The 144,179-nt window shown below is 40.1% G+C and overlaps 2 protein-coding genes and 2 long non-coding RNA genes across 4 annotated transcripts; all 4 read left to right on the plus strand.

Moving 5' to 3' along the window:
• Positions 1 to 8,170: 8,170 nt before the first annotated feature.
• Positions 8,171 to 27,938, plus strand: LOC121065605. Its single transcript, XR_005817193.1, has 11 exons — positions 8,171 to 8,369; positions 9,510 to 9,601; positions 10,258 to 10,320; positions 14,438 to 14,522; positions 15,253 to 15,368; positions 16,703 to 16,874; positions 18,210 to 18,292; positions 19,516 to 19,717; positions 22,417 to 22,552; positions 27,111 to 27,235; positions 27,757 to 27,938. It is a non-coding gene; the product is annotated as an uncharacterized LOC121065605 (long non-coding RNA).
• Positions 27,939 to 28,416: 478 nt separating this feature from the next.
• On the plus strand, positions 28,417 to 80,140 carry SCIN (scinderin). The gene is made up of 16 exons (XM_040548534.1): positions 28,417 to 28,692; positions 34,811 to 34,965; positions 35,964 to 36,125; positions 47,143 to 47,292; positions 61,632 to 61,724; positions 64,597 to 64,729; positions 66,586 to 66,674; positions 66,890 to 67,105; positions 68,587 to 68,708; positions 68,914 to 69,004; positions 73,050 to 73,220; positions 73,716 to 73,893; positions 74,368 to 74,489; positions 76,040 to 76,117; positions 77,454 to 77,514; positions 78,491 to 80,140. The coding sequence occupies exons 1-16, from the start codon at positions 28,494 to 28,496 to the stop codon at positions 78,622 to 78,624; spliced, it is 2,154 nt and encodes a 717-aa protein (XP_040404468.1). The 5' UTR covers positions 28,417 to 28,493; the 3' UTR covers positions 78,625 to 80,140.
• Positions 80,141 to 94,848: 14,708 nt separating this feature from the next.
• ARL4A (ADP ribosylation factor like GTPase 4A) lies at positions 94,849 to 96,742 on the plus strand. Its single transcript, XM_040548346.1, has 2 exons — positions 94,849 to 94,952; positions 95,044 to 96,742. Exon 2 carries the CDS (start codon positions 95,109 to 95,111, stop codon positions 95,709 to 95,711), a length of 603 nt encoding a protein of 200 aa, XP_040404280.1. The 5' UTR covers positions 94,849 to 94,952; positions 95,044 to 95,108; the 3' UTR covers positions 95,712 to 96,742.
• A 9,139-nt stretch (positions 96,743 to 105,881) lies between these two features.
• On the plus strand, positions 105,882 to 120,311 carry LOC121065489. The gene is made up of 3 exons (XR_005817106.1): positions 105,882 to 106,133; positions 118,595 to 118,715; positions 118,843 to 120,311. It is a non-coding gene; the product is annotated as an uncharacterized LOC121065489 (long non-coding RNA).
• Positions 120,312 to 144,179: the final 23,868 nt, after the last annotated feature.

The raw sequence follows: 144,179 nt of genomic DNA on the forward strand, positions 1-144,179 counted from the left end.
TTAAAAGCATTATATTTGGAACCAGAGGACATAAACAGATACCATACAAAGAATGCTGAATGCTTTATCTGGAGTACCATACAAAGATTTGGAATACCAAATACTAGGCACTGTACTGTGCAGGTTCTTGTTTTAGGACAAGCAATTTAAATCAGTAAGGCTGTTACCTGTGTAACTAAGCTTGCATTTATTCAGAAAAAGTCTTTGATGTATGCTTAAATTTTCACCAAGCAATAAGTTTGATATCTCCTTTCTTAAATTAGTGGCTAATTGCTTCATGAACCTTAGGTAAAACAGTGAGTAATAAAGTCTTTTTGATAGTTTTGTTGTTATAATCAGATTACAGATCACTCTAACAAGTACCTCCCTTCAATGAGAGCCATGCAGCTGATGTGAAACATTTGAAAGAGTCAGAAGGACAGAAACGCAACATGAAGGTGTAGTGGATACACAGCTTTGTGTATACAGAAGTGTGTACCAGCCCCGTGTGGCATCACTGTCTTTGAGATGATACAAGGTATTATCACAATCGAACAGTTTCATTCACTTGGGAGAATTGTAGAATCTTAAATTTTCTTTGGAAAAAAAAAAAAGCGTTGAACAGGACAAAGTATAAATGTGTTATGAAAGACAGCTTTCTGAAAGATACTTTCTCTTCCTACATCTGCAACAGTTCCTGTACTATAGGCCACAAAGATATGGGCCCAGAAGCCATTCACTAACCAAAGCCATACACATAATTTCTCAACATCCAGCTTAGCCATGAAAAAAAGTGCCTGACCTCCGCAGAGCCACCAGCTAATGCTACATCATCTTACCAGCCCTGTGGTGGGAGAGAATAAAGAAAGGGCCTAAGACTAAAACAGAAGGAGAAAGAAAAATATAAAGAATGAACAGAAAAACAGGTCAAAATGGTATTTCATCAAAGGATAGAAGATACCGGTATTCACTGTTCGGTCACAAGGGAACTCCAATATAAAGCTCTAGTTTGTAAGTGTAAGGGCATTTTCACCAAACACTCTTTTCAGAACGAAAATGATTGCGAGTATAAGCCTGAGACATTTTAAGAGAACAAAAAAAGAACAACAAGAACCTTTGACTGTTGTTACAGAAGTATTTACTTTTTCCTTTATTTTATTGTTAAATAAATAAAAGCCAGGCTTCTTTGTGCACTGACCTACCTATACTGATCTGACTCATTCTCATTGTTTTCCTTTTGTGTGTGTGTGTGTAAGCATATTGAATAATGAAAGCAAACCCCATCCACCTTAATGTAAATATATTTTAAGTCCTACAGTGTGACACATTATTGTAATATAGCAGTTGAATTAATGATTTCAATTTATAAATGAATAAGTGATTTAGAGCTGTGCATATACACAATCTATGTGAGTTGCTATTAAGTCTTTGGAAGTAGTGTGTATTTATTAGCACCTGTGTAGTAATGACCTTATGCTTGATTTGGCTTCTGAAACACTGAATAAAGAATCTTGGAAATTCATAACTTTTAACACCTTATTGTACAGTTTATAATTGCATGTGTTAGAAAATGATTAGTTGATTTGCCTGAAAGGGTGCTAGCTGATTGAAATAATATACAACCTCTAATAGTAGAATTTTGTATTTACAATATAAAGCATTCAGAATTGCAGATCTTCATTACAAAGACAATGTTCATTTCGTTGTTTAATAAAGCTATGCTTAGCTAAAGGAATGTAATGGCTTAAGGTTATTCAGCAGACCCAAGATAATTATTCCCATCTGTTAGAGAAATATGGGGATTACTGGAAAGTTAATTTGAAAGAAGAAAGGCCCTATTATATAATTAAAGAATTGTCTTTATTAAACCATTATTGATTTCTAGTAAAATTTTTCTGCTGTTTAACAAATGAGTTTCCAACTAGTAAAAATATCCTGCAGACATTACCTTCATCCTGATATAGCAAATGAGGACAAGGTAATGATTTGAAACTGTCTTTCAAACACAGTTTGCAAAGAACATGTATTAGGTTCATACCTCATTCAAGGTGGACGAGTGGGGCTTTATCTTTTTCACTCACTGCATGAAGTCCGAGTGCTGTGCTAGTCAAAACTGGTCTCAGTTCCTCCATCCACAACATACTTCAGTGTCTGTGACATTCTCTAGGACTACTATATTTCCCTTGCCTTCTTATGCAACTCTTCGTTTCCTCTCCCCTTTTTACAGCCTGTTAAAGGTACTGGTAAGGATTTCATCATGCACTCCTCTTGTAGGACTTGGTATTCAGATACCCTTCCATCAAACTCATATGCCTTTCAGGATGTAGGAAAATACTATTATATCTGCTTTATGAGTCTTGAAGGATCTGCAGGACACATCCGAAAGGATGGCTTATGAACTGTACTGCATAGCATTCTAGGACCTCCAAGTCAGGTGCCCGGCTATAAAAGAAATTTGCAAAGCTGAGTTAGAGGATATTGAATGATGAGAGTTGGATATCCAGGATTTGATTTGCAACAATCCAGTGGGTTGTATGAACACCTAATTCAAGAAACAGGGTGCCCAAGACAGATGTGTAGCTGTAGTTGCACAGCAGAGTGCAACTCCAAGCTGCCACTCAAATGTCCAAAGTGCACTAAGGATGGAAACTTTTCTGTCTTAAATATTCAAGTCATATTTTTCTCTTGAACAGTTTACCCAGAGGGTTTTGTAGAATTCCCATCCTTGGAGGCTTTCAGGAGTTGGCTGTAACAAGGCCAAAGCTGGCCTGATGTTATGTGAAAGTCCTGTTTCAAGCAGATGTTGGACTAGAAGGTTTCCAAAAGTCCCTTCAAAACAACACTTCTATGATCCTGTAGCCAAGCCTGAAGTAGCCTTAGGGGTATTCCATAGTTGCTTAGGGGTATTCCATAGTTACTAAATTATTTCCAGATGTAGACCATTCAAAACAAATATATCCATAAATGGTGAAGAAATTAATATAACCAAGGTAAAATTTAAATTACAGTGACTGAAAAAGTCTGAGCAATGTCCTAGTGGTCAGTGGAATTCTTTTAAATCACCTAAACTTTTCAAACTCTAAGCTGTAGGAGCCTGGTGTGCTGCATTTAAGGTTCTCCAATTTTCCTTCTTTCATGGAGTTTCCTTTTAACCCCTTCTTTCATGGAGGTCCTTTTAACCCCAGATGACAATATGCTTTTCTCAGTCCTAGACTCCCATGAGCTTTCTCTCATGATACATACTTTGAAAACATGCCCCTTTCTTCAGGTGTGCTGTTTTTTCTTTTTAAGGGAAATACTATTCTTGGATACATTTCCGTTAGATTATAAATTGTTCTGCATTGGTCTTCATTTGTAGAAGTAGGCCTAAATCATAAAGCTCTGATAGAGATACACATTTCTGTAGTTTAAAGAAACTGAGGTCTGTAGGTCAATCTGGGCTTATTGCAGTTTCCTTAAGGAGAGGTTGGAGCCTTGTATGCCTTGTACATATGTATTTAAAGATATTATAAAAATATAAAGATATACACTTCTCCAGTTAGCTCAGGGAATGTACTGTCAATGAAGTGACTTGGTAGTTTTCGCAGATATGCAAACCTCATACAAAAGAAGTTTTTCAGAACATTTATTATGTTTTACACACGGTTCGTGTCATAGGATATCCCAAGTTGGAAGGGACCCACAGGGATCAATTGAGTCCAACTCCAGGTGTTGTATTTCAGCCCATTACGTTATTTTGTTGTGCATGAGTGCTGCAGTGAGGCCTGAATCCTCCTGTCCCATCCATTACTTGGTTTTCTCTGAAAAGAAATGTAGAAAGTGCAGGACCCCAAATTTATGGTATTGATTAATGTATGGCAGATATCTTCCAGTGTGTGATTGATTAAATCAGAGCATATACTTTCCACTACCATCTTAATGAAAAAATGGTCTGCTTGATTTCACTTTAATGGTTTACTAGCATCGGACTATAGGGAAATCTTTTTGTGCACTTTAGTGTATTAGGTTACATAGTGAATTTTACCATTAGGCCAAAGATCATTAGAATATGTGGCTTTTTATATACAAAGCTGCATTAGGGGTGTTTGTCAGGGTTTCAGTAGCAGGGCAGGCTGCAGGGTGGCCTCTGTGAGAAAAGGCTGGAGGCTGCCCCATGCTGGACGCAACCGGATCCAGCTGGTTCCAATCAGCTCCAGCCGGTTCCGGCTGGTTCCAGTCAGATCCAGTCAGTTCTAGCTGGTTCCAGCCAGATCCAGTCAGTTCTAGCTGGATCCAGTTGGTCCTAGCAGGTTCCAGCCAGTTCTAGTCACCTCCACAGCGGCCCCACTGCTATTTTCAGCAGATACTGTCTGTGTCAATACATTTAAATGAGAGACTTTGTTCTTCACATATCATCTACATGGATGTACAGACCCTAGTTCTGGTAGTTATTTTTCAGCTTTTTAGGTGGATGGTTTCCTAGCCTTGCAAAGGATGTGGAAATGTCTGAAAAAGGCTAACTGGTTTCAGAAAAGGTAGGACTAAAACTAAACATTTTGAAGAGTAGGATGAGGAAAAAAATACAAAAGAGTGATGATAAAGTTAGCTCATAAGAAATAGGTTGAATTATTTGAACAAATACATGTAAGCAATATATGTCAAGCCGCTGTTGTCTGTCTATTACAGTTTCAAGTACTTGGTTAATTCAAAATTCAGGGAATCCAATCCCACTGGAATCAATCTCAGAAAAAAGAACATCATGACTTCAGCAAAAACTAATGTAATGACATTAAATCCACAGCAATGTAGAATCCCTGTTTCAGTTTTGTCAGCAATTTGGGTAACTTAAATCCTGTTAGTGAGGGATTAAGAATTTGGTGATAAAGGCTAAGGCTGTAACTTGACTTATTAGACTGAGACTATGTGGTGATAATTGTTTTAAAGCGTGGAAATGCCAAATAAGTATAAGCTGATTTCATATATATACACACACTTACATTTGTGATTCTTAATGAAAAAAAGGTGTTTGGAAGGGGGGAGGAAATTGCTGTCTGACTTAAATTTGATTTGGATGGATGCTGCAAATCGTAAGAGTGAGCTTTATGCTATCATTTCTATTCCTGTCTATCGTGTGTTTATTTTCTCTTCAGTTCTATGTGGTTTGGAAACAACAGAATGAAAGGCTTCTATCAGAATGGATTAGAAAAGACAAAATAAGCTTTATGATTTTTTTTTGATCAGTCACTTTCTAAATTTTCTATCCAAATTAACTCTGTGGTAATTCTCACAGCACAGACAGGTGAGTTTTTTTAGTTATGTGTCCTAGACTATTTTGAAGTAAACTATAATGGAGATGTTTGAAAGCATAACCAGAAAAAAAGAATAAATTTGTAAGGTCTCAAATTTGACAAGTGTGGGAGCCAGCGTGGGGATTCTGATATTTGCGGGGTTTTGTTGGTTTTGGTTCTTTTGGGTTTTGTTTGGTTTGTTTGTTTTTCTAGTTCTGCTATTCCAGGTAACCCAGTTATTTTTCCTGCCTATTGTATTTTTAAGAAATAGAAGTTGTCCCTACCTCGTCTTTAAGACTGTTCTTTTCTTTCATCTCTATGGAAGGAATGGTGATAAGGAATTATCCTCACAACTCCTTGTGAAGTGCAGAGAAGCCTAAAATAGCTCTGAGCTGGCTTGCATTTATTTACTCCAGCACTTGAATGCAATAGAATTATATTTGTATGACATTGAACATGAAGGCTAATTAGCTGAGATGGATATGTTACCTTGACCTGAACCTGTAGGCATTGATCCTGAAGTTAGCTGGGATATTTAAGAGTTGCATTGCAGTGGGTAGATGCTCCACTAATTCCTGGGCTTGATGAACAACTACTCAGAATAAGCAAAATTAAACAGTTATTTTAGTGTAAACCAGGATTTATTCTACTGAGTCACTAAAAAGGTTTCAGAATTAAGAAATGTATTTATGAAATCTGTGGACTTGTTCCTTATAGAAGTTATAGCAAAAGAACAGTAAGCCACCATTTGCCCTTAAACAACAAAGGAAATATTCTGTTTCCAACATAGGCTAGAGACTGGTTCATTCATTGTCTGTTTTCAAAATCAGAAGTACATCTTTTTATTTCTTTCACTCCTGGCAATTTTAAGCAATTCATGTTTAAAAAAATCCTAAAAAATATTGAAGAACAGAGCAAGCTCAAATGGTCATGCAATAAAATATAAATCATAAAAGAGAATAGGATGAAAAACAGTCAATGGGCATATTTTCTTCTCTCTTTCTTCCTTTTTTTTTTTTTTTTAATTCCTTCTTTCAAGATAGAAAGTATAGATATTGTTGGTTACAGTTTGCAAGGGTAAATCTGGGTGTGATATTCCATCTGTGCTTGCTTGTCCCTAAGAAGATTTTGCAGCTCAGATTAGATCCCAACTAGTTTTACTGCTTTTCCTAGTTTGTACTCTTAAGGTCTCCGTAATCTTATTTAAGTCTACAAAGGGCTTATATTTAGCTGAAAATATGAGGTGATTTTGTGTAGGAAAATTTCAAGCCCTCTTGCTACGCAGCAGTAGAGCAAAAAGATTTACTCTTCCGCTTTCTTGGGTTTAAAAAAAATAATAAAAAAATCCTTTGCTCTGTAAAACAGGTAGCATGCTGCCATCTACTGGCAGTGCAGCATGGTTTTATTTCCTCAAGTTATTTAAGGAACTGTTTGATGGCGTTTTCTGTTCAGTAAAACTGTAGGTACCTCAGTAGCATAAGCTTGCAAAGGATCATGCAAATACATCTTATCGTTTACCTTAAGGGTGCTGTGAGAGCTTTCTGTGTTTGAACTAATACAAAATCCTACCACAAATCTCAGCTACAACCTCCAACTTTCTTTTCAGCTGAAAACCCAAAGAAAGGTTCATTTTCTGAATAATGCAGAAAAATGCATTCTCTCAGTGTAAACTCTCAATAATACCTGAATGCCTTTCCAGCCTTTCCAAACTAAATTAAAAAAAAAAAAAAAAAAGAGAGAGAGAGAGAGGCAAAGGTATTTCCCCAGATACTCTTTAGGCCCAAAACAGTTGATCAATTGCAAGAGTTACAAATACTGAAGAAACTGCATGCAAATGCTATAAGCTTACGAATGTTTAAGGAAGAATCCTTGTTTTTATTTTTAATTTTCTTTTCTATTGAAAATAGTACACTTATAAGAAGAAAAACAAGGAAAAACAAATGTGAAAACTTTTCACGTGTCCCCAGGTGATTTGTCAACAACAAATTTTGCTTCCTCCTTTGTCTCCAGTTAAATCCACTATGTACACAGTCATATCTCATAGCTGAGGAATAGTTCCTTGTGATTTCATGATGAAACATTAAAAAAGAAAAACAAACAACTGAACCATGTTTACTCAGCTGAGAACTATAACTCATTTCAGACCTGGCCTACTTTACTGGAGTCCTGGCCAAAGTTTCAGCTGTGTAATGAAGTCCTGCAACCAGGGGGAACAGATTTTATAATGTAATAGCTGATTGAACAAATGCGTGTTCCAACAGCATGTAATTACCATATGTTAAGGTGAAATGATACTCCAATGTATTTAGAATTTTATACTGGAGTTGTGTTCTCATTCATACTGCATTTGCACATAAGCAAATACACAAAAGACTGGGTGATGTAAGTATATATGGTTAAGTAATCGCCCCCAGTTGCAATCCATGCCATTTTAATGGCGATCGTTTCAAGGCCTGTGTAGAAATTATTAAATTATTCTGTTGGCAGAGTGCTTGAAAACTGAACTAGAGACTGGAAATGAATTCTGCTATCCTGACTCTTGTGTTGTCGTACTGCACAAGGTGAATATTCAGGAAATAGCAGTGTAAATACTGGTGCTGCTTTGTGTTCACTTGTTATAATCAATATGAACCTACTCAGAGCACAGGGTAGAAAAACGTCAGATCTTATAGGTCATAGAAGTGTGTTTAGCAAAAAGATGGCTTTGTCCCTTAGGATAATTGGTGATACAACAGCTCTATTTTATTTTCAAATTACTGTTTTCTTTTCCTTGGTCATATTTTCTTTCTAATATCCTTGTTTTCTAACACGTAAGAGAATCACATTGAACTTGTGGCCTTGTTGCTAGGTTTCAAGCTGATTTTATGCAGTCTACTGAGACGCTATTTTCGTTTTTGAATTCTGAATCAAGTCCCAAGGCAACAGGGCCCTGTTTCTTAGCAACACAGATGGGCAGACCATATATTCCAGCGCTTTTGTGCAATGGAAGAATAAACATCTCCCTGAATAAGGGGGTGCTGCAAGTTGATCTCTTTGCTTATCTTCTTCTAGAACAGAGGAAGGAGAGGCATTCTGTGATACATCACGTGAAGTTTGTCAGGAAGTCCCTGTTTTTGCAAGTCGGTGAGTGGTATCTCTCTTTCCTGTGCAACGCATCTCTTTGGGTCCTTATTCATTACTGTGCACATGGATCTGTATGTAGTTCAGATCAGGGAGTCTCAGATTCTAAGATACAAAAATATGCATGGAAAATCAACGGTAACAAAGCTGGTAGAGGCAGGGTGTATGAAAATACTCAGCCCTTTTGCTTTGGTGAAATTAATGGAAAATCACAGAATTGTATTGCTTTGGGGAGGAACAGTTAAGACCTGTATATATGTGTATACATATTTTAAACATTTCTCCTGGCTGGAAAACCTTGCTTTTAGGAGAAAACGGGTTGCAGAAAACAGACGGAGGAATTGAGAGAGAAGGAGGAAACTGGATTCGTGTGACTAATAAGTTAGCGATGTACACATACTGATGTATGAAAAGGAGAAGAGTTAACATTTATGACACAGTCTCTGAAAAGTGTTGCATGGCTTTGAAATTTTTGACAGTGTAGGCGAAATTTGAATTTTGCTGCCTCCAGACTGTGTGTCTGACTTTGTCATGGGGAGAGAGGAGCACTGGGGAGAGGGGAAAGGGCAGCTCTGAACATCCACATAGGAGCAAGTGCATACATAGCCTTTACGTGGTGGTAATAGCAGTAGCAATGCAAAGTCTAGGTTATTACAGTTTTGGCACAGAGTAGAAAAGCAGAAGAGCCTTGGCTGTTCTTTCACGCAGTTTGTTGCTGACCGTGGCAGGTCCCTATTTGACCTGTACCTAAAGCTGGCCTGGTGAATCTGCTAGCATCTCAGCTGAGCATGACTTGGGAGCAAAAGTCATCTGAAAAGGAAAGCACAGAAATGGGACCTTTCAAAAACAGTCTGGGGGAACTTACTATATCTCCAGCAAGCTACCTACCCAAAGACTCATTCAGAAACACAATTTCATGTGTAAAGACACATTTCCATTTGCCATTATCCTTCAGTAAACGATTTTCTTTTAGGGAAAAAATAAAGTAAAATCCTGTCCTCAGATTGAATAAGCACAAAGAAGAGAAAGTAGTAAGGTTATATCTTTCCTTCAGGTTTTCTGAACATTGAACGTTAAGGGAAGTAGGAAAATGTATTGTGTTGGGACCAGTTGTAATACCATTATGAACTGTATTTCTTCCAGATTTTGCAGGGCATACAAGAAGCTCTTTCAGCCTAAGATTACAGATACAGTGCAAGAAGAAATGTCCGGCAGAGAGACAGAACTGATATAAGGTAGTTATTTAGCTTGTACACAGAATTAAACACTTCACTGCCTGTTAAGGTGTGAAAGCTGCTCCAGTGGCCTCTTGCAGGATGAAGGTACTCACCCTGCCAGAGGCATCTGTGGTATGACAGAAGGGCATCCCTCTCACCCTTGGGGAAGAGGTGAAGCTCTGGTGGCAGTGACTGATGAGATATCCCAGGGCAGTACATAACAGCTGGGCACATATTGGCATAGCAATGGGGCAACTCTCATTAATTTTGTGGCCTGGGTGGGCCCAGGAATGCAAAGAAATTCAAAATGCATCAGGAAAGGTAGAAACTGGAGTTTCAATGTTTTTCTGATTTGAGGTTCGCTTTGTCACTCCTGCTTGTTCAAAGTGAGGCTAGTGTGTGCCCAGCTAGCACCAAATCCCTGCTGTGCTGCAGTGTGTATGCTCAAGCAATAGCACAGGTTTAGTCTTGCCTTAAGAATGTACTGTTCAATGAGACAAGAATAAAAATGTGAAGGAGAGGATGTATTTGTGTTCCTACTTTGTGACAGGTGTTTCAGGAAAAAAAAATAGAGGTCATGCTCCTATAGTCTGGTGTGAATGTGTAGACTCCTGAACATCTGTACTTTTGGTTTTAGATGGGCTTTCTCTAGGGCTCAAAGTTTGTTTTTTCAGGTTACTTTGCAGAACTGAGACAAAGAGGGAATCAAGAGGCAACAGTTCTTCATCTAATCACAGGTACTAAATGATATTGAAGTACGAGTACACATTTATCTTCAATGAATGCACGAGGGGCTAGCCAGACTGCAAGTACAAGTTCTATAGTGTATATGTGTATATGTTCTGGTTTTCTTTTTGCCAGGGACTACAATATCTGAGAAAAACAAAATCCACAGAAAGGCCACTATGTTCATATTCCTCCGAAATGATTAACAATTTTTATTTGCAAGTCTAATTGAACTTTCTGCAAACCTTGATTGGGCTTCCTCACAACAACAAACTGTAATGAAGCAACCCAAAACCAATATGGCTAAAGCAGCCTCTTGATTTTAGCTGTTGGCTCTATAGATCATCCAACCCTTCTCAGAAGCCACAGGGAAAGGAAAAGGGGAAACTGAAGCAAGACGTGACCTCTGAGTCCATAGTCATGCAACAGCTTTCCAGGCTTAGTTCCAGGCTGCTCCTTCCTCTCCCAGAAGGGGGACATGCCTGTTTGTCACTCATGCTCGACAGATCGGGCATTACAAGGCCGAAATACTGTTTGTGAAGAATGGCAATTGTAAGACTGGTGTGTATGAAGCCCCCAAACCACATGACAAGTGTCTGGCTTGCATGCTTTTATGAAGCAAACTGCTTGAAATACCGAGTATTTAAATGCTTGGGGATAAGTTGATGAAGCCACTAGATGTCAGTCTTGCTAGCAGGAAAAAAAAAAAAAAGTTCCTAACCAGAAAACCCAGCAGCTAGGCCCTAACTTTGTTACATAACTCTGTGGTAGTCACGAGAAAGACTTCCACAGGGACAGCTGATGAATTCAGGTTTGGAGCTCTAGCCTTTAATGTGCTCTGTAGCTAATGCAATGGCTTTCATTTTGGCAGAGCAATTTGAAGTATGGACATCAGGGCTAATCACTTCATCTTTACCTTGTTATCTGTGCCATGTTTTCCTATACTTTCCACTTTTTCTAGATTAATAGGTAGCAGCTGAATTGCTTGACATGTTGGATGGAAGGATTTTATGGTATTTTTTCCACTTAGCAGCCCTAACTGAGATCATCATCTTATTGTGTTAGTCTGTGTAAAACATATGGCAGACAAATGTCCAGTTTTTGAGATGAAAATCAAATTATGTACAGAAAACGTAGAAAGAAAATGAAAAAATCCAAGAGACAACTTGGATCAGTGCATCCAAAAAAAAAAAAAAAAAAAAGAGTGCAGTGCTAAAGAAAAGAAACTTCTAATCTAAAGGAGCCGTGCTCAGATTTTTTAAAGCTTTCTTTTCCCTTTCATTCATGGATACTTCCCCACCACCAACAACCAATATCTTTTAAAATCTGATTCCATATAAGCACAGAAAGCAATCTTTTATTTAGAGTCAGTATTTTATTCATACTCAAATAACTTTTAATTACAAAACTTCCTATTTCTTCTCTTCTGAGGCCTCTAGAGAATCTCCCTCAAAGAGCAATTCAGCAAACTTACTCTTTCTAAAATAAGAAACCAAACCAAGAAAGTAAACAAAAACCTTGCTGCTCTGCAAAGCAAACATTTTTACCTAAGCATGTATTCATATGTATTCATATGTACTCATATTGACAAACCGCATTAAGTGGCATATAGCCAACGTCACATTTCCATGGAAAATAATAAGTATTTTTTCCTCCTGCTTTCCTTGTGAGAGCAAAAATCATGTGCTCATTTATTGTCAAGCTGCTCTAATAAGAATTTAACTTCCCTGTTTTTGAGTTTCCTTAAGCTAATTAAAACCAAACTTTTAGTTAGCTATTACTGCCAGAAGAAATCTGTCCGATAATAATGTTTCCTTGTCTCAAGGAAACTGCTTAATTTCAAGTTTCCATAACTGTAATTAAATGCAAATTTTTCTTAAAACTTGCTAAACAAAACCTTTCTCTTTGAGTAAATGTGTCTTATTTTTTCTCAAGTCTTGACTTGTAACAGAAATTTACAAAAACAGGGGAGGGTGGGGAAGCATGATTGTCCTGCATCTATAATACTGTGCTTCCTAAGGTCAGCACTTACGGAGGTCTGGCAAGATAATGTATAGCGTCCATGTCTTAGGAAGTGCTCGGAAGGTTTCAGAACTTCCCAATTTCAATTTCTCTGATCAGGAGCAAACTAGTGCTTTCATAAGCTCCAGAAGCTGATCCCAGAAAGCCCAATAACTACATGACCAAGGGCACCTCGCTGTGAATGTGAAATCCTGTTTCTGATCCCCCTTATGAATCACGCACTTTGGGGATTTCAGTGTCACCAGTCAGTGCTCTAATCTCTGGCCAAAGCTTTTCTTTGGTGAAATTCCGTCTGAGTGAAACCAGTAGTGATAAGTCAGCATGTCTGAAAAGAAATAAGGAAAAAGCAAAGAAAAAAGCAAGTTGCAACCATAAATTCCTGATTAGGTTCCTGATAACAACACCTCCTCTTTCACTTTTCAGACAACTGAAACTTCAGGCTGCTTAGCTCTAGCGGGCTGTAAACTGTACAGTGACTTGGTATAAATTTGGTAGAAATAAAGACTTGCTTATACAGGAAATTCTACTCTTTCTTCCCCACCCTCCAACATTTTCCCTGGGGAAACCCTTAATGTTATATCATCAGGAGTTTAAAAGGAAATGAGCAATCTCAATGCAAGATGTCTAAATAAAAATGTACCTAAAGACTTGCTACTTTGGTCCACAATTCTGAAGTTCATCTTAAACACACACATGCACGCACACACACAAAAGCCAACACTTCAGTAACTGAGGAGATGGTAATTGCTTTATTTTGGTGTGATTTGCCTTTTGTGCAGCAGTTTCTGTGTTCATTCTGTTGGGAAGTTCCTTTTTCACTCTTCAGTCCAATGGGAAGTGCTTCATTAAATGGAAATTAGAGCTCAATTAGAAAACAAATAAACACACAAACAAAACCAGGAAAAGTGGTGCATGTGCAGTTAAACATTCACTACCATGAATCAAGTTTCCAGCATGTAACTTCACGCACCATTTGTGTTCCCTCCCTGATTTCCCCAGTATGACAGGACAGTCATATTGCTGCTTAGCCTCCACGATTTTGATTTTATCTTGTTAATTTTACCCAAGAAACTTATCTTCCTAGTCATGCAGATGAGACTGATACCTCTAGAACATCATGGTTATCAGTTTTCTATCTGGTAGCTCACAAGGAAGCAACTGCTTTGTGATACCCATCTCAACCTGTGAAGATCAGGGAAGATTATTAGTCAGATCTGTATGCCTGGCATTGCAGTCCAACATAAATGATTTATACCAGGAAGCAAACTGCTTTTCAAGAATGGGCTGATGGAGCAAACTTTTCCTTCTAAGGTGCCTTGTCTCTGAAGGATTTCAAGACCAGTGTGCGGGTGTCTTATCTTGTGCTACACTTACCTGGCTCAGTTTGCAAAACGTGGTTTGGTAAAGAGCACTGACAAACTCAGTTTCCTCTTGCAACTGGCAGAAAACATTAACAGCTATTTAAAATCCTATCCAATTTGAATACTACCAAACAATGAACATGTTTTTTTTAAAGTAATTTCTTATTGATGTTAAATAATCCCCATGTTTCAGCCTTGCTTTCAACCCTCTCAAAAGTTGTCCAGCAACAGAAAGCTCTTAAGCTCATTGTAGTGCACTTGACTGACAGGTATATTAAAGATTAATTAAGTTCTCTGGAAAGGTTTGAAAAAGGTTTGAGCTCCATGAGAGAAAGAATCCAATATATTTATTTCAGGAAACTGCATCCCCTATGTTTTTTGTATCACAGTTCCTTTATCTAGAAGAGCATTCTGTTTCTGTTACTGCTTCTCATCTGTACTGTAACAGCCGCTGGACTCCTTCGAGATTGGGGCCATGGTGGTAGGGGTTGTGTAAACAAAGAAGTTTAGGGTAACGGAGGAAAGTGGCTCTTGTCTGCTCAGTAGCTTGACTTGGATAGAACAATTAACTAAATCTCCTAAATCTTGCATTTTTGAACAGAACTGCTACACTAGTTAAGCATGTGTATTTTTACCTTACCTAAATCCAACCTATAAGGTTTATTCTTCAGTTAATGTCAATGTTGTTGTTTCTCAGCATGATGGCTTATCTGATGTTACGTTGTATTTTCCTTTTCAACTACAGTATGCAACAGATTTACCACATCTTGTGTCAAGTTACTCCAGAGATCCTTTAAATCTGAAGTTAAAATCACATCTTTTCAACATAGGTAAGTCCTTGCTGACATGTGCTGACATAAATTAGGAATCAGTACATGAACACTGTGGAGTAAGGAGTATGAGCACAGAACCCCTCTACTGCCATGTAGCAGGGTTAAGTTACCAATTTAACATCAATACTTTCCATAAATCTCAATGTCAGAAAAACGTCCTCTACCAAGCTCTAAATAACGGACTGGAACTGTTTCACAGAACTTACTTATACAAATACACTCAGTTTTAGGGATACCTGATACGAGCACGATTTCTAGCTCAAAAATCTGCTTACTGATGTACAAATGTACAATACTGATAAGATGGCAATTGCCACCTTGTAATGGTGGTTTACTCACAGGCAACTGAATCAAGTCCAGTGTGTGCCTCTTCCTTGTAGATAAAATAGTCCATATTTGCAATCCTGCTGTGGTTGGTAGTCCATAATGGGATGTTTGCCCTTTAGAGTATTCGCTATAGCTTTGCCTCTTATAAGGATGGCTTAGTTGCAAATAATTAACTACACAGTAATTAAAGTGCACAAACGTACATACAATGTAGCATAAAACACTGCTATTGTACTTTCACAGCAAGACCGTAGATAGAATATTTTTTTCCTTATAATCTTTACTGTATATGTCTGGGTGCTCCTTTTCTGGAATCCTATCTGATTAACAACCATAGTTTTTGAAATCCTAGAATCCAGAAATTTTGTCTTATAGCTTATAATTTGCTTAATATTTTCAGATCTGGGACTTGAATTGCTGAAATGAAAGCAAAAGAGCCTTGTGAACATGAATGGGATCCTTCCTAGGTTGCTGCTACCAAAGAATCCCTCTCTGCCTAAATCTGCTTCATTTATGGTTAGAGGCTTTTTGTTTTGTTTTGTTGATGTTTTTACTCCTGAATTAGATTGATTTCATAGTGTTTTGGATCACATAATAGCTGAACTTCAGGGGACAACTGAAAAGTCCTAAGGAAGTGGCACCATACTGTAGAACTAGGGATATGGACCACCAATTACCAATTTCCCTCAACTTTTCAAGAATATAATTCTGTTTCCAGCTCTTGTTAACTGTAATGGAGTTAACTTTAATGTATCTTTGCTCCTCTGCTCTGAGAGACACACAGAGACTTGGTGCTTACACTGTGATTTTGGATCATGTGGAGGAAAAGCTGTGCCAGGGAGAGGCAGCCATGTGAGTGCTCATTCTGCTACAGTAAGGACACTGCATCCAGTCTTATCCAGAAGACAAACATGATTTTTGCTCTCATTCAAAATACTTAACTGAGAGCTGGCACCATTCATTTTGCTTACAGGCTTTCTTTTGATACAGGTAGACGCTATCAGATGGAGAAAGATGGGTAGTTTGTATATCGTAAAACAATATTTTTTTTTAAGTAAAGTGCATATATTTATTCTAGGCTGTTTTATGTTCCACTGAATTAATTTTGGATCATTTTGCTTGAAATATTTCTATGCTGGGGTACTGCAAAATCAGGGCACTGCTTTTCATGATCTTGTATGCCCTTCTGAGGAGAAGAGACAAATTTCTCTTTCATGTCTGGAGCATCCATGTAGGTTTGTTGTTTTGTTGGTTTTGTTTCTTTGGTGAGGGAGAGTTTGAGGCAATGAGCATTTTTTTTTCAAACATTCTACAGGCTAGGCCACAAGAAGTGAATGGTGTGTGAGATAAGAAGTAAAATTCTCAGCTTGTCCAAGACACTGAGGGATTGTTAAGGCTGGAGTGAGCAGTAGAGCCTCTTCCCTCCTTGGAAGAGGCTACAGGTGGTTGTGTGGAGCAACCTCCCCTCAAAGCAGAGCTATAATGGGTGGCTTTCTAAGGCAGGTAGAAATTATAACTGCTTAGTCTGAGATCCAGCGTGTTAGGAAGTGACGTTTTCAGCTTTTGATGCACCCCTTCTTCAATGTTTCCAGGCTGCTGACAGCTTACAGCACCCACCAACACATCTCCCATGCCTGACTGCCAGAGTCCTGGGAGGAACAGAAAAATGTCTGGGAAATAAGCCACTTTCTGCTTCCACCTGTTCTAGAAAAAACTTCTCAGAGGAGGTTTTCACCAATGAAATCTGTTTGCTGTAAAACTGCATTTTCTTACATGATATTTGATACTAGCCTGATGTGAACTTACACGGTGATGACTGTATTTAAATGATAATGTTTTTCCTTTCACAGAAATCCCAGACTAAACAGCAGGGTGCTGATGAGAAGGCAATGTGGTAGAGACTCCACAGTCTTATCCGTGTTAACATAACAGCCTTCTGGTTCTATGGAATCTGTACATCTGCAAATGCTATGGAGGATGCTTGCGGTCCTGAGCTGTGTCTGTATTACCCTGTTAGGACAGGTATGAGCTCTCTCAGAGCACTGGCACACTGTGACAAAGCAGGCCTAGGTACTTCAAGCACTACAAAACCTAACACAGAGAGCTCCCTTCATCAATGATGTTCAAATATGCTTATTTATTTATTTATTTATTTATTCCAGTAAATACCACCAGCACTGAACAGAAACACACTGAATGCACTTTGATTTTAATAGACAGTATTTTATCTCCTCCCCTTAGGTCCTAATTTCTGAAATAACATGGAGGGCAGTATTATTATCTCTTTCTACTTAACATTTCTTTATCTATATTCTATCTTCATTACTAAAATTTACTTACTGTCTTGAGGACAAGAGAGGCTGAGTGCCATCATGAGCTTACTGTGGAAACTCCCTGCTCTCTCTACCTAAGAACTGGTGATCAGTAGACTGTGCCAAAACTAACCCTACCATGCTTCCTCTTCTTTCAAGAGGAAGATCTGCTTTGCTCTTGAGTCTGCATCTGGTTTGAGAGCTGAAGCTCAGCATGGTCAGGTAGTTTCAATTCCTTTCAAAAAGAGCATGTGAGGATGCTCAATGTAGCACTTTCAAGTCATAGTCTGCATTGCTGAGGGCTTTGGGGGCATATCCAGAGCTAGATTTGGACTAAAATCTCCAGATTTAGATTGTAAGTAAACTGAAGAGTGTATACTTACCACACAGCAATTTAGCATAAGAAAATTGTATAGCAGGCTGTTTTGCCCTTTCCAAAAGACAATGATTTATACACCACTGTGGAAAGCTCACGACACTAGAGACAATTCCTTAAGCAATGATCTCATAGCTCTGTGTGTACTGGTGTGAAGTTTGGCATTTTTCCAGGATTTACCAGATGCAATCCTTAGTGAAGAGAAAAATTAGGTAGAATATTAATATTTTTTAAAAAGACACTTTTTTTTTTTTGTTAAACACATCTTCCTACCAGTCAGGGAGGAATTGTATTGTATTTCCAGACACTAGTTTGGTTTGAAACATGGGGTTCCCCAAACTGAGGTTTGGAAAGAATAAAATCTGTGGGAAATTTCCCTGCCTGGAAGTTCCCTACTTTGTGAATGCCAGGCAAACCCATTCTGGTGACTGGTGCTTTCTTTGTGCACTCATACATGGCAAATGAAAGACAGTACAAATTCAATGGCTAGTGAATTTCAGAGGTTAGGATTTAGATCTCTTGTTTGCAGACATAATAGCACTGTATCAATGCTAATCATAGATAGAGATGGGTATTAGCTGGGCCTCATAGTAACAGGGGAGACAGCGTAATGAAGTGGTGCATGTAGCATTCCTTCAAAGGAATGATATAAACATCGTCTTTTTACAGATGGGAGAAAGGAGGCACAGAGCAGTTCAATGAATTGTCCCAAAAGCAAGCAGGAAGAGTGTGGTTCAGTCAAATTCTCGCAGGTAAACTTAATCGCTTATAACAGATGTAGAGACATTTCCAGTGCTCCTGTGGAAAAAGAAGCTGAGCTTGCCCTTAACCTCCATGAACGACACCTCATCTTTCACAACATAGATGACAGGGGTCTATCTTTGTTCTGACTCACAGGACGGGGGTAGCTCTTGTGCTTGCTTGCAGTGGGGGTGAGACAGATGGGCGTTTCCTGGCTTGTTCAACTGCAGTCTTTCATTAGAGGAGCCAGGAAAAAGTCACAGGGCTGCTCGGCAGTGAGGAGAGTGCAAGTTGCCAGACTGTCTGAGGTACAAAGGCTATTAAGGAAACTAAGGTACCTGCAATGAATCTATACTTGGCTAATGCTGCTTACTGCCAAATACACCATAACAGACATCATAAGAAGCAAAATTGAGAGCTGTGAACCTAAGAGTTCCTTGAAAATGCTGGCTCAGTTTGTTTAAGTACTTTTATTACACGTACTATGTACATTTACTGTATACAATATATGTAAGAAAAAAGCAACCATTCCTGTTAAGAACACTATGAGGAAGTATAAAGCATTTTCTCCAACACCACATCCTTGCTAGGAAGCAGCCTGAGGATCATTATTGTTATGGATAGGACAGATACTCAGCTTCCCACAGCCAGCAGCAGCTCCTGTGAAAGGCAGAAGTAGTGTCACCAGTCAGCTGTGCAGCCAGCAGCCTCCGCTACCCTGCCAGGCTTAACAGCACAATGCAGTGGCTTGGGGTGAAGGAGCTGGAGGATCCTCTGATGCTGCAGTTCTGCCTTAGTTGCAATGCCAGCTTGGTGCACTCCAGCAGCCAGCAGAGCCCAGTAGGGGTGCAGCATTACTGGCCTCTTGCTCCGTCTCCGGAGGCCGTTGCTCACTGCAGTGGTTTGTAGGAGCATGGGGAAGAAGCGCTCACCCGAGCTGCTCTGGCAGCTCTCCCTGCTGGCCTCTGCTCAGCATCTCCCTGTTCCTCTGTTGCACACCTGAACCCTTTAAGAACCAAAAGGGGGGGCTGAGATGTTTGTTGTTCAGGCTGATCTCCATCTCCTCTGGCATTCTTCACAAAGCCCTTGAAGCTCAGAGAAAAGGGAACGTGTTTTGTTTTGTTTTGTTTTATTCTTTTGTCAAGGGCTGGCTAGAGTGTTGTTCTCATGCCTCAGCAGTTGGAGATTGTAGCAAAATCTCATAATCCTTTTTACTTTTTCATTCTCAATGCAGGGGTGAAAATGCACTGTAAATCTCGCTGACAGCTTTGTCAGTCATTTGGGCACACAGTCAGCTGCAGCGTGGACACCTCTTAGCCCAGTATGTGAGAAAGGACCAGTATCCATTTACTAAAATGGTCTCTGATCTAAAATCTATTCTTGTTGATTAGTATTTTTCCATTGACATCGATGCACTTTGGAACTTGCTTGTGGAGGTGAGTTGTTTTGTCTTGGGCAGCATTATTGGATTGTTTCTTTAGAATCACTTTATAGAAACCTCTACAGCTTATATAAATGCAGAGAGTGAATCTGGATACGTTCTGAAAGACTAAAAGGAAGCAGCAGGCTTACAAGTAAATTGTAAACACTATGATCTCATAAGTGACCTGAAGAAGCAAGTGTTAGACAAAAGTATGCTCAAATCTGCCACCCAAGCAAACTTACTCTAGAAAGACAGATCAGTAGATCTGTAAGTTATTAATACTAATATTTTGCATATGTATACAACATATCCTGCATATCTTTATCATAAAATAGAAAGATTTCAACATCTCTCTTCAGGACACTGCCTCCTCCCCAGTGTTAATTTCAGTGTTAATCTGTTATGCTAGTTTGGGCTAGATTTAACCATGTGTACTGTGATTTCTGGAACTGAGATCCTACTCTGCATGATTACCATGCAGATTAAAATCCGTGTTTGAGTTATACACAGGGCTTCTAATTCTAAGCTAAGCTCTTTCACCTTTTAACTTTGCTTAAATGTTTTTTTTGCCATGAATTGACGCCCAAGTTCAACTATAAGAACCTTCCCTGTAGCTTCCCTCCATCATAAAGCCATTCATTTGAATCCTTAAACACATACACAGAGTACACAGGCAGTCAGTGAATTTTAGGTACTGTAAATGGTCCTAGGATGATACTGGTCATGATGAAAGTACTAATAACCTTGTCATACTAAGCCTTTGAAATGGCAAATTTTATGCCTTATCAGAGGAACAACATTAAAAAAAAAAAGGAAAGAAAAAAATAGGGTTGGATAACAATAGACCAACAATCTAAGGTTTAAAGAATTATTACTAACTTATTAAGATCTTTCTGAGAACTGATTTACAGAAGCTGGTAAACACTGAAAATTTATTCTTTTTTCAATAAAAACCCTTGTATAGAACAAAATTAAAATAAACATACTGGAAAAAAATGTAAATAATGTTTTTCTGTCAGATAATTCTCTGTTCCGTAAAACTTTGCTTTGAGCGTTATACCTTATTATGTTCCAGTAATAGCAGTGGGGTGATTTTATTACATTAGTAACACAGTTACAGTTGCCTAACACTATAATGAAGTGTGCTGGCTATTTCATATAAGAAAGGAAATTACTAATTCACTCTAAATAAGTGAGTTTTTTAAAAGGCTCTAACTCTGCATCATAAGCCACACAGCAGATATGTGCAATACTAACCAAAGGGAAGAGGCCTAAATGAAAAATCTGGGATGACTTTTTTCATTGACATGAGGCCAATCCCTTCTTTTACTTTGCCACCCATCACTGTAACAGCTCAGGAAGCGTTCGGAGTGTTCTGCATGGATTTTGCACACGCTCTACGCACTCCAGTGGAGACTGGAGAGAAGGGGGGGGGGGGGGTCAAAATCCTCGGAAAGAAGGCCTTGGAAGAGGCTGTGAGATGCCATGAGCCGGAAGGGCTGCTGTCGCTGCAGGATGCCTGCGAATGGCTCTTTTAACAAGCCAGTCCAGTTTTAGTACTACGCAGTTTCCTCAAGTTACAAACCAACAGGCAGTGCATGAAATGCACAAGGTCTGTTCTTTAGCTGTTTAAAACACAAAGATTTATAAACATTGAAGTGCTACTTTTCCTCCATAGAGGTCTTTTCTTGGTTGGACAAATAAAGGCAGGAAATGTCTGTCATGTAGGTTGTCTTAAAATTAAACTTATCGGTACTATGCTCCTTAGCTGACTCTTTTTACCTATTATCTTTTACTTTGTAAAGAGAAACAGTTACAGTTTATTTTCAATTACTTCCTATAGAGTTGAGGAAGTAATGGTGGTATTCCTTCAATGTTTGTTTCAAGAGGTGGATGGGAGAATAGCAATCACATGGCAGCCAGTGTAAAGTCAAAGCACAGAGCCAGATGCATTCCTGCACATGTTTTCCTGTGAAGATAATTATTCTTGTTGATAGTCACGTACCTTTGAAAGTGAAGAACAGTGTTACTGGTGAAAATAACTAGGGACAGAGAAAGCCACAGAATACCAAAGGGATTTTTGTTTTACCAACAGAGGAAATGTTCTGGCCTTGTAGAAAAGGCATGAAAGGAAAGGGAACACAATGTCCTGGAGTGTTTTAAAACAACGTATCAATAGGTGCACTACTCTCTGATCATGTCTCTAAAAGCTGGCTGGTATTGCATACGAGAAACACGAGGCCAAGCGTACAACAGCTGTGTAGCCACATGATGTTGGCTACCTCCCACTGAGTGAGCAAGAAAGCTTCTCTTAGACCCAGCAAGATTTGGAAAAAGCCTTAAGTGACTTGCAGATCTGGAATTTCTGAGCACATGGTCCATACACATAATGCTGTGTTGCTGTGTCATTTTAAAAAAAAAGGCCAGAATTTACCAAATGCATTGATCTGGCTTTTTTGTTTGTTTGTTTGGTTGGTTGGTTGGTTGGTTTGGTTTGGTTGGTTGGTTCGTTATTTTTGTTTTTGTTTTTCCTACCAGTTTCAGAACAAGGTAGGTCCTCTAAGAGTGGGCATCCCCCAGTCTTTTGTGGTAGCATTCAGGATTTTACTTTTGAAACTAAAAATTTGATGTGTGTACTCCCAGAATTCACATATATAAAGCAAGGAAAGCGGGATGGTTGGGATAGAGATAACATTTATATTTTGTTTCTAGGCAGATCAAGTCAAGAAAGTTCAGGAACAGAGTTTGGAAACAGAGGACAGGAAAGTGCCAGACTTCAGAGCATTGCACCAGGATGGTGGGATGGGATTTTTGCTAGCAAGATAAACCGGATACCCAGGGAAAAGAGGTACCTAAACTACTGATTTAAGGGAGAAAGTAAAGAGTGTTTTATAGCTGTTAAAATTCTATTTAATTCTGGAGGGTGAAATATATACAGTATTATCAACAAGAAGAAATTATGGGGATGATAAATCTTGGATTCGTTATGTTTTTTATGTTTGTTTGCTTGTTCATTTGTTTTTTATAGTCAAAGCATTCATTTATTCTAAGAACTGTGCCTAATGGTAGCAAGGATTGAAGATGTGTAAATAATCTGTGTGCTTCACTGTCTCACATCATTTATGCATTTTCCTTCATACTTTATTTTATCTGGTATCTGCTTATTGCTAGTGAACAATCAAATTGGAAGAGGAATCAGGAGAGCAGGGCCTGCCAGGATAACACATTTGGGTCCCCAAAGACATGTCTTCTCTAGAAAAATAGTCTCCTTAAAACAAGATGTTGAGAAAATCTACTGATTCCCACAGGACTTAATTTACCTTGGAGTCTAGGGCTGAGGGAGTAGCATGATTTGCTATTCAGACTTGAGTTGATATGAAATGTGTTCTGCATACATAACACTTGTACAAGAAAACACAAGAAAATACAAGAGAACACTTGTTCCTGATGAGTGGCAAAAACTAACAAACCACTGCTCCACGGCCTTCCTTGTCACCTAGATTTAAGAAATTAACTTTGAAATAAATGTTACGTTGACGGTATGGCTCTTAATGTTGAGGCACCTCCAAGCTTTCTATGCATAGTGCTTATCAGAAAACAGAGAAATAGAGTCCTTTTCCAGTAAGTATGTCTCAGATTTTTGAAACAGGAATCGGCAGCAAATTTTGATTTAAAATAGATCCTTACTGCAGTCTTCTTGAGCAACATCAAGATTTCATCTTCAACGTTTGCTTCCAAAAGGTGACTATTTTAGAAGCTGTCTTGAGCACATTTGCAGATCTCAGCAGCTTTTTAGAGAATTAGTATACTTCCAGTATTTCAGAGGAAAGGAAGAAGTGAGTTTTATAAATCAGGTGACTGTGATGTAGAAACTGAAATTTATGGATGCTTTTGGTCTCCTTCAGACTGCTTTGCTTTTGCAACTACTAAACTCAATGTGCAGATCCCCAATTAATGTCAGTGATCTTAAAAGCATTAAGATCATTTTAAGAAGGGTGATGAAGGTTTATTTTCTGCCTCTTCAAAATGAAGAAATGCTGAGAGTATTCTTTGAAAGATATTGTGATGGGACTCTTATTAGTGATGCTAGTGTTTAGTGCTGGTATAATTAAAGTTGGCTAATTCATAATAGCTGACACAGCAACAAAATTCATAATTCTAAGGTGTGTTATTCTTGCGTAGTATGAAACCACTTTAGTCGTTCATTAGTTGAAGTATAACAATGCATTTGAGCTTTAAGAAAACACGTGGGATCCAGAAAATATTCTCCTTTGGAAAATGTTTATTTTCCCAGGTAGGTGTACCAAATTCAAGAAACCTTCAGAAAGGCTTTTTTCAGAAAGTCAGAAAACTGAAAGTTTTCTCTCTCCTTCCCATATTTCCCTTGCCTTTTTTTTTTCTGTTTCAAATATTTGAGTGATTTAAGTAAGAGTTCAGGGTCAGTTAATTAAAAACTAATTAACCTGTAAGTAGGTACTTCAAATTTTCTGTGGCCAATGAATGTATTTTAAAAATTAGTTTCAATACACAGGTTCCAAATCCAAAATGCATTCATATTTGAAATTTGATGAAAAATGTAATTTAAGTACTGAGCCCAATACTTGCAAATATCTGTTAAAGGGGAGTTACTCTGCACTTAAAAAGCAAACATACCGCTGTAGTGATGCTTAAAACTACACACTAGGGCCCTTTATTTGCTCTGGACTTGGAGCATTGAAACTGGACCCATCTCTTGAAGGTACAGGAGGAACTGTTATTTTTACATGAGGGGACTGGCTGCGACTCTGCATTCCTGTCCTCTGGTAGCCTCCTGACTCAAGCATTGCCGTTTAGGAGGAAAGCCAGCTTTCAGTCTTTCTTCGGAACATTGTAGCCTTGTTAAAGCCTCTCCTGTTGAAGCTGGGCTACTGAGCAGGATGATTTGAGGGACTGACGAGTGAATGGAGAGAGTTAGCAAGAAGGAACACAACTCTGCCATCTGGTTTTGATAACCTGGCTTTTAAAGCTGTGTGGCTTAATTCTCCTTCCACTTACAGAATTTCAGTGATTTAATTTTTTTAAGAAGTATATTGGAAATAAAAAATTACATCATATCTGTGAACCGGCTTATTGTATTTGGGATGAATCTGAAATGACTTGGTTGAGTTGTAATTCAGCAATAGAGCGGATGAGAGCAGGGTCTGACTTCTGTGACAGCTCGGATAGGAATGTGCTTTTGACACACATACTTTGTGTACACCAAACTTTGTAATATGAAACTAAATGATAAAACAAACTCGTATAATCCTATTGTTCAGGAGGGTCATTGAGTTCAGGAGAGTATTTGGCATAAGTGTTGAAGGGGAAATCAGATTTGTAGAAGTAAAGACTGAAAATTTGAAAATATTTTCTGCTCACGTTTCCCTTTTGTTCCTTCCATTGTTTCTTCCTGTAACTGTAATTCAGCACAGGATATTAGACCTGTAGAAGGTCGTAGACTTAGGCAAACTATACTGAAAGGTAATCCTACAGGGAAAGATGCTTGAGCTCAGCTTCTGGGACTTCGTTTAGTGTCCCAGTGTGCATCACCTGGAAACAACACCTTGTTTTGCTGCAATCCTGATAGCCATAAAAATCAGAACTCAGTGCGCAGTGTTCTGTTTTTTTACATCTATAAACTCTCATGCCCACACACTTCATATATGCAGTACATGACAACAATACTTCAAGGAAAAAAAAACTTAATAAATATGATAAAAAAACTTTGGAAGTAAATTAGAAAAATTAAATGGCAATTTTTTTCATAGTTTCTCAAAGTCTCTGGAGCCATACCAAAGCTGTAAGCTCAATACAAATTTGAATCTCTGCTGTTTTAATTACTAGGGAAGGGGCAGGAACACCTTCTGATATTCCTGTGTGACTTAGGGCATTGCACCCAGGACATGAAAAAAAAAAGATTAAAAAAAAAGAAAAAAAAAGAAAAAAAAAAGAAAGCAGGCATTTAAAGATGGCTGTACCTCAAGGAGCGCAGTCAAGCAGGTAGCAATGTGTGCTACTTTCTCCATGATTGTGCTCCCAGTCAATTAGCACTCAATTGCTATATCCACCCCCTGAGGAAAGGGTGTGAGGCAAAATATTTCCCTGTGTTACTTCAGTGCTAAAACAGCACTGTGCCTTTGACATCGTTATGATAGTTTATCAACAAAATAAAATCTTTGGGAAACTAGAATGTAAATCTTTGAAATGTCTAAAGTAGCCTGAAATTCCTTTATAGTGCAGTTTCTACTGAGTGTAACACTCACAGTTTGACCTGTGACTTCTGAGTCAGAAAAAATAATGCTATTTTGTAGCCCTCTTCACCTCAATTACTACATGAAACAACAGGCAAAAGCAAATTAAAAGTAATTAAAAAAAATCTTCCTGGATCTATGAATCCTTTTAAAAATCTCTTCTTTTTTTTCCTCCAAAATTTCACTTTTGAATAATTGCATGTTAGAAAGCTTTTGAATATTTCACGTTACGAGAATCTGTGTAATGTTAACAGTGTCAGTGCTTATTTTTGCTACAAAAACTAGATGGAAATGGTTCGAGACAAACGGCAGTACAACTTTCATAAAATGACAGGCTTACATAACAGGAGTGAGATGGCAAAAGTGAGATTGCAAAAAGTACTTGTGAACTGTACAAACAAATATCTTGGCACTTAACAATACAAACAACACAAGATTTTCTTTGCTAGCAGCCAGTGAGTCACTACATAGCACATCATTCTAGCAAAGCAAACTTGGGCATGAGAAAACTGTGCTGTCAGTGCTGACATCCTTTGTGTGTGAGCAGTGCCACAGAGTTCACTCCAAGACAAAGCAATTAAAATGTTCTTGTCTTTAACCGTTTTCCTTTGGTGTGGGATACTGGGCACGACCAATGCTGGACAAATAGCACTGATGTGCATCTCACGGCAGCAACAGGCTTACAGCTGAGAGTATTTGGTCTGTCTGTTTAGCACTTACATCTAGAATAAGGGGATGTAAATTAGAGCCAATGGCCTGCGCAATCTGTGTGCAAACAATCTTACCTTGGCAGGACAGGCAGGACAGGTTGGAGACGTGAAGCTGCATAATGCTAGCCTGGTCCGACTGAGCTCACATTTGGGCAAAACTCAGCAACACTTCCAAAGCAAGTGCAAGTTGCCAGCTTCAGGAGAAGTAATAAATGTGTACAATTATAGAGTTTGTGGTAAATTCTGCCTGGACTGGCTACAGCTAACTAATGCACAGTGTACATGAGTAAAAGTGAAAAGAAGAACTGACATAAATGGGAGAGTAAAGAAATCACTTTGAATGTTTTGAAAGATCTGATAACATATTGAAACTGGAACTGCTGACTTTTTTTGGCTGCTCTTCCTAACAGTTTTTCCTCTCCACAAGGTGAATAGCCTGGAGAAAAGTATCTCATTTGGGACACACAGTGCTTTACCTAGCAAGTTCAGCCTCACCCGGTCCCAGGCCCTGGCAGAATGAGGATTGTAACACTTGGCTGTGAGCGGGTGAAGGTGAGCCATACCATGCTCGGCTGGGCCTTGGACAAAGCAGGGCAGCTGCAGGTTCCCTTTTGTAACAGGGGACAGAGCACAGGCTGCCTCTGTGCCTGCGTCTGGAAAGCTGATGGAAGGGTGCCCACCCAAATGGGAGATGGGAGCGGGTACAGCGTGCAACGGCCTCCCTTCCCTCACCAGCTAAACGGTACACCAGGCTACAAAAAGAAGGCAGGGAAGATGGTTCAAAAGGATTTCTTAGCTGTGGTGCTCCTTTTAACCCGTTGCCAGAGAAGATGCACTCCAGCTGCTTTGTTGCATTTAGCAGTGCCTGTCCTTCCCTACTGCGGCAGCGCCAATCCGCCCGCAGGTCGATACTTGCACTCTTGTATCCAGCTGCCAAAACAACCCACTGGGGAAATCCTGAGCCTGAAAACTCAGCCAGGAGGATAAGATGATGGACCTAAACAGAGCCCTCTATGAAATACATCTTTTGATACACTGAGAGCGTGAACTTTATCTATCTGAATCCTATCCAGATTGATCTACCTCCTGTCAATATCAGATGAAAGCAGTGAGTTGCTACATACAATTTTCATGCTGTAATGGCCTGCCAGGATGACATACCGACCACTTATAAAGGAGACAGACAGGTGAGAAACGGGTTTAACCCTTCTGGATTGTTGTTGCATCGTGCAGAGAAACGCCACCGTGATGCTCTTCGTCTGCTGAGAAAGGGAACCATACAATACACGTCCTGGGCTTCGTCTGGAAACTTCAGAAAGATACAAGCTTTTTTCCCCCCCCTCTTCCTGGCAATACTGGTCAAACAAAATAAAATTACTGGAGGAGAACTATGCTCCACCTTTCTAATCCGGGGGAACAAAATTGCCCAGCAGCAAGCGCAAGCTGTAAAACCTCTGCATTCAGAGCAGCTTATGAGACGGGATGCCAAAGCAGATAAGCGGCACGGCACGGGAACACCGCGGCACTGGGCTGGCCCTGCTGCGCTTCTCTCCCCGCTTCTTCTTTCTCGTCTAACTTCTGAGCAGAGACAAATCACCCCCTTGCAGCAGCAGAAGCGGGGCACGGTGTTTTTTGGGGGGCAGTCCCGGAGGCGTTTTAAAAGCCAGGGATCGAAAGCCGGGGCAGCCCAGCCTCTCGGGGACCGGGGCCGCCCCTCTCCGCCCCGCTCCGCCCGGGGGCCGTGCCGTGCCGCGCCGCGCCGGGCCCTATAAAGGCGGCCGTGGGGACACCCCCGTGTCCCGGCCGTGCCATGGCAGAGGGGCGGCCCCCGGCGGCCTTCTCGGGCGCCGGGCAGCGGAACGGGCTGGAGGTGTGGCGGGTGGAGCGCCTGGAGCTGGTGCCGGTGCCCCCCAGCCACCACGGAGACTTCTTCGTGGGGGACGCGTACGTGGTGCTGAGCACCCGGCGCACCGCCACCGCCGTCGCCTACCGCCTGCACTACTGGCTCGGTGGGCAGCCGGGTGTCCGGGATGTGGGATGTGGGATGGGACGGATGGGGACAGGGGCAGTAGGCAAGGGTGCTTCCCCTGCTGCCCGGCCGCGGGGGGAGCGTGGGGGTCGCTGTCTCGCTTGGGTACCCGTGGGTGATTTCGCCTTCCTTCTGCGGGGGCGCTTAGGGGAGGGGATGGGGTGCTGAGCCGCGCTGCTCCTGGTGCTGAGGGGCTCTGGGGTTGGGAAAGGTGGGGGTGATTGGGAAAGGGTGTTTGCTTGCTTTGTGGTACTAGTTTGGAAAGGTGCTGAAGGGTTAAATTCTAGTCTTGGCTGCATCAAACCAAGATTCTAGAGTGAAATCCTGCCTCTATCCAGGTGAAGTTTTCTTGCCTTTCTTTCTATTACGACCAAAATTCCAGCTCAGCCTTCTCCCTTTGATGTTATTATACTGCTTTGTGTCCAGATGCTGCCTTTCTCATAGAATCACGGAGGGGTCTGGGTTGGAAGGGACCTTAAAGACCATCTAATTCCAATCCCCTGCCATGGGCTGGGACACCTCCCTCCAGACCAGGCTTTGCAGCTCCATCCAACCTGGCCTTGAACACCCCCAGGGATGGGGCATCCACAGCTTCTCTGGGCAACCTGTTCCACGGCCTCAACACTCTCATAGTAAATAATTTCTTCATAATATATAATCTGAATATCTCCTCTTTTAGTTTAAAGCCATTACCCTTTGTCCTATCCCTACACTCCCTGACAATGAGTCCCTCCCCAGCTTTCCCGTAGGCCCCCTTTAGCTACCGGAAATTCACTATAAGGTCTCCCCGGAGCCTTCTCTTTTCCAGGCTGAACATCCCCAGCTCTCTCAGCCTGTCTTTGTAGGAGAGGTGCTCCAGCTCTCTGATAATCTTTGTGGCTGCCCTCTGGACTTGTTCTAATACTTCCATGCCCTTCATGTGCGGGGGGCACAGCCGCTGCATTCTCAGCTTGGCTGATTTTGCTCTCTGATGATAGAGATTGGAGGTGAAGTCAGCAGGTTTTCTGTAAAACCGGTTCTCTTTAATATCAGCTGATAGCCTAGGAGAGCCCCTCCCAAAGCAACTGAGAACACAGCGTTAAGAGCAAAGCAGAAGTCTGTCGTTTGGATGCACCAAATAGTTTGTGCTTTATGTGACTTCCTCGTCTGCTGGAGGCTTATGAGATTTCCTTGTCTAGTCACCAGGTCATCTGACCACAGTGGTTGTTGTGTGGCTGTCTGGGATCTATTTCGTCTTTTTTCGCTCTCCTGAGGTTTGTGTTTGTAGGCAGTTTGTGTTTGTAGGGAGCACGTGGAGAGAGGTCAATGTGTATTAGTGTTAATGGGTTTGAGCTGCTGTGGATCTCATTGTGCTTTTGGATGCGTTGAAGAATAGCAGAGAAAGCTGGGATTTTCTCCATAAATGTTTGAAGCTTGTTTAGTTTTGCATTTGTTATTAGTTACCCAGCTGGCATGCTGGGCAGTGTCTGACTGACAAGAGTATAATCATAGATGGCAGCATAAATTAATTTCTGGCAGATATTCCTCTATCAACAGCACTACTATTTAGTAGCAGGGTTTGGCTACTTACGCCTTTGCTAATGAAGTTAGAACCACTTAGGCAGTAGTTAGTGTGGCAGACACATCCCAGAGCAAGATGCAAGGGCTCTGCAACTGGACGTAAAGTCAGAGCAGTGGCTGACACCTGCAGTAATTAACACTTCTCTGCTATTGGCTAAAGATGTTTGGTTGTACACGTTGGTGCACGTATTTTGCTGATGTGGTGATATCCAGATATTGTAAATAGCTTTAGGTAATCTGGGCACGCATTCGTATGCACCTGGCAGGTTGGCAGTGGTGTGGTAAACTGCTGGGAAATCCCTTCCTGCTTGCAGGGTGCCCCAGCAGTGGGGCGGAGAGGAACAAATGCTGCTGCAAGCCTAAAGGCAGCAGGAGTCCAGAACGTGCACAGGAAAGGGCAGTCACATCCAGGGCAGGAGACTGAATTAGTTTGGTGTTTTTGCTGGCTGATTGTCACCACTGTTGCATACACCGAACTTCTCTCTCAGAGCAAACATTCCCTAACCTGTGGGCAAGGAGGATGTTGGTAAGGCCTTTCTGAAGACTTCCCATAAGCAATTTATGAACAGTAGCAGTAGTCATTAAGAGTCAGACTGCGGGATGGAAAGAATTCATCTAAATTTAGATTGATGGAAACTGTGCAGGTTTTGTGCTTAGATACTTGCAAGGGCTTTGCCATTTGCTGACACCATTGTGACTCCTGCCAGAGATCTGTGGCACCTGTTACTCGGTGGGCATTGTATGGTGGCTTTGAACAGATTCTGACTTCACCATAAAAGACCCCAAACTTGGAGTGAAAGCAGAGCATTGAATTTCTATATTTGACAGCGGCAGACTTCCTCCTAATACCTTGCTTGGGCACACCCAGAGAACTAGAAGGAGGCCCAGACCATGGGTGAATGGCCTGTGAACTTGATGCAGTCATGTTCTGACTGACACCCGTAGGTTAAAATGACCAAACTGTGCAAACTCTCACACCTGGGCGGGGTGTAAGCAGCCAGGAAGGAAGTGAGGGCTTACTTCTTCCAAGATGCATCCCACACTTGCAGAATAGTTCTCCTTCATTTCTCCCCAGCTTTAATCTCTGTGTATATTTTAATAACCTAAGGTCTGCTCTTGTGCCAACAGAGTGGCACAGTGTAGTTGCATGCAAATGGTTGAACTTTCTCCTTCTTCCCACTCTAATTTCTGTTTAAATATGACTGGATGAGTTTCCAGAGTATTTATTTGGAGAATTAAGGTGTCAACGGATGACACTAAAATGCAGAATCTTCATTGGTTACAGCTTGTTGCAGTTTAGATGCTGGATCTTTGCTCTTTCACTTTTTTTTTGCAAGTTAGGGTCTTTACTAGCATTGTATCCTAGGATTAGTTTGGGTTATTTTTTTTTTTCAAATTCAGTGCAATCCAGGGTTTCTCTTAAATGTATTCTCTCTTGAAATAGTCCATATGAAAAAATGCTGATAGATACACTCTAGCCGAAGTTATATTTCATCTCCATCTGGTAACTCATAAAAACAAAAGTCATTGTTAAAGAACTTAAATGTATAGCTTTCTTTATGTATTTACAAATGATGTACAAAAGTAAGAGAGGTGTGAATATAAAAAAACAAACTTGTCAGCCAATGGAGATCTGTTGGTTTAAATTGTACTGCCACGAGTGTGGAGGCCGAGATACTCCCATATTTCTTGCCAGAGAAAAATAGTATTTTCCCTGGAAATAATAGCAGCAAAATAAACCAAACTGGTAGAACTACGGTTATTCAGCTTTTTGGTAAAATTCATTGGACCCAATTTTATTCTTTGCTTTAAAAAGTAAATCTGAATGCTGCAGCTGTAATATGCACTCAGACTGGGAACTGAAAAATGTTCCTGGCCTCCCATGTGTCTCACTTCCTCTGGCTAAATGGGGGAAAATACTTTCTCTTGAAAGAGAAAGTGTGGTTCCAGATCCCTTTTTTTATTTTTTATTTTTTTATTTTTTAGGAACACAGAGAGCAGAGAGGTGCCTGATCATTTACTCCTAGAGAAATGTAATAAGGCGTGGAATCTGGAATTAACCAATAGTAATCAATTGGAAAACAAACTTACAAAGAAAACAAAAGTTACTAAATTCATTCACCAACTGTGCCTGGATACTACCTGCAATCAGAGTCCTAAGGAGTCACAAATCCTTGTTCAATCTGTTTTTGTCATCTAATATTTACCCAGTTATTACTTTTTGCTCAAAACATTCAAGTGCACTATATGTTTATATAAAAGGATGTTTATTTGGTCACTCGTGTCCATAAAAGGGTTTGTTTTAGGAAAAGAAACTTCAAATATGATGTAATTTTACTTAACTTCCCTTCACAGCTTTTGGCTTGGCGAAACTTGTGCCTGTGTACCCTAAAACTACACCTACGGGCAGCAGTGCTTTTCTGCTAACAGGTGCTGCAGTGATGCTAGCGTGGCCAAGCAGTGTGTCTGTGGCAGCTGTGTCCATTCTGAACTTTGCTGAGAGCCTGGGTTGGATTTCTGTGCTGGCACTTGAAAGATGTGTTAGTAGCTAACTACTGATCCATCTTCTGCTCAATGCAGAGCCTGTGCTAGCTCTGCAAGCAGACTGTCCACGCTTTGTGACAACCACTTCTGCACATAGCTCTGCTAGAGACACGGCTTTAGGGGTTCGACAGTTTGAATCTTTCAGGTTTGTTTCTAAAATCTTACTTGACTAGGGCTATTACTGTTATTAGCATGCTGCTATGACTCTTCCTGAAGTGAGCCTGACTGAGAATGTGATGATGAGCACACACAATTCCTACCTGAAGGGAGCTGTCTAGACTTGAAGCTGTCCCAAGTGGAAACAGCGTGCGCTGCCCTGTCATGAGGCTACTTGTACGAGTAAGACTGGCTGTAGCCCACTTGAAATCATGCATAGTGTTTCTCTGCTATTTTTAACCCTTGTTCCCAGAGATTAAGTGATAAGATCTATTGAACCAGAAACTAGTCTGTGGATTTTATATAGCTGTTTGTGCCTTGAACTGTAAGATAAATCTGTTTTCCATGCAGCTAGAAAAACCCACATTTGGATTGATGCTCACTGGATTTTTTTAAACAGGTTTTCATTGACTGTTTTATTGCACAGCAACTGAGACTGAGCTTGGTAATGATTCTTATCTCTAACATTGTTCCCAAACCATTTTTCTCGAACCCTGAACCCTGTTGTATAATTGCAAGCAATAAATCTGAAGGATATAGGGATCTAGTCCTAATGGACATGAATAAATATATTAAAAACCAACCAACAAAAAAAAAACACTTTACCAGCAATCTTGAGGCACCCTGGTCTGACAGAGAACTTGTGGTGTAGCAACATGCTATTGCTAAGTGATGGAGTTTTTTTTTAGTTCTTGTATTATGTCCTGCCTTCAGTAATTTTTTTACCTTCTTTGGGCAGACTTCATGCTCTTCTCTTTCCTATGCCTCTTATTCTTCGGCATCCTTTCCCTACTTCATCCTTGCTGCTTTCATACCAAGACTTCAATTGCATTTGTGTCACTACGAAAGCCGCACTGGTGGTGGCCACACTCTTCCTGGGAGAAGCAGAGGCGTTGGTGGGTGAAGAGGAGTTGTCTTGTGGCACTTGAAAAGGTGGGCCAGCTATGTCAGTGATTCCCCTTGGGTAGCCCTGTCCCATCCCCATGTTTTATCCTTTCCTAGTACTGAGAACTGGTGCTCATATAGCAGCTTCTTCGTTGCTATACCCAAAAGAAAAATAAAAACTCCATAGAAAACCCTACTCTTCAAAAGTTCTCAAGAGAAGCCCATTTCTTGAGACTAGATCCTCCCAGCAATCTTCTTGAAACAATCGAATGCTGAAAATGTGCATCAAAATGTATTGGCCCATGCTGGAAGTTTTGTTCTAATACACACTCTGCTTTGTAGTGAAATTAAGCCACCATCACGGTAGGTAAGGTGGCCATTTTGCCATATCTCTGGGAAGAGGCTAATAATTAAAAACTGTGATCTGATTAAGTGACTATCTGTAACCCAAAGCTGTTTTTCTCTTTCCTAGCTGTGCCAGGTGACCTAACAGAAGATATCTTAGCAAAATACCTTTGCTTGCATTTTATAGTGTTAATAGGACTGCTCTCAGGAGTTACTTTAACTCTGTGGTTTGGCAAGTTGTTTCTCATATAAACTATATCGTTTACTATCTAATCAATTCTTTGATGTGACCTTTCTTGGTCTTTGCACTTTGGACACAAGTCCAAAATCTACCACAGACACTTGTCATGCTAAATTCACTTAATTAAAATATGCTGTTACTCAGAGATGGAGATTAAATGGACTTGGCTATTTTTCACCTCCTTTTCTTAGAAAGACAGTTGAAGTTTTTAAGAAATGGCATGGGTGAACATGTTTGGTGAAGAAGGTTATGATGTAGTGCCTTATTGCAACACGTGCCTGCTGAAGGCAGTGCTTGATTGTCACAGAATTCAAAGTTATATTGATTCTTTTTGAACGTATTTCATCTTCATCATGTTTTATTTCAGGGAAAGAATGTACCCAAGATGAAAGCACAGCTGCAGCTATCTTCACTGTTCAACTGGATGATTATTTAGGAGGAAAGCCTGTGCAGTGCAGAGAAATTCAAGGATATGAGTCTACTGAGTTTGTGAGCTATTTCAAAGGAGGAATTAAATACAAGGTAAAGAGCCACCTGTCAAAATGTCTTCTCAAAATATATGTAACATCATCCACTCCCCCACCCCCAGTAAAATCAAATCTTCTGCTTTGTATTTGTTACTGGAAGTTTAAAAATTATTAATGCTTAGTGGTTTTAGGTCTGAACTGCCTATCCAAAGCTGTAGGAGTCCCAGTATTTACATAGAGAGCATCAGTTTGTTTCAGTGCCCCTTCTGATAGTGCAAACCTGTCTCAGACATGCTATCCATGCCCCACAGTCAAACTGTCATGAAGTTTCATATTCTTGTGACTGAGGGAGCTCACAGAAGGGACTCTGTTTAGCAGATGGTCTGTCTTGCAGAAACAATTTCCATGCTGCAGCCTGAATAACTTAGTTCAAATGCAGAACCCAGTGTGCTTAAGTGCTTAAAAACATTAACAGTGGGAAAGACCAAAACCTCACTTTTGCCTAAAAATGATGATTATGCTGCACAGAAAGCTTTTATAGTCCTACTAAATGTTTTTTTCCTTTAAGGTATCTGGCAAAATCTCATGCTTTTCATGAAAATCTTGTATTTTAAAATACTCTAGTGACAGCCTTTTTCACTTTGTCACAGACTGCTGAGATTTAAGTTGGAAAAATCTGTACAGGACTGGATATTCCTCTGCTTTCGCTCAGTCCTTATTTGATAATGTACTGACTTTTGTCCTAACAGGGTGGTTTAGGATTACCACATCTTCTGAATGGTGTAAGAGGAGGTGCTTTCCCTTTCCCCATTCATATGAAACACCTTTGAAGGAGGGTGATATCTCTTCCTGCAGATAAAGGCTCAGACCTGAGAGTTCAGCTGCAGAGGTGTTGCCCACGTCTGTCTGGTCTGTGGTCAGCACTATTAAAACAGTATATAATTCTGGCTTCCCTCTCACTGCATAAACTTCTTCCTTTCTAGCTTCTCAGCAAAATGGTAAGTCTGGAGAAATCAAGCTGAAGTAAAGCTTGCTGCTTTGTTTTCTATTCAGGCAGGTGGTGTCGCCTCTGGATTTAATCACGTTGTTACTAATGATCTGAGTGCCCAGAGGCTTCTGCATGTTAAGGGCCGGAGAGTTGTAAGAGCCACAGAAGTCCCCCTGGCTTGGACCAGCTTCAACAAAGGAGATTGTTTCATTATCGACCTTGGAACTGTAAGTCATTCCTAAAGCAATGTAATGCATACTGGAAAGTAGGAGATGCAGCATCCTTTTGAAAGTCTGAATAATACGCTGAAATGCACAACTGATTTGTCACTCACCCAAACTGACCAAAAAAACTCTGCTTTAGGAAATCAGTTTTATTATCACAACACTTTCAAAGTTCAAAACTGCCCTAAATGATTTCTGAAGCATGCACAGGCTATCATTCAAGAAACAGTTTTTTCCCACTCAAGGCACTGAGGTGTTTTTTTATTTTTATTTAACTGTTTTAACCTTAAGCTGTTCATAGTAAGTCCTTTCTGACTTTGGCACTATCTACCAATGGGATCAGTGCTAGAGTTCAGAACAGAATGCAACTTGGACTTTTCCCTTAAACATTTCATCATATTTTAAATATTTTAATTCACCTTAAAGAAACAGCTGCAAGATAGATATGTTATCATAACAACTTGTCATAAAATGTGTTGTAAAACTATTTGAGTATTTCAAGATATCACTTCTATCTGGAGTAGTGATCTTAAGAAACAAGACAGTATTGAGAAGCAGCCCCATACTGCAAGACCTTCTGCTGAAAGCAGTTAGGCTCAGTGTGGGAGAGGCTTAGTGTGGGAGTGTATGGAGAGGTCAGAGAAGATAACAGTTTGCTTCAGATGACTGAGAGTATAGTATTGTCACCTTAAAATTCATGCTCACTTTTGGATACTAAAAGTAGAGTCTGGTATGTACTCCTCACTCTTTAGACACCAGTTATTGAATTGAAATTATTCTCATGCCTGATACACTGACATGTATAAAATATAGGAAAAGGCCTCCAAGATCATCTTTCATTTCTAACCTTAATGATTCTATGAAAGAGTTTATCTGCAGGGTAGCAACTGCAGTTGATCTTCTTGGTTTTATTGCTTCACAAGGAAGTGGTCAGCTACTTCAGCAAGGTTTGATAAGAGTTCCTTAGCTTACTGAAAAGAGAGCTCTTCTAAACTCGTGTTGTAATTTCTGCTTTTTCTGCAAAGCATCCCCTGATGTGACAACTGAAGATATTGGTATCAGGTGGCCATATTGATTCTGTTACATTTTTATCACGCTTAGCCTTCAGGCAGCACAGCAACCAGTATTTTCCTAGCACTATTCCATCCCTCCTATGATGGTGTGGTTTGAGCACCTGATAGAGCCAAGTGATCAGTATCCAAAATGTTACCTCTAAATGTTTCACTGTAGTAAGGATGTGAAGAAGAGACAGATTATTTATTACGTTTCAGAGTTAATCTGTGGGAGATGGGAAAGTTGGAGTTAGCTGTCAACAGAAAATGCTGCTTTTGCAGGCAGGCTATCACAGGGCTTGAGTTTTCAGGTTTGGAGTTACCCTCCTACAGACATCATGTGGAAGCTGGTGTGCTCCAGTTCGACTTCTCCAGGCCCTTACTGTGCTAGAGTTAACCCAGTTCACCCGAAGTAATTACTGAAGTCCCACTGCAGACATGGCGAAGACAGTGAAGTGCACCATGGGTATGTAGAGGTGTCAGATGTATAGCTTGATGAGACCTGCTGAGAGGAGACCACTGTCACTATCAATATAAATTTAAAAAGGCTTTAGATTCTGGGTTTCTAATGCTGAATGTACATTGTGAGCCTTTTCCTTTTTTAGTGCAACACCACTGGTTTCTGATTTCCTGACTGACGAGACAGAGGTTAAGCTGCAGTGCAGCCCTGTGCCTTTGTAGGAAGAAAGATTAGATGTGAACAATGTTTAGATCTTTACCAGATTATGGGGAGTCAGTTCAAGCACACGACTGATAACAGTTCTTGGTCTTGCAATGCCAGTGGTATAAGGGGCATAGGCTTTCTTGGATGTACAAACAAGTTAAGAAAAAGGTGTTTTGGCACCCATTTGCAGTAATTTCATTATAGGTTATTTGTAAACCAGAATTTTCTTGAGAGAAAATGGCAATGTCTGATACTTTAAGATGAAGGTGTGAAAGTAAAGCTGAAGCACATGTAAAGAAATAGGTGTGGTATAAAACTTGCTCCAGATTTCCACTGTGACAGTGTATTTTTCTCAGAATTATATTTCAAGCTGACATAACTGTATTTCAGATTGAAATTTTCCATGACTAGAGGTCCATTGTAAGTGGGAGAGTCTTTAAAGGAGCTCTTAATCAAGGGGTCCTTTAAAAAAAAATGGAACAAGTAGATTATTAATAGAAATAAAATGAATCTTTATTAAGGCTGCTCTTGAGTCTTGGGATTTCTCAGGGCACTGCTGAATCACTGTGAGAATAATGGACAGTAATTGCTTAAAGTAATGAGCTTATTGTCAGTGCTCTTACTATCAAAATATTGTAGTGAGTCAAATAAGATGAACTTGCAAGATGTACTTTTCTTAATCTCTTAGCTAACGAGAAAGATGGTCTCTATGGCACTGCAAAACTACTCATGTAGTCCATTTCCTGTTGCATTTCATCAAGCCACTTATATAATAAAAAGTCATTTGTTTTCCCATTGAGCTCAATTACTGCAGTATGTTAAACCTCATGTTTGAACAGGTAAGGGAAAATTAAGAAAGGTAATAATCATGAATAAAACTATTATTGGCTGCTAAGTCTTCCCTCCTGGTGATAATTCCTTAAGTTGAAAGCATCTGTGCATTTCCAGATGGTTTCACATGTTCACAGTTCAGTTTCTGCTGGTTACTTCATGCCTAGATATGTTGCTTACTAAACCCCACTTTTAGAACTTAAAATTATCCTGCCCAGGTCTTATCTTGCCTACTTTGAACTTGAAGCTTTAGATGGCAGAGAAAATGCTGTCTTTGACAGGAAGGAAGGCAATGGCTATGGGTACTGTGGCTATGAACCTGGGAAGGTTCGGCTCCTGTGCCTTTAGGACAGGCAAGACAAGTACAGGGCAGTTGCTGAGGAGGCTTTGTATATGCCAAGTGACTACAGGGATCAGGAAGAGGGCTGCGTGCCACTTAGCGTCTTAGAAAAAAAGAGGAGGCAGTCCTTAAAATAAGGGTGCTGGTGGGGTGAAAAGTACCAAGCAGTTCTGAGATTGGGCCTGATCTAGTTTCTTTCCCGAAGGAAGAATGCAGAAGGCTAGGTGATAACTATACCTAGCGTTAAGTGTAAACTGCATTCAGTTGTCCATCCTTCCCATTACTATGGTGGTGCTTATAAACCAATTCATAACAGCCAGCAGATTGCTGTTTTGAAATTCAAGAGCCTGCAGGATGCTTCAAGTACGGTACAACAATGTGCATGACCTCTCAAGGGCTGTGTAAATTAAAAGTGAGAATTATGATGTCAAAAACAAAAGTATGAGAATGAATCAATTTGTTATGTATTCATCAGTATGCTTCTACTTGACCTCCTTACATCATAGGTATGCCAAGTGTAAGAGCCATCTCATCTTCCATAGAGACACTTGAAGAAACGTTAATAATAATGTACAGACCTCTTTTGTACGGCAATTGCTTTTCATAAAAACTATGAACTTGCTATAGATTAAAACATTTACAAGAATAAAATTAACTTCTGCTTTCTAACAGTAAAAATCAAGAGGATGTACTTGTTTGAGGGTTATGACGATGGGGTATGATTCAGTATCACATTGCAAATTTACGAACTGTTCTACTTTCTTCTGTAATCTCCTCTTGCCTGCACTATCTCTTCTAGGTGGCTTTTCTTTTCCTTTAAAGAAAGCAGTTTAGTCAGCATACTTATTGCTTTATAACAGTTGCTGTTTGGGAATAAATGACTGAAAGAGCAGACTCTTGCATGTGGGAGTTCATCACCGTAAGTTTCTCTTCCTAGTTGCTTTCCTTGGCACTGTCATGTCCAACTAGTCATGTCCTTTTTGTGTTATGTTTCTCCTACAACTAACTTTCTCAGTTTCACCAAGCTGAAAGTTAGAATTTTGCTCAGGGGAGCAGGGAATTGCTAAACAAGAAGCAGAGCCTGAAGAACTAAACTAAATGGGCTTATTTACAGGTTAAAAATAAGCTTGTAACTACACACAGTGTAGCTTAGTAAGCAGGCATGCCATGTTTTTCTATAAATCTGTGAAGCAATTATTTTTAGTTTCAGTAATTTAACCTCCAGCATTCTGGAAGTTAAGTTATAGTCCCAAAGTCATCAGATGGAGAAAAATGAATACTAAGCCTTTTTATTTCTTCAGTTAGTGTTCAGAGTTTGTAGTTTCCCTTCCTTTCTAGGGACTAGAAAGCTTTCTTCCCTTTCCACACCCACTTGTATGCAGCAAAGTGGCTGAAACAGAGACCGTCATTAAGACTCAGACGACTTCTAATACATTCAGACTCAGGATTCAGTTAGGTTAGTTTACTTCGTGATGATGTAGAAAATCCAGATCCCCTGCTGCTTGAGCTGCTGGTACTCAGAATGAATATACTCCTGTTACTTACCCTTTAACACACTATGGCATGGCAACAAATATTCCTTGAACAAGCTACTAAAACAAGTGTGAGAGGAAAAGTGAATGTAGTAGGTGTATGCCTGTGGTACATCTGGCTTATTTTTATCCTGACGATTTGTTCCAGTTGAACCAAGTGGGAGACTCCGAGACCGATTACAAAGGTGCTATTGTAATTATACTAGGGCCGGGCTCACAGTGGCCTCAGCAGCATTCTGACTGAAGGAATTCAGAGTTTGTTTTGGATTATCAAAACTCCACAACTTTCAGTGGTTCCCTATATTGCAGCTTCAACAAATGAAAGGCAGATTTGATGTAGATTTGAAATGGTTATTTTTTTTCCCTGCCTGTATCTTGAATTCAACAGTCAAGACAGGAAAAAACATTGAATAGTATTTAGAAATTGAGAAAACTGTCCCAGAAGCCTACATTAAACTGGTTTAATCCAAACATTCTTTTTGATATATGTCCATTCCTGAAAAAGTCAGTGAAAAAGGTGCTGTGTTGTAGTCGCTTCGAAGTTTAACCACTCAGTTATTTTTCCCACCACTTGAACTTTGTTTTCTTAGTCTAGCACATGTTTTTGGTTAAAAAAAGTTTCACACTCCTGCTTCAGGGCTCTCCATTTAAAGTTCCAAAAAATTGTTTGAATTACAGACTCTAGGGTAATGTGCATATGTTTTACTTTTAAGGAGAACTGAAGGAATTAGAAGCATTTCTGTTCTGTGCAATTCATTTAAAAACATGGCTTTCCAAGTCTATTTACATGTTCTCATTTTGTTAGTCTAGTTACTTAATGGATTAAAAGGAAAGATGTCAATAGAAAGAATTGTTTCAACTTTAATGAACTCGTGTTATCAAAACAGCTGTTTATTAATGACATGAAGAATGAATGGAGTCTCAGATGAGTGCTAGCCAATTAAGCTGATATAAACATAGGAGCATGATAAGATACACAGAAAAGCTTTGCCAATATTCGTGTGTGTTCAGGCTTTGCTTGTTTTTTTTTTCTGCCTCTCTAGAAGTGGTATCTTAGGCTCACTCAATGTTGCAATATTTTCACCCACTTTCAGTAGGAGTGCCACCCCCTTTGGACACTCCTGCACCACTGCTCCTCTCCTCCTGACCTATCGTTCTTCACAAGCTTCATCAGATTTTCTTCCAATGCACTGAAACCACTGCAGTAGCTTTGATGTTGTTAATTGCCCAGGCTTTGATCTGATTCTATCTACAAACATATGCAGCTAAACCTAAGACAAGAGAGGAGTTAAGGCAGTAACTTCACAAAACTTTTCTTGCTTTTAGCCCTTTTGTACGAGTTGTGGGTGTAAAGATAATGTGGCCTGGTGTTCCACATTAAAAAAACAACAACAACAACAAAAAAACTTCAGCTGAGTGTGCTCATTCATTTGCACTAATCCCTTCTTTGTATCTGTGTCTCTATACCTTAATGTAGTTCAGAGAAACAGAAACATCATCCTGATGTTTAGTACAGGATGCCAACAAGTATCCACAGTATAGATCTAGCTGACTCCTAAGAGTCGTATTTTTATTTATTTTAACTGACGTGCAATTACATTCTAGGAGCATGTTCTAGTGTAGAAGTAGGCAAAAGTGGATGAGTTTAGGACACATCAGGGCTTGCCAACAAAGAATGGAGACACACTGACATGTGATACTTGACTTAATCTTTCCTTAAAGCTTCATTTTTTTATTTTAACACTTTAGAGTTTGTGGAACTATTTTAGACATCTCATTTTAGACTTTTTTTTTCCTACCAAAATTGAAGTTTCACAACAAATTTCCTTGAAATTAATTTTGAAACCTATTTAATTTACTTAGCTTTGTAATGTATCTTCCCATAGGAGAATGCAAATCAGCAATACTGTGTGGACATGGGAATTTGAACAAAGATACAGGATTAAAACATGTATGTTCAGGACATGTTTGTAGCCAGAATGAAAATTTTTCATGGATGTAAGCTTTCTGGCTTTTGCTTTCTTCATCCTTGCTAAGATTCACAGAAAAGACACAGGGATACAGACAGTGTTTTCACTTGCCTCCATACTGAGCAGGCTGCCAGTTGAATACAGAGGTGTCTGTGTTAGAGGGGAAAACTTTTTTATATCACTTTTGAAATAAGCAATTTTGTTTTTCCTCCTCTTGCTCTACATGCCATTTGGTGCTGGAGCAGGAAGGCAGGACATACACTTTCACAATCATGCTCCATACAGGGAACAGTGCCAAAGTACTATTACTCAGTTACACGAGCCATACATAATCACCCTGCAGCATGTTTCTGTATAGAAACCAAGTGTTGGGTCATTTAACATGCTGTGTAAATTTCGTGTTATTTGCTCAAGGTCTCTCTGCAGCCCAGCAGCTACCAGGAATAAAAGCTCTGACTCCACAGTGCTACTGTGCACTATGAGAAGACCCAACCATGTGTCACCAAAATGCACAGATCAGAAGACCTTGCTATGACTGCTGTGTGATACAGACCCACCTTGCATTCCTGATCTCTCTCAGCAGCTTTGGGGTGGTCACTGTGATGAGCCATTGTAACGCTTTCTCACCCTGAGCTGCTGACTGGCCAGCTGTGATCAAGTAGAGTATTGGTATCAACTGCCAGCAATATTGGGTAGCAGAATAGCTCTCTTCCACAGCATCTCTCTTAAACACTGTTAAACAGATTTAAAAAAAAAAAAAAAAAAAACAAAAAAACACTGGTGCAACCTTCTGAAAATAAACTGGGCTTGGCAAAGGAATTACTGATGAATGAAGTTCCTTTTTTTCTTTTGAGATGAGTGAACACTTGAAGTCTATTTTCGTTTTATTGGAAACAATTTTTGTCAGCCTGCCAATTCCAAATATGGCTTGCAAAACAAAGCTAAAAATAGTGAACTTATAGTACAGCTAAGAAATTGTGAAGCCACTGAAACTAAAGGTAAATGCTACATTATAGCCCTTATTTAGTTCTTATGTATACATAGGTCTAAATAAATACATGAATAATAATAAAATATAAGCCAAAACCTCAGTAGCATGTTGGATGTAGTTAGATAGCTAGCTGACTTTGGATATATATTTAGGTAAATCTAAATATTAGCCTTGCCAAGAAGTGACTCTAGCTTTTAAACATCTTTCTTTTTTTCTGAGATTAAATGTTAAAACCCATTTTGCTTAGAGAATGAAGTGAGTAAACTGTCAGGAAGACAATCTTGTAAATATCCACCTGAACCTCTATCATGAGGCTTCAAAATAAGATACTTAAAAATAATTGAGAAAATTATTTTACTTTAGAATTAAAGGATAAGTAAATCTAAGCTCCTGGAGGCTCGTAGCACTGGGTACTTTACATATTTATTTAGTACTCATGGTAAATATAGTAAAATATTATGCACTCTGGGATACTTTTATGACTTCAAGCTGCTCACTTCCTTCAATTAAATTACATGCTCAGTACCTGAGGTTCAGCTTTTTATCTTGTTACTAAAGAACACTGTCTTTTTTCTCAACTGCTGAAAATACTTTCTTATTTCTCTAGCTTCTTTTAATCATTTTTTAAATAACCAAGAAAGATGGAGCTTTAATGGTATGTGAACTCCTGATCAAGGATGTTTTCAGACACTGCTTGTTGATGACAATTTTTTATTGCAAGAGAAAACCTAAGTTTCATTTTCACAAGGTTTCTTGATAAAGAAACCTAAATAAAAAACTAATAAAATTTCATATTTATTTTGGTTTAGGGACAGAAGCATTTAGGCCATGCTATTTTGTGAGAATATTTCTATAGTTCAGAAGTTATACACAGCCCAATCATGGAAACTGAAACAACCATATACTAAAAATGAAATTGTGTATATTTTATTGTCTACTATGGAAGACTTAGCAAAATCTTATGCAAAGGGAATTCTGAGGAAAGTTTGAGGAGTATTTCTTTTGCAGTAGCTTTGAAACTGTAGTCAAGTAGCAAGTTATTATGGGATCTGAAATTAACTAAGGTAACTGTCAGTAGGATTAAATTTATTGTATTTTTTTCATGTAGTGGTGTGGAATCCATAAGCAAAATAACAATGTCTGCAAATCAAAAAATCTGAAATCCACTGCTGTATATTTTTAAAGGCCTTTCTCCTTACTCTGGCTGATTTGATGCATAAAGCTGGTAGATTTTGACAGCTCAGTTTAGTCACTTGCTTACTGAAGGCAAACTTGGAGAGCACATGGAATAGGGGGTAGCCAGGACTTGCTGTGCAGTGAGACCTTTAAGAGATGCTAAGAAAGGAAAATGTGAATTTACTGTCTGAGAACTAAAGGTCTTTGTAATTTGCAGTGACAATTTAAGTCTCACAATATCCTGTGTGGTCAGTAAATATTCATTTTGTAGATGAGAATACTTGTTTGAGATTGCATGGCCAGTTACCAAAAAACCTACAGAAGGTTAATGTATACAACTGAAACTGAACTTTTAACCTTTCTGAATGAGTAATCTCCATGAATTGCAGCATACATACTAAGATAAAGCAATATCTGCCTGACCTCTCTAGTTAATTCTCTACATGTCATTGTCATCTTCCTTATTGCTTCTATAGAAAGTGGAAAAGAACGAATTCCTATTTATTGCTGTTATCTCACTAATGGCTCCTGTTTTCTCACACTTCAAATAAGCTCGATTAGGAGATAGACCAAGAAGAGAATGAGTAAATTTGAGTAGTGAAATTCTCAAACTAAAGGAGACTGTGTTTTGAGAAGTCTCCCGGAACTTAGGAGAGGATGGTTGAAGCAGTTTATTGCTATAATAACTATATTTTAAAAATCTGCTTAAAATGAAACTTTTGACTTTCTACATACTCCCAAGGCAATATTTTATTAATTCTTACAAATTCTGTTTCCCTGAATCTGCACAGATATTTTGTGGAAATGTAAAAAGTGTCAAATCATATTAAAGGGAAGGTTCATATCTGCATCCAAGTATGTGTCTCCAGATTCTGGATACTGAAGCTGACGACATTTAAACCAGAACTTGGAAATATTTTTTTGTTTTTAGGTCTTGAACCTATAATCAAGTTGGTAATGTCAAGCTGGAAACCCCACAGCTTTCACTGCATAACATCTACAAGTTGAAAGGGATCTAGTTTTGGGAGTCCATGCGATCCTGATAGAATCATGTGAAGAAGAATCAAATGACTTTCTTCCAAAATATGGGAGGGAAAAAATGCACCCAGCCAAGCTGATTCATTTCCTTTGAGTAGCTCCATCCAGCTTAGCCTCTAGTGGCTCTAAGTTCTGCCTCTTCTTAGTAACTTCCATCAAGATTGAAATTTAAATTCTTTATCCTGAAACACTTTGTATTCAGGATGAAGAATGGGACTTGACAAAACTGTGGCTCTTCTGTCTCTGGTGTGACTGGATTAGGCTGATTCTGCTGGCCCTCCTTCCTGAGAGATGCCTTGGGTAACATGCTCTGTTCTGGATGGGTTGCACTTACCATGTTGTGTGGGCAGTACCTATACACTACCTATTTAGCCAGATGACATGAAGGGCTTTGAAGGTATCTATGAGTAGGCTACTGCCACCAGAGATTTTGCTCTTCAATGTGAAGAGCCACTGCTGTGGTTTCTGAGGAGCTCCCTGTAAAGGTGGCAACTGTAATTTGATGAATTGCCCTGGGGCAGCAGCTTACTTCTAGTTGCTGCCTCTTCTAAATGCAGGCATCTCTTATGGGTGTGTCTTTTGTCTTCGTTATACCCAGTTCCTGAGGCAGGAAGGGGATGAGGTGTATGTATCTTGGGCTAGCAAGGAACTTGGTGCTTTAACTGATCAGAAGGTCAGCTTATTCCTAATCTGTAAATTTTTATAAGTCATTTATAAAGACGTGTGATATGCCCAGTTGGAAGGGCTTGCATTTATCTAAGGTTAATGTGCTTTTATGAGCATTGGATTAGCTATACGGTGAGGAAATTTTTTCAGTGAGGAAGACCTTTTATTGAAAATGCCTGTGATATCTCTTTGCACTTGAACTGGTTTGGGAGTTTGATGCAGTGAGTGACAAACTGAGTTGAGTGAATGACAAATACTCTGCAGCAGAAAGTCACCAAAATAAAAACTGGTTTGAAAGATCTCTTTTTTTTTGAATAGCAGATAAAGTCAGGGTTTTCATTGAGATTTTGAAATGACTTTATTTCTTGCCAGAGATGGAAACTGGCACTGCTGAAATAGCATAGAAGAGGAACTTCCAGATAAAAAAATTACAGTAGCAAATTTAGGAGTTTCAGGTTCTCTAGATAGTTGAAGATATGGCTTTATCTGCTATAAAACTGTCAAACCAAAGCTCTGACTTGTCTGAGATCAAACAATCTCCTAATATGTGGATACTAAATGACATTACATAAATATCTTCTTTACTATGATATCTAGGTGACTTAGAAATACTTTCCAAAAGAGGTCTGCTGCAAAATGTAGCTTCACTGATGTTCTGGTGGTTTAGCTTCAGTCAGATAATGATTAATAAAATATTGATTTCATAATGTTGCTCACTGTTGAATCTTATTGTTAATATGTATGTTTTTAATTATTGTAGGAAATCTATCAATGGTTTGGCTCATCATGCAATAAATACGAGCGTCTGAAGGCTGCTCAGGTTGCCCTTGGCATTCGGGACAATGAACGAAATGGAAGATCTACATTAATTACAGTGGAAGAAGGAAGTGAACCAAATGAGCTCATACAGGTATTGTAACAGGAGTATGCAGTCATTGATACAGATGTGAGTAAAAAATGTTACACTTCAGGAGTTAAACAGGATTGGGCTCAAAACTTAGGTTCTTCAAGTAGTTCAGGATCATAGAGTTAGCTTACGGTAGGCCAGTTTATGCTTCTTTTCTATCCTTATCCAAGCAGTATTATGATATTGGGCAGTAGAGTCTGAGATAATTATCTGAAAATACTCTTTTGAGAACTAAATATTTGCTTTTTTGAATTAGGCACAGGGTGACTGAATTAACAGCAGAGCTCATACCTAAACCACACTCTCTGCTCTGTATGAAAAATGAGCAGCATCAATGTTGGATATCACCAAACAGATGGAAGTATTATGTCCTGAATGTCAAAAAAATGTAGCAAGGTACTTTGCATTACCACTTCTGTTATAAACTCTAATGTACCTAGTCTCTAGTAAGCCTAGTGAGCCTACTCATTTTTAAAAAGCTTCATCAACTCAGTCATGAAATCTGAATTCTGCTTTTTAAATATATGATTAAAGTAGAGTGGGTGAAACAAAACAAAAAAGCAATCTATGGAATTTTTACATCTTGAAAAAAAAAAACAAGCGCTGGTGAGTTGTTGCAGTCCACATCCTAATAAATGCATTGTTACTTGGCATTTGTGTGCTAAGTTAAGATTTTTCCATTCATTCTCTAAAAAGAAAGAAGAGGGCAATAGAGACATAAAGCAGTTTTTCCATAAAATGAAAAATGTGTAATTAGAATATTGTTTCATACTTCAGATTAACTTCAGGAAGTAATGCTAACGGTGCATGCAGGCATGCCATTATTTCTGATGGTGCTTATATTAAATTTTGTTTCATGGAGTGTAACTAGTGGTTGTCTAAGCAGCAAAGCATGCCAGGTGCTGAGCCTCCAGCCCTTGGCTGTGCTAGCTGTGATGCCTTTGGATGATCTATCCATTTGCTTGTAAAGGCTTTTTGCCTGTGGGTGTGAGTACAGATGCGACTGTGCTTGGAAGTAGGGGAGATGGTACCCCATGCACCAGTTTTTTTGAAGGGGGAAAAAAAAAAAAAGACAGCCCAATCCTCTATCTGGCTCTTTACTTCCTTTTACAGGCTTTTCTCATAGACTCTGTGTCATGTATTTTATATTGGTACCATTAATAAAAAGAGCACAAGTTGACAATTAAAGCCCAAACTCCTGCTCCTTATCCGAAATGCATGAGCAAGTTGCAGCCTACCACAGCTGAGTGGCAGGTGCTGGGTGGCACTACAGGATCATGCTGGTTCAGTCCCCTGGCAGCATCCTCCTGCAGCCACCCCTCCTTGGGGTTACTGCTCAAGGCTCCACATGGAATTTCTGATAACCTGATGCTGAGTCGGGAGCACTGATCAGAACAGCTGCACTTTGCACCTCTTATCTGACTAACGTACAGCTGCAGATGTGAAGTCAGACTTATGTGCAGCTACAGCAAGGACACGGGCTGTTGAAGGGCTGGCTGTCAGGACGCTGGCTGCCTCTACTCGTTCAAGGATATGAGCAGCCAGGGTATGCTGGCCTCGCTGGTGTATCTGCTTGCCAGCTGTGTGTAACTTGTTTTGTAGCGGCCTTGACACGTGAGTAAGAGCAGGAAAAATGCCAAGGCTGCATTTTGATCCTGTAACGCATCGTTACTATATCAGGAAATAAATCTTTTCACACGTGGCCAGCAAGGTATGAAGGATGGATGTACTTCAGCTTTTCCTTTTGCGTTGTGAATATAGAGGGAAGAGGAGTGGGTAGTTGCATGGAAATAGGTTCAAGTGACCCTGTCAGCAGCCAGGGTTACTGCCTAGTGCTGCCCACAGAACAGCGTCTGCAGCTTGCCTGTGGCTGTCCCCATCGCTGCAAGCTCTGAAGCGTGCTGTTAATGAGGCAGGATGATAGTTAACCTAATAAATATATAAAGCCTATTAATCCTTATTTTGCTCGCAATCTATCTAGTTCATGGTGTTCTTCACTTTGATTTCTTGTTATTCTCACACAATTGTCTCTAACTTGCTGTAGTGTTTGCTTGGGCTGACTGCTCTGAAATTAGCATAATGCTTGCTTCTTCCCTCAGTATCATGCAGTTATGGGCAAGTGAAGGGAAGCTGCTGTTCCTGTCCCTGATTGATTTTTTCCATTCCTGCTTTCCCGGAAAAAAAGTGTGATTTCTTCTTTTCTAGGAGAGAGTACTGTGTACTTTATTCGTTTTTTCATCTAGTGGATAGCTGACATCAGAATGAGATTTCCTGACGTTACCTCCTCTGATAAATGTCAGGAATGATTTTCCCCTCCTGTGAGTTTGAAGCCCATCGCGTTCAAACATGGTGGCTTGGCTTGCTCATGCAGCACTGCTAGCCAAGTGTTCACCAGGCAGGGGCTGACATGCCCACCACAAGTACCAATGCAAAGAGCTGACTGATTTTTTTTATCCCTACTCCACAATCACAGTGAATCACCTCTCAACCAGTAAAGCAAGACTACTGTGTTTTATCCCAGTACTGAGGCAGGACGCAGAGATGAATTCAACAAACCCTGCCATTTTTTTTTCCTGTAAAATGATCACATTAGAGTTATTGCTAACTCAGCTTTTTTCTTTAAACCAAAAGGAAAACTAAATATGTGGTTTCAAAGCTAACCTAGGACCAAATCCTCTAGGGTCAGTTTCTAGCCCTGTCGGAAACCTCCTCAGGGTGAGGTTTGATGCTAACACTTGGCCTTCTGCCTGCCTGCCCTGCTAAGCAGGGGTTTCATGACACTGTGTGTATCCAACAGATCACTGAGATAACTGAGTGCAGCCACAATAACAGGTAGCCGTGCTTGGGACAGACAATTTTCTAACTGTGGTTAGAATCTCCTAATTCTGAAGAGAGGACAAAACTGAGGAAGTTTTTTAGTTAGCAAGTTGAAGCTGCCTGCAATAATGCACGAAACAGAGTTCTGAGTCACCTAAAAGAAAGATACAAAGCACCCAGTCCTCCGTGCATAGCACATCAATAGTTTCATCTAGTATGCTAAGATGAAGTTGGAGAGGAAGAGAAAGTCTTAGTGTATTAGTGTAATTTGATATATTACACACCCTAAAAGATTTTTAGATTGGCAGCATTGTTCTAGCTACATAGACCGATCTCCTCATGATAGATTTTAAGTATCTCAGACACCTGTGACACCCTGGATGTGGCTGAGCAGAGCTGCCTGCAGGGTCTAAGAGCTGATGAAAGCTGAGTTTTAACTAGACTAGGTATTGAGCCTGCATCTGCCCCTTCCATTCAATCATGAAGTGTTCACCTAATTTTCAGGGTGATTCTTGTTTCCTATGCAGTCCAAACTGTCTGATCCTTTGGATTGTTTTATTTTTCCTTACAAAGGATTCCCTTAAAACTGCAGCACATGCGATTGTTGCAGCTTTTACTGCTGAGACTTTTGTCTTTTATTTGATTTTTGTAAATGTCTTTGATGGTATGGCTGAAACAGTGAAACTTGAGAAACTTGACTGCTGAGGTCTCAAGCCACAGGAAGCTGAACAATCATTTTAGTAGACAACTTTGAAACCACTCTTCTGCCTTTAAACAAACAAAAAAAAGGCCATGACTTTTGTTTACTTATCATTTGCAGTTGTCCTGTGCCTGCTTTGTTAGAGTTCTAGTGGCCTTACAACAGATGAGTGTAGTCTCACTTTTCATATAATACTTATGTAAATATTTAGCTAGTTTAAATACTGAGGAATAGAAGGAACCTCTCTGTCCTGATAATGCAGCCATTCTCCTCCCTCCTTTTTATTTAAAGCTCTGCAGAACTGCTTAATTCTGAGAATTCCTGAATGCGATTGTATTCAAGGATGATTGTTTTTGGCTGTGGTGTGAATAAATACTACACCCGGAGGTATGCGAATGGTTTGATCATATTACAACCAGTCACACCTTTCCACCCCAGTGACTGGAAAGAGAGCAGCAGCACTACACAGTGCTAACTCCGTCACGTGGATCAAGGCTCAAGAGCACAAAGTACTCACAACAAATGCAAGTTTCAGAGGCTCATTCTCTAGAGACCCAACTAATGTGAACATCAGCATAATGACAAGCTTCAGTAAACCTTAAATTAGTCAGATAGGTCTCTGGGTAAGGTGGGCAGTGGCATAAGAAGAGCAGGACCACTCCTTTCTTGTTAAATTTAAGTCCTTAAAACTTATTTGCTACAAAACAGAGATACTTCCCAAAGGCAGCACGAGAGCACAGCGAGGTAGCTGGCAAAACTGAGGCTTGCTGTGACTTGTGCCTAGCATTAATGGGTTGGACAGTGCAAGGGCATGCTTCTCTGAACGAGCTCGGCAGGTTCCTGCAGTCACATGGATCACTGCACAAGGTGCAACGAGCAGCGCGTGCCCTGCTAGTTGGGTACCTGCTCCTCTCCCAGGAGCCAGCAAGAATAGGCTCTGCTATCACATCTGTAAAGCAAAAAATTGCTGTAACTGCTCTCCTAACATTTGCATTTCTTCTTGTTCCCTCGCTTTTGGTTGCATTACGGGGTGAAGCTTATTTGTTTTGTATACAGAGGTGTGGAGGAGCGGTGGGAGGGTGTGTAGGTGGCACAAGAGCAGGAGGAGGGGGAACTCTGTGGAATACAACCCCTGGGCATGTGCAAGGCATCAAATAGTTATTTAATCACTTAGCTTTTACTTGGTTTTACTCAAAGGCCGTATACCACGAATTGCACATAACTATGGTCCAGCCTGACCTGTTCACTAGAAAGAAAATACCAAATATAAAAATATCTTAATGAGGTTCTCTTAGGGCAAGTTATGGATGTCTCTGGGAATATGTAAGCCAAGGTAATATCTTTTATTATCTAAATTGAGGCAGTTGTAAAAAAAAAAAATCATGGGCAAGACTCCAGGGAATTTTGTGCGATAAATACTGGAAATGAATTTCAGTAACAGGGCAAAGGCAATATTGAGCAATCAGGTAAACAAAGGAAAGTGAATGCTCTTAGAGAAGGGGGATGACAATGGGACGTACTCTCTCTCAGGTAAGCAGTCAGATGCGCACAGAGAGGAACTAAATTTTAACGACAATATAAAGATTTAAGAAAGCTGATGGACAGGAAATAGCAACAGTAATGCTATTCAGACCCAGAGACAACTTTCTCAGCTTGATTTGAAACTGTGTCAAATTTACACCTCAGAAAGGTGAGTGCACTTCACTGAGTGGTTTGGGTACATGCACATGCCTGCAAGAACAGAAGTTAGGTCTTCATTTTGAACAGTTCCTCAGAGTTTGTAGGATATGAAAATAGTCCAGAAAAAGATAGTGCACATGCTTATTCACCTTTCACAGCAGCTCCTATCCCATCCAGGGAATGAAAGTTTAATCATTACACTGTTAAATTTATGAGGGTTATGAATATAGGTACAAAGTACAAACCCTTTGCCCTGCAGGGAGCCAGTTGCAAGCTGCCAAAACCAGACATCCTGTTTTCATTTTAATTCTTGAGTATTTCTCCTTCATTAAGGGCAGTCCTGGTTTTTGATGAAAATTTGTATTGTAAGCACTTGGTTATGCAACCTGCACTCAGACAAACCGTGCGTGGCTTGGATCCTCAGCTGAATTGACTTCAGTATAGCTTAGCTGATCTGCACCAGCTGAGCGCTTGGCCTAATGTTTTCTCCAGGCCTAAATGGAAAATCAGCCAGGGGGTTTGCCTGAGAATGGCAGGGTCTGGCAAGGAGGACTCCCTTCAGCAGTGTTGTGAGTTACCGGTGATGTTCTTCAAGCTGCAGTTTTCACTCTTGGCTATCTGAAGCTGGGTACTTAAATGACAGGGAACTGAATAGCAGCTGCAGGTGGCAAGTATATCTGAAAGGCAGGCTTTTAATCAGGTCTCTGAATGCAAATTTCAGTGCCCGCATTAGGAATTTACTTTAAAAAATACTCAGGCATATCGTACTGCATGGCATGAACTAAATCCTTTATGAACAGTTCTAATAATAGAGGGTTGAAAAAATAATTTCTTATGCTAGAACAGATACTCTGTACAAGGTACTTTAGTGAATTTCTAAAATCATTAGCAATCGCTGGAAGCACATGAAATTTAATTATAATTTGTTTTATTTGCATTCTTGTAGGGGAGAAAACCTCACATTTGTTATGCTTTTTTCTTCATCAGCTATAGCACTTGCAGGATTACCATGTTAGTCAATTATAATCGTATAATTACATGTTAGAATACTAATGGATTTTGTAATGGCTTTTTTCTTTTGTGTGCTAGAATATCAAGAAATCCACTGAGGAAGAAATGCTATAATTTTCAGTTATTAAATGAACATAATTAAGAAAAGGCCAAAGGAAAGAGTTGTTAGCAGTTATTTCTACATGGAGTTGCTAGTAGTTATTTCCATGAACTTGCTAGCACCAGGGGTTTTCATGGAGAAGAAAGAGTTTCTTTGCTAAACAAAAAGATCAGAGATGTGTGTTTGTGGAATCCAGCATCTACCCAAGAAAAATGCACTTTGAAAAGAGCTTTTTTATTTTATTTTATTTTTTTTTAACTATTTTATTTTGTTTTGCAGTGCCTTTGGTCTCCAGGTCTGCCTCATCTCAACTCCTGGGTGGAGTAGCTCTCAAGGGATCTATGCTGAATGTTGCCTTTGAATTTTCTTTAATTTAAGTTCTGCAGTGCAGGAAGGAAACTTTTAAGGGAAACTTTAAGGAAAACTTTGTAGTTTTTTTCATAGAATCTGCACGTACAGATTGCTGCACATCTATTCAAGCCATATAGCATCACATCTGGGCAACGGTGATGAAGAGCAGCACAGGAGAAGCTGCTGCATGTGTTTCAGGATCAGTTTAGTATTTCCACCACCACCAAGTGTGTAACCCTGAAGAAATATGTAAATATAATTATTGTATTTACTGCAAAGCAGCTTGTTAGGGACAGGCCTTTTGCTTACATTACTGCCTATGACTTTGATGCTACCTGGCTTTAACTGTAAAAAATAAGGGGTTGGTAAAATCAAAAGAGGGATTTAAATTCTGCAGTACTCAGTTATGGACTATCTGATTTTTATGAGCAGAAAATCACAGCCCCTTTGTTGAACAATTTGGCTCCCTCACACAAAATTTGAGGAGATATAGGAACTTTGAAATAATTAGTGGAGGGCATCTAAACCAGCAGAAGAAATGATTTTCAGAGTTAAGTAAGCTATACCTCCTATGCAACCAGCTGAAAGAAACGTTTTGCTTTCTCTTTTTCTGTCCTAATGCATATTTAATTTATTTTAAGCTTCAGCAAGAAGCATTAGAGAAACTATCAAATTACCCTCTGGTTTGTTTTCTTAAACATTAGGGTCCAACTCTCTTCTCTGTCTTGGATGCAGGAGTCTGGGTGTCATGCCAGAGGTTTTCCCCTGGCATACCTCATCTGTTGGGCTATATGGGACTGGAAATGCTGAGTTTGTGAATTCAGCCAGTGAATTCAGCACTAGGACAGTAGTTCAGTGTCCTGAGTAGATGTTTCTACTTTTTATCTCATGGACTGCGGGATGAAACACCTCGCTATGGCTCCCACTGCTCACTCTGGTGAGCAGTGTATTGCTGCTCTGCTTCTCCATGGAACACTGGTTTTCCAGCAGGGTTGCTGGCTGCCAGTTGCCTGCTGCTGCCCACAGCTTGCTTGAGTTGTTTCAAGCTCTGCAGGGTAGTTGCCATACTCCCCTTTTACCCTGCTGCTGCTTGTAGCCTGGTCTGTCGCGGCCTGGGGACCAGGCTGCATGGTGGCACTGCAAAAGCCCAGCTGCCAAAGTACGTACGTTACAGAACAAAAAGCTGGGAGTTCTGTAAATTTTAGCAGATAAATATTCTTTGTGCCTTAGGTTTCTGTTAACATTAGGTACTGATTTATTTCCATTAGTAATTTTCCAACACATAAGCATGCAGTACATGCATGCACATGCGGCTTTAATTCACGAAGCTTGCAAACTGGAATCTGCTACAACGACTTCAGTGTCTGCCTAGTTTTATGTCCCAAAAATGAGGGAAAACCTTGCATCTGTAAACTCAAGGATGTGTGCAAGTCTCTGCAGGATGTGAGTTTCAGTTCTAACACTTCTGATGGTGTTTGAGGAAGATGTAACAAAGAAGTAAGATTTAAAAAAAAAGAGGTAGAAAGGGTTGGTATAAATGGAAAAAAAAGATGCAAGGGTAATTACTCACTGTATTTTTAATTATGCTGCAGGCAGGCGGGTTGCTGAGCCGTTTAATGTTCAGTGTTCAGCAGCAGTAATGGCAACAAAGAGTTGGCGGTTTTCACATAGTTACTGTAGTTCACCTTCCCAGTTTCTCTAGTGTGCGATCACTGTTCTTTGAGGTGTCCTAAAAGCTGAGCATCTGAAGGTGACATAGGCTGGGGGTTTCCTCGTTTCATTCATAGCTGATCTTGCAGGCCCAGCGAGACAGAAGGCAGACTCTCCAGACTGATCTAGATGCTTTTTTTTTGTGAGCCTGTTACCCGTGGCCTGTTTCACAGAGCAGAAAATTGGTGTTAGACCGTTGTTATCGCTACCAGTCAAGGCTTTATATTCAAATTATTACAAACAGATATGCAAAGCTGAAAATATTGTATGATAAGCTGCCAAAGCCTAATGCCCTATTTTTAGGAAGCTAAGCATAGGGCTGTGAATAAAATTATGATTTGCATTTGAAGTTCCCAAGACACCAGAAACTGGATAAAAATGTAGGCCACAAAAGTGCCATGAGCAACTGATGGATTTTGCTATTTTGCAGCATCCTGAATGCATTACAGATCAGGTTTAAACCTTGATACCAGAAAATGCTTTTGACAAATTACATGGTGAAGCCAAACAAATTCTCAAAATGTTAGAACCATTTGCTAACATAAAACATCCCTTTTGTGTGGTTGTCAGTACATGATGGCGTTTCCATCTTATTCTCAATCACTGTTCAGGCTGGTGAGAGGTCTTCTCCTCAGGGTGAGCATGTAATGACATCTGTTGTTGCTTCAATTGATGGTGAGAGGCAATTCCAGGCAGAAATCCTGCTAGCTTCCTAGGAGCAGCTTAGTGAAAGGTGTAGGTTTTTTTTTTTTTTTCCCTTGGTTGAGGTGTAATTTTTTATAAGATTGTTAATGTGTGCTCAGATTGATGGAAAGAGCTCCAGGTTACAATAACCAGTAAAATAAGCTTATTCATAATCTGGCCAATGTCAAAAGTAGCTTTTGTCTGGAACAGAATAGGTTCGGCAGTTGTTGTTTGCTGGCACAGTGGTTACTGGCCTATTTATCTTTTCATTTCTCATCTGGATTTTTTATTCTTATTGGCTACTGGAGTAGATATTTGAGATAATAAAAATTTCAGAGAGGCATTGCTTCTAATATTCTTTGCTTTGAAGGTTCATATAAAAATCCAAGTCCTTATCTGCTAATGAGTTCACGCTGTGGCTATAGTTCAGACCTATCATCATGCGAAAAAAAAGATTTATTCTCTGTCACAGCACACACGTGTACCTTGAGTTAGCAGTAGTAGGATATATTTACTTATGTCAGAGTATGTAAAGAAGTCAATGATGAGCTGCTAATCCGGATTGTTTTCTGAAAGTATTGAGTAAAAGAAGTCAGGCCCACAAGACAGCTTTAAGTTCTGTAAATGTCTCTCTGTTCTTTCTATTGCTCTTAGTACATAAAGAGGGGAATTTGAATTTTTTTTGAGATCTAACTTTTGGGATCATAGCCACAACAAATAGTTCAGTTTCAGACCCAGAAACCTAACCCAAATTGTGTATAGTGAGAAGAAACACAAACACAGCACTAGTGTACCCAAGTTAAACTGTACGAAACTGGTTTTACCTCTAAATTAACTTTCACCTGACGTGTTCTTCAAGCATTGTTTTCCTAGTTGGATTTTCAGCCTCACTGAGCTTCTTAAACTTCTTGCTCCCATTAAATCAATATCAACTATTTATGAGGCAGAGCCTGCTTCTCCAGTTATGAAGACAATGTTTGCTAAACTCCTTCTTCTGATGTGTTTACTTAAAATTGCTTACCTTTTTGCATTCCTACAGATTAGAAACCTTTTGTCTGTGATTCTTTCTGTTCTTTTTGAGGACAAGAGAGAGGAATTTCACTTGTCAGAAGCAGCTTTGGCTCTGTATTTTGCAGTTCTGTGAGAGGGTGCAGATACATGCAGAAGAGATATGCACACAAGGTGATGTAGGGGATTATTTATAGGCAGGATAAACAGTCCTGTATTTACCACGAGGTAAGAGCACACTTGGGCACATGTTGTAGAGGAGCTTATGTTCTGTTGGTTTCCACTGAGACACTCTTGTAGTAATGTAAGTGTGTCAACATCAAGGTTTAACAGAACTTAAAAAAAAAATAAAATAAAATTAATGCAGATTGACTTTCTATTGTATTCCCCTCCTTGCCTCCAGAGAAGATGTAAAGGTGTGGAGTTTGTGAACACTTTCGATAAAACATGTTAACTCCGTGGTCAGATGCTCTCATTGAGAAGTGAGCTGGTGTGAGTCTACAGCCATGTACAGCATGGTAAGGTCTGACATAACCAGCTGTGAGCACGCTCTATTCTAAAATAACTGTGATGTAGGTTAAGCCTGGAGTGGTTGAATAACCTGACATACAGTGTGAGTACAGTGTGTGTGTGCACACTGGGAGAATACCTGCAATACACCTGTGTGCACCCTAGCAGAGCACAGAGTTGCTCATGCTTTTCTCCAGGACTCAGAAACTTGCAGAAAGCAATGGTGGGGAGAAAATAAACATCACTCCAGGATGGAGCAATGAAGAGCAAGGAGGGATCTGACATGTTAATATGTCAAAGGCAGATAAGGTAAAGTGATAGGAAGAGACTGTGATTTGGAAATCAAGCAAGCAGCTACAAAGAAAGATGCCAAGCCCAGAGAATAAGGCAGTTGTGGCATGGATATGTTTTCAGGGCTATAATTATACTTAATTGTATGAGAATTGTATGATCAAGGTCCTGTTCTTGTTGCTAACACTGAATGTGTGAAACCAGGGTGTAAGGACCATAAGATTCAAAGTCCTTTATACTGTCTGTTGATTTAAGTCATTTCACTGGGTACCTGTGCTTCGGAAGCCTTTGACTACAGCCTCAGCTGTCATGAGCTATTTTCTTTATGATGCCTCATCAGCTATATAAGGGTGAGGCAGTCTGGAGTGCCACACCTCAGCCAGCCATATGCTTTTGTAATTATAACCCCGCTCCAGTTTAGCAGTTAACAACTCCACACACACTTCCTATCTTATTGATAAAATGTATCCGTTGTCTTAACAACCAGGCATATGTGTGGCTCTGTGTGGACTCCGCCATTCCATGGGAGTTTCCCTTAGAAGGAGGGAAGATGGTATCCCTGAGGAGGAATTTCTTTGGGACAGAACTTAACAGTTTTTCAGCATTAATTGCTTTCTGTTTAGATACAGTTTTTCCTTCTGTTATTTGTGTCATCCCCCAGTCTGTACAATGAAGTGGCTGAAATTGATGCGTGTTGGGAATGACGTAAGTTGTCCCCAGCAATACAAAAGGGTAGTGACTATATGTATTTCATACTGTATCGCTTCACACATAGTGTATGTGTAGTGCTGCCCTGCTTCACACCAAGACTGGTGTCTTCACTCGCCTTAGGTTGTTTTGACTTTGTCTCATCTTCTGTTTCTGACACCGGCACGCACAAGTATTCCCAGCAGGGATTCAGCTGAAGGCTTATCCTAACGGCTGTGTTGGCTGCACAGCCCTCCTCACAAGCCCTGGATTTCCGTACCTGTTGAGAGGAGAAGCGTGTCGGGTCCCATCTTAACAATGCTAAGATCTATAATAACTGTGACTTCAAATGCAGGAAAAGAGGGCACCCTCAAGGCCCTTCTGCATTTGTTTTTGCACTCCTCTGAGAAACTGCAAAATCACAGAACAGAGCCTTCAGTAATGTTCCTTTTCTGCTTGTCTACACTGAAGCACAGGGCTAGCTTTGGCCCGAGAAGTTACTGTGCAAGCTGCTCTTTAGTAAATTGTGAATGGGTTTCCCCAAAACCACAGTTTCTCTGCCCTTTGCAGGCCAGTTCATTTCACACCTGTAACTGGTCTGTGCAAGGGAGGCTTTGACCCCTCTAGCTGTGCAAGTACTGGTTAACTGAAATTTCCACATGCAGATAAAACACAGGGAGTCTGACAGTAATTTTTTATCTAGTTTAGAAAAAAACATTTCCAATTGCACATTTAAGACACCAGTAGGTCAGGCCAGAATCTAAACTGTGCTGGAGCCAATTTTAAAACTGATTTTTTTAAGCTATAGAACCTGCTTGGTTTAATCGCCACCAGAGCAGAGTGCTTCGATGCTGTCAGCAGAGAGGCTGCTTCTGTCAAGTTGCTTTCATAAGCACCATGAGGCACTTCTTAGCCTCCTTTAAAAATACTCAGCGTGGCACTTGCACAGCTCTCAAAGATTCCTGTGCACACAGAAATTTTAAGAGCAATTTATTTTATATCACTTTAAGCAACTTACAGTGAAGCAAAGAGATTGTGGTGCCACAGGTATTCTGTATGCATGGCAAGAGAAAATGCTGACTTTACCCATGTCAGGAATCACAACTTGTGTGTGAGTGGGATTTCTGTATTTGCTGGAAATACCTAATTAAGCAGAAAAAAATAGTGAGTATGGAGTTTTGGAGGTTTTATTAATAGGAGTCTCTTACCCTTTTAATAGTCAATGAAAGTCAAATGTTATGAAAACCTCAAGCTATTCAATATGTGTTCAGGTAAAGAAGCGTGCCTGTTTCTTGGTAATTTTCTGACCCGTGCGTTACAAAGACAGCATTATTCTTGGTGCTCTGCAGCTAGTGTGTAGGCTCCTGTTCAGTCTGCAAACCTAGGAAGGGAAACATTTTCAGAAAACTTGTGACAATATGCCACATACGCACATTCTCTTTTAATCGGTCATTCACCAGTGTTGTGGCACTCTGCTATGAAAGTATAGCCCTGCTTGGCCTATATAGTAATAGACCCACAGCCATGTAGTGTCAGTTCAGGAAACACTGACTGAGATACTGAAGAGCTACTGGTAACACCTTAGGCTTTCAGGGCATTACTTTTTGTCTTCAGTGAATCACAAGTAAAATATTAAACTGGAGCAACCACACTTACTAAGGCCATGTATTTTACTTTTCCAGGTCAGAAAATTCCACAAATGACAGATTTATATTCAACATTTACGCTACAGTTTTCTTTGAAATTTCTTGCAGCTATATGCTTTGTCAGCCTTTCCTATTATCAAATATTTACAATGTTTTTGCACATGACTTCATGTTATATGCAAATCCCTAGAAAGGCTATTCTGCCACTTGTACTTGATGTTAATATACTGTTACTCAGACATCTTAACCACTACTACCTTCATTTCAGGACATAACTCCATAGAAATCCATAAGATTCTGTGTGCAACAGAATTGTATCTGGTCATTTATCAGTCAGTATGGAGAGGTCTTGCCATTAATAATGAGTTACTAGGATTTAATAATGACTACCTGACTATTACATATTCTTGATGAACCTCTGTAAATTTCTTCTAGTAATAGTTACTATAAGGTTATCCATGGTGTAACACTACTATGATGTAAAAACTACCACAGTGTTAAAATTGATAATCTGGTTGTGGAGTGAGAAAATGTTTTTTTCACTCCATGATTTTTTTCCTAAGAATTCAGCTAATTTTTCCCCTTGAAAATGAGATTAAGAATCCGTAAATGTAAAGATTTTCGAACTCATAATTTGATATCTTATAAGAAACTGAACTGCTTTTTAAAATAACTTCAACTCATGTATTTCACTTTGCTTTAATTTTATTCTCAAACATTTCATGAGCAATGTCATTCCAAAAATTGTGAGACCTGCTTACCAACACTGTAGAAGTCATTGGGAGGAAAAGGGGAAGACAGACATAAACAAACACATAGAGTAGTAGGAGCAGATAAATCTCTCGTGTGTGTGTGTGTGTGTCTTTCCATCCTTTGAAGCTTTAAGTAATATACCATTTCCTATCCTAGCCTATACAAGACCAGCAAGTTGGCTTGCAGGAAAGACAACATGTAGATCTAATGCTACTAAAGATCTGACACAGTTATTTGCAAAGAAGTCATCCATGAGTTTGGATTTAGATTGGAATAAGTATAAAGATAATCACAACTAACTGATTACTGGGATAACGCATTACAGTTTTGGGGTATTTGTGCTGCAGAACCTACAATCTCTCTACATTGATTTTATTATTTTCTTGTTGTACAGGTTTTAGGGGCAAAGCCAAAGCTTCCTGAATGTGGTGATGATGATGATGAGATGGCTGATATTACAAATAGGAGAAGCGCTAAACTATATATGGTAAGTAAATTTATTTTTTGTGTTAGGTGCACTCAATGGTATTCATGCATGTAATATCTTCATATATGGAGTTCTGGCTTCAGTTACAGAACTGCAGTTGTGTTGGCTGATTTACATCCAATGGACAAGATTATCAAAGGATGTCAAGATAGCCCAGAGGAACTGAGGAAAAAATATTGATTACAGTCCCGTTTACTCAGGAAGCAAATTAAGCATGGCCTATGAACCATTCAGTGCAGGTCAAAGAAGAGTTAATTGGTCTTAAATCAATCTACATTTCTAGTCTTTTTGATTTTAAGAGAGATAGTTGTAGTAGACATATATGATTTCCTTACTCTTAGCAGAGTTTGAGAGATGCACAGTTATGTTATATTTTTCTAAGTAAAATCCAAAAGAATTTAAACAAAAGGCCTTTCTTTTGTGATGCCCGTTTTCTTCTTCCTCACCTTCAATGGCTTAACACTGACTGGGACAGTGCCAATATCAGAAAAATTAACCATAAACAGAATGGATAACATTTTTACTCCATTTTATCAGTAAGAATTTTATGATTACACTTAGCAAAGTTATGTTTTTTTCCCTGCATTAAAGTAGGCATACTGTTCTTGCCCAGAAGAGGCATGGAATTTAGCCTTCAAGCTAACAGTACAGCATCTTACTTATATGCAAGTCTACACAACTACTTATTTTTCTCTAAGTATTAGAGATGGGAAAGTAGTTAAAAGTTATTGGCATTCTATTTGAAAGGATGTGTGAATAGCTTCTCCTTTCCAAAGCTGGTCAAATTATTTACATATCTCTTTAATTTGAACAAATAAAAGCAATAACAGTTTAAATAAATTATTGAGAAGCATTGTGATACTCATGGAACACATTATTCAACAAATAGTCTGTGATTCACTTTAATAGATAACTTACTCCAAAGCATTTTCTTCATTACCAGTGTCAAAGCAGAGCCAGGTTTTTGTATTTGATCATTTCCACGCTCACCCCAACTCCCTAAAAAAAACCTGTTTTGAAGTTAAAACGTATAGACATTCCATTTAATTGCAAAAAGCCACAGAACTGAAACAACAAACTATTTCCAGCTCTGTATTTTCTCTTTTTCTTTCATAGCTCCCTCCTTTCTTTCATATTCTCCTACTTGAGAAAAGAAGTGTGAAAGTGTTTGGAAAAGAGGGTTGTTTTTAATGGAATCTAGAAAATACTCTACTATTCTTCCCCACCAAAAAAAAAAAAAAAAAAAAAGGTTATTTTCTCCTGAAGACTGCAAGATTAGTGTTTTTTTTTTTTTTTTTTTTTTTTTTACGAGTTCCTAATAGCATTGAGGTCTGGGCCTTTCTCTTCAGCATTTTGCACTTTTGCTCATGCAATGAGGTCATCTTGTGTGATATAGAAGAATCTTTTACTGACATACACTACTTTCTTTCCTTTCCCATAATCATGTAACAAAGAGAAAAGTTTGGGCCACGTGCAGCAATACCAACAGCACTACATGCTGCTGGACCCCTGTGTATGTGACATTCAAGGTGCTGTGTCCACAGCTGCTCTGATGCTGCTGTGAAGTGTGAGAAAGGGTGAATCACTCCATCTGCAGAGTCTGCATCCCACAGACTGCAGCAGGATGGAGCCATCTTTCTCCCTGCTTCTTACGTGATCCTTACCCTACCTGTATGCATGGCTGGGGTTTACAAGAGTCCTATTCCAGATGATCCATGTTACAAGTCCATTTTTAGTGATCAGTTCCCATTAATCACAGGGCACAAACCTAAGGACAATTCCATTCTTGCCAAAAAATCTAGCACGTATTTCTCACCTTTCTAGTAGAGGTTTTGGCTTTAAAAAAAAAAAAAAAAAAAGAAAGAAAAGGAGAGGAGGGGAAGAAAAAAGAACCCTGCATGTATGATCAGGACCATTGTAATAAGATAGTACTTGAGAACCAAAGGCTACAGTAGAGTGTTTACACTGAATTTTGGATCCCAACAACTCATAAAATTCAGTGAATATCTAAGAAATTCTAAGTATATGGGTCCTGCTAACAGATCTCGGTTAACCAAATTCAAAAGTGATGCAGTATAAAAGTGAGTGTCAAAGTCAGAAGACAGGTCTACAGTGAGCCCTCAAAGTAGGCAAAATTATTTTTATTTGTGGTATTCAATGGTAGTTTCCATAGTATGCAATAGAAGATATAATGGTGTATTTAAAGTGAATATTTAGTTATGAAAAGAACTAAGGACTGACAGGCAGAAACCACAAGAGTAATAAATCCTTTTGCTGGTCTTTTTAGCCTTGTAGGAGTGAATTCTAGAAGTTTATAAAGGTCTGTATTAATTTACAGAGGTTACAAAGCAGATTTTGCAACAGATCCTATGACAGCTTTCTATTAAAGAACTGTAGGGTATAAATGTAGAAATTTAATTTGTCAAGATCAGTGTAGGATTATTTTATCACAGTTTCAAATGCTCTCATTCAGCATGTATGTGTACCATTGGCTTCAGTGAGGGTTGCTTAGTAGCAGAGGACGACATCTAGGGCCTCCGCCAGTTCAGCAGAGCATAAAGGTTGGGCTGATGAAAGTATGTGTTTTTAACTGTGAGCTGTTCATTGAATAAGCAGTCGAATTGAGAGTGGAAACGAAACTTGGTTTATTTTGAAAAGCTGTGAGACAAGGATCACTAAAATTAACACTACATCTCCCTCTACTGGACGTAAAATGAAATGAAACTAAAACTCATTAACTGCTTACCTTCCAGCAGGATACCAGCGTCATACATAGGAAGGGTAACTGATTTTTATAGTAATTTGGGGAGTGGAAATTAGTTTGATTATCAAAACCAGAGTTGATCTAAGTTTGTAATTTTTACTTCCTTAGGTGTCAGATGCAAGTGGATCCATGAAGGTGTCAGTGGTAGCAGAGGAAAACCCCTTCTCTATGGCTATGCTTTTGTCTCAGGAGTGCTTCATTTTGGATAACGGTGCTGCAAGGAAAATCTTTGTGTGGAAAGGTAAGAGATCACTGGTGTCGCGAATGCAGAAGGAACACCGACAGCTCTAAGGAGTACACACAACACCCACTGAACACTAGCAAAAATTTAATACTGGCTGGACACAGTACCCTGCACGCAGTTCTTCCTTGGCGTGGTCAATGGATAAGGATGTGACTAAGGGCTTTGAGTCTGAGTCCTGTCTAAGGATCCTGGCTATTTTTAAGGCATCTGTAAGCCTGGGTGCTTAAATGCTTATCTAAGTGGCAACTACAAATCAAACATAAATAATCTATAATTCTATAATAGTCCTGCAATTTTTGTATATTGCCATCAAATCTCTATCTTCCATGAGAAAAATATGTGCATTGAAAGTTTGATAACAGGTATTTCCATACATTGTTTCCTGGAGGTGTGAAATTGAAAGATGAGTAAGAAGTACAATCTTCATGTCCCAGAGATCAACTAAAAGCATAAGCTTACAAATACTTTGATGCTTCTTTCTTCCTTGTGAATAGTTCTCTGTGGTATCATCAATGCTTGTAGGACTGTCTGCGATTTTTCTGACTGACCATTTTCCCAGAAGGGAACTGAGGAATTAGGTCTGGACACCCTTTACCTGGTGCTGCCATTGCATCCAGCATTGAGTATCTCCCCTTTTTTGTCTGAGGCAGTGTATTAATTATTGTTTGGCATTTGCTTTTCTTTTTACCATGTGCATTGTAAAGCATTGTAAACATTTTGCTTTAATACTTCATTTGCAGTTAGGAATGTGTCCTTTAAAACAGAGCATTTTGCGTGCATTGTGTTCATATAACCTAAGTTCTACATGAGCCCCTAATTCCTGGTTTTCCCTATTCACCTGACAGCTCCTAGAATAACCAACCCAATAGGATCGGACATCTTATATACAATGTAGGTCTTATGAATGCAGCCCTACATGCTCCTTTGTGCATCCTCACTTTGCTACTGATGGTAATGATAATATGTCAAAAAACAAAACAAAAAAAGAACAACACTACATTAATCTGTGAGTCTCACCCTTGCGCTGGGAGGCTGTAGTTATCATCGCTACTGGAAATCTTCATAGAATCATAGAATGGTTAGAGTTGGAAGGGACCTTAAAGATCATCTAGTTCCAACCTTCCTGCCATGGACAGGGACACCTTCCATTAGACCAGGTTACTCAAAACCGCAGGTTGCTCAAATATTCAGACCGCTAAGCTGAGGAGTGCGAAACACTTTGCTAATAGTTTCGTTCAGAATTTAATACAGTATATAGCTTATCAGAGCATCTTTGTAGTCTACAAAGATGTGCCTCTTAGTCTAAGAGGTCTTTGAAGTATAGTCATTGATAGCCACCCGGGTCACAGAACAGATACAAAAAAAGCCATCCCACTGACGCTTTCAGAGATGTCTAATACTGAACAAGGCTGAGGAAGGAGCAATGGGTAGGAAAGGGTGGTGGTAAATTGCACAGCATAGCCAGATTAAAAAGGCTTTTTACTCATTTACTCAGTCTGTAGAACAGTGGTGGTACCTGATGAGGGGAAGGCAGTTCTGGACAGCACCTTCATTTAACACATTGCAGCGCAGAAAGGGACAATTCAGAGAAAGGAAACAGGTTGTTATTGTTGGATGCATACAACTTTTTTTTTTCCAGTTACTTTAACTGTTTTCAAAACCACTAAGGTACTGTTTTGACCATTCAACTTTGTGTGAATCTTATTACTCATGCTATGTCCAGCATTTGTGTTTGTTCAAGACTGAGGCATTGGCAAGGCTGAAGAAAACCTGGCCCAAGGACATCTTATTTTTGCAGGATCTATGAGCTCATTGCCCTTTCTCATGTATTGTTATCCTTCTGTTTTAACCAGGCAAAGATGCTAACCCACAAGAGAGAAAGGCTGCCATGAAGAATGCTGAAGCATTCATACAGCAGATGAATTATCCTGCCAACACACAGGTGAGATCTGTTTATGAGATGATACCAACAGAGAATGAACTCTGTTCAGGGCTTTGTTTTTAAATCAAAAAAAATAAAATAAAAAATAAAAAAATTAAGGGCATGTAAGACCATAAGGGCAGTGTTTCACTGACAAATAATTCAAAAAAGTTTTTGTTCAAGTAACCATGTCAGTTTTGTTTTCCTTCCATCCCATGTTTCTTATTTCATTTCAGATTCAAGTGCTTCCAGAAGGAGGTGAAACGCCAATTTTCAAACAATTTTTCAAAGACTGGAAGGATAAAGATGAAAGTGATGGCTTTGGCAAAGTATATGTCACAGAGAGAGTGGCTAAAATTGAGCAGATTGAATTTGATGCTACCAAGTTACATGAGTCTCCACAAATGGCTGCCCAACATAACATGGTAGATGATGGTTCAGGGAAAGTAGAGGTAATTTTTGTGTTGTAATTAACAAACATGCAATTTGCACTGACCCAATTTCTTCGGTTACTTGTAACAGGCTAAACTGCTACTCTATGTTTTGCCATTTAAACTGTGGTGTAGAGTAAAACTACATTAATGGCAATGTTATTCCTGCCATCAGAAAAAGTATTTTGAAGTGGAAAGTGAATCTCTATGTCAGCTGTATGCTGACATGTCATGTTATTTTGATACTCATGAAAGACATTGTAGCAGTCATCAGCAAAAATCAAAGAGCAGAAATGTCTTCCCTTTCACAGAATACCTTTTAAAGAAATATTTTAAATATGATCCTTATCCTAAAGGAATACTTCTAGCCCACATCAGCTTGAAATATGGAAGGGGAAGACTTTCCCTTGGAGTCAGAAATTCAATCTGTTTCTTTACATACATCTTCATGTATCTGTCCTATCTGCTTCTTTGTCCCTAATGGGTCTCTCAGGTAGCCTGGATTTGAAGAGAATATGATGGCTTTAGAGTCCTTCTAAATATACGCATATCCCATTTGAATCTCTTTAGATTAGTCTTTCATATTATTGAAGTTAATATTTTTGGACTACACAGGCTTTGTTTGGCATTTACGAACACTAGGACAAGAGGAACTGGCCTCAAGTTGTGCCAGGGGAGGTATAGATTGGATATCAGGAAAAGTTTCGTTGCTGAAAGGGTTGTGAGTCTGCTCAGGGAAGTAGTTAAGTCATCATCCTTGGAGGTATTCAAAAAAAAGTGTAGATGTGGTGCTTAGGGATATCGTTTGGTGGTAGACTTGGCAGTGCTGGGTTAACAGTTGGGCATGATGATCTTAGAGGTCTTTTCCAACCTAAGTGAGTCTGTGATTGCACCAACACAGCCTATGTTGGGATTCTGGAAGTAAGAGGAGGGATAAATACCTACAGTCTCATTGGTATATTTTCTAGGTTTCAGACCTCATACTTGGGATGGTCCATAGACTTGAGACACAGCATCTAGGTCTGAAGCATTTTTTGCCATATAGTTTTAGAAGTATGTTTTTGGAGGTCAGTCATTAACTGAATTGAGCTTTAGTGAATCAAATAGGAAGAAATCTGCAAAACTGTATGTTATTTAACTACAGTGTACCTCTCCCAAATGGCATGATAGTTCTATTATGAACCATAATATTGTGCCATTCATGTCACATTATCATCTTAAGACATTAAGAAAGTTCAACATAGGATTATGTTGATCGAGTGATATTAAAGAAAGCATCAGGACAAAGAAAAGTGCACTGCAATGGCTTGTTGGTGATCGCTATTCATTTATTCAGTGCATGTAGGGTACAAAGATCTGCTTCAAAGAAGAATCTTTCCTGGCTTTATAACATAACAATTGGGTACATAAGCAAAGGTTGCTTAAGGGATGATACAGTAAATTTTCCTTAAAGTGTCTCAGGATGAAGTTCAGCATTTGCCAATGATTTCTGTGTTTCCCAGATCTGGCGTGTGGAAAGCAGCGGTAGAGTTCCTGTGGAACCCGAGACATATGGACAATTCTATGGTGGTGACTGCTACATTATCCTCTACACTTATCCTAAAGGGCAGATCATCTACACATGGTATGTTTGGTCAGCTTTGCACAGACCTCTAGCAGGTGGATATTATTTTATGCTAACTTTTTGTCCTGCTCAGAAGAGTAGAACCACATGTAAATACAAGGTTATTTACTATGTATTTGTCGTGCAGTATAAACTCTGGATAATTTTGAAACTGGACTTAACTATTGTTGTGTTGTTTGTTTGTTTTTTACCATGTCTTCCTCAGGCAAGGAGCCAGTGCTACAAAAGATGAACTGACAGCATCTGCATTTCTGACTGTTCAGCTTGATCGCTTATTGAATGGTCAGGCTGTGCAGGTTAGTGTCTTTCAGATGAAATTCAACAGAGCATGCAATATAGATGAAGAAACAATGAAAACTGAAAGGAAGATATAGTGTTGGAAGACTGGGAATATCAACTGCTCATAGTGACTCCTTCTGTGCATGTATTTTCTGTGTATTAAGATATTTCATTTTCTTTCATCAGTGAGTAAACTACCTGAACTTACTTACATTTACAACAGCTTAATGGAATGAAGGTTAACCATGAAGCCCTGTAAACTTATCTCCCAGCTCACCCTGCAGGAAATTGTGCATGTGGCCATACTCTCAGATTTTCTTAGAAAATGGTATCCAGTCTTTAACCACTTGTTGGTACTTAGCTTAGTTGCAGAAGATGGATGTATCTGCTTAGTTAAAAAGCAAACAAGCAAGTTTGTGTTCACAGTCTTCTTGTCATCTACCCCTTTCTACAGATAAAACCAAACTGCCAGTTACTTGAGTTCATTTCAAAATAATCTAGTTTTTCAAAGTTTTGCCTTTTCTTCATACAACTAACACTATTTGCTCCTCATATTTATCTTAAAATATCTTTCTTACTTGTTGGCATTAATCTTTGGAAATGATAGAGTTACTTTGCAGAGCACTATATAGCCTTAAACTAGGCCATTCTATATTTCATTAGCTATGATTATTAAAAATCTTCACATATTAAGACAGAGTAACTTCCAGGTACATTTTAGGATTCACCTAACTTGGTAGCCTTTCCTCTTTGGAAGACTTGTCCAAGCTTTTCTCCAATTAATAACAAGCCCCTCATGAATGTTTTTTTCATACCTCTTAGTTTTCCCACTTGCTGCAGTAGAGATTGTTTTATGTCAGAAAGAAAAGGAAAAAAAAAAAAACAAAGTCAAGGAACTTTCCCTTTCTCCTTTTCACTGAAACAGAGTTGTATACATACAATTTGGATAACTGACCGAACGTCAGTGTCTACAGAAGTCTGTATCAAGCTAAAGCAGTGTTCCTTTTAAGTCAGTGGAGATTCCCCGTTTGAATTCTCTCTTTTGAATGTAGAGAAAAGAGATATAACACAACCTAAAACTGCCTTTTCTTTCCTTCAACTTTCACTGACTGAAAATTAGGTTTTAGTCCTGCCTGGTTTTACAGGCTGTGTACATGGCCTGTGGAGACTGAAGGATAAGATCCTCCTAGGACAACCCACTCTGAAGCAGGTGTTTGACAGAGAATAGCCATGTGTGCCTCTCTGTCTCTTTTTGATTATACAGGAAGCTGCAATGTTTAGCCTAGACAAGACACATGACTTACAGAGGGCAAAAACTGGGAGAAGTGAAAGCCACATGAAAAGCCAGAGCAGGGGAACCAGCCAGAACTGTGTCACAGGGTCTGGCTTGACCCAGCTGTTGTGAAGAACATAACTTGGATTTTCCCATCCCATAGTGCCTTAAGCTCTACAAAGCAGGATATCTTCACTTGCAGAAAGGGTCTGTGCACTGGCTCTGAGGAGACCTTATAGCGGCCTTCCAGTACCTAAAGGGACCTACAACAAAGCAGGAAAGAGACTCTTTGTCAGGGAGTGTAGTGATAGGACAAGGGGTAATGGTTTTAAACTAAAAGAGGGGAGATTTAGATTATATATTATGAAGAAATTATTTACTATGAGAGTGTTGAGGCCGTGGAACAGGTTGCCCAGAGAAGCTGTGGATGCCCCATCCCTGGAGGTGTTCAAGGCCAGGTTGGATGGGGCTTTGGGCAACCTGGTCTGGTGGGAGGTGTCCCTGCCCATGGCAGGGTGGTCTAGGAGGTCTTTAAGGTCCCTTCCAACCCAACCCATTCTATGATTCTATGTTTCTATGACATTGTCAGGTAAAAGATGTGAGATAAGCTAGTCCTAGCATAACTAGGATGTGTGCTCTCCTCTCCTCCATGAGAGGAGGCATGTGTAGGGGAAGAGGTGGGAGGCCTCCTGTTTTCATACACAGGCTCAAGCAGAAAGATGACTAAGGACAAGCAGGGATTTTCTAGGCACTAGAAGGTAATTCTGTGCTTCCCATTCCTTAATTACCAAAGTAAGGGCTTCCCACACTCACCAAGGTGCAGTTAATTTAGATGGCAGGTGATACTTTTAGCTATTAATCATTTATGATTCATGATTGAAATTACATTAAGGAAAGATTAAAAGATTCCCAGTTAATTATTCCTTGAAATATTCTTAACATATGTTCTATCTTTAGACAGAGTTCAGCACAATATGGTCCTTCCCCTTACCCATGACCAATACTAACACTAGAGAATTACTACAGCAAAAACAACATTACTACCAACAGCTGCAATAATAATAAGCTGTATTATGAAAGCTGAAGGACGTCCGCCTCACTGCAGTGGACATGATACTTAAAAATGTTTTTTTAGCCTGCAGTGAATTTAAGAATGTGTGTGTGTGTGTATAAATACATATATATATGTGTGTGGATTTGTATGCATATACATGCCTACCTATAATATATTACCTATATTTAATATCTGTATAAGCATTATTTGAAAGGTTTAAAGTATTCTATTTTTGCTCACTAGGTGGCACTACAGTATAAATTACTATTAAAAGGCCGTGACAGGATTTGTTTTGCAGGAACATGTTTCCCTCAGCATTTTTCTTTCCTTTTTTATTTTTTATTTTTTCCCTTCATTTGTAGAAATCCTGCCACAATTTCGTAGCTTGGAACCCACAAGTATACATGTTCTGGGGCATCCTTATCAGGCAATGTTACCAGTCTGACCAACTGCACGCTGGCTAGAAGCACTGCTTTTACTGCCCACGACCACCTGCTAGGCTGGAGCAGCCCTTCCTTCTTCAGCTCCTTTGCTTCCCACTGCCTCCAGCATCACCAGGCAGTGCTCGAGGGCTGGCACTGGTGCTCTCCACTTCTCCTCTGCTGGTTATGCAGCACGCCTTTCTCCTTTCTTTCCTTCCTGGGGGTGATCCCCAGGAGCAGCTACAGAAAGGTGGGGACCTGCAGCCCTCCGGGTGGAAGGGGCCACGGGGACCCCTGTTGAGCAGGCATTGGGCGGGAAGTGAGGGCTCAGTGACTCAGCTGCCCACACCCTGCGCTCTGCTATCTCCAGCTGAATACAGCAGCATCTTCAGTGGGCTGGCATTGCCACATCCTTTGGGTATTTTGCTCAGAAAGCAGAGCCAGTACAGCTCCGCCCTGCACTGGTGCCTTCCTCTGCCTTCCTGGAAAACAGTTTCCATTTATTTCCTTTTCTCTTTCTCCACAGCCTTTCTCTTCTGTCATCCTCCCTTTTGCCTTCATCTCGTGGAAGATGCAAGTCACTTTTTTCTTGTATAAAGCAAGGGGAATTTGGATAGGAAATCTGTATGTGGTGTAGCTTTTAGCTGTCACTTTTTTGTTTCTTTCAGTGGGAAAAATAAAGGATACTGTCATAAAGAAAGAATAAACAGTTGTATACAAATAACTTTTATAGCACATTTAACCTAAAAATAGCAGTTCTTCATAGCTCAATGTTCTTTGAGATTGCAGTAATGTCTTTTGTATCTGTAATGGAAGCTCCTTTTTGTCATCTATGTTATCCTCTGCAAGATAGATTTATGTTCATCTTTTCCATTCTATTACAGATAAATACACATAGAAATAATGAAAAGGATGAATAACCAACCTCTTCTGCTTAAGTACACAGCCCCTAAACTTCCAAGCTATTTTAATGGGAATTAAGTGGCACTATGAAACTCTATGAAATGACAGTTCTTTTGAAAAAGTGTAATTTTCTTATTGCAGTAGATAGCAGCCATTTTAATCATCTAGACATTATGTTAGAAGTTTGAATCCTGTCTGTGTGTTAGCATGATTGACAAAAAATCTCACAAACACTATAACTTTACTGTGTCTGGAACTATATTTTTAGAGCTTCTCAGTTTGCCACTTCTCATTCTTGCTAACATTCTTAGCTTTATTGGCTAACTTCCCCTATGCAATTCAACAAAGAACTAAAAATAATTACCTGTGTCCTTATGTTTCTTTTATTCCATTTTTTTATCTACATACAGATTAGAGTCAGCCAAGGCAAAGAGCCTGCCCATTTACTGAGCTTGTTCAAAAATAAGCCACTTATTATCTACAAGAATGGGACATCCAAGAAGGAAGGTCAGAAACCCGCTCCACCCACACGGCTCTTCCAAATCCGCAGGAACCTGATGTCCATCACCAGGATTGCGGAGGTAAGGTCACCTGCTAAGTAAAAACAAATATTCCCCATGGGAAATGGTGTAGCTGCCATGAGCCCCTCTGACTATTTCTGTTGGGTAGTCACATCTGGTAGGAATGCAGAATCTAAATCCACTGCTCTATGTGACCAACCTATCTCATAGTTCAAAGAGAATACAGTTTAACTGGCTATGACCAATCTACGTGTTTCAGAGGAAACCAGGAAAATGTGCAGTGAACAGTCAGCTGGCAAAGAACAGACAAGAAATCAGCAGCCCTTATGAGACAGTCTTTCCTACTGCCAAATCATTTCAAGATTTGTCCTTCAAGTCAGTTCCCTATATCAAGTGAAGTACTTCTCTAATTTATGTCAGTATAAATCTAGGGAAAAATCAAATTTAAAAAGCACAGCTGATAAACATCTATCTATACATTTTATATAAACATGCAAAATAGAGATCACATTATTTGAAAAACAGAAGAATAAAACGGTTTCTTTCTTGATCTAGGTTGATGTTGATGCAGTGTCACTAAACTCCAATGACGTTTTTGTTCTGAAACTGCCAAATAATTCTGGCTACACCTGGATGGGAAAAGGAGCAAACAAAGAAGAAGAACAAGGAGCTCAATACATTGCCAGTGTTCTTAAATGCCAGACTACTAAGATTAATGAAGGCCAGGAACCAGGTTGGTGTGAAACCCCGTGGTTCTGAATGGGCAGCTGAGAATACACAGCACTGTGTGGAAATATAGCCTAAATGTTTTTTACAATTATGTATGTTGTAGGCAGAAGCATATGCTCACTATCTCACTTTGAAAATCTAACACAACATGTTACCATGGACATCTATCCAGAACTGGCTGAGGCACAAGTAGTGCAATGCCCTGTATGTCTGTAGGGCAGTAGCAGGAGCTGCAGAGGAGTGTGGTCCTTTCTTTACCCTGGGTGACTATGAGGGGAGGAAGAGATTGCTCTGTCTAGGGCTGCAGGTGATACCTTTATATTATTTTAACAAACTGGAGGAAGAACTGAAAGAAAATAAACTTATCTTTAAGACAACAAAGAAGAGACTGTTCAGGGATTCTTGAAATAGTATCTAACAAGATAAACCATAAAATATCAAATCCACTGCTGAATAAATTATATATTATTTATTTCAGAGGAATTCTGGAAAGCACTTGGAGGTAAAAAACAATATCAGACTTCATCACAGCTCTTGACAAAGGGTGAAGATCATCCTCCTCGTCTGTATGGTTGTTCTAATAAGACTGGCAGATTTATTGTAAGTGTATCAGGGATACTTTCCCTTCTCTTTAATTATATAATTTCTGGTATATTTTAGCTTGGGAATCATCAAACATTAAAGATGAATTTAGGGATCTGGCTTTCCTTTGTGTAGGTAGTAGTGCTTGGCAAGAGCTAGAGAGTTGAGGTTTGGTGCTTTGAATCAATCCCAGTGCAGAGAACAGACAGAAGAATAAATAGCAGAGATGTCTGCATAGTCTGCTCTAGCCTGGGACTAGAGGCTTGCAGATGGAAGAAGCCAAAGCATTTGCTCAGTCAAAAGCAATTGTGTTTTTGCAGAGCATTGCCAGACTGCTGTCATTTCTCTGAGAAGCTGCAGGTCAGTGCCTTGGCCCTTACATGTTTGATAGTGGTGGTGATGAAAAGAAATGTCCCAAGCCCTTGCTAAAAATCCTTAGCAGCCTGAAATTTTCCATAGAGATTTAGGACATGTAATTAATGCCTCTAGGTAGGAAGACTTATTTCCTTAGGAGAAATACCTGGAGCTGTATGCTGGGTATTAAGTCTATGGTTCAGGCTTAATTGCTTACTGTATTCTGGAAGAGTAACACTGTGTCACTGTTTGGCAAGGATGCACTAATTTTTAGGTAGGAGACATAGTTGGCTACCTTCTCTGCAGTCTCCTTAAGAGACAGCCAATTCATTTGGAGAGGGATAAAACAAATAGGATCCTTTAATAAGGACTTCAAAATCTTATAAAAGTAGTAAGGCATATTCTTCTAGCAAGCTTCTAAAATGCTCCTGTGAAATACAATAACGGTAACCAATCTCACTATAATAGCTTTCTGGGAGCTATGCACTTGTATGGATTTTGTTTTAAATTCCCACCAAATTTGGTGAAATTCCCTATCTCCTGTAGCATTTCCGTAGTAACTGAATCACCACTGTTAGAGCTCACCAGAACAGGTAGGTCAGATCACTCTGAGCTTCTGGCCACCATAATGTGGTAGAGAGAAAAAAGGAATTACTTCTGCACCATATGATCCCAATCCCTCTAGTGCTCCTAGGTGACCAAGCATAGTCAAACCCTTGAAAGCCCTTCACAAGTAGCAAACTAACCATTAGCTAGCTACATTATTACCTCTGCTGCTCATACAGATGAAAATTAAACTGCTTTCCTATGTGCCTGTAAATCCATGGAAGAAGCAAGCAGTCTGTGCTTCCTTTGGGACTAATCCTCAATGGCTTGGTCAATTACAACGTCCCATTTTCAAGTGACTGGAAAGCTTACTTGGATGTGTATTTCATCACTGAGCTCACCACTTCCAAACTGAAGTCATTTCTTTTCCTTATTAATGAATGTAAGCTGCATGAATATAACAGGTATAAGATTGATTTAGTTAGTTCGGTACAAGTTGCACTATGGAAATTTCCCTGTCCCTTTCTTCTAGCAGACCTCAGTCCCAATTTACAATAATGACAATTTCAATTATCCCTTAAAAAAATCTTTGGTTTGTCTAAAATCAGAATATCTTGAGAAATTATTAAAGCAAAAGCAAAAAATACCCACCATAGTATCCTCTTTAGATTGAGGAGGTCCCAGGAGAATTCACTCAGGATGACTTGGCTGAAGATGATGTCATGTTGCTGGATACCTGGGAACAGGTAAGCTGTGTACTTCACCTTTTTTTTCCTTTTTTTTTATGATAACAAGAATTAATTCCTAACAACTTAGAATGTAAGATGGGAGGAAAAATCACCTTTGTGAAAATGAAAGAGGTTTTGTTTTCCTTAAACTATATCATCAGGAGCTATAATTTCTGAGCTATACGATGTTCTAGTGTGAACATATATGATTGAATTTCCAAGCATAATGTGACACCATGGTAGACATTTTCCATTAAAACCAATGGAGACTGCAAGAGTATAAGCCCCAGCGTTGTTCTGAAATGCTCCTGATAATGTTCTTGGCTTTATCCCTAAAATTTATTAATTTTAAGAAAGAAGGTTTTTGAAAAAAAGTTATGCAGAAGCCACAAAATCAATGTAGTAGTAGTACCTATAAAAATCGTACTAAAGAAGGGGACAAACACTAGACCTTTACACAAATTTCTCCCCAAGAACTGGCTAGAGGGTATTAGAAATAACCTCCATCATTTTCCCAGGTTCACAGAAAACTGAAAACGTTGAGAGCTTTTCAGATGACAGGCAAATTGAGGTGTGCTTTCTGCACTCACAGTATTTCTCACAGTATATTCTCTCCACTCTTTCTCTGCCCCTTGGAGGGAAAGGGGGAGAAGACCACAGATCCCATGTTTTGTCTGTCTTCTTCAGCCTAACTCTCAAGGACAGAAGGCTGAGATTTTAGGAAATGAGAAGGAATATCCAAGGCCCATTCAAGAAAGAGCTGGGGGGAAGGCAGTATTAAAAGATGGGTGAAAAAGGTGTTGGGACATACTGACTCAGATATGAATGAAAGAAATGGAGCTAGTTTCCAAAAGAATTCTTGACAGAAAAAAGAAAAAATAATGTGAGGATTGCAGGTTGAGGCTCTGGATGTTGGGTTATTCAGTGGAGTATTCAGTTACCCTGGGTAGCATCTGCCACAGGGCACAAGTGTTGATGCCTACGCAGAGCTCGATCCAGAGACAGCTCCTATTCAGTGTTTTTACCTACACCTAAAGAACAATTTCCTTGCAAACTTGTAAAAGATAATCATGGAAAAGGTAATTAGAGTTCCCTTCATCCAAGTGCATGAAGTCTGGCCGTCCAGTGTCAAGAGTGGTAAAATTTGCGGGTAAAGAACTACAGTCTCTAGCAAGGGAAAAAAAAAAAAAAAAAACCACCAGTAACTGTGGCTTATGAGAGCTGTGCATCTCTGCAGTACTTTCATAACATATATTCTATCTCCTAGTGGAATCAACTATTTTGTAGTTTGCCTGCTGCACAAAACATCCTTTCAACAACATGGGAGCTAAATCGTTCTCTCCTCTATTTGCAGGTTTTTGTCTGGATTGGGAAAGATGCTAATGAAACTGAACGACAGGAATCCGTGAAATCTGGTAAATCAAATCAACCTGATGGAATTCCAAGTGAAGAAACATCAACAGTATTTAAATAAATGAAAAAATGTTGTAGAAGAAATTTAGTTATTCTTACAGTGTTGTTTAAAAGGCTTATTGGATTTATTAGGATTTAATCCTGGAGAAGATTATTTTTCTTTGAAATATGACTTAAAACTCATTGTATCTTTCTTATCTGTAAGTTTATGAAGAGAAGAATTAATCAACAGAGCATTAAAAGGCTGCAGAGCGTTTTAAAGAGTATACAAAATATCTCTATGAAAAGAAACTGCACTGAGAAGAATAGGAATTTTAAAGGAGATAACTGCTGACCTGCACCCTACACTAATATATATAGTCCAAGGAATGCCAACAAAACCCCAAGTCTTTGTATTGCCACACTTCACTGAGTTAAACTTGGAGGAGGAAATTCCAATTGCAGAACAAATCAAGACAGTTTACTTGGAAGGCACCTCCTTGAAAAATCCTGGGTCATCTTTAGTGCAGTTTCATATAGCTGAGCCTTCCTGATGAAGTTCCTGCTAAAAATGCTTGCAGGCATTTCCCCAGAGCAGCTAAGGTTACCTAGCTGCATTTCTGACAGGCACTGATGTCACATTGAGATGCAGAGGGAAACTATACGGAATGCAGCTATGAGGCTTTTACGTGGGAAAAATGGGACTGAAGCCTGTGCATTTGCACTGCACCAGCAAATGCCTTCTCCTGGTCAAAAGCCAAAACATGGCTGTATGGCAATAGTCTGACCAGAGTAACAATCATTGTTTTAATCTGGTGGAAAATTCTTTCACTGACATCTGAATCAGCAATTACTCGATCACTTCATTGCCTTTGAAATAATTTAATTTAATACTTTATTATTATAGCCCTGGGTTCTTTCACTGGGGCTTTTAATGCATTTTTTATGCCAAAGGAATGAACTAATATTTTACGTGTTTTATATCCCCTCTGTTTTTAGCCAAACGCTATATTGAAACAGATCCTTCTGGCAGAGATAAGGGGACCCCCATCATTATTGTGAAGCAGGGTTACGAACCCCCAACATTCACCGGCTGGTTCCTGGCTTGGGACTCCAACAAATGGAAAAACTGACGTACCCGAGAAAGCTTCAGCTTCAAGCCAAAGAATGATGAGAGCACAGCTATTTTCTAGTATTTTTATGCATAAGCTTATGCAACGATATGATGCAGCTGTTGTTACACTTGCCCAAGCTTTTCTATGAATAACTTAGAAAATCTCAGCACCGGAAAGGCTAAATGGTAATTATAAACTTGTCAAGTGAGGTAAGTGGGGCTACATGTGGAAAATACGGAAAGTGCTACCATACTTTGTTTAATCAATGAGTTCTTCACACAGAAGCCGTGGATCAGTCACTGTGCTAAAATGGGCCATATTCTGCCTTCACTTAAAAATGGAAACTAATGCCAAAGAAATTCTTTTAGATTAAGGTCAGCATAATTTTGTGCAGAATTTGGCCTGATGAAGGACTAATTCTATATCTCATGTAAAATTTCAGATGGTGCCTGACCCAGAGTGGGAGTTTTGTCTTGCAGGGGGCAGATAAGAGATGAGTATTTCAACAAGGCTGTACTTAACATGTTTGTTTGCTCCTCTTGGTCTAGTTAGTAAAGTTTGAGCTTTGAACAGTATGCTTGTAAGAATATGAAATCAACAAGGGTATTTTGTGTACTTTTTTTAGGGTCTGTCTAGCTCATTTTAATAGATTTCTTTAGATTTCTGTATGTGAATCAGACTCTAGCTCCAGATCTTTTTAACTGAAGCTCTTAAACACATTCTAGGGCACTACTGCTTTTAAGCGGAAGCAGAAGTAACACCTTTAAAAATACTTACTCTGCCTTAACCAGACTGCACTTAAGCCATACTTTGTCCTGGTTGCCTTACTCAGCAGTACTCTGTGTGTTTTTTTTCTGGCATGAAGATTGCTCACATTGTCAGGTACAAGATGTGTTGCTAACTCATTTTCTAAAGGTCTCAGTCAAACATCAGCAAAGAAACCCCATTGTTCTAGTAACATTCCACAGCCTGGAAATTTGGAGTATGAGTAAGCACCGCGTAATAAGGCCTTATCTTTTCTCTCAGTTATTTTGATTTTTTTGTTTTTATTCAGGTGAATTTAAGAGTACATTTTCAAAGTGTTTTTATTATTATTATTATTATTATTATTATTATTTGTAGGTTATCCAGAAAAGTCTCCTTAAGAGCAGTAGGAAAAAGTTCTGCTACAAATTTTAGCACTGCTTTGAGCACTTATCCTATAATGCTTGTTTTAAGCAATTTGTACAGCTATAAATCATGTCAATGTGGCTTTTTAATGAACGCTTTTGAACTCCTTTATTGTTCTCATAAGTTAGTTTGGAAATTGAAATTTTAGTCGTTTTTGTATTTTTTACCATGATTATGATTTTGAATCTGAGTCATGCAAAAGAGTGAATTTAGTCTAAGCTCATATCAGTGACAAAAGAATGGAGTTAAATGATTAATTCTGAGAGCTTTTTAGCTTTAAACATTTGTTTAAATCTCTCCTTAAATAACTGGGCTGTATCTGAATGTCATTTCATTCAAAATAAAATTACAAAACAATATTGTATACACAGAGCTGGTTTTCTTATCTCTGGCATATTGTTGCTCGGTGAGTCCACTGATGTCTAGAAAACCTTCTTAAAAAAAAAACACAACAAAACAGTAGATACCTTCCTCTTTAGATGGACAATGCAATGATAAATTGTGTGTGTGTGTTTGGTTTTTACTTTGAAGCCATTTTACCCAATGGAGAGTTAACTCTTCACAACAATTCTAAAGTTACAAACCCATATGAAAATGAAAGAACTGGGTACTTATTAGCATATTATTTCATCCTGAAGAAAAACTACCACTGCTGTTATTAAATTCTTTGGCTTTACAATTTCCTGCTTGCAGAAATGATCCACTACAGGAATGATATTTTAATCAATAATAGGAAATGGTTCTAAGCTTGTTTTTAAAGCATAGGTCTTGCTTTTTATTTATGAAAGTAGAAGAAGAGATGCCGTCCTTTTGCTGGAAGGAGCACAAAGATGTATTCAGCTACTCAGCTCATGCACTTCATACAGCCACTGAGCAGTCTGTGATTATCTCATGGTTGTCTTTGACACATGCATATGATTATTTCTGAAAAATAACAGTTATAGTAGCTCCTTAACCAAGGATTAGACAAGATTTACTCTGGTTGTATATCAACATCTCCCAGAACAGTGAGAGCTCTGGACCCTACGCAGGCTGTCAGCACATTCTGCAGCACTGTGAAAGCCTGTTTTCAGTTCCCTTACACAAGACAGAGAAGCTTTTGTGGTCTCCTGGCCTGGGCATTTTGGTCTACAATACATTGTCCTGGCACATTGATTGCTGATGTTGAGAAGAGAGAGCTCATTGAGAGCTCATGACTGAACAAAGTTTGTGATTGTGCTTTAAGCACAAGAGCTGCTAGCAACATTGTTCTTGGGTTTACTTCCTAGTGAGAACGTTTATTTTTTCATATATATACATGTGCAATAGAGACAAAGATTTCTTTCTTTCTTTCTCTCTGTCTCTCTCTGAAGAAGACAGGGCTGTGACTGCTTGGAAATATTGAAGATTAAGTTGTTTTCAAGAAAATATCTATGCACATAACTTTATGAATACACATCAAATTTACTGGTCTTATTTTTAGAATAAATAGAAAAAATGTGCACGTGTATGCAGTAAAGTTAATTCAAGAATAAGCTGTATCTTGCATTATTAACAAACAGCAATAGTGTTTTCAGTCTACTTGTAATAGCAAAATTAGATACTGAGTTAGCAGTTTCATTAGGCTACCAAAGTATTTGTATGTTTTATTGGTCAAAAATACACCATCATTTTTATGTTTAATACAATTTCATAGCAGCAGAAAGATAACATTAGGAGTCCTTAGAGTAAATAGGACACTATAATATTATATGCAGTATTGGTAATTTACACACAATAGCATAGTCTTAGAATATAACTACAGATTGTACACCGGAAAGGAGCCAGCTTTTGGAACCACTGCTCTAAATACCCATTTTGACCCATAGTACTCTGTAGCAACAGATCTGCTGTGATTGTTCAACTGAATTTAGCTGCAGTTAGCATAGTTTGATCTCTTGCCAGTTCAGACTCACATGGGCCTCACCCGCAACAAGAAAATGATAACAATGTTAGACGTCGATCCCACGATAGTGGTACTGTCCCTCACAGGAGAACTAAGGAATCACACAGCAAATACGTTGCTCACAGCAGGAGGTGCTCTCAGACACAGGGACATTTCTTGTTACAAACCCCTTACTCTGTGATCTTCTTGTAGCCTTCATTCTTACAGGTTCTAAAAAGGCTAAAAAAATATCAAGCCTACTATTTTCCATGGACTGAAGTTGTTCTTGAGAGTCCACTTCTGTAGAGGAAAGCTTGAAAAAAAAAAAACCACACACACAAAAACACCTGCAAACTTTACTTCAGAGTGTAACTGCTTCCTAAGCACACCACTGTAGTCAGGACTTTATGGCTTAATTGAGCCATGTGTAAGTATATGAAGCAAAGAAATTATTATTATCTCATAAAACCAAAAGTAGATTATACTTTAACATGCTGGCTTTACAAATACTAGCTTTTTCTTTTTTAAAGACAGTCATTTTGTCTTTAGACAAAGAAATAACACACTTTTTCCTTCTTATGGGTAGGACTTATGCTGCTCAAATCAAAGGAACCTCTGATTTCATTGGAGCACAATCAGCTCTTTAATTTACTACACGTCCTTCATGTCTCATTACATCCTCTCTAGACTGGCCTGAACTTACTTTGACCTGCTCTGCCTATTGACACATTAACTTCTGCTGAAGATCAATAAACTGCGCCCACAGCAGTTAAAGCTTCCACGGTGCAAGAGGAGGTTGGGCAGGCCAACGGGAATCAGGAACCATCCATGCCACAAAAGTAGCAGATGACTACTCAGGCCCTCCTCTTGGTGACATGAAGCCAAATAAATAAATAAGTAAATCTCCTTCCTTCCAGAGCAGCAGTTACAAGAAACAGCCCACACCAAGCTTCTTCCTAACCTCATCCCCACTTGCACCCTGTGCGTGCTCTCTCCACAGACAGAGCTGTGCAAGTACTGAGTACGAGGTTGCTCCTTTCAGCACCGTATTTAGTCAGTCAGCAGGGACACGTGGGCCTGCCCGAAAACAAAACAAAAGGATCGTGTGAATACATTAATCTTTATTGCTAGTATGACTACAAGTCCTGTGCTCAGTAAACAAGTGGATGCTTCAGAAAATGATCTGGGTGGGAGCAAGCAGGGCCAGTGAAGGTGTGTGACGTATGAGGAAGTAGCAAGGCTGGGACAATGCGAACAGTACCCTACAGCAATGCCCTGAGATAAGCACATTTGCTTTAACACCAGCAATGCTTTGACTATTCAAACATCTCTTGACCAGTTTTAGATGAACACAGCTCTCTCCACTGCCTTTTAATAGATTTCACAGGAGTCGGAAGTATCACCATCGAGGCTGGATGCAGTCAGGTGATTTTTAGCATCATTTACCTGACATCTAACTGTGCTTTGTCTATCAGATGTCCTTCCTACAGTAGAACCAGCTATAGCAACAATCCTGATTCAAACAGATCATTTCTAGGAGGAACTTAAGGCAAATTTTGCTGTGGGCTTAGATTTTTGCAGATGTGGATCAGAAATATCACAGATTTCCTGTAACAGGCCGGGCCGGGCAGCTGATTTCAGTTTCACCAGCTGAACAGGGCTGCAGTTGTCTTTGTTGGTGCCAAAGATCGCTGCCATTGCTGCCACCAGCTAGCTGCTCTCCGTCTGGACTTCAGCAAGAAGTTAGTCACTGTGGCAAGGAGAAGAGAAAGGAGTGGCGGTGAGTGCCTTATCAGCAAGGACAACAGATAAGAGGCTTACTCTAACAATCCCATTTCCTTGCTGAATGGTCCCAGTCCTCAGTAGATAACTCACCTTAGCATGCCAAACTCTGCCCCATTTGAGCATTTGCAGATGCACTCCGGCATCCATTACCCAACTACCCAACCCATGAAAACCTTTCTCCAAGTGCTGCCTGGCTGTGTGCCACCCATCCTGCCTACCTGCGGATAGGGAGATCTTAGCATTAGCAAAAAAGCATGCAAACAACACTCTTTTAACATATTTTTATCAGTCATTGAACTTAGTCAGAAGACACAATCATGAGCTTTTAACGTACCCAAAGCTCCAGGTGACCTTTTCTAAGACTGTGTGAAGGAAGGTGACCGAAAATTGTCCCACATTTAAAACAGCAGACAAGGATTCTGATAACCCGCATTCCTTGTGCTCTGTGCATCCTTGTGTAACCTGACTGAATCACTCCATTTCTGTGCTTCCATTCCCCACCTATTAAATGAGGATTTCTTCCATCCTTTTGCTGTTTATTTAAGCTGCACTTTTACCATGTGTTGTACGATGCTTGACCCAGTGGAGTCACTTCTCAGCGCTGTCGTCCTGTGTGTGCTGATCACAATCCAGACAGCTGCCAGGGTTATTAGTGCCAAGCAGCACAGGCTTGCTCGGAGCACGAATAGATGACAAGGCAAGTAGGATGCTGGCCCCTGGGGACTTCTCTACGCTGCTGAAATACCAGTGCACCGATGCTAATGCTGGGGCAGCAGAGGAAGGGTTGGATCTAGCTCAGCTGAGAAGTAAAGACTCTATGATATAAACCAACACAAGCAAAAATATAAAACCTTAGCAGTGTAGTTCAGGGTTGCTTTGATAGAGCAGTCTTTAGGTGATAACTGTGGGCACACCTGTATAAGGTCCATATGAATCCCCCTCCAGATCAGGAGCGGCTGCTCTGGGGAAGGTAAGTGTGAGCGGAAGACAAGGCTCAGCTGTGTTTACAAACGAACAGCAAAATCCTCAGGCTCCTCCTTACTCTGACATGGGGAGTGAGAACGTTTGCTTTTGGTAGGTCATTTCTTCTGATGCTATTGGTAAAGCCAAAGGGCCTGTCTGGAGTGCAGCTCATTTGGTTTCTGGCAAGTGGCATTTTCTGGGCTACTGAAAAAAATGTAGTTGTTAATAATTTACTTGGTCTTTCTTCTTTTACTACTGAATTACACTGGGGAACCAGAATCTAGTGACATGGCTTCAGAGTGTTGAGGGATCCTGTCCGCTGCAAAGTGTATGAACCGAGAGGACCAAAAAGTCTCTGCCGACTACAAGTGCAAGGATTACAATAACTGCTGAATACCTTGTTCGTTTGAGAACTTGGTTTTGCATTTTAATGGTATCTCCACCAGTGAAACTTCTGCTGGCTGCTGCTACTGGTTTCACATAAAAGGGAGGATTTCATGGTTCTCTAACAATGAAAGCTTAGAGCTGGGGAGTTCACAGTGACTGCAGATGGTTCTCATTTTATCTCAACTCTGAATCATCACAGGTCTGAAAAATGCAGGAAGATGTATACACTTTATGTGCTAGACTGCTGGGCCTTCAATCAACCCTCAGCAAAGGACCCAGAGGTCAATGATTTGGAGGGAGTGTGGCGTTGTTCGTGTAAAAAAAACCTTTCTGTGGATTTGTGGTGAGATGAAAGCCTGGGCAGGTGTCAGCATCCCTAAACAAAAGGGCTGGGCCCTGAAGTGAGACTCAGCAGGTAGGATCTCTAAGACTTAATAACAGGCTTTAGCAGAAAGATCTACAGTTTCAAAGGCCTTCCACCATTAAAATGGGAGGAAGGGATGCAACCATTTGTCCTCTTTAAAGCTCTCTTTGAGAGAGAAAAAAAATCTCTTTGAAAGAAAATCTTTGAAAGAAAAAAAAATCTCTTTAAAAATCTCTTTGAAGATTCAGATTGAGCTTGTATGTATTCATGTGCTGTATGCATCATACATTTATCATATTTCTCTTCATCTGAAATCCAAAGAATTCCAAGCATGAAGAACTCCCTAAATTCTGTTTCTTCCTTTCTGCTTATATGTCCACACTTTTTTTCCCTTATGCATAGAGGTATTACTTATTTTCCTCATATATCCTGACAGTAGAGAGGCCTCAAATGGGAAAAGCAAATTGAAAATACATTTATATACATCTTTATAGCATCCTGCTTCTGCTTCCAAGACTTCCGCTTGGACTCTTTCTAATCTCCTAATCTTCTGTGTCCCACCTTGGTAGAGGTGTAGGAGAAGACCTCCAAAGAGATGATGGCAACCAGGGAGCTTACCTTGCAGAAGTCCAAGTTACTGGCTCCTGCAGTATTGTCTCTATCCGCTATCTCCACTTAACAGGACAATTAAAATCTCAGCTAAACAATCTGTTCCTCCCTGAAGGTGTGTATCTGCCTGCCTTCCTTCGCTTAAAGCCTGTTAAGTAGTGTGGCATGGCCATGAGAGCCAGAACGGTGGAAACCTACGTGCTGATAAACGGCTGTGATGTCAACATAAGGCACAGAAATGTATGTATTTAAAAATTAATATTTCAGCAGGTTTCTACATAAATAGAGTTTACAGCTATGGTGGCAACAGCTGTAAGGTGCCAGATTCTCTGAAAGACTTCTAGTCTTTTTCAGTGCTACAAAACTGGAACACACAATGTGGTTTGTTTGAATTGTATTCTCTGTGAGATGAAAGCAAAAAAGATTTTGCAGAGACAGCTTTTACAAGGTCTTCAAAGTGAGTTTACTGTTGTTTTCATCCAAGAATTGAAACCTTGGAGCATGAAAGCTTTCTGCCCAGCACACCTATGCTCAGCTTTCAAATCAATTTTCAAATGAATCAGCTTTTAAATTTAGCAGCAAACAGTAGCCCCAACCTTGCATTCATTTTAGTAATTTTGAGATTTGCTGTTAACTTAAAAAGAAGACATGGTGACCCGATAAGACTGCAAAATTCTTGAGTACAGATGAGCAATGAGTTGAAATTAGTGCTCCCCTCCCACGCAATGTTTGCCTTCCCTGAAACCATGTCCTTTAATCCTCCTCTCTTCTTTTGTTTGTTTCTTCCTCCTTTTTTTCACCTAAGCATAATGGAAGCTTGTGAGCACCCTAGGCTAAGGCCCGGTTTTACTTTCACAACACCCATAGCACACAATAAACTCTGAGGAGAACTCTTAAGTGTTGTGATTTAGAAGAATATCTACGTTTTTAGCTGAAGTGTAGGAAACTGCAGTATCAGATGGCCACTATGTCTCCAGGTCAGAAACTGAGACCTTCATGTGGCAGTTTCTGCTAGTTGGTGAAACTGTCAATGATCCTGGGGAAAGGACTGCTTTTGTTGCACTGAAACTTTGCAGTTCTTATCACCTGCAGCCAAAAAAAAACCTTCCTGAGGCTTGAGATCTCGAATGCTTAGCTCTGGTCCACATTCTGCAGGCTGAACTATGACTTTAAAGCTAGCAATCAAAGCAAAGGGAGTATTTGCGCTCTCTCTTCCCCCCGTAAAGCTAATTTTTAACACCTTTCTGATCCAAACCACAATTTAATATATTGGTTAAAATCCAAACTTGTTCAGAGGCTGGATGCAACTGCCATACATCTGTAAAAGCTGTAGACTTGTACCGCTGCTACTACATCATGGCTTGTGTGTGTTGCACCTTGTTTAAAGCTCTTGGGTTGGAAGAGGGAAAGGACAAGGAGGTCTTGGCTCAGAGCTCCTGGAACTTCTCGTCCCCAGTACAAATGCAAATGAAAAGCCAGGCAGAAGCCTGTCCTTCCTTGCAAGTGGTGAATTGTGCCACTTATCGTTCTGTGTGCAAATGTATGTTTACAGAGATATTTCACTTGCCTAGACTATGTTTTCATTTGTGTTATCTGTTGACTAAGTGAGGCACAGATCTGCCTGGTGATCCAGTGAAAACTCTTGTGCAAATGCCTCAAAACTATAGCACTAAAATGAAGTGACCAGAAAGAACTTGTGGCAGGAAATGAAGCAAGCACTGTGGTGGGTCGGGCTAGCGGACTGCTCATAGAAAGCTGATACGGTCCATTGAGCATCTGAGGTTTACAAAACACCAAGTTGATTCATCTGTTAAAGCATCTATTGTGCTGTTTATATTCAGGAACACTTTTAATCCATTAATTATGTCATTAAAGAAATTACGACTACACTGCTCAGTTATCAGTCTGAAATTCACAATGAATTGTTGTCTCCTTTAGCAAATTAAAACCAACAAAAACAGTGTACCTAGGGAGCCATTCGGTCTTTTTTTACTTGTCTAAGAAAAAGATGTTTTCAGAATGTCAGAGTAGCTTGGCTCCATATGTATTTTTCTCTAGATGACCAGGGGTTGTTAGGAGCACTAGTAAGCCCTTATCATTAGGAGCACTGGTAAAGCACAAAGCAGTGGTTGGAGAACATGAAGCAAATTGTTTGTGCCCTATTTCATTGTCTCAGTAGTGATTTATATTAGCTGTTGCCTCCAAACACCAAGCTCAAGAAACTGCGACATTATCACTACATTACCTACAACGTTACACACTGAAGCAGAGACTTTTTCAAAGCCCTCTTGGGAGTTTAGGCGTATCTCCCACAAAATTTTATTTCCATACACTGTAATCTTTGTGTAATATTTTTTCTATTGCTGCTATGCCTGTTTAGGAGAGATGAGCAACTGAATTTCCACTTTAAGATGTGCACTTAGCTTGATTTCCAGTTACTGCAGATCAACAGCTTGATTGTTTTCATAGTGGCCCCTGTGCACTGGATTCCCATCTCTGCATGTCCTCTTGGACATAGGCAGTACCAGAAAGACAAAGCGTATCTTTTAAATAAGGACCTGTTGCAAGTGGATGGATTATTGTGGAATAACTGGCTGAAATTACTGTTTCATTCCACAAGCTACCAGTGAGTGATACGTGCCCAAACCATGAGGCTGCTCCGCGTGCCTTTTTGGCTTGATTCCCTACAGAAACAGCCTTACGTAATGGTACACAGCACATCTGTGTTTGTATGTCTAGTTCCATGTAGTTTATAAGAAGTACTAGATAAACGATGTCTTAACAGAGACATTGATGTCGTGAAGACAAATGTCTGCAAACTTTGCAAAAATTCACAGTTTGCATCCATAAGTGCTCTGTGCTCATACCGGATAGAAAACTAGTGAAGCCAGAGGAGCAAAACCCTTTAAGAACATCAGTCTTACAAAGCCTCGGTCAGAACTTGCATCTCTTTCTCTACTACAGTGAATCAACTGAGATCCAAATTCACAGGGAAATGAGCCTTTGGTTCTGCTGTTCCAAGTGTTTGTTTGCCCCATCTTGTATAATTCCAGCAAATCTCACCACCCTTATAAATGTTATATAGTGCTAAACACTCAGCGAGTTCTTCAGAAAAAACAAAACTTTAATTGCACTTTTCTGTTTAGCTCTCTTCTTTGCTGCTCGGTGCTAGTAACGTCACTAAGCAAACAGCAGGATCTGATTTACTGCAGGTATCTCAGGTATTATTTTGGAGTGGGGAAAATACCTTCATGTATTAAATTTAGCTATGCAGGAACAGAATAAAGCAGATACTGCCCCTCTGTTTGAAACCGTAGTACTTTCAATCTGCCTGCAAAAGTGCATCCATTACATTAAAGAAAATTGATACGTTTAAAAGTTGTGCAACCCTCTTCAAAGGAAGCATTGTGAGGAGATGGCAGCTTAGAGCGAAATCTCAACTTGAGAGGATTTAAAACCGAATCACTCTCACATACAAAAAAGCTCTGAAGTGCCCACGGCTTTTGCAGGGAGGAAAATATTGGGGGAAAAATAAATCTCTTGGAACCAGTGCTGTAACTGACAATGTTTTCAAGTGGTAGCATTCAGTAGCCCCTTGCTGCCAGCACAAGAGCTTGTTTGACTCAAAGCAGTAGTTCTAGGGAAATAATGGTGTCAGAAACTCAGGGTGAAGGAGTAGGGGGAAGAAACCTGTTGCTGCAGTGAATATAAGCACAGATGTGTCCTATTAGTATAAATGTGCAAGCGAAGGCTGTAACGCTCGTATATCACATCGCACATAGAACAGTCTTTTGAATTTCTCATGGTCTCACCTTGTGTACTGAAGGGTTAAGGTAGGAGGTATTTTTTTAATTTATTAAATAAATGTTTTTGCTGGTGTTTTTGTTGTTGTCGTTGTTGTTTTGTTAGAGGCAGCTGCTTTGTGAAGTAGGGGTAAGGAGATTGATAACCAGGGGTAAATGCAACAGTAATGCTTGCTTAAATTACCTCATAACTAGCTGCGTGTCTGGGTTTGGATTTTGTCATTATAATCTTTGCACAGTGCAAACACAGAATCTATGCCTAACTGCTAATTTTGTGCCGCCATTAAATGAAAAATGAGTATGTTAAGAGTTTTGTGATACGAGCCTGTTAAACGGAGATGCTGCTGGGGAAATGGTCGTTGTGCTGCGTTCCACCTGACCTCGGGAGGAAGGCGCACTGCAAACACGCAGCCGTACGCACGGAGAGCGGCCAGGAGGTCCTCTCTGCTCCGCAAACCTGGAGTCTCTGCCATTAGCGCCATCCTGTCAGAGAGTGAAGCAACTAAAATCTACAGAATTTGGAAGGTGGCGATTGTAACTTCAGTCACTGCGAGACAAAACACTTGCTCACTCAGACTATGGGCATTTATGAATTCGTACCGCTTCTTTTTCAACTAAGACACCTAAGGAGCGTTCAAGATGCAACTCAGTACGACTGTCAGCATCACACAACACATCTTGTTTGTTAGCCAGCTGCATGGCATGATGTTTATTTATGAAAGGAAAGCAGTAAAATGTAAATGTTAGACTTCATGTGAAGGTACATATGAAAGGCGAATAGATTTAATTAACTGGTCTAATCAGAGCGGTAACTTTAACGCACAGCAATTCCATCTCCTGCTGCTCGAAGCTTTTTTATTTATTGTGAAGAAATAAATTAGATTTTCTACCACCAACTACTTTTTAATAATCAAAGCAAAATAATTCATGCAGCTCACGAGTTATCATAAAAACATTCAGCAGACATAGGAAAGATGACAAAAGGCTTCTTTGTGCAAAACATTTGTATGTCAATTTAAGAGATGGTTTTAAGAGCAAAACGTCACGTCTTGCAATTTGTCAGCAATTTCATTGTTACTGTTGATTTTCAAGAGGGTTCTCAAAATCAAAATGATAAAAGTGCTGTAGTATTTTAGGTGGGAACTTATCTTCTTTCAGAAACAAATAATGTCACCTCAAAACAATATTTTTTAGTTACAATGTTAGATTTAGCATATAATAGAGGAGAAATAGCTTCAATTTTTGAATGTATACAACTAAGCTACAATTGTAAAATATTATTTTGCACCCTAGTCTAGGCCTGTCATGTCATTATACTGAAGTGCAATTGATTTTCTTTTATACACATTGAGAAATCTGCTCAGTTTCCACATGGAGCAGTGAGAATTCACTCTGTGAGGCCGTTAACATGTCTTTCATGCAGACAGGGGTGTTGGCATCCCATTACTAGATGGCAGCTATAGATAGCCGGCAGCACAGCCCTTGCAGTAACATCATTCTCCTAGAGACTTCATTCGTCTGTGTTTTAAAACTAACTCAGCTCCGTGATGCAGATTTCTTCCGCTCACTCCATCTGCATTTGCTTCAGTCCTTTACTGTGCTATATTTCTGGCTGTACCCTCAGTATACGGGATTTGGGTTGTTTGTCTTACATTTCACTTTTCATTTGATTTGCACGCTATTCACAACATGAAGTGTTATTAAAAAAAAAAAAAGATGATTAGCAATTGAACTGGATAATAAATGCCATTCTGCACTACAGAACAATGATATTCACCAAAATAAAAGGAATACTGTGCTTACCTGGCCAAGGAAATTCAAGCCCACTGGCATTGCTTTGGGAATAATTTCTCACTTCACATATAGCTTTGGAGGCCTGGACGTCCCAAATCTGCCCTGAATCAAATTTACCTATCCCTGGACCTATTCCTATGTAGAAATAATAATAAAATCCTTTCGTACCACTATGAAGAAGCTACATGCTATTCAGGTAATGCTTCCTTTTCTTAAAACACAAAGGCCTGTCTCAGGCTACCTCCTCTTTGTAGAAAATATTTGAAGACATATGTAGGCTGTATGTATGAAGTGTATAAAACATATAGGAAATGTATCTAGAAAACAATGTACTGCCACATGCATTGGTAAATTGATATCAAAGAACTAAAAGCTTTTTATTCCAGACAAGCTGTAGGTGTTTTCCTCAATTAAGGAATGCTGAGCCAGAGAGAACTCGGAGCTGGAGATACGAAGTGAGAAAAGTAAGGATAAGTTTGTGAAATGGCCCAACGTAGAAATTAGGCCTCTCCTTATTTTGCTTACAGGCTTCACATGGTTTGAGCCTTTTTCCCTCCAGTTGCCTCCCACGTGCAGTTTACAATTATTTTCACCTGTCTTCTAAATAAGAGGTCCCCGTTTAGCTACATACTTGAAAAGGCAGTAAGTGTACTTCTTGCCATACACTTTCTTCGTTCAAAGCTTCTACGGGATAATCAAAGCCTTGCTTTGCCCTTACCTTCAATTATCAGAGGCTGAATGTGTCAGCTTTCTTACCCTCCCACTGATTTAGATACCATTACTCCCTTCCCAGCACCTGGAACACCTGCCCAGTCTGCACGTTTGACTTCTAAAGTAGCATGAAGTGTATGGGAGGAGCTGATCAACTTGGATTGTTATTTAATAGCTGTTTTGCAGGAATGCCTACAGGCATTAATTAAGATCAAGGTGCTAAGCACTGAGAAGACTTACAATGAAGAATAGTCCCTGCCCCAGAGAGTTCATAATTCAGTTTACAGCAAGTTACAACAGGTGGCTAAGATAAATTAAGTGTAGGGAGACGAAAGAGTAGAACAACCTACTTCTCCATGTTTTTAGACAGTGTGGATCACTTTCATGTATGTATTTATGAATATAGATATGCTCATTTGCTGTAGATGTTCATTTCTCTCAAGTCTTAATCTTATAATTATCTCCCCAATGCCACAAAGCTCCTCTTCCAAAGAAACACGTCATCTTTAAGATGTCAGATATGTTATACTCTAGAAAATCATCAGTTCTTTATCACTCCTTCTTCAAGGGCACTGAAATCTTATTATATATTGACTTTTTCAACAAAGCAATAGATAAAGGCAATCTTTCTGTGTTTTATGTTTAAAATTCAAATATCTGTAATAAAGGTAGTAGCTGGCCCATATCTTCCTTTTGGAATTAATTATAAAATAGATGGTTATTATTAGGCTGTGTAAAGTGGTTTAAGGCTTGGAAGACTATAATATCTAGTGGGCTTATTTTTCCATTAAAATAAGGAAAACAATTTTATAGGTTGAAACAAAGGTCAATTTGATTTATTTTCAACCAGTCAAGTTTTATGAATAAATCTATTTTCTGTACCAATATTCCTTAATGTGGTATTTTTATCTGGTTTCTACCAACTTTAAATTACTGAACACCGTTCATGAAATAATTAAGGCCCAGTTCTACTGTTGCTTTTCTATAGCTTTATATGCTATGCAGCTCCTTATGCTACATAAAGGTACAGTAAAATAGTGCCAAATTAGAAGCCGTACTAGTTGGCATTCAGGGTAGGAACTTAACCCTGTTTTTCCACAGAAGTAAAACCACTTTCCTGTACAAATAGGCCACTTCCTCCAAAGAGTCATCTGCAAGATCAGGATGTAAATAACTAACAAAGATAAAAACAGTGGAATATCTATCTCAAAGGTAAGCAAATTAGAAATTTTCTATTTTTAGTAGGACTATAATAGATATCAAACCATGTATGCCTACAGCATGCTGTGGCATTTCTGTGGCTATACAATGCCCTTTCACTAATACATTTCTTCTTTTATACATCGTATTTGTGACTTAAAATATAAACTGCAATGTTTTCAAGTGGAAAAAATAATGTCATTGCCAGAATATCCTTAAAAATTCATCCCTTTTCAGCAGCCACATGAAGAAACCTAGAAGTGCTCTAGAAAAAAATGCAAGGTTAATATTGAAAATACCACTATTTCTCTCTTACTGGAGCCCAGCAGGTCAAGGACATAGCTGTGAGGATAAGCTAGTGACCCTCTTCTTTCTAGTTATGATACAAAGTAGAGAAAACAGATGCTTGCAACAGTAGCCTTTGGCAGTGCAATAGCTTTAGTTACCAGTCAAATAGATGCTTTCATCAAAAAGAATGGTTTATTTAAATTTTATCTAAGGATTATACATAAACACTTTACTAGTATGCCCTGTTCTGAAGTCATGGCATCTGATCCTTTTGTATGCTAGAGGCATTTTACACTGAGCTGGTCTAAATCCCACACAGGCATCTGAAAGAAGTAGGCATCTGCATTGCCACAGCTACATTATGACTACGTTCGCAAAAGCACTAAGTGAACAGTAGTGGGGGAAAAAATACGGAGAGACAGCAAGAAAATCTGAGACAAAACACAGCTCCAGGCCTCGTCTGAAACCCTGTCTGCTCTGAAAATAGCACCATGCAAAAACGACTTATTAGACGGCTGTAATTAGTTCTGACTTTGGAAGATTTCAAAGCTCGAATCAGGCTTGGATAGTGAAATGCAGAACTACTTAGCATGGCCTTTTGCTGCGAGGAACCTCCTCTGTAACCCACCCCGGTGCCAGGTACCCACACCCAACACCCCCTTCTCCCTCCTGGAGCCCCAAAATGGCGGCGGCCCCCCCCTCAGCGGGACGGGGCGGCACGTCACGTGGTCCCGCCCGCCGCGGGTCACGTGCTCAGCGCGGCGCCGGGGGGAGGCGGGGCTGCGCGTGCAGCCCGTTGCTAGGCGACGGGAGGCGCCCATGGGCGCGGCCGGTTGAGAGGGGGTTGCTGACGGGACGCCTGGGCCCCCGAGAGGCCCCCCACGGCGGCTGGCGGCGCGACGGGCGGCCGGAGAAGGGCGTCGCAGCGCGGCCCCCCCTGCAGTGCCGCGGTGCGCTGCGAGGAGCGCCCCGCGCGCTGTGAGGCGCCACCGAACCGCTCGCCAGCCGCGCCTAGAGGGGCGGGGCGCCGGCTAGAGTGACAGCACCCGCGCCCAATGAGCGCGCGCGGCTCCAGAGGGGGCGTGGCTGCGGAGGCCGCAATCCCCCTCCCTCTTCGGCTGAGGGGGACAAAATGGCGTCCGCGATGAGCGGCAGGAGCTGCCGGCCAATCGGCGAGGCGCAGCCCGCCTTTCTCCCCGCCCCCGCCGGGCGGCGGAGCCAATGAGAGGCGCGGGGCGGGGCGAGCGGGGCTAGGCGCGGGCTGGGCGCAGCCCGGCCGTCAGAGGCGGTGGCGGCAGCGGGCGGTGCGGGTGGTATGGCGGCAGGCGCTGCGCTCGCCTCCCCGCGCTGAGGGCGGCGGGGCCGAGCGGTAGGCGAGGGGCACGGCGGGGGTCGGGGGGCTCGGCGGGGGGCCGCAGGGCCGGGCGGGAGTCCAGCTAACGCCGCGTTTGTCGCCGCAGGCTCGGAGCATAGCGGGGGCCCCGGCGGTGGTGTTGGCAGGCTGCTGTCACCTCTCCGCCCGGCGATGGGGAATGGACTCTCGGACCAGACGCCGCTGCTGTCCAGCCTGCCGTCCTTCCAGTGCTTCCACATCGTCATCCTGGGGCTGGACTCCGCCGGGAAGACCACGGTGCTCTACCGGCTGCAGTTCAATGAGTTCGTCAACACCGTGCCCACCAAAGGATTTAACACGGAGAAAATCAAAGTGACGCTGGGCAACTCGAAGACGGTCACTTTCCACTTCTGGGATGTGGGCGGCCAGGAGAAATTGAGGCCGCTGTGGAAGTCGTACACGAGGTGCACGGATGGCATCGTGTTTGTGGTGGACTCCGTCGATGTCGAGAGAATGGAGGAGGCCAAAACGGAACTTCACAAAATCACTAGGATATCGGAAAATCAAGGAGTGCCTGTCCTTATAGTTGCTAACAAGCAGGACTTGAGGAACTCTCTCTCGCTTTCTGAAATCGAGAAGATGTTAGCGATGAGCGAGCTGAGTTCTTCGACCCCCTGGCATTTGCAGCCTACTTGTGCAATCATTGGAGATGGACTCAAAGAGGGACTGGAAAAACTATATGATATGATAATTAAGCGAAGGAAAATGTTGAGGCAGCAGAAAAAGAAGAGATGAGTTCTATTTCGTCCTTTCTCTTTTAGAGTAGTTACACGGTCAAAATTTGACGTGAGACAGCTTCCAAACCCAGGCCTGCTCATTTGGATGCCGTTAAGCTTAGTTACGTTAAACAATCAGTTGCACAACCTTGCCTTGTGGAAGGCTGTGCAGTCATGGAACTTTTTTTTTTTTAAATAGTCTCTTCTGAGTTTATGGGTCTGCATTATTTCAGAAGCCCAAATAGATGATGTAATACTATCAGGAAATGGATGGATGGGTGGGTATATGTGACATGGACGTCTAAATAGCCAAATAAAACGAGGGTTTTCTGCGTAGTGTTGTATTCATATGTTTGAGGGTGCCCTCTGCAAGCAATTTGCATTGAAGGTGTTCTGTGTTTTTAAACTTCTAATGCTCGTAAGTGGAGTGTTTAGGTGAACATTATACAGCTTTAAAAACATGTATGAAGTTATTTCAAGAGGCTGTTTTTTATCTTGTTTGGGAATTTCTATGAAAGCTTGGCTACATGTGTATTTTTTTTTAATTTGGCACTTTTTGAAATTGAATCATGTTCAATTCAAATACTTGAAACTTAAGTGCTGTGGATTTTTCAACTGATTTGAAAGAGTTTTTTGACAAGTAAAAAATGTAAACAGCACGATGGAGCATGGAAAAGTGGTTTCCCAACATATAGCATGTTTTTGGTATGTAAGTTTTTTTTATTTTTATAGAAGTAACCATACATCCATATACATGCACATTAAATCAGGTTTAAGCTATTACTCAAAATTAGTCATCTGTTTTTGAATGATGAGTATTACATCCTCATGCTATCAAATTATAAGTAAATTAATTGCAGTAAAAGAGGTATAAAGAACAACTTTGGCTGTTGTGGTTCTAACCAATGCAGCATTGTTCGCTCTATTGGTGACTTTTTTTGGCAATAAACTGAAATCGTAATGAAGTAAAGATGGAGTTAAACTTAGCAGAGCACATCTTGTATCTCCCCTAAATACCCCCATTTTATTAAAGTGGTATTGCTATGTCACTTTCAACGTATGCTTTTTTTTTTTTTATCGTGACTCTTAAAGTATTTTGTGGTTAGGAATGTAATAATGCTTTATACACTCAAAACGTTTGACACTGCTGGGAGGGGGGGAGTGGGGGAAGAAGATTTTCAAGATGGGCCTGTGTTCTGCTTTAATTATGCTTTAAGCTGTTCTTGTTTACAGAGTGTGCAAACAGTGTTAACTGGGCAGGATAGTGCTTGACAGAAAAGGGAGGGTAGTTTTTCTTACTGGTACAGAGCTTCAAGTGACTCTTTAGATACTTGGCTAGCAATTAAAAGGGCTAAAACAGAGCCTGGATTTTTAAGACTAACTTTAGTGGTGCTGTAAAAATTCATCAGAATGTTAGATTCTCTTTAAACTTGTGTTGGAAATACTGAATTTAAAAAAAAAAAAAGGCGAAATATATATCCTCCTCTTACTCAACCAGCAAAGTAATACGTTTTTCTTACCTGCTGCCGTGTATCAGGAGGATGACAGCTACAAACCTGAATGTCAATCAGTGTAACTTAAATATGTTTAAAAAAAAAAAATCAAACTTTTTAACCAGTTCATCCAAGAGGTAACCAAAAATGCACTTTAGTGTCTTCAATAACTGAAATGACAGCTGTTTTTTATGACATCTTGGTCCTTTTTGAATAAACTGAAGTAGCTTCCAGTGGAGCTTTTGTATGTTGGTTATATATGTACCTGCACTGGTGACATTGTAAGTCACTTACTCAAGTAATGTCTATATTTATAGAAATGTGGATGACTTCTTAAACCTCAATAAACAATTCAAAACAAGCCTGCAGAGAGAAGGTGTCTGACTTCTTGCACTGCAGTTGTATGTTCTCCTCAACCTCTGGGCACGTAATGATTCTCGTGAGGATAGAACTATTTCTGTTGAAAACAGAGTAATTGTCTTAGAAATGTGGTAAGGCTCATAAATGTCCCAGTGTTATAAGTTGTAGGTATCTCATTAAAAACTTCAAATCAGGTCACAGAAGAAATACTGACTGCAATGGTTTCTTTTTGAAGTGATGAGGTCTTGCATTTTTTGAGAAATCCTTTAAATAGGTGAACCTATCTTGTGTTATGTGTAATGTTTGGTACATAATGTTGGGCATCTATCACATATACACAAGTTGTACTGAATTTAGTGTCTTCAGGCTCAAATACCTGAAGCTGAGGAATTCAGATGTGCTTATAAGCCTTCAGTGAATTTCCTCAGATTTTATGGTAGGGAGTAGAATGTGGCAAGAGATATTAAACTTTCTAATTAGTTTTAGGCCTCTAACAAAGACAAGAAAAAACTGATTTAGAAGCCTACATATCCAAATTGCTAAGTTTGAATCAGAATGCCCAAACTTCTCTTTCAAAAAGATGATATTTTCAGTTCTTTTCATGTAACTGATGGCACATTAAAATGTAGGTTACTCTCAGTCAATCCTGAGAAAGATGTTTGTGCTGCCTAGGCCTATGAATCTAGGGCATTATTGGTATCATCTGGCTAATATTTTCCTTCTTATCATGTGCACAGTGCTGCTAGGTTAAGGAAGCTGATGTGGCAGGCTGGCTCTTTGTACCCAGTAAACAAACCGTAAAATACAAAGTAATGGTTGCTTCATTTCAAGTATTCATTTGACATCTACTGGGAATAGTTGAAAAGCCATCCCACTCCCAAAAGTCAACCATATTTTGTTCTGCATATTAAACATGCCAGTGTTTAACTGGTGACAGTCTCCATTAACATGCATAAAAGCTTCAATGAATGGTTTTAAATACAAAGGCAGGACTGATCTGTACTCCAGCACTGTTATTTAGAGGAGGAAGTCAGAGAGCGGTGTTTCTTGAATGACCTGGTTGTTGTTGTATAATGTCTAACTTGGAGTAGATAAAGTGGGGAGTGAGTTTCACATTCAAGCTATACCTGTATCTGTAATAGAACTGTTTTGCTGGGGTATTATGGTAACTCCTAAGTAACATATTTGGTTGTAGCTGTACCTCCAAAAGTGTGTTTGGCACTACTTTGACAAAGCTGTCAGCTACGAACAAAATGGCAATTGCGACAGAGCACTTGGTATCCTTGTCGACTGAGTTTCTGCTGGCATAGTTCTGTCAGCCTGGGATCACTCTTTTCCATCTGAAGAATAGGCAAACCTAGCCTAAATTACTGGTATGTGTCAGAAAACCTTCAGAGGAGGTGGATAAACAGGTATAATTTTGTTACAATGATGGAGTAATTATGCAAATTTTAAAATAAATGTTGCCAAATTGGGCTTCAAATGATATTTTGTTCTTCAAGGTACTGGCTAAGTTAAATTATCTGAAACTGCTTCTGCATTAAGAAGGCATGGAGTTGCGTTTAGATCAGTGCAGCACTGTTAGAAACAAACCACACGTCCTTGTTACCTTATTGCTGTTGTTGTAGAATCACAGGTCGGTATGGCACTGCCTCAGCCGTTTATACGTATAAAATCATTTAAAGTTGACCAGACTTCAGGGTCTGGTCTCTGTTTTCAAGCTTCGTAGCAGTGTACTAACTTCCAACCCTTTCAGCTGAAGCTGTTGAGCTGAACTTGTGTTTACATTTGAAAAAAAAACGGATACTACTTTCCAGTAAGGCGGAGGGTGAAATCTTTCTCCCTCAGCCAGCCCACTGCTCTGCGGGCTGGCTTGGCGAGATACTCTCTGTGCCCCTGGGTCCCGCGGGAGCTGCCGACCTCAGCTGGGGTGGTCATGGAGCTGGCGAGGAGCCAACAGCAGCCTGGTGGGACACAGGCTGACAAACCCTCCTGGTGCCCACCAGGTCTGCATGAAGGCAGCTATCTGCGTCTTGGATCCATTGTTTACAGATAGTGTGGCGTTAATTAGTGGCTGGCTGAAACTTTGTTGACGAGAGTGTGATTCTTGGTGTCTGAGAAGGACTTGGATACTGCATTGATACTATAAAGAAAGAATTCATAAGGGAGAGTGTGGAAAATGTAGGCAGCCCGGATATTCTGTATATAGGGCATCAGCCCTAGTGTGTAGTCTAAGTTCAGATTGGTGTGCATGAAGTTTAATACGTCTGCTCATAACGTTATATTCCTTTGGCTTGAGAGAGAAATCTAGGAATGACTGCGTTCTTTTCGTATCATTATTGTCACTTTGCCGTCGTGTGACTCATCTTCTGAGAGGGTCACAGCCTACAGCTGTGCTCCGGTAACCAACAGCCTCATGTCCTTGAGCCAAAACCACTTCTGTTGCTGCAGGAAGGGATATCTGGGGAGCTGTGAACAGGCAGAGTCTCCTTCGTGTTTAGTCTGCGGGATCAGGAAAGCATTTTTTTTTTTTTTTTTGTATTTCTGACTGACCTACGTATGTGAAGGCTTGTCCCTCTCACAAGGCTTTGCAGGCGATGGTTATTTTTAGGAGCAGTACAATACTGCAGAACTATGTGGATGAACCATGCGTGTTTTGAAACTGAAGGGAAATACACAGCCCAGCTTCACAGCAGGGTGATGCATGGGGTTGCTACATGGGCTCTTGCAGTGATCCCACCTATCTGAAAAGAAAATCAGGGTGTAATACACAGCTGCCAGCTTACCCTTCTTTAAAGTGCTAGTTGATCTTCTTAAATCAGCTGTAATGAAGTAAAAATGCAGTTTCAAAGACCTAACTGAAATAATAAGGAAAAAAAAAAAAATGGAGCAAAATATCCAAGCAGCAAATCCTACCTGTCAGCTCCTGTGTCACTGCCCCTTGCTGTGACTGATCCGAGGCACTGCCTGCCCACTGCCCAGCCAAGCTGAGAGCACATTTGCTACTTTTCATATGTTGAATTTATACAAAGCCAAGCCCAAAATCTAAGAAGAAACCCTAGGCGGGGAGGCCAGACAATGTTTCCAGACTAAGTACCTGCTTGTAAATGGCTCAGGAAGGTAAGAGAAGTTAATCCCTGGGCAGCCAAGATTATCCCTTCTTAGTTCCAGCTATATTTACACAGCTGCTCCTCCAGACTGAAGAGCTAGGGATGATGAAATACTGAAAGTCTGGAAAAGAATGGAGAAGGTTGGGTACAGTTGCTGGCTGGGGGAATGTGCAGGGAGAGAGGATCTGAAACTGCTGGACCTCACTAGCTGTTCAAGACTTTGAGCCCTAAGGGAAATAGATATGCTTCTAGGCTGCTTAATTGCCTTCAAATCTTCACTCTTTTATGCGCTGTAGTTTTCCTATTGCTGAAATGAAACAATACCTCATTTAAGAAAGCCACCTAATCGCCGCATTCATCTCTGGTCACGCTGACCCAGGGGAAGGCCCGCGGGGTGCCAAGCCGGCAGGCAGCCGGGGAGGCCGGGCTGGCTGGCACAGTGGCTACCGAGTCTCGAGGAGAGCAGAAGTCCAGGTCAGGCGAGGTAAGGGTGTGAGGCCTGGTTGTACCTCAGCCACCACACGTGGTCCAGAGCTACCACTAACTCTGCAACCTTGGCGCTTATCTTCTGTTATCGTTTTATGAATGATACGTAAGAATAATTTCCTTAAGAGTGTAGGATTTCCATCCGTTGCTGTGTCAATGTCATTGTCCTAAAAGCTTTGGTAGGCTTTGTTGTTGGAACATATCTGAGTTGGGTGTCATAAGGACGGGTTTGTGAGTCAAAAGAGTTGGGAAAGAGTGTTCACCTCTGCTGTGGTGACTTGTTTACCTAAACAGGGTCTTTTAGTAAAGCTGGCCTAATTGAACAAAGACACTATAACAGAGGGAAATTTTCTAAAAATATCCTCATTTCTAAAATTAGCTGAACCCTGCTGGCTTTCTTACAGTTGGATGCTGTTGTACGCGTGGGCTACTGGTGCTCTTTTGACACTGCTTTCTTGATGATCTCTAAGGTGCCTTCAGCAGTCTTCAAACCACCAGCATAAGGTCTCCACTGTTTTAAATGTTAATACTGAACTTACATATTCATGATGTACATTTTTAGCTGTCCCTCTGAGGTGCTACTGTGGGTCAATCTGGATTCTCAAAGAAAATTTTGATTCTCTGTGAAACATAGATTAATGTAACAATGTCTCTGCAAGCACAGTTTATTCCTGCTTGGTTCCTGCTATATCCTAAGTGGCATAAGTAAAATGGTAATCTATGGACTATTAGTTGCACTGTTTCCACTGAACTTCATCTAATGAGTTTCTATTTGAATCAGGGATATATATTCCATTTTTCCTGATTATACTGCATTTGATATAGGAGCTGAATTGTGCTAACCTTAGGACTACTAGCCTCCCTCATTTTAATTAGCTTAGAAAATTGACTTCTACATTTAAAGCCACTGTAATTCAGCTGTAATCACTCATGTTAGGCTGGTGATAAATGGGACTCTCAGCCTGTGCCCACACTGAAGCTTTTTGACAGATCTCCTATTGCTGCATCAATATGCTTCCCTCACTTTGTGCTGTAGTAGGACTGGTAGGAACATGGGTATGGTTCAGCAACTGTATTTCTGCCACTCTCTTGTGTAATTCACTTACATACAGTGTTTGCCTATGTGTCTTGCTCTTGCTGTAATCAGGATAGAGGGTGTTTGAGAAGATTCTGTACAAAGACTCAGCTGTGTGCTGCAGCTTTAAAAGACGCACTTCAGCCTATGTCATTTATTTGTAAAGCCCTGGAGCGAATGCTGGAAGCTGGAGGTCAAGGCTGAAGATAGGTGCCTCCAGCCCAGCCACTGATAGCTCTGGTCATTTTATCCCCGAACTCTCATCACCTGTGTGCAGAGCAAGGATCTCATAGTTGCTTTCACATTTAAATTCATTCTTAAAACTGCTGTGAGGTACTCAGATATTACAGAGACAGCATAATGGAAAGGAATAGACAGAGTGTAAGAGTAATTTTGATTCTGGATTGGCTTGTAACTTTTATTTGTGCTCAGAAGTCAAGCATCAGTCCATCATACCATTTCAAAAGTAGTATGTTTGTTTGAGAGTTTAAAAACACAAGTTCAACATATCGTGTCATGTCTAACTCCATGAGCTGCAGCTTCACAGAAAACAAAAATATTACCATAACTGTAAATAATAATTCATTTCATATTAATCAGTAAATAAATATTCATAAAGCAAATCATCCATATCTGATTTTTGTTTGCGCTTGACCATAGCTATTAAGCAAATGTAGCCAGAATTATTTGATTTTATGTTTGAATTAAATTGGGGTGAATATACGGTCTTCCAGATCGGGCACACGAAGTTTTCAAGTTAAAGTGATTTACAAAGATCTTGAAATATTATCTTAAAATAAGCCTTCATTTGGAGTAGTCAGTAACATAAATGGCTGGTAATTCCTTCGAAAATATAGGTTTATTTTACATGGTATGGTAAGAAATGTATTTTACAGTGATTACAGACCTTAGGATTCAGAGGGTCTCCTGTTCTCTCTGCCTCTCTTGGCTGTAATGAATCAGTCTGCACAGGATGTGGCTGCTAGCAGATGATAATGCAAAGTGAAGGGCTGGGCCATGAAAAGCCCCAGGGTGGCTCAGCATGGTGCTGAGTTCTCACGAAGAGCTGATTGCTTTCCAAAAATAAGAACAGGAACTAGGGCAGATAATCCTTGTAAAATGCACTTTCCACCCTTACACATTCACAATAATTTATTATTTTCAGCATTATGGAGCGTTACATGTTGATTACATACATAATCTATCTAGGCACACACACCTACACACATTTCTACGTGTACTCTCACAAGCCCTGTTTGCAAGAGTTTTTTTAGGAGCCTGTTTTGTGGGTGTATTTCTAGAACATATAAATAGATTCATGTTTTCACATCATTTAAACCCAAATGTGATTGCAAACATGACAGCACTAGAAATATGACGGCTTGAATTTTTTTGCTCTGTTTTAAATCCTTCATTTTATTAGCACAAGGTAATCTGGGCTGTTCACACCATGTATGAACCATGCTATTGCGGTGGCATTACCATTGCTCAGAGTTCAGGTTGTGTCAGCACTTCTTTTATAAACATAAATCCGTATTTCAGAAGCTTAATAATCTAATAAGCCTTGAAATTTCACACTCGTCTGAAACTTGGCACAGAGTATTAACTTTGTCTTTTACCACATTAAATAAAAATATATATTAGAGGGGAATGTAAATAAATGAAAAATAGACTTATTGTGTTTGCTGCCTTTTCTCTCTCCGTGTTAATTTTGTTTATTGAAATGAAATGGAGTGAACTCACAGTTCTAAGTGGAAACCTTTGAAAATTTTTTCTTAAGTCAAAAATTGCCGTCATTAGTGTTTGCAAATCAGACCTACACACATCACACAAGCCTGCAGATCTCATGCATGGTGACTGAAGCTCCCTAATCTGCGTCAGCACAGCAATTCATATGAAGTAACAGCTGCAGGACTGACTGGGCATACACAGAAAACAGAAGCATGGATGTGTCTTCCTTTGTCGCTTTAATATATAATTTCAAGTCCTGTGATTATCTAAGTATGTTTTCTAAACAGTGATGATGTGTAAAGTTAATCAAATGCAGTGCTTCCTCTGTCTTGTGGAAAAGTCTATTTTCATAAAATTTCCAAGTGTTTTTGTTTGCTTTTTTTTTTTTTTAATAAATAAAATGTTTGGAAAAAGCTCTGGTGCAAGCCTTGATTTTTGCTTACCCCATCTAGATAACCCTGAGATTATAGCGAGGGTCACTAAGGGTAGAATTTGCTTGTGCACTTTTTACATAGAAAAGCATTTTTTTTTCTTAAAGGTAGCAGTAACACAGGGATCCCGTGTTAATGAATGCTTTAGTCTGACCTATATCACTTCTTTTTCCTTGTGCATTCACTTAAGCCTCTGCACAGGGTGCATATAATCTGACAATCTGCAATATTTTATCCTCCTTTTGCATTCATTGTAGCTGTGCATACGTGCCTGCGCAAAGCAGCTCTTGCACATCCTTACCAAGGAAGGCTGATCTGCTCTGAAGACTAGACATGCTCTTCACTCTTACTTTACCCAGCCCGTTTTGAAAAGCACACAAAACCCAAATCCCCCCTCCCACCGTATATATACATATATATATTTTCTTTTTTTTTCCCTCCATCCCTTTCAAATACCTACTCCCACTTTCAGTAGGAAGGCTATAGGGCCATAGTTATATATTTTCTTTTGGAAAATCCATACCTATTTCAAGGACTTTGAGTCAAGCTTAGGATACCTTTCCACTCCACTTAGCTTTTTATTTACCTCCCTAAGGAAAGCTTTCCACATACCAAATGCTCTCCCGGAAAGAGTGCTGGGAATTTTCAGCATAACACAGACACAACAACCAGTATTCATTTTACCTAGTATTAAGCCTCTGAAAATTAGCTATTTATCTCTTATTTAGGCATCTTTAGATATTTTCACTACCTACAGAAAGAAAAGTGTTTGACTAGTGCATGTTTTATCCTAGTTCAGGAGTGGGATCAAAGGCAGGTCAAATAAATACCCTTATGCCTCTATCTGCTCTACAGAAGGCATAAGCTGATTAACTCAAATATAGACACCTGCCTTTGACACATCTATATTTATATCCTAAATGATAGCCGCTAATATGTGCCAGCTACCTTGTTAGAAAATGCAGGTGTCTGCCATTTGAAATCTGTGTCAATCTACAGCAGCCCATTGTGGTCCTTCTCTGCAAATTGACCACGGTGCTTCTGGGTGCTGTAAAATCACCATACTGTTTGTAGAAAGAAAACATAAGGACTGATATATTAAATAGTATATTTTAAGAAAAAGTGAAGTGGCAGCTTTTATTTGCAGCGCACACTACATTTCATAGTCTAGAAATTCTCACTAGAAAAATCAGAAAACCAAATTACTTCTTCTTATGGTATTTTATGGCTCAGTCAAGCCACTTTTGTATGTAAAGGTAGCTTTTTCATTGCATTCAGTGGTATAAGATAAGGCTGTAGAATTGTGCAACAAACCTGCCAGCTATAAAAGCTTTTAGATAATAAACTTTTTGATTATTACTATTATTATTTTTTAATGTAAGTAAATCCCCACCTACTAGCTGTTACCGTAATTGAGCCTAGCAACATCTGTGCCTGCTTCCACAGGTGCTGGGGGTTGCAATCACTTTGAGTGACTATCGAAAGGCTATGAGCAGTCACGCTCACACTGCTCAAGGATGAAAGGGGGTTGTTGAGAGAAAATTCCCTAGATGCTGTTTAGGGGGTGATCCAAGAAGAGAACCAAGATGTGAGTAAGAAGCAATGTAAGCAGAGGAATTGTAAACAGGCTGGTGGCCTCCAGTTCTCCTTCTGTCTAATGAGAGTGAGCAACTGATAGTATCTATTGCAAGATATCCCTAACTCACGAGAGGGCATGAGAAGAGGTCTTTCCTGTCCCCGCATATTGCAAAAATGGTAAGGATTTAAACCTCTCTTAAATATCTTGTATGGCTAAGCTTTGGCTGAAGGAATCGAAAGTCATTATGGACAATGCTCTGACATTGCGTGTTGCTGATTTCCTTAGGAAACCAAACTAAAATGCTGGGAGGAGTACTAGAGGAAGGAAGTGGCCTAGAAAGCAGAGACCTAGGAGTATTGCTCTGTGGGTTTTGGTGTTTCGGTGAATGAGCTGGTCAGGTATATTGTGTACTTCTGTAGTCCTGGGAAACACATTAGACTTCAGTTTGTTGAGGTATTTGCTTCTTAAGAAGAAAGATGGTGTGTTGAATTACTGAGTGATCTGCATTCCCTAAATCACCATACTCTCCTGTGAAAACAAAGTAAGTGTATACCTCCTGAAGGCTTTTTCTGTGATATGAGACTAGCTGCTATGACTTCATATCAGTTATCTGTGGTGAGATGATAACTGTATGTATAACCTAAAGCAGATATCATCTACTTCCCTAAACAACCTGTTGACTCTGTGTGTTGTGTGGAATAGACACTGATTATAAAGACGTCTAGGCTGGAACTGAGACTTGCTGCAAAGTCATGTTGTGCTTAGCAGCTTGCTTTCTCTCTTCCGTTGCGGCAGATATGTATAGGAAGTGTTTATCTATTGTTTCTCAGGCCTGTGGTAGTGAATTAGTAAAATATAACACACTACAGCCATTTAGTAGTGCTGGACTTGCTGGGTATCTTAGGCAGAGACATCACAAGTTTTCTTGTTTCTGTGATAGAAATTTGGTGACTGCTCGCCTCACTTCTAATATATATAATAATGTTGGTCACTGGGCTGTTGTTATATTTATTGAGCATGCTGTGGTTATTATTATGAATCAAAGTATAGAGATGTGTGAACAAAGACTTTAAAAGCGCGATCTGCTAGAAAACACAACCGTGTTTAGAAGCTGTTCTCAAAAAGGAAAAACTATTGAACATGGTTATAAGCACTAGCTGGTAAGTGATGAGTCAAATTTAATTATAGGAACTTTTTATCTGTTTATTAGGTCCTGTAATAAATGATTGCCCTCTACTAAACTAATATTGATAAACATGTGACTCCCAGTGTTGTTTGGGAATAATGATAATGCATAGGGTAGTGCACACATGTTTCTCGCACAAGGTGAACTACAGGGGTATGTCTTCTATCAGCCTATTCAGCTCAGTGGTTTTGAGCAGTGCAGCTCCTGAAGTGCCCCTGGACCAGGTCTGGTGCACCAGACTCAGGAGAGCTCTTTGTATTCAGTGTGCTTAGTCTGCGCTGCTGTTGGGTTGCCCTTGTTTTGCAGCCAAGGGCTGTGTGCTGCAGTCTAGAACCTCCTTTTGACAAAGTCTAGTAGCTCAAGACTGGCTTGCGCTCTGGGAGACTGGCTTCCTAGCTCAGCGGTAGGAATTAAAAAAAAAAAAAAAAAAAAAAACTCTGGTCCCCATGCAGTCAAAGGATCTTATAGTGCCAATAGCAGCTTAAGGCAAATGGGGATCTAATAGCTGCATTTCTTCACCCCTATCCCTGAAGCTGTGGTCTTGGGCTCTAGTGTTTACATCAGTGTCCTGTACAGTGATTCCTAAAGGCTTTCTTTGAATCCTCCTGTATCCCAATAGTCTGAATATTCTCAGTCTTTCTCACATTTAAAAATGTGGAAAACACCGGATGTATTGCAATAACCTTACCCAGGTTTTACATTCCTTACCAAGACTTAGTATCTTAAACTAACACTTTGACCAGGAAGCTAACAACTAATTTGCTACTGCACTTGAAAAGCCATTTGCTGCATTTCTTTGGACAGTCATTATCGGCACTTAGAGCTAGCCCCTATCTCCAGAGGTAGGAGCTGTCAGTGTTGCTGTCTCTGGGCATGAGGAGAAATGTCATTCACATTACCATCTTCTGTCTGACCAGCCAGGGGCCATGTCTGACCTCTGAGGGGTTGGCAGTGTGTCACGCTTCTGGTAAAACCTCTCCTGGGCAAAGAGATTCAAGTGCCTTTGACATGGGCTATTGCATAATGGGGAGAGAAGACTGCTCCTGTCCTCGAAGCCCTGGTTGCAGGGGTGGTGGTGATCACTGCCACTGACAGATGCTGATGCTTTGCTTTCTGTGCAACCCAGTGCTCAGATTCAGTTTGTGACAGTTTTGTGAAATAATCTCTTGCTGAGCTGCATGTGGAAAAAGCAGTGTGTTTCCTTCTCCCATTTAGGTATTTTCACTGGTGACTCTCAGGCTGCTGGGTGCTTGGGGATGCTCTCAGTTACAGACAGGCATGTGCTTTCCTCCAGAGAAAAAGAAATGTGAAACAGTGACAATGGGCCCATCAGAAAACCCCACAGGGTCTGGGGGCTGGAGGTGCAGTTCTGTCTCAGAGCATCACAGTGATGCCAGTGCCAGCAGGCTCTCCTGCCTTCCTTTTCTCCCCAGTAAGGCCTGAGGTGTCCTGGCCAGTCCCATGTCAATGTACCTGGTGTCCAGCCACGGTGCACAGTCCCACAGAGCTGTAGCTTGGTGAGGTGGCCATGTAGTTCAAAGTCCTCTGCTTCTGCAGAGCAGTCATGCCTCAGGAGGGAGTGGTGGGAGAGCCCTGACCGTGTACTCTGCCCTCAGCAGTATTATCTTGAGCATGGTGACCGTGAGGGCCTGCAACAAGCTGGGGACAGGGCAGAAATCTGTGTAACGCTTCTGCCCAGCCTGGGTAGGCATGGCTGGGGACCTGCTCTCTGCAGGTTTTGCCATTGAGATGTTTGGAAGCTGTTCTTGATTTAGGAAGTGTTCAAATGGCAACACAGATGGGGCCCAGCTTGCTTGAGCTTTTATTTCGAATAATCACTGGATGCCAAAACATATCCTTTGAAAATACTATGCCGAGCCTTCTTTAACCAGTAGGTCCTGTTGCAGCCCATGGCTTCCATGTTGAGTTTTTGTAGGCTTGAATGTTATAAACTTGTTTTAAACCTTAGGACGGCTACCTGGACAGCAAAGAATGTAACAAGGGTTTTCACCCTCCAATGTCATTAGACATCAATATATTATGCCTGAATTTGTGGGGTACCAGGAATTGTGAAGTCAATTATAAATGGTGACTCAGAGTTGGAAAGCATCTGGGGTTACATGCTTCCCTCTTTCCTCCACCCCAATCAACTTACAAGGACAGAAGGGTGGGAAAACTTGATCCTCCTGAAGGCTGGCAAATGGAACCTTGAGGCTTTGTGGTGCCTGAGGACAAGAAACAGTTGCTTCTAGAGTGGTGTTGTCCGCCGACAGCTCCTCATGTCATATAGGTCAACTCAGTTTTCACCTAGGGAATTCGGGGTGTGTAGGAGAGCTCATGATGACATAGGTATATGTCACTCTTACTTCCAGTTTCATTATGTGTGTGAACTGAATGTTTGAAACAAGACGTTATTGGCTTGACTCAAATGGTGTGTGTTTTCCTTTCAGGAGAACGTGAGCTGTAGCTTCTGTTGGGATATAAATAAAGTCTATAAAGACTCAGTAAGGGCTGGGTTGGCTATTGTCATTCTCTTTAACTCTTAGATTAGCAGTTAGGTTACCTAATAACATCAGGGAGGAGGATGCAATTGGCTTGCCCTGGCATAACAGCCTTGCCCTTTCCTCTGCTCTCCAGCTGGCTGGGCCCCCTGCTGGGCAAGGGGGTTTCAGTGGGTGCCTGCTGGGCTGGGATATGTTTGTGTACAAATAAGTGGCTGTAAGGGTGCCACTTACTGCACGTGAATCTACTTGAACTGTTTGGATGCCCTCCCATGGCATGAGGAGGTGCTCTGGCAGCTGTTGTCTTGTTGGTCACCTCTAACCCATGGGAACCGTGACTCATTGCTCAGACCTCTACAGCTCTGGTGACTATCTAAGCTGGAGCTTATGCGGGGAGCTTCGTCTTTCATGGTAAACCATTGTCTCACTTCCTGCATCTCGATTTATTAGGGCTTAAAGGGGTGTGTGCACACTTAAGGAAGTTTCAGCCTCTTCTTTACTCCTTTATAAATTAACACTGTGTTGTGACAGCCCTGGGAGCTTGGGCTGTCCCTGATGGATGCTGCATGTTCCCTGACCTCTCTGGTGGTGCTGCCAGCCCAGGGGAACTGCCTACAGCACACAGCATCTTTTCTCCCATCAGCAAGAACCTTGACATGGGACTTGTTCCCTTGCATCCCATGGTGCTGGAAGGTGTCTCATCTTTCCTTTTGCCATGCTTGCATCAGACCTGAAAGCTGTAAAAACAGTAACCATTTATTCATTCTTTGTTATAAACAAAAACAATCACAACTTGTACTTGCTGCGTGCTTCCCCTCAACTTTTGTCCAGTATCTTTGTATATCTGTTCAGGCAAAAATAGATAATGCAGCACAATGTCATACTCTATCTAATGTGAAAAATCTTAGCTGGGGGATGTGATCTGGCTTTAAATCTGTCCAATTTTACTTTTTTTTTTTTCTAGGGGGGGTAGTGAAATGACCAAAGAAAATCTTGACATGACTGAAAACAAGCCTGCTGAGACTTAAAATATAATAAAATATATAATGATTCTCTTTATCCTAATTGCCTGTCTTATGATATACAGGCAAATATCTTACAGCTTAGTTGAGGTATGTTCTACACAGTCTGCTGTTGTATTAGGTAATTGTTTTTCTGTCACACTTTGTAAGTCAATAATTTATCTTCAATAAATTGATTAATAGATGCCATGATCTTGCTACTCACATGCTTAACGTGTCTTAAGCACATCAATAAGATGTTTCACCATCTCTGTGCACATCACTATAAAGTATTGAACTTACAATAGCATAGCACATGGTTTAGCAATTCCCTCATATAAAGAGATGTTCCTATATACTTCGTGAAGCACTGCCACTTTCTTCAAAGCACTAATCTTCCTAAAGCAAAACCTATTAATAGTAGTAGAACACAGACTGAGGTAAATGGAATTTCTAGCAACATTGCTGTTGCCAACTATTACATTTGGATTTATCATGAATTCTTGGTGGGTACCCAGCCCACACTTGGACACTACAATGATACAGTACCCTCTTTAGGGTTTACAGACTGCTAGTCTAGACTTCAGATTAGTGGGAGGACCTTGAGGAAAAGCAGGGATAGCTGGAGGAAAGAATGAAGGCCACGCTTGCGTGGTTGTAGTTTACGTCACTTCGTTAAGTAAACAGGGTGGTTCTGCTAGGCTTTCTGACTTTGTAGTTATAAAGATACGTGCTTCTTGTACCATGCCAAACCATCCCACTGATAGAGAAGTCAGCTTGTTCTCCTACCTGTCATCTTGCCAAAAAAACAATGCGTAGATTATGATGTGGGGATAAGATCAAATATAAGGGATCAGTATTGCCTTTGGGGATATTTCCCTCCTTCCTTCTCGTGGGAGACTTACCTGCTTGCTGTCCCCAGCTGTTAGTCTTGGTTACATTCAATCTCTTAGTATTTTACACCCCTGTCCTTTTTGTAATCTATTCTGCAGCCATCATTCCCTGGTGGGAAATATTAAAAAGGCTGATTGAACAAGGATGTACTTCTCTGTTTCTTCTGTGCCAAGATTATTGCTTCTGTCTTTGAAACTCTGCCTGGCAAAACACGGATGCAGGATGACATCTTGGCATTGCTGTTACATGTACCAGTGTTGTAGACTTGATCACAACAGAATAAGTGTTTACGCTGGTATAATTATACTGGTGAGGTAAGTGAAGTTAAAGCATTATACCACAACAAATGCTTTTGCTCATATCTGCAAGTTGCAGATAAGGAAGAAACTTCCAGTTTAACTAGTCTATCTTGGGTATCTGTAATCTTACTGGGTCTTTCTCACCATGCCTGATCTGAATCTGATCATATAAACTAATGGTGATAAACAGTTATAAAAGATTAATTTCAAAGGAAAGATTGTCACTTCTGCTCAAAATAAATCTAATTTGGAAATCTTTCCTTCTACAGTTTGTGTAGGTGTATGGGACCAGTGGTGCATCTGTTAGCATGGCTACAGCATCTTGTGTATATGGAGAAGTCTTTTTGTCACTGCCTAAGAAGTTAGCTCTTTCCTTTCCAACATCCTTAACCTGTAATGTGCCATGATACCTATGGAGACTTGGTACTCTGAGCTGTCACTGTCTTGGTGTAACTGCTCCATTGTGGCTGCTTGCCTCTCTGGCTGTATGCAGTAGACTTGAGGCTTGTGTCCAAGCCTCTGTTGTTGACCACTGGAATGCTCTTGGGATGGCTGTGACACACTTGGCAGAAGAGGATGGCCACCTCCCCCTTACACACATGCCAGGGCACAGTGCAGGCCAAGTCCTTCCAGCAACATCAAACAACTGTCTGGGGCAGCTATAATTATACAATATAGAGAGGCCAAGTACTGCATATTTCAAGGGCAAGTGGGGCCAGAAGGAAGTCTGAATGAAACTAGGTAGTGCAGATGGACTTCAGGAAAGCTACGGGCTCAATGCTGTTCCTCAGTCAGTACGTTTAAAGTAGTTAACTTCAGTTAAAGTTTCCTCCAGGCAAATAAGCGTATTGTCTCTTTGCTTAACTTTAAATACGTTCTCAGGTGGTTCTTCTCTTCTGTACACCTCCAATCCAATAGGCTCTGGACTTATGCCTTGGACTCTTACCTGCTCTGTCTGATGCAAATGACTACTAATAGTGTCCAGCACTGTTTGCATGTCCAGATTTAGTTAAGGAAATGATTCTATAGCAGCTTAGCTGGCTAAACCTGACAGCCAGATTATATGCATCAGCATTCCTTGTTTAATGAAACCAGAGTTACTGAAATCTCAGTCACACTGTCTGCTGCCACCTCAGCTAATATGACCACTTCTTGGATGTGATCTGAGTGCTTTGCTCCAACACTTGCCTGAAAGTCAGCATCTTCTTACTTGTTCCTCATCACAGCTAAGAAAAAATATGTACTACTGTTACTACAGTAACACAGTAATTGAATGTTCTAGTAAGAACGTGTTTATATTAAAAGCCATATTTATCTCCTTGTGAACAGACTTAATTTAGCTACGACCCTTTAAAACTGAAGCTTAATTCTATTGCACTGGGATATGCTTTCTTGCAACACTCTTGGTCATATTATGAACACGTGTGTGTGTAGAGGAGCTGTTCAAACAATCACTTCTAAAAATGAACTAGGTGTCTGAAATACCTACATAGACCTAAGCAATAAAAGCTATTAAACTGATTGTCATCTTTCTCTTGTTGGGGAAACAAAGAATAAACTGAAGAAGCCAAAACTTATGTTCTGTGCCTGACTCAATATGTGCAGCCCAAAGTAAAACTAGTCTCATACACATATGTCTGGATCAAGCCTTGAATTTAAGGAAGAGTGGGGAAGTGGGTAGAAAAGGATGGGAGATGTTCCACTGATTTCAGTAGGTGATGACTGAGATTCTTGTTCCCTCAGCAGTAAGGATCTGGTCCTCCTTAGTTTACGTGAGTGTCTGTCTTCTTCCTTTCCATCAGTACAAAGTGTCTGTGGCGTGCTACAGTATGAGCAGAAATAAGGAATCCCATCAGATCCTGTGGGCATCACCTTATGTTATTGCTGCCTATCACACATGGTGCTTTAGGCTATTAACAAAACCTGTTGAGTACCAGGAACACTAATGAGCAGCCATAGTTGACACTCATGGTGACAGCTAAGCCAAAAGACCCTCAGGTTAGTGAAAGCTAAGGCTAGCTTTCCTTGCAAGGATTTTGACTCTGAAATCTGTTGGCCACTGACTCAATTGCTCAGTTTTTCCAAGACAGCTCTTTGTTTGTTTTTTATTATTTTTTGAGACAGCAGTTGGATTACTCTTACCATATAAGAAAGTAGAACGACTGAAGCACTGAAGGAAGGTATGTTAGAACTTGTAGTGGAAACAGCATTCTGTGGCTGTGAAATTTGTTATCTAACTGGGATGGGGCATGCACAGCTTCTCTGGACAGCCTGTTCCAGTACCTCACCACCCAGGATGATGGAAAGTAGGAGGGAAATTAAGAAAATGGTGACTGGATGTTGGTGTATTACGTAGTCTTGTGTAAGGCCAGCATCCTTCAGAACAGTGAAGCAGCTGTAGTTGACTGGTAGTGATTTAAAAAAAAACCTACACCTCTAGTTTCTGAGGTTTCTTACTGTTGCCATCTAAATTAGGCACACTCTAATGGGCAAACTTTTTTTTCTTGTACTACATTGAAGTTTTTTTTAAGCATAAGCTTTTAAATGCATTGGAAAAATCATGCTGAAGCTTCTTTATTTACAGTCCCTTAGAAATTGGAGTGGGTAAGACAACTTCAGAGGATGTACTGGAAGAAAGTAGAGGACAAATTCTTACATGGATCAGTAACATTAGTATACAGCTAGCTTTGGAAAGAGGTGCTAGTAGGCAGTGAAAATTCATAGAGGTGCAATGGTTCCCCTATGTCCCTGTGGAAATGATTTATCAGCAACTTAAAATAACTAACACCCACCTTATGTCACAGCAGTTGGTAGTAGTCCTGTTGTGGAAGATTGTTATAGGTGAAGAGACATCTGCGGTCTTTCTTTTTGTCCTAAGCAGGAAAGAATTGTTTGAAAGCAGAACAACTCTTTCCTGTTCCACTAATCTTCTTAGTTGAGGATTCATTTGACTGACTGGCTTGCATGTAAAAGGTTCTGAGACCATCTTGAGGTAATCTTATTGAAAAGGTGGGGAAAGAGGGCTCTTGTGTTGCCTGCTATTATTGTTTGCCTAGGTGAGTAAGTACTCCCTACAAAGCTGACTCAACAGAGCAGCTAGAGCCTGTCCATCCAGACATCTGTAATGCAGGAAAGCTAAAAGTTCAAGATGTTCTGCAGTGTACATAGTTTACTTTTTAAACTTGGCAGCATATAATCCCTTGTGCCCGTTTGTAGGTTCTGCTCAGAATCTTCAAGAGATTGGAATTTTCCATCATAAAAACAAATTGAAAGTAGGGGAAAATGGGTGCCTCTTAAAATCTTACTTCTTTCTGACTTTAGGTAAAAGATACCTTACATGTGGTTGTATTTGAATATCATCTTCTTCCCTGGACAAGAACAGCCTGAGTCTTGACTTTCAAGATCATAGAAACAAATTGTTGCAGGATGCTTGGTCTAACTCCCTGCTCAAAACAAGGCCAGCTCTAAAGTTGGGCCTGGCTGTTCAGAGCCTTTTTCAGTCAAGCTTTGGTTATCTCCAAGGACTGAGATTCTACAGCCTTCATGGACAGTCTGGTCTAGTGTTTTGACTGTCCTTATTTTTTACCAATCCCCCACCACTGCTCCTCCTCAATCTGAATTGCCCTTGCTGAACCTTGTCTTTCAACTCTCATCATCCAACTGCTTGCCTCTAATATGTTCTCCATAACCAGCTATTATAGCAGAGGACAACTACACTCCCCACTCAGCCTTAACTTCAGGTTAAATAAACACAGTTCTCAGCCTCTCCTCATAACATGTGCTTGGCCCCAGAATCAACCCTGAGGAATGCGACTTGCAATTGGCTGCCAAGGGTTTTGGGTAACTGAGTTTTTGAGCGTAATGGTCCAGCAAATTCTCTGCTTCCTTTATATGTCACCCATCCAGTCTATACCCCTATGACTTGGCTAATCTGGATACTCTGGGAGACTGAAAGCTTCGCTAGAGTCAAGGTAAATGATATCCTCTGCTCGTCTTTTCTTTGGAGTTACTGTTCTCTTCAGGGAAGGAGATTGGATCAGCCAAGTACTAGTTCCTTTTGATAACTGCAGCTTGTTCCCCATGACCACCTTATCTTTAATATGCTTGAAAATGGCTTTGAAGACTTGCTCCCTGGTCTTTTCAGGGACTGTGATTAAATCAGTGGTTTCCGAAGAACATCCTTCTTGCCCTTCTTGAAGAAGAATGACATTTTTTGCCTTTCTATAGCTAGTAGAGCCTTCTTGCAACCACCTTGACATTTTAAAGGTGATTGAGAGTGGCCTCAATGGCACTGGACTGCAGTCTCAGCACCCTCATTTGTCACACGAGTGCATAGGACCAAACGTGTTCAGTTTGCTCTCAGTCTGCCTGAAAGGCCTAAGAGCGAACCTTGACAATAAAGGTCTCTTCTGCTTCTGTTGTCACCATGTCTCCCAGCCTCTTCAGCAATAAATCCATGTTTTCTTAAAAACTGCCGTCACTGATTTCATACCAGCAGAAGTCCTCGTTGTTGCCTCTTACATCTCTTGCTGCAGCCTCCCTAGGGCCACCCAAGACAACGTACCCATTTCCCTTCTGCATGCTTCCATGAGATCAAGTAGCACATTCAGGTTTGTCATATAATCTGTTCTTGACTCCCAGGGTAAATTGCCTTGGGATTTTGTTTATGTAAAGACAATTTTAAGACAGAAAAGTACCTTGCTATCATGTATGAATACCCATGACTGAGATAACATGCAGAGCTGAAGACTGAAGTCTTGTGTGGGCTGATAACTTACTTATAGATAAGAAAAGGAACCTCTAAAGGTGATCTTAGTTTTGATGAGAACTTATGAATATTCACTCACTTCCTCCTCAATTTTAGTAACTTCCTATTGGAGCCTGTTGCATATTGAATTGTTGGGGATGTATTTTACTCCCACTCTTCAAGTTATTACCAACTCTCGCAAGCAGTCCCTTTCTAATTAAAGGAATTACCTGAATTCTTTTGACCTTATTCATACTAGCCTGAGGAAAAAATAAATGTGTATCCTCCAAGTCAAAAACCACAGCACATGCAGTTCATACCAGTGTGGTACAGCACAGCATCAGGGTAGGTGTTGTAGCCAAGCTTCCGATGACTAGTTGGGAGTTCAGTCATTTATTGAACTACTAATGCTTTCCCCAGCCTTCACAGGGAGAGATCTAGCCTATGCACTCCTTAACCACTGGCTTCATATTAGTCTCTGTAGAACCTGCTGAAATATTTCAGGGTGCACAGTCTCCTGAGAGTAGAACACGACAAACATAAAATTTCTGTTAGAGTGAACATCAAACTAAGCTGTGTGTTACTTCAGATAGCTCTGTTTGAGTTGGATAGCTAAATTGGGGTCTGGAGCTACAATGCAGCTCTTAATGTCTGGACATGTTTTACTAGAATTTTGTTGCCTTTTATTTTTTTTCTTTGGGGAGGGAGGTAGACTACTTTGTCCATTTTCTAAAGCTATTGCTAAAATGACTCTTCAGCTGATGCTGTGGCCTTCAAGGTTGCTAGAAATCCACAGAAAGAAGCCAGAAAGAACATATTCTGTTGAACTGTGGTGCTGAAGCAGATTTGGAAACATCAAAGGTGAGGAGAATACTCTGCTTATAAAACATAAATCACTGCAGTCTCTGAAATAACCCACTATGATGAAGTGGCAATGAATCTTTCATGAAGTATAGCAATAGCACCAGAGGGCTACTGGGCCTGTGGGATAATCTTTGTTTCATGTTAATTTTGATAAATAGTAAACTAAAAAAGGCACGCACTCACTAAATTGTGGGTCAACTGTTAGTTGCCACTATTAGTATAGACCTAAAATATATGCATGGAGTCAACTTGTTCTAAATCGGCATGTTCTTCCTTGATATGTCTGATGTCCAGCTCTGTGAACTCTTGCAGGTCTCTGCAATATGTAGCTGTGTTTTTTTATTTTTTGTTTAAATTGCTTTATGCTCATATGGCTGTCTCCTGGCCTTTTTTATCTTGTCACATCCTGCTATAATTCACCTGCTTTTGAAGTAATCTTACTCCAACTTGGAATGGATGAGACCATGATAATTATACCTATATCATAAGGCATTTAGTCAGACATTGGAATGGGTTGCCTGGGGAGGTGGTGGAGGTACTGTCCTTGGGAGCCTTTAAAGAAAGGTTGGACATTGTGTTTAGGAACGTGGTTTAGTCGGTGACATTGGTAGGAGGATGGTTGGACCAGATGATCTTGGAGGTCTTTTCCAACCTTAATGATTCTGTGATAAGAGCTTGAAAGCTGTAGGTCCTTTCGCACTGCATGTCTTTGCTTGTGATTAGGAGGTCCTGGTAGTTCAGCTTTGCACATTCCACTGTTGAAACAACACCTTTGTTAAATGATGGCATGTGCCCAACTGTATTTGTCTGTTACTTCAACTTATGGCAAGTTCTAGCCAGGGTTCTGTAGTGTCTAGCATCTTCTCCGCTTCTTTTAGTGAAAGATGGTGACCTGGTATGTCACTTCTAGAAGGACACTAGAAGCCCTAGAGTAAGAGCATGAACTTCTATTAGTACAATAAATCCAGAAACAATTCAAGGCTCTAACCTGTGGTCTGTCAAGAACAAGGAAGAATGCTTGATTAAAGATTTCTTAAATAGAAAACTTATTTCCCATACAGTGATCACTTTATGCAACCCTAGATCACACTTTTTCCTTAAATTCCAATAACCTTGTTTATCTTTTTGTTCTGTCTTTTTTGTAGTGGCATCTGAGCTAACACAAAGCCAGAGTATGGTCTTACCTATCACTGGACTTCTAACCAGTGTACTTCTGAACAGTTGGAAATTCCTTTGAATAAGGAGTGTACGTGTACATAAAAGTGGGTATGTGCATATAAAAACTACTCTGCTTTAAACCACTGTGGATTAGGATTTAACATACACTAATCCATCTGAATTTAAAGATGTTTTTTTCTTAGTCATGTGATTTTATTCTCTCACTTTATTTCAGTACCCTCTAGAGATTCTAGCCCATGTGGAAAAGCTTGACGGATTCCCAAGGTACTCTGCAGAGGATTTAACTGCGCCAAAGTGCTTTGCCTTCATCAATCAGCAAACAGGAGTTCTGTGCAAATACATGGGTGTACTCACACTTTGGAGTGAAGTTCAGAGTCCTTGTTTGGCTTTGAGGTGGCTGACATGTCACTACAAGCCACGTTAACTCCACTAACAAACAGTACAGTTATGTTAGCCTGATGCTATTCCTCAGCTAATGTGTCCTGTCTCACAGCAGAGCTGTCTAGGCTGGCTGCAGTTTAATTTGCCTGACATACCTCTCTTCCTAGAGGTGCTCTAGCTGATTAGGTTATATATTCCCAAGTATCTCGAACTATGTGCACACATGAATGCACATGTGCCAAAGCAAGATATACCTTATGCTCCTGTTTTTAACAGGGATGTCAGCTCAGAAATAGTAAGTGTGTATATCTTCTTTGCTCTTGTATTTGGATTTCTTCTACGTTGTGGTGGAACACGTCAGAAAAACATGATCTGGCGCAAGACTGCTTGAAGGTACTGAATCTAAATACTAATTTATGGTTTTGGGGATAATCCAAAGCAGTATTATGTTAGATGGTATGTACTCTGCTAGAACAGAAAGCTGCCACGTGTCGCTTAGTGAGTGGAAGTGAAGGGGGGGATAGAGGGCACCTGATCTGAGACCTGTGGCATGTGGCTAGGGCTGGGCTGGGAGGCTTGTGCAGCCCTGTGGATCAGCTAACTGTAGGCATGCAGGCACTGCGCCAAACAGCAGACGTCTCAGTACCAGTTGTTTGGAGAAGAAAAATAGTTGTATAGGCTTTTCCCCCCAGAGGCTTGGATATTATGGAAGCCATTCTTTATAGGCCCTTACACATGCTGCAGAGGTGCCTGTTGGAATCTAAAAGCTGAGACTATGGTGAAAAGTGCTGGATTCGAGGTACTTGTGCTGTGTGCTCCCTCTTAGGAAGATGGTATAGATCTCTTAGAGATGCACACCTGCTAACTGAGCTGTAATTTGTTGTTCCTGACTTCATGAAGTAACTCTTACGTGGAAAAAAAATCTGCAATGTAACTCCCAGGTATTCTTTTGTATAAATTAAAGCACCTTAAATATGAACCTGAAACAAAATGAACAGGAAGTTTTAGGAGTGAACGTGAAAAAGTCTGTGCTGAACGAACACGTGCGCACACTCAGAAGTGGGTGGGGAGAGGGGAGGAGAACTGTAAATGTGCCAAGAAGCTGTGGACAGGTGAATGGATAAAAACAACTGAGCAGTTTGAAGGAGTGGAAGCTGGGTGTTATGCAGAAGCAGACTTCTGAAGTAGGTAACTTTACTGCAGTGGGTGCATGTGCAACGTGCTGCTTGAACCTGGCTCTGCAAGATTCCTGTGTGACTACAGCCTTCAGAGCACTGCCATGCAGTGGTGTGTCTCAGCAAACAAAAAGAAAAAGCCAGCCTTTTCTGTTAGACTCAGTCACCACATCTGTAAATATTTGTGCTGAAAATTGCCTTTGTGAATGCTATTTCAGGAGTCTTTAAGTTTACTTTGTAACTCTTTTTTTTTTACATACAAGTTTTTAATTATATAAAGATGAGTAACAATAAAACTGCTCTGTGCCAAAGTCATTCTACCTTAAACAAAATACTATCTTCCTCTGCTTGTACTCTCAGTGTATATAAACAGTGGTTGCTTTTCTGGACAGAGAGCCTCTATGGCTGTTCATAGTATTAAGAAAAATCTCTCCAGGTCCTAGCTGCCTGTTAGCAGGCCTTTCTTTTTGATAGGGACAAAAAGATTACAAGTATCTGAAGAGACAGATATGGAAAGGCAACAGGCTCCTGAGCCATGCAGTGTTTCTATTGCACTTTTTACTCTCAATAGTCACTCCAAAGTTACACCACTGATCAGCAACATTCTCATGAACAACCCTCTGTTCTTGTGGAGACACCCACTGAAATGCTTCGTGATTTGGAGAAGAGGAAGACAAACACCTCTAGGGTTCTCGCTGCTCTCTGATACCATGTTTTACTGATGAATCCTGATTTGCTGGACCTGAAAAATGGTGTTCTACTGAGCAAAACAGATGCAGGCAGAAATGTGTGGTTAGATTGCTCTGTTATTGCACAGTGCTGTTTTTTCCCCTCACAAAACCATGCATAAAACCATGCATCTGTCTGCTCACATAATATGTATAAAAAATACTGTACTTCAAAGAAAATACAGAAAAACCTAGTCTGCTTGGCAGCCACTGAAAATCTGTCTAAAACTGAAATGAGAGCTGGAGTAACATCAGAGAAGGTAGAAACACTTTGACCCTGTACTACTGAACTCTGGCAGCAGTTTAAAATGCATCCTGCAGAAATAAGCCCATTGCTGGGGTGTCTCAAAGCTCTCCAGAAAAGATTTTCTAGTGACTGTGTGTGTGCGTGAATATATATGTGCACGTGTTTGCATGTGTTTTGTTTTTCCCAGCCCTTGGACCCCATGTCTGAGGGTGCAGGGAGGAGGGGGCTGGCCTGGGGCTGCTGCGCCCTGCTGGATTATAAAAAGCAAGCCTCAGCACAAGGTCAAAGAGACTCAAGTGCACCAATTCTGTGCAGTGGGGGAAGGATTTTTCTTATTTTTCTTTTTTTTTTTTTTTTGAGTTCTTTTTTCCTCCTGCTCCAGCTCTTTTTCTAATTATTATTATATTTTTTGCCCTGGTGGAGCCCCTTTCCTCCTTTGCTCTGACGGCATCGGGGAGGGGGAGTGGGCCTTTGGCGGGGTCTGGAAACCTCCGAGCGCGTTTCCTTTCCCACTGCTTTCCGCTGAGTCAGTGCGGCAGAGGGCTGCTCTGCCAGGCGTGCGCTGCCTCTGGAGCTGGGCTCCTCCAGCCGCACCCAGCTGCCAGATAAACAGAGCACTTTGTCTGCTTATGAATTCCGTACTTTGGCCGGTTCGAGGCATTTTTCAAAGCTGTGCTATTGTCGTTGTTTCCCTTTGATGTGCAAAGCTGAGTGCGAGCAGTGTGCTTCTACAGCCAAGAGCTTGGGAGATAATGTTATCAGAGCGTTAGATGAATATCCATGTAATGTTGTTAATATTCAGATAACGCCGACTTTCAAGAGATAATGAAAGACTTTCAGGCCGGCAATGCTGCTGGTAACACGTAGGCTGGGCTAACCCACTTAGAAAAAGGGGTGTACGTGAAATTTCTGACCTTTATTTAAGGCTTTATTTTTCTTTTCTTAAACAGCGCTCCTTTACGTAATTAGGTAAAAGAGGAGAGGCTGCACATCAGCCAGGCTTGTATCACTGTCCCCACCTAAGCAAAGCACGTGTGAGCAGGAGGAATTTGGCTAGTGCTGTTCTGAGAAGGTTTCTTCCTAGCAAACAGAGAAGCTGAGAAAACTATGACTAAGAAAGCCTTGGAAAGTGTGTACAGTGATGCTGTTGTTCTAATTGCAGATGGGGAGAGGGTGTTTGTAAGACTTTTTCCTCAAAAGGATTGAGGTGGGATGTGTGGGCATCGCCCCAAGCAAGAATAGAACCAGCTCCCTAAACTTTTTAGGATAAACTACATGACCTCACGTTCCTTGGGTGGATGCAGCTCTTGAAAAAGATGCTTTAAGTCAACAGAATGGGTAGGTGGAAAAATCAAATGACAATTCAGAGCTTGTTCTTGGTACCGTGAATGTGAAGCTCTGCAGAAGAATGCTCTCTCTGCCCCTGGAAACCGCCTACAGCTCTGGAGGGAGTTTTCCAACAGATTCTGCTCCCCCTCTCCAGCTAGGTTGTGACCCATACACTGAAAACTGCCTTCCATATAGTCTGCTTTATGGTCTGTTAATGTTATGCTTCAGATCTAGGTAAAGTCTGAGAGCTAAGCAAATGTTTTCTTCTAAAAATAGAGCAGGTATTTTGCTTATCTTTCAACACAAGTGTCAGGAGCAACTTAGGTTAATTGAGGGACTAACTGAAACAACAATCTTGTACTTATTATCCCTGGATCCTTATTTGGTGATTTATAAGGCTACTGGTGCCTTTGTAGTTCCCATGCCCTTTGGTACGTACGTCAAGGGGCTGAATTGGGGCCCCAACCTACAATTTCCTGGGCAGACACCAGCTAATTCTGAGCCACTGAAGTCTCTTAAGTCTTCTGTGATTGTGAAAAACCTAATGCAGACCTGCAGGATATCATTGTGTTAACTGCAGACGATAGTCTTGGTTAGATTTCTGAGGGGAAAAGATGTTAGGACTATGTAGTCAGTCTGTAGCAGCCATTATCATTAATAATGTACTAAAAAGAAGGTTTATAGCCCTGAGGCTATCATCTCAATGATGCATAATCTCAGAAATGTCAAGGTGACTTAGGGTGACGTGATGGACCGTGGTATCTCTGAACTGCTCTGAAGTGTGTGCCGTTCAGAAGAGCACACGTCCTGAAATCCACACGGTCCTTGAACACAAAGGCTTTGTTGCCTTCTGAATCATAAACATTCTCTTTGGCAAGTGTACAGAGAAGCAGCAGCATGTATTGTGTTTACCTCCTAAAAATGTAGGTTTGTTTTTACAGTCAGTAGCTTATTTACCTGCAGAATCTTTCATACCCTAAATTATTTAATTCCCCCCTTCACTGGGATAATTTTTTTTTTTTTTTTGCTTGTGTTCATAGCAGGGGAAGCTAAAAATATTGTGGATCTGGTAGAGATATATATGTCACATTGCTGCAGTTTAGCTAAAAGATCTTGCAGTTAACAACATGGGTTTGCTTTGCGTGTATTAGCTTTGTGCTGTGTCACCTTGCTTCTCCCAGATAATATTATTCTCTTTGTGAGCATAGATTCTCTTCATGCAGCAGGCTAACCGCTAGCAAATTCGTGTTTGTAAATTGTGTTAAAGCAGCTTTGAGCTCTTCCCTGGGGTCAGTGCACATCAAAGTCAAGCACTGATGCCAAAACCTTATGCATAGCTACTCTTTGACGAGTGTGTGGTGGTGTTTTTTTTTTCTTCCATTGGATATTTTGTTGATACAGTTCTATTCAATGACAAAAACCACTGAATATGTGAATGGAAGGGTAGGAAGAAATGAATTCATTGATCAGACTATATCAGAATATTGTCATCATAGACTAGTTCTGAATGTCTTCTTCCATGGGAGCAGGTAGTTGCAAAGATTTAGGGAAGAGCATTCCTAGAAGAGACCAGGTGGTGTCGGCACTCCTCCCACCCCCGTGACCTGATGTATTAATTTTATTTTTATATGCTGTCTTTCAACAACAGGCTTTTATTATTTGTAGTTTTTTTTTTTTTTTTTTTAATAATGTACCAGGCTTCCTGACTAGCAGAACATCTAACTCTCTTGATAATTGCCCAAGAGTTTCTCTTAAAATCTCTTCTCTTAGAGTACACTGTTTACTCAATTGACTTGCTCTGTACTTGGCATTCTAGGCAGGTTTTCCCACTTTGGCACCACTTGGCTGTCTAAATTAAAATAGCCTTTCTGGTATGACAGTGCAGATGCAAGTCTGCTGGCTCTTGAATGAAGCTAAAATAGACCCTTGCTACTTCTGATACTTATTCTAGAGGATTGACACCTAAATTAAGCTTGGATCCCACTGCAGTCTTGGCTGTGCATCCTGAAAACTGCCCTAGCCCATTGCATGTTATACCACTGAATAATTTTTGGATAATCCCAATACAAGTCAGCGCTCAGTGTTAAAAATCTGGTTTCAGTTGAGTTGGTAGCCAAGGTCTCATTACTTTTAGCAGTCAGGCTTGCAGATCTTACTTTCTCATCCATCTTCTGATGCGAAGGCAGATGTGAGCATTTACCTGCCTGTAGGTTTTGGTTATAAAGCAGGTGACCACATTAGCCGAGGTAGTGCCATGCCTCAGGCTACAAAGTCATGGTGAAAGGCTTTCTCTGTTCAGTCAAGCTTGGTGCTGTCCTAACGTGCTCACGTAGCTTTTTTTTTTTTTTTCCTCCCAGAATGGCGCATGAACTGAAAAAAACTTTCATCTGCTTGGCACATGCCCATGGTATTCAGTGTAAACATATCCCTGCGTGACATCTGAATGCGTTATACCACATGTGCGTTCCTCAGTCTCTCTCTCTGTGAAATGAGGGTAATTCTTTCCTCATTTTCTTAAGATGCTTTGGATGAAAGGTGTTTAATTGGGGTAAAGGGTTACTGTTAGGAATGTACTTCTCCTCCTCCATCTACTTATGCTGTTGATATGCAACACTTTTTTTTTTTTTTTTCCTCCTCATCCCCCCCCAGGCACTACTCCAGGGACAGAGAACAAGTTTTGACTGGTCTTCATGCAATGATATCCCTGAGTTCATGGCATTGATCACCAGGGTAGTAAAAGAGCAGCAATCTCTATTGTTCTAATGGCTTCCCTAATCTTGGCAACAAAAGTGACTCTTGCTAATGTCCAGCAACTATAACCATATTTAACATGCACTAAAACTGTCTCTATTTAGGAGAATTTCCTAGCAAGGAGTAGAGCTGTATTATTATTATTATTATTATTATATTATATTTTTTTAAAAATTTTTGAAGCCAGGTAAGCAATCAGCCTGGAGGGATGGAGCACTAAATAAATCCCACCAGACAGCATGTTTAGAGGATAAATACGGTAGCTCTAAGTGCCTATTAAGTCTAATTAGCTGATTTTAGTGTGTGGCACAGATAGCTCCCAAGACCCCTTGTTTCATATGCATTCTTTTCTCATAAGAGCCTTGATGGTAACGTCAGAGGTCTTGGGGCTGGTGAGGATGTGAGTTTTCATAAAAAGTCCTTTCCAGTCCTTTTCTTTTCCTTTTTCCCTGGCCCCGTGGCTGCGTTGTGTTGTTGTGACAGGCCTGTTAGGATTGCAAAGTAGCAGTCCTCCCTTGGCAGGTCCCAGAAGAGCCTGATCAGAGGATTCATTAGCTAGTATCTGCCAGCAGCTCTGGGAAGAAAGAAATGGAATTTGGGTCTCCCTGAAGGTGTCTGAATTAAGAGAAATGCAGCCTTCAGGTGCTTATTATGTATAATCATATAGCCAAGGGTTAATTAGGAAAGCCCCTGTGGTATTTCAGAGGTTTGAGGGAGCTCTTAAAGCTGAGCAAACAAGGCTTTGGGATGGAGATTGAAGTCTTAACAAGTAGTCCTGCAGGGCTTTCACAACCCTACGTGACTCTCACTTTCACTGGCTCAGCTTGCTATTTTATAAGCTGTGACGCAGATGTTAAAGCAAGAGTAAGGAAGTATTAATGCCTGATAAGCTCTGCAGCAATTTGCAAAGTTGCCAAGTAATTGAATTTGAAGTAGATTAGAATATTCATGGTCCGAATGCTAGCACGTATACAAGCACATATGCAATCTTGTATAAATAGTCATGATAGTAGCTAATTTGTCTCACATTTGGCATAGTGTGTACATTTGTGCATTGTTTCCTTGTGAATGCCAAGCTACCAACTAGCTCCAACAGCATAGGATGTGTTAAAAGAATGACTGAGACTGCACGAGTCAGAGAAGGAAAATCTTTGTGACAATAATTAACCATGAGGAATCTGTATGCAACTAGACCGTAGCCTTGCATCTGGTATGCATCAGTTTTTTTGAGCTATAGCTTGATAACCTTAGGAATCCTGATTAGATCCTTGAAAGCAGCTGCAAAATAATAGCCTGTATAAAAAGAAACAGCACACTTCTGCAGGAAAACACTCCAGCTAGTAGTGGAAATGCTAGGAAAAGGAATTGCAAGGCTTTATCTAAGAAAAGCTCCCCCTCCCCCCCCCCTCCCTTTTTCTTTTTCTTTAATAATCTTGCCAGAAAGTCCTTGGTTCATTTGCCTAGTATAAGATATTTCAAACAGCACCAAGCACTTAAGTTATCCCTGCCTTGCCTCTAACTGCTGTTCCAGGATGGTAAAAGTCTGAAATTTACAGCCTTAGGCAGATGCATTGGATACCCTGATGAACTGAATCTAAAGATTTCCAACAAAAACCTAAAGCTTTTGGGAACTCACTTCCTGCATTAATATAGCATTGTGGAAGGTTCTAAAGTAAAAATTACATTTTCAGTTTGCTAAAATGCAAGCTTTTTCAAACTCTCATCTGCTTGAGAAGCTAAACAAATTATCTTCACTAATAGTATAATATCTCCAAAGTTAGGAAAAGCTTTAATATGTGCAATAACAGAAGTAAGACTTACACTAATTATATTTTGCTCTTCAGTATCTCCAATCAGAAATTCCTAGCCATCTAGGATCTGATAATAATAACCTAGTAAGTTAGGAAACAAATTAAGATATCTGAATTCTAATCAGCAACAAAACTAGTTACTTTTTTTTCACTTACTGTTTGAGATGTGTGTTAATGAAAAAACAATGTTGGCTCCCTTCAGTAAGCTGCACTTTGGAAAGCCTGAGAGCACATTGTTGGAAGCGCAGGACTGGGCTTCTGAGCTGCACTGCTGTACAGATCACAGCAGAACCCAGTGTCATGGAGCTGGAAATCTGGGCAGGCACTCTTTAATAGTTTGTTTGATGTGTAGTATTTATGACAAGGAAATGCATTTAAACTTGTGTTCAAAGTCAACTGGACTTGGATCATACATTTAAACCCTTGTCGTACTCTGGTTAGTCTCCTTGCCTTGTTCATGGTAGGGATTATTTCTGAAAGGACTGATGTGAGCAAGGGACTTTTCCCTGACTTGAAGGTGGCCTGGATCAGACATTTACCATTATTTTAAACTTTTTTAAACTGCTTTATCTTGACAGTGTTAATGGACAGTCAAGATTATCTTCAAACTGCATCAGTTATGATCAGCTAAGGATCTCACTGTTACCTCCTAATGTTAAATAAAACAAGGATATATACAGGACAAAACCAGTGGACAGTTATTTACAGTCATCTGTGTATGAGCAAGATTTACTTTGAGAAGGATCATTCCCAGTCAGTGTAAACTTTGCTTTCTTCTAGCTGTTATGACATTAGAGCTCTGTTACTTATCCTCAGAATTTCAAACTACAGCCAATTACACTGTCATAAATCCAACACAAGCATATACTTCTTGTTGCTTAGTGAACTGTAAACGGTGTACTATATAACAGGAGTGTGATTTCCATCCTTTTTTTCCAATAAGCATTCCAAAGAATGAGTAATTAAGTAGATGACAAAGATAGGTCAAATTGAGTCAGTCAGTCATGACAACGTCCTTTGATCTAAGAATGTGCTATAGGTTCTGGTGGTGGAAAATCCCCCCAAAGGGGAGGTTACAGCAATGCAAGAGAAATGTTCTATAAAGCCACAGGTACAATAAGTTAGGAGTAGAACCCCTAAAAATGGTGAGCTACCTCCGTAAAGCAGACAGTGGCTATTTGTGGGGGATGTGATGCATGCTTTTCTCCCAAAGACTGTTGTGTGGCCTGGTGCAACAGGTTGAGGGTGATGATCAAGCAAAGCCTTTCCAGATGCAGCCTGTTGCTATTTAACTTTGTTTTGTTAATTGCTTGCAGGCAAGGATAGTGTTCTGAATGTCTCCATAAGTACCTACCTGGTCTAGCGTAATGACCACTGGCTCGAGGCAGCACTCATCACTCTTGGGGAGAGCTCGTGGTCTCCTGGATGCTTTCAAAAACTGTTGGCTGCTGTTTAATAATGATCACTGATTTTCTTCCTACTTATTCTCTTCCTTCTCCTCAAGCTGCCTCCTCTGAAAGCTGTGATCCTCAGACTTTCCACCACCCACACTATTTGTTGTTCTTTGTGTTTAATTCCATGCTCCTGAGGCATCTCTCTGTTTTGGGTGAGGACTTATTACCATGATAAGTCAGCTTGTCTTTCTCCTAGGTGTTTTCAAGATGGACAGTAGCCAGTGGCAGATAACTTAAGAAGAATATAAAGACTGTTTTAAAGCTGCTTTTCCTGCAGACCGGTTGCTCTTAATGTAAACCTTTGCTGATTGGTTCCTTTTTCCACTTTCCCCTGTTGCCCAATTCCCTTCCCTGAGGGCATTGCCTCACGCTTGACGCAGGTGTGAAGCAGGTGTTCCTTATGACCAAAGACAGTCTATGTGGGGTAAGCACGTCAGCCAAAGTCCCCACCTGCTTACAAAGCACGTTCTTCAATGTCAAAATCAAAGGATAGCTTTAAGGTCAAAGGCTCATTTTTTGTTTGGTCAGCTGGTTGCCTCCTTGGTATAGCAACTACAAAAGTAAAATTAGGGGAAGTACAGAAATCTGAATTCTTGGCAGCTGATGTAATTCTAATGTTGACTTCCTCTGTGTGTGTATTTATGTATTTGTGTGTATGTATATAGAGAGGCACTTCCATGAAAAATGAAAGAAGGAGCCTGTGAGGTGATATATGTAGGGATTGTTCCTGAGCCCTGGTTTTCTTAGGATAGCTGGACCTGTAGGTTTTGCATTCTCTTATACTGGATACCTTTTATTTGACAAGGCTGGAATTCCTAAAAGTTTATTATTTATTATATATATACACATATATATTTGTGAATGACAGCAATTGTGGCTTCTGAAAGATAAAATTTAGAGGATATTTCCATGAGGAAATTGAAAAGCCATACCAATTCAGCGGATATATAAAAGTGTATTGTTGCAGACTTCTTATCCTCTTGTTCTATGCCTGTCTCAAATGAACTACAATACCTAGAGTTCTTCTTGCCTATTTCCGAACTTGTTCCTCATTCTTTTTTTTTTGTTTTGTTTTATTCAGTTTTGTTTTTCTCCTAGGATCTCAGCATGCCTTATTTCATGTATGCATACATGCTAACAAGTGAAATAATGCACAGGATCTTTTGAGTAATTTGCTATGGAAAGTCACGAATTTTCTGAAGAGAATTTTGAAGATGATTTATTAATAGAGTTGAATGGAATTAGAAGCTGAAACACAACAGTCCTACATAGAGGATAAATTCATACCAAGGGCAGCTCCAAAATTATTTGCATAGCTTCAGTAGTTTTCTGCTACCTGGAAAGCTCAAGAGAAGGAATAATATCCTTTCATCCTTGCAATTTATAAATGCTACAGGTATCTCTAATCCACAGCTTTCTTTTCATAAAACTGTTTTCTATTTCTGGGTTTGGGCTCTTCCGATACTTGCGGAGGTGTGTAGGGTTTGTTCGGCACTTTCTCTGGGTGTGCCTGAAAAATGTTTTCCTTTGATAAAGATTTTTTTTTCAGAGCAGTCCTCACCACAGAAACTTGTTTTCAATTTAATGCTGATAAGACACTGTTTATTTTCAAAAAAACCCACCACCAAAGAACAACAAAAAACAGTTACAAAGTCATATATTATAAATATAAGTGTATAATATATATACGCTATATAATTTCAATTGCAAACAGCAGTCTGTGTAGCTACCTTGCCTGAGCAGAAACCACAGAGTTAAGTGACAATGATAAAACTCAGTCTGGCATGCTCCCTTCTTGTAGCTCCTGCTCATAGACTTTCAGCAAAAACTGCTGTAGGGACACTGTCCCTGTGTTTCAAGCAAACATCCTACCGATGGACTGACAAGTGCTGCGGTGGCTGGAACACTCTGTAGAGGGGAGGCCAGGCTGCAAGCCTCGGAGTATGGAGTTTGTTCTTTGAGGTTACTACCTGAGCAGCTTTCCACAAAGAGATCATCAATTCTCAAAGGTATTTTTCTCTGACTTTTGAGAAAAAGCCTTGGTCTGCTGCTGCTTCACGGGGAATGAACTGAAAGGCTTTGATATTTGAAAGCTGAGCTATTATGATCAGGTGCATAAATCACATGGGTAGCTGATCAAAAGTGTTCAATGTTAAATAATGTTGCTGAAAACCGGTTTGTTTTCTCTGTCCTTTTCAGCTGGGCTGCTAATGTAGCCTGGACTTTGGCTTTGGATGCGGTAACTGTAAGAATCCTAGACGTTTTAGGTTTACTGCATCAAATAATTTTCTCTCATGAATGATCTTCAATGTTTGTATTTAATTTACTCTGAATGTCAACACTGGCAAACTTATTCTGCTAACTATTTATAAAATATGAATGCAAGCAAACAAATCCCTGCACTTCAAACTGAAAAGTTTTTTTTTTTTTTTTTCAGGCTTCATTGAGTTGTGTTTACTTTCTATCTGCCTTGCAGCAGTCCATTTCCTTTTATTAAATTGCTGAGGGGGTAGCTTGGAGCATTTTATTTTTTTCTTTGTGCTCAGCAGCTTAAGAACATGGGGAATATACAGGAGCCGTGACCAAAGAAATCAATTTCCTTTTTGTGGTGTCCAAAGAAAGCAAGTTATGGATTTCACAAAAATGTGCAGTCTGAGTTTCTCCCATTACAAGTACTGAGAGGTGATCCAGGGACTCTGTCCATAATAGGCTCTGCTTTTCAGATCACTGTTGTGAGAAACTTGAGTGAGAATTAATGAATTAAGACTTCAGGGTCTTTGTTTTATGAAAAGAGAATCAAAACAGGTGTACTGAGAAAACAGTTGCAAGAAAAATAACCTTGCTATGTCTGGAAGGTTGAATAATTTTGTATGGATTAGCAAAATAAATTACAAAGCAAATGGGCTCAGGCGCCGCATCCAGAGGGACTCCATTTTGCAGCTAATTTATGACTTGTTTTCATGTTAGTGGCCTGTCAAAAGAGCTACTTGTCTCCTGCATGAGGTGTTATCATTCTTGCTAGATGCTGTTCTCTGCTAAAAATTACACTCTACAGAAATAATGCTTTCCAAGTTTAAGACCGAGATATCACCAAGCCCATAGAAACGAACAACCTCACGTTGGACAAACACCATTTGTTTAGCAAAGCGATGTGCTGCCTTGTTTTATGCCATTATACTGAGTTTAGCTTTCCCTTGGAAGTTCATGAGTAGAATATTTCAGCATTTAATGTGCAGGGATGGGAACGCTTAAAATTCAGCGTGCTAGCAAAGGCCACGATGCTGCATGATGCTGCTGCCACTGAGTCACAGCTGTTTGGGTTTTGTCCTTAAGGCTCCCGCTTCCTGAGTCAGGGGAACATATAATTAGTGCAAGGCTTGGCTTTTTGTCTTACATTGTCCTGTTGGGAAGCCAAGAACGTGTTGTTTCAGTGCACCTCCCTGACTCCAACGCCAGGAGTAAACCTGAAATACAGTGTAAGAGGGTTTTATTTTTCTTGAGCCTGACATGAGATCTCTCGCGTGTAGTAGCTGTAAGGAAAACACTGTATACTCCTTGACTTGCCAGAAGGTCACCAGAGCCTCACATCCCCAGCCTGGTGCAGCATGATGGTAGGGACCTGAGCAGAAGACCCAAGTTTGCGGTCATACCCACTGTCAAGAACACAACAGATTCATTTCAGAAACAGGGTTTGAACCTTGCCTCTGGCAGCTCAGCTCAAAAGGCATTTTCTTTAGATGATCAAGAGCAATACTTGGCCAAGCCAGCTCATTCACGCATCCGAATTGCTGCTAAAAGTGTCGCACGTGAGGGGCTGCAGGGCTGACGTCTCATGTAAAATGTAAGTGATGCTGAGCGTAGTTTGTTTGGTGACCAGGTGAAACTCTGGTGCTTAATTCAAACTGTAGTAACTGGCAGCAGTTCAGACATGGAAAACTTTTGTCTTCATTACTAATAATTGCTGGCACAGTACAGGGATGCGGATCCTTTTATTTCTGTTTTGCAGCCTTGACAGCCTCTTTGCATACTGAGGGCTTTCTTATTTCAAGAGAAGCAGCAAATAACCTGTTCACCAAAATGATAATCTTTTGTTTGTTTCCAGAGAGGCGTAGATGTCAAACGCATTCTGAATTGCCAACCTACTGTTGTGTACATTTTCAGTTTTCACAAGTGCATTGGCAATCGAGTTGAGGCATGCTCCCTGCAGTCCTGCCTGCGTGACGAGGAGTTCCTGGCTAATACTTGTCAACAAAAACCCTCGCGCACGAGTTACCAGTTCCTAGACTGGCTCAGATGGAGGCACAGCCTTTCACCTCTATGCTCCCTGGCTAATTACAGGGCTGGCTGATGAATGGCCCAGAGCCCAGTTAGGAGACGTGCCGCTCCCCTAGGAGTGGAATGCCACTTGCCCATTGCTCCAAGATCATCACTTGCCGCCACAGGGCTTACGGTTAAAAAACAAACAAACAAAACCACCTCATACATCCCAAGTACGGACAACAGAGATGGGCTAGGTGGGTTTGCAGAAATAAAGTAATTCTTTCTCTATTTCTATATGGATTGTTTTTTCTTTCCCTGACATTGAGCTGTGAAGCTCTTGAGAATAATTTTGCAAAGCATAAATGCTTCATCCTAAAACTTGCTTTTGTTGGAGGGGATCTTGATAAAAGGATGTATGTCCTCATGGGAAGTATGGACAGTTTGGGTGTGTATTCAATGTTTTTCACTCCCTTGCTGTGAATTTCTTGATCAATCAATTATTCATGAACTCTTCCCACCAGAGGTCAATGGACCTCTCCACTTTAAGGCTGGAAAAACTGTTGATGTTTGGATCAGAGTAGCTGGAAGAGGCATTGCTGTCAGAGTAATGACTTCCCTGGTGCTTACTGAACTGAAAACACATCACAGAATATATTCTGCCTAGCAGGGTCATATTTGTGTTGGTATAGAAGCCTATTTTAGTACAAAAGCTGTTTAAACATATAAACTCATAAAACAAAAGTTTTAGTGTTAGAGTAAATTTGGGTGATTTAATTTGGCTATGAAAAATCTCTAATGTTAATATATTTCTTAAAACATTAAGATTGGAAGCTAAGATTCTTGGGATGGATTTTTTTTTAAAGCAAAAAAAACCTTTATTTTTTGTCATTGGAGAGTAAATCCTGAAAAATATTACTCTAAGACTTCTTACATGACTGGAAAAAAAAAAAGAAAATTTAAATGTTTGTGTATTCCATATACTGTAAGAGTTAGGCACAAACAAATTGCTCTGACTTTTGGCCTCGCACAGTTTTGTAATGCCTTGGGAGATGCTACTCTCTACCTGTGAACACTGAGTGGGGCAAGGTCTGCCTGTAGAGGAGTCCTTTATGTACTGGTAGCTGATGCCAATGACCCTCAGTTCCTGCCAGCGTTTAGACAAAAGCTTGCCTGGCTGTTTCTTGTGGTCATGCACTGGGGTTGCTGTCAGGAAGGAGTTAATTTAGCAGTGTAGCCTGAACCCAAACTCCATTGGAAATGGTGGTATTTCACTCGCTGGTGTGTGGGCTGGGTGATCAGTCTGTCGACGGAGCGTGGGATGTTTGCTCCTGGGTGTTCGTGTGGTTGTGGGGAATTTCAGGCCTGGTGGAAAAAATGCTCTACTGGCCTGGGAGCAGTGAGGAGCCTCCCAGGAACAGCTGGGGCTGCCCTGGTGCTCAGTGTGGGCTGGGAGGAAGGAGGCCTTGGCCTGGTGGGAGGGAGGGAGTGGGGCTGGGCTGCTGCTCAGGTAGGGTGGAAGGTGAGACACCTTTTCGGAAGGGCTGGCTTCCACCCCTGGTGAATGGGGAGGTCTGGAGCTGGAATTCCAAGAGAAATGCATATCACCTGTGAGTGGTGGGGTGGGAGATCCAGGAGAAGGAAAATAGCAGGAAAAAGCATGAAACCAACAGGCAAGGCTTTGCTGTTGTTATTCACCCAAGTACTGGGAGCTGCACTCGCAAGAAATTAAAAAGGAAAGCAAATGTTCTTAATGATCCCAGTGTAAACAACAAGAAATGTGAAAATTTGGTTGAAAAACTACAGATGTTTTTGATCTTAAGTCCTGTTTGGAAGGATAATTTCATAGGTCTAATCAGGGTGAAATGGAAAAAGAAAATCCATTTTGAGAGTGGAACAGCAGCTGGAAGTACTGTACAAATACTAACAGAGGTCTACGGAATACCTCTCTGGAAAGGCCAAAGTGTGTGTGTGTGAGACTTCAAAATGAAATGTGTTAAGGAGAGAGAAAAGTGGCAACTTAAACTTTTTTTCTTTTTTTCTGCTTACAAATAATGCTCTCTGTGTAGTGTTTAGCTTCATCATGGGCCTGAACGCTTCCCTCCCAATAGAGTTGGTCAGGGTAATAGGATCTCTCTTTCCCCTTCCTTGCTGTTTGTAGCAGAAAGTTTTGTTGATTATATAGGCTGTACATATTTGAACTTCATGAAAGAAAGCTCAGACAAATTTGTTTTATTTTTGGTGTATCCCCACTCAGATTTCTGTTTCCTCCCCAAATTTAGCTCTCAACTATATCTCTTTAGAGAGCAAGCTCTTGTCCTGGGGCAGCGTTGATTTTATTTTATTTTTTCTCTCCAGGGCTCATAAATGAATCAGACCTCCCTCACTTAACACAATCTTCTTAATAACTTGATGAGGTTTCTCTGCAACCTTTGCAAAAAAAGAGTAGTAGTTTACAGTGAGTGTATATTGAAGCTGCTGGATTATTAGGAGTGTCTGGTAGAGAAATTACTTCAAATCATAGCAAAAATTACCATTCCCTTCCTCAGCTACAGTGCTGGGAATGCTCATAGTCTGGTGACTGCTTTAAAAGATGTTGTGATTGAAGGTGCAGGGCCATTCTGTTCTGTTAATCAAAAATGAGCAGAATCTTGTTTAGTTCTCCAGATAATGTACTTCCTTTTCTGCCCTTACACAAAGTCTCAAACTGTGGGCTGGAAGAAATCCCAGGGACCCGTTCATCCATGCCTGTGTGTTGATGTGAGGTCAAGTGGACTCAGCCCTCCTTGACACATGTTCAGCTAGTGTCTGCTCTTGAAAAGCTTCAGGGATGATTTTCCAGGCTCCCCAGCTAGTCTTTCTCAGGGCCTTTAGAATTTCCTCCAGTATTTAAGCTAAGTGTTAGTTAATGCAAAATATGCTAAAATTTTTGTTTTCCTGTTCCTAGTGGCTATGAAAAATATTTGCTTGCTGTCTTCTGGTTTGAAAACTGATACTTTGTGCCTTTGACATCATTGACTCCTAATCCTAATTCCTGTTTTTTTTTTTCCTCACCATTTCTGCTCCTTTCTAAAATTTTCTATACCAAATTTTATTGCAATTAAAAAAGGGTCTAACAGATAGACAGTTCTGATACAATTTGTTCTGAGCTGTAAACTGAACATACACACTCAATGGAATTTTGTTTACAGCTTTCATTCTGGATATCTAAATATTTTCTAATTTTACCCTATCCTTTCCAGAGCCCTACTACATACTTCTCTCTTGGCTTCCTTGCATCCCTTCCAAAGTTGACTTTACTATAGCCTCCCTCTGATTTCTCATGAATGGCTGCTCAGGAAGGTGGAGGGAGAGGCTGCAAAATGTTAAAGGACTGCTAAATTCTTAGCATAGGTCTGGCATGAAGTTAGACATACAAAAATACACTAGACTTTCCTATGGGATTTTGGAGGGGCACAGAGATGTGAACACCAGTCAGACCATTATGATCCATCTGGACAATGCCGCCCTGACTGCAATAGGGTAGGAATGGTTTACTTGACACTAGGTGTCCCTTTCTAAAGAATTCATGTGATTGATGTTACCTAACAAAACACTGCTTTGGAATAAGCGTCAAACATTACCCCTAATTTAGATTCCTCCATCAGTCCTTTCCTTTTGTTCAGCTACTTTGCATCCCCTTCTGTTCCAGTGTCTTATGCTCCTCATGGGCACTCAGCAACTAAAAGCACTTTTTTTTTTCTTTTTCACACCACATGTATTTATTAAATCAGCCACAGGGCCAGGAAATCCCCCAGGATATCTGAGGTCAAGGTTTATCATAAAGTTTTAACATTTATTAATGACACATCTCAACAGATTTCAGAGGCTGTCTGTTGTAAGTAAAGAAAATTGACTGCAATGATGTTATTTAAGTGGCTGTCTTCTAGACAGCATATCTTGCCTGTTCATCCCTGTGTCACTGTGCTGTGAACAGCAGCTGTAGTGAGAGCAGAATAATTTAAGAATCTTGGTTGCACTTCTAAATGTTGAACTGTAGGAAATATTTCATTTGTGCTGTGTGAGTGGAACAGCCAGTTTTTCCTCCTAAGGAGAATAAGGACAAAACTGAACTGAAATTACTCATTGTTCACTGCATTTGCATTCAGCAGGAGAGCTTGTGCACAGAGGGCCAATGTTGCTGAATCACTGATTGTGGTTTGCTTTCATACAATAGTGAGAGGTGATGTGTATGAATAATGCTGAAGTCTAAATGTGTATAATTCTTATGCTGTCTTTATTCTCATGGATATGTGGGGCCTTGCCATGCCAACAGCAATTCCCCCTTCCCCCCGCTTCATCCACATCAGTCATTTCTCAAGCTATTTGCATGTGAATCCCTATGGGCACCCCTTGCAACACTGGGGTTGACCTGCTAAAAGTACGTCTCCTAGGCTTTCAATCATCTTGCCACACATAATAGCTAAATAATCCTGCCTGCCTGCAAGCAAATGACCTGCATGCTGAAGGAAAGGGCAGATGAAGAAGGTTCTTCCATTGCGTAGTTGTTCCAGCATGCATGCTGGTGTAGAGTGACAGATCACGGACGGGCTACGAAACTGCTCCCAACTTTTTGATATGTGGATGTGACCCAGCGAAGCACTCCAGGTGTTGACTGAGTTGAAGGCTCAGTTAGAGGCACAGCACGCTGAACGTGGCAGACACGGGTTTCAGACGGGTAGCATCAGAGAATATCATGCTAAACACTGTCAGGGCTTCAGAGCTCTTATTTCTGCAGCAAGTAGAGTTCAACCCACTGTCTACAATACCTTTCCTACCACAGAAAGCAATCAGGAAGCAGCACTGTGGCATTTGTAAAGCTGTTTTAGCTTAGGATGTGGTGCTGTGAGTGCAGCTGTTGCTGGCAACTAGACTGGCTTGGCACTGTTAGGCAAAATGGCACTCACATAAGGAGCAGGGAAAAAAGGTGATGAGAAGCAGTTGTAGGAAATACTGTGTTGGGAAATGAGTACTGAGATTCATTAACATACAACAGAATTAGTACTCTCCATGTGCTGAAGTGATTACATGTGGTTATATACTAAATAGAGGCTTACCTGGACAAGATGTAGTATTATCTCAGCAGGATGTTGACTCATAACGTAGAGCAAAGTCCCTAAGGATGAGCTGATAGTTTTATATACGCCCTTATCAACACTTTTTTTTTTTTTTAAACTTTACTCTCAATTATAGGGTTAATGAGTTCTTGGAAGTCTTAGTCAGTGCAATATGCCCCTGGTCATCTTCCGGTTGAGCAGTGGCAGTCAACAGAGCTGATGTCTCAGTTTTCAGATAAATAGTCTTGCTACTGTTTGAAATACCATGCCAGTATGCTCCAGAGCACTGTTGTCTGGGTGCAAATGATCATGTAATGCATGTATAAAGTGAAGGGAAAAAATAACTCATTTTACTCCTCCTAGGCACATATGCTCTTTATATTCTCCTGCGGGAGCCTGTAAAATGTAGGGGGGGGAGGAGAAGAAGAAGGTGAGCTCCTAAATTCTGAGGTTATTAAACCTGCTGTCATTACACCTGTTGAAGTTAAGTTCTTCCTTCTGACATCTTCTTTGCTTGTGGGAGTTCCAGGGATCTCTTGATGACACAGCTCCGGTCAGATCTACATACTAAAATAATTGGGGGTGGAGAGCTTGTTGCATTTTTGTTGCCCTCTTGTTCTGGTTCACCTATTCATCCTAAAATATAATTTAGATTATTTTAACCTTATTAGGAACAAAATTGGTTTCCCTAAATAGTCTTTAGGCTGGTTGTAGAGAGCATTTTGATTTTGCGACTTAGGAGTTTTTGATACATTGCTTATTTGTGTCAGCTTAGGATCTGAAATGTTCTTGTAGGACTTCTAACTGATATCTTTTGGCTTCAGCACTAACAAATGTGCAATTTTCTTCTGAATGAATATTCTCTTCCTGAAAAAGTACTGATACCTTCAGTATTTTTGAATATATTTTTTTTTTTGGGGGGGGGGGGGGGAGGGATTTGGTGATTTGGTGTGGTTGTTTTTTAATTATTATTTATTTTTTATTTTTGTTGTTGTTTATTTGTTTCCCTCTCTATCGTGGCTGGGGCATAAGATCAGCTGTTCTACTCTTCTGAAAGCAGTACATATAGGGAAAAATAAAAATTGGAAGTGATTAAATTTGTAATAGAGTTGTAGGTTTTGAACCTCTCTTACTGAAACAAATTGCCACACATTCATGTAAGTAAATCATCACAATATTTTCTTTTTTTAATAACTTGGACTACTAATTTTCTGGTTTTCCTGCTTTAGTCATGGCTTGGGGAATAGTAAGTGTAGACTTGAGGATTCTCAAACATTTTTATGCAAATATCTTCACTGATTTCAAAGAAAGTAGGTACACGTGAAAATTTTACTTCTATTTAAGTGTTTACAGAAGTAGTTATTGGCTGTATTCTTTGAAACCTTTTATAAATTCCACATCCTTCCTGGGCAAACTGTTCTAAAGCCATGCTATACTTGCAATGTTAGTTCCTCCTTTTTCTATTCACTTTAGAAATAGCAAACAGATTGCAGTAACTAATGTATGTCAAAGCCATTACAATTTTTCCAGTTCTCCATTCCCCTTCCTTTTTCCTGCTGCTCTTCCCACAGTGTTTTTAAGATTAAAGAATTAGATATGTCAGGCCCAATGCCCTTTATCTTGCATGGGACAGGAAGATATACTGGGTGATAGCTTGACTCTGTTAGTATCCCTCTCACTGTGATCAAAACAGTGAATCTGATGTTTGAAAGTCATGTTAGGGAGTTTATTTTTGTTAAGCTATTTTTTTAAAATTTTTTAGCCATTGGGGAACAGAGAAGTGAATAACTGTTAATAACTATCAGCTAATTTTAGAAATTAAAATGAAGTAACTGTATTTCAACAACCAAGACTCAGTCCTTGAAATATGTTCTCTTGAGGACTTAAATCAATGGAAGAAAATAATGGGAGAGCAGATGTATTATTTATAATTTTAAAAACAAGAAAACCAATCCTAAATTGTACTTTTTGTGGTAAAGGAGGTGGGAGGAGTGGGAAAATGTAGCTTAAGAGATAAGGAATAAGTAAATGGTAAAAGTTGATGTTCTTTAGCAGCCAGCAAATCAGTTTTTCTGATCTTATCTAAAGAAGAAGATATTCTAAGAATGCTGGAAATGGTGCTCCACTACTGTTTGTTCTGTTAATAAAGATATTGAAAAAGAATAAATAAAAATCACATTTTTTAATGGATATTCTAATACTTTAATGTACAATGTTCATTTACAAGACAATACCTAAATAGCATGAAAAGACATTTGGAGAACATGTGGAATGCTCATGCTCCTCTGCTTTGAGAATTTTACTAATTTTTAACAAAATAAGGTAAAAATTAAGTGTTTTTACCTGGTGGGGAAAAAAATGTCTATGATGTCAAAGGTTTCAGGAAAAAAATTCTACTGTTGCAGTAGTTTGGTGTTTGTGGCCCTAAGGAACTAAATAGAGTGCTGAGTCTTCTGTGGACTGTGATTTTGTTCGTAGTACTTGAAATCTGTTCTACAAAGATTTTCATTCTTCAGGTTGTATGGTGGAAATGGTGTATACATTTTACAAACCAGGAGCTAGATGTGTGTTTTAGCAAATATGTTATAAATGGGTAGACACTTCTCATTAGGTAAGGTAAGGCTACGCAAATTACCAAACAAAAGGAATTCCAGGCACAACTCAGGTTTTTCTTTGGCCAATAACCAATTTTGTTTCACTGGAGAGATCTGATGTGTGCTAAGATCTTCCTAGAAATGGGAACTCCATACTTTCTCTCAGAAGAAATGGATCTGACTGTTGAGAGACAGGAGCCAGTGCAACACAGGATCTCCTCTGAGAGAAAACATGAAGTTCCTTTGTGATCAAAGGAAGTGTTCCCTGTTACTTTCATGATCTGATGTGCCATGATAGTTTTGCAGAGTTTATTAATCATAAATAATATTCAGAATCTTAAGGTTTCTTTTTTTTTTCCCCCCTGTAACAAAACCTTGAGTTCTGCAGATGTAATTAATCTCTACTAGAGAAGGAAGGGTGATTTTTAAAGAAACCAGCATGTGTCAACTTCATCTAGCATGGGACTAAAACAGCGGAGGGTTGATATGGCTGGTATTGCTGAGTAGCAATAGGAAGCTCATGCTTCGCCGCTTTTGTTTTTTGATGCTGAAATAAAGGAATTTTAAACCGTAATACAAACCAAAAACTGTAAATTATATTTATAAAATTATCTCTTACCCTAAATGAGAAATACAGAAAATTGGTTTCCAGAGTTGCCTCTCCAGGGGAGAGAACACAACATCTTGAGGAAATTGCAGAAGTTTGCATTGCTGCTATCCATGTTGAAGTTGTCCCATAGTTGAATAAAACACTCTGCTCTGCACGGCTCTTAATTCCAAGCCTTTCACTAGAACAAAAATTGAATTGCAAAAATAAAAATACAAATGAAGTTCTAATTTTCAAATAGATACTTTCTGTTGCTATTGCTGTTTTTCCTAAAGTACTTTGGTTCATTGAGTGAATCCATAGCTTATCTCCTCCATTGATGAGACATGTTTTTTGGCCTTTCAAAAGTGCAATTATATCTGACATGTAGTAAATCAAACGTAGAAAAAATATTAAATTAGGCTAAGTGATTTGAAAGGAAATGCTAATGAGGCATTATACTCAGCATTGAAAGCATCTAGCCAGAGCTGTTGGGTGCAGATGTTAGCGTATATGGAGACTTACACACCTAAAGATTCCTGTAAAAACCTGTTCTCAGTCTCTTACTTGTGAAAATCTTAATTGTTGATAAATGTATTTATTTGGTTTACTTTAAAATTAGAACTAAGAAGAACAATGCTCAAATGGTAAGCTGTGCTCTCTGAAAGTCCAATGAAAAAGCTTCCGAAACCTCTTTAAAAAAATTATGATTTTTATTTTTAAGAAGAGAACTGCTATAATGCTTTTCTTCTTTTGGAAGATGTATGTGTGCCAGTAAGTGCTGTCATTTTATTTGTTTTAAGAATAATTCTGAAAAATAAGTTTCCTGGTTTCAGATTACATATGAGTTGACACACAAACCATCCAAGTTCACGTGCCTCCCAAATTAAGTTTTATTTGGTATGTGTAAAAATTTAGAATCCAGATAAAAACTCAGACTGTGTCTATTTTTTAAAATGCAGTTGTGCAAGTCTTCCACTCTTTCCTTCTTTCTCCAAAGTACTGGCTGATGCCTATTGTCTTCCAGAAGACCCTCTTGAGTTCTCTTCTATTTCTACTCAATTTTCTGTCATTTCAAGTGCAGTAAATTATAGAAACATTTAAAGCATTGTCGTCTTTATCAGTAAAACGTCACTTACGCAGACCCTCCTTGAAAATGTCTCCTAAAATAATATCTCAATGTTCTCTATTCAACTTTGAATTTAAGCATGCTTTGAGAATTTCAAACTTCTTTTCACAACCATGAAGTAATAAAGCTAAACAAAACCTGAAATTTTCTTTTAGAGATTCTGAAAAAAATATATTTTCACTCCCCACCAAACTCTAGGTATCATAAGATTCACAATAAAACTTTAGCAAGTAGACATTTAAGGATGACATTTAAGGACTGATTGTGAGCGGGGGTCCAAAGCAGACACTCAAGAGCATTCTTCATATATAGATTACTATAATAAATCAATAGGAATAAAATAGATAACCTTAACTTATTCTAAGATAAATCTATATAGTCTAAATATAATCTATATAAATCTATATTGTCTCTAATGATAAAAGACAGGACTTGATGATCTAGCCCTGTATTTTCTTTTAGATTAAGGGTAACAAGATTTGTTGCCTTTTTTTTTTTTTTTCTGATACTGTTGGCAGTAGTTTTAAAACACCTCTTGCACAGTTTCCTTGCAAACTGTGGCCATGTCGTGATTTTCTCTTGATAATGCTTTGGAACTGTGGTAGAGTGTGACTCTTTTGAAAGAACAATAAATGAGAAGGAAATGCATAGCATATATCTTATGAATACTCTATTATGAATACTCTTAAAAAGGTGGTAAGTTGTAGGCAAAACCTTCATGCCAGAGGACCAGGCTTCCTGGTAGGAAAAAAGGATCAGATTTTAGAAAGCGAATGGGAGTAGGAGAAGGATCCGCTATTGTGAGTTTAAAAAAAAAAAAAAAAATTCTTTGGATTTTTAACTATAGTGAATACTGATAGTATTTTGTATCTGCAGTATCTAAAACTGTATACAGTTTTACACCTCCTTTTCCCAAGCATGACAGAGGAGAAAGAGGATGTTTGAGTCTGAAATACAACAATCTTGTACCCACCTAAAAACAAACAAACAAATAAATAAATCATTCAACTTCATCCACTGAAGTTATGTACAATGTCTGTCCACCTGGCTATAATGTCATCTCATCAGTCTCGATGCAGAAAAATCAAAGGGCAAGATAAGATCTTTCTCTTGTTGTTCAGTCATCTAGTTGATACAGGTTAACCATTACATTGTTTTATGCAAAGGAAGTTGAAAGCAAATAAATAGAATACAATGAAAGCTATTACCCCAGGACACTGTGTGTGTGCATTTCCCCTTCTCCCCTTGTATTGCAGTGTGAAAGCATGCTTCAAAACTGCAGTGGTAGGACCACAAAAAAAAAAAAGGGGGGGGGGGGGGGAAGAAACAGGTCTTCCTATGCCAAACTAACAAAAACAGGGGGAAGGCTTCTAAAGCAAACATCTTGGACTGTGGCAGCAGAACTTGAAAGACTGGGCCTGCCTAATGACAGTCTGCAAGTTCTCGCTGAATGAATTTGTACAAAGCGCTAATGAAGACAAACAGTCTATTTAGGCGATGCTGGAAAGCTCCCATTCAGCTAGCAGCTGGCATCAATGTTGTCAGTCAGAAAGACATAAGCAAATGACAAATAACTGGATATGTGGAAAAAAATGAGATGACAATGAGCTGATTTCTCATTAGCATTTCTTTTCTTCTTCTTTAGATATTATAACCACATTATTCAGGGTTAGTTGTACCGGCCTCCTAAATGGCAATAAGTCAGGGCTGAAGCAGCGTGCAGATGGGATGCACGGTCCCCCTCCTCAGGAGCTGGCTGCGCTGCTTCAGAGCTCTCTGTGCTCCTGAAGTAACTTCAGTGGGGCACAAGAAAAACAAATCCTGGATGAACGTGGTTGCTGTGAAGTGATAACAGGCTTTTCTTGCTCTGATAACCAAGAAAAAAATAAAAGACCATTTTATTGTAAACTAGAGGAAGGATTACTGTCAACAGTAGTACTGATGGAATACTTTAAAGTGTATTATTGATGTAGAACAGCCTATTTTTCTCAGTCGTCACAGATTGTGTTCTTT

This window comes from Cygnus olor, chromosome 2, assembly GCF_009769625.2.
Source record: "Cygnus olor isolate bCygOlo1 chromosome 2, bCygOlo1.pri.v2, whole genome shotgun sequence".
Lineage (NCBI taxonomy): Eukaryota > Metazoa > Chordata > Aves > Anseriformes > Anatidae > Cygnus > Cygnus olor.

Bases quoted from the DNA above. Each gene is read 5' to 3' on its own strand.
- SCIN (XM_040548534.1), top strand. From the start codon at position 28,494: ATGGCAGAGGGGCGGCCCCCGGCGGCCTTCTCGGGCGCCGGGCAGCGG. The intron at 36,126-47,142 runs GTAAGTCATTCC...TAATTATTGTAG, and splicing joins TCATTATCGACCTTGGAACT to GAAATCTATCAATGGTTTGG. The intron at 74,490-76,039 runs GTAAGTGTATCA...TATCCTCTTTAG, and splicing joins ATAAGACTGGCAGATTTATT to ATTGAGGAGGTCCCAGGAGA.
- ARL4A (XM_040548346.1), top strand. From the start codon at position 95,109: ATGGGGAATGGACTCTCGGACCAGACGCCGCTGCTGTCCAGCCTGCCG.